Source organism: Drosophila montana, unplaced genomic scaffold (genome assembly GCF_035044405.1).
Source record: "Drosophila montana isolate Dmon_TW-CO22-7 unplaced genomic scaffold, ASM3504440v1 contig_3833_1, whole genome shotgun sequence".
NCBI lineage: Eukaryota > Metazoa > Arthropoda > Insecta > Diptera > Drosophilidae > Drosophila > Drosophila montana.
Window position 1 is genome coordinate 2,420,944 of NW_026998704.1, and position 133,842 is coordinate 2,554,785.

The 133,842-nt window shown below is 39.2% G+C and overlaps 13 protein-coding genes and 5 long non-coding RNA genes across 26 annotated transcripts; 8 read left to right on the forward strand and 10 right to left on the reverse strand.

The window, feature by feature from the left end:
- The first annotated feature begins 3,518 nt into the window (after positions 1-3,518).
- LOC135437781 (uncharacterized) lies at positions 3,519-4,606 on the forward strand. The gene is made up of 2 exons (XM_064695845.1): positions 3,519-3,829; positions 3,897-4,606. The coding sequence occupies exons 1-2, from the start codon at positions 3,793-3,795 to the stop codon at positions 4,427-4,429; spliced, it is 570 nt and encodes a 189-aa protein (XP_064551915.1). The 5' UTR covers positions 3,519-3,792; the 3' UTR covers positions 4,430-4,606.
- Positions 4,607-4,759: 153 nt separating this feature from the next.
- LOC135437779 (uncharacterized) lies at positions 4,760-6,503 on the forward strand. The gene is made up of 3 exons (XM_064695842.1): positions 4,760-5,013; positions 5,081-5,910; positions 5,967-6,503. Exons 1-2 carry the CDS (start codon positions 4,977-4,979, stop codon positions 5,605-5,607), a joined length of 564 nt encoding a protein of 187 aa, XP_064551912.1. The 5' UTR covers positions 4,760-4,976; the 3' UTR covers positions 5,608-5,910; positions 5,967-6,503.
- Positions 6,504-8,823: 2,320 nt separating this feature from the next.
- Lap1 lies at positions 8,824-13,131 on the reverse strand. Of its 2 annotated transcripts, none has more exons than XM_064695790.1 (6): positions 12,763-13,131; positions 12,431-12,625; positions 12,232-12,367; positions 11,876-12,165; positions 9,944-11,818; positions 8,824-9,884 (listed from the first exon to the last, which is right to left on the reverse strand). In XM_064695790.1, the coding sequence occupies exons 2-6, from the start codon at positions 12,584-12,586 to the stop codon at positions 9,708-9,710; spliced, it is 2,634 nt and encodes an 877-aa protein (XP_064551860.1). In that variant the 5' UTR covers positions 12,587-12,625; positions 12,763-13,131; the 3' UTR covers positions 8,824-9,707. The 2 variants fall into 2 exon arrangements, with proteins under 2 accessions (XP_064551860.1, XP_064551859.1); XM_064695789.1 differs by having other exon boundaries at positions 12,431-12,682.
- Positions 13,132-14,598: 1,467 nt separating this feature from the next.
- LOC135437774 (uncharacterized) lies at positions 14,599-15,457 on the reverse strand. Of its 3 annotated transcripts, none has more exons than XR_010437749.1 (3): positions 15,092-15,457; positions 14,815-14,988; positions 14,599-14,763 (listed from the first exon to the last, which is right to left on the reverse strand). It is a non-coding gene; the product is annotated as an uncharacterized LOC135437774 (long non-coding RNA). The 3 variants fall into 3 exon arrangements; XR_010437748.1 differs by having other exon boundaries at positions 14,599-14,775; positions 14,815-15,023; XR_010437747.1 differs by having other exon boundaries at positions 14,815-15,023; positions 15,092-15,454.
- Positions 15,458-15,571: 114 nt separating this feature from the next.
- Positions 15,572-19,929, forward strand: ADPS (alkyldihydroxyacetonephosphate synthase). Its single transcript, XM_064695838.1, has 5 exons — positions 15,572-16,180; positions 16,255-16,341; positions 16,833-18,021; positions 19,172-19,276; positions 19,347-19,929. Exons 1-5 carry the CDS (start codon positions 16,062-16,064, stop codon positions 19,758-19,760), a joined length of 1,914 nt encoding a protein of 637 aa, XP_064551908.1. The 5' UTR covers positions 15,572-16,061; the 3' UTR covers positions 19,761-19,929.
- Positions 19,930-23,012: 3,083 nt separating this feature from the next.
- LOC135437850 (serum response factor homolog A-like) lies at positions 23,013-26,264 on the forward strand. The gene is made up of 2 exons (XM_064695925.1): positions 23,013-23,068; positions 26,021-26,264. Exons 1-2 carry the CDS (start codon positions 23,013-23,015, stop codon positions 26,262-26,264), a joined length of 300 nt encoding a protein of 99 aa, XP_064551995.1.
- Positions 23,898-64,051, forward strand: Kank (kank). Of its 6 annotated transcripts, XM_064696051.1 has the most exons (12): positions 23,898-24,043; positions 26,021-26,459; positions 44,968-45,011; positions 50,724-50,989; positions 51,101-51,608; positions 57,799-58,214; positions 58,285-59,705; positions 60,897-61,364; positions 61,425-61,671; positions 62,474-62,686; positions 62,775-62,975; positions 63,039-64,051. In XM_064696051.1, coding segments are annotated over exons 2-12 (3,948 nt in total). In that variant the 5' UTR covers positions 23,898-24,043; positions 26,021-26,457; the 3' UTR covers positions 63,201-64,051. The 6 variants fall into 6 exon arrangements, with proteins under 6 accessions (XP_064552121.1, XP_064552119.1, XP_064552120.1 ...); XM_064696049.1 differs by lacking the exons at positions 23,898-24,043; positions 26,021-26,459 and adding an exon at positions 42,041-42,458; XM_064696050.1 differs by lacking the exons at positions 23,898-24,043; positions 26,021-26,459; positions 44,968-45,011 and adding an exon at positions 49,278-49,386.
- Positions 34,833-35,324, reverse strand: LOC135437815 (uncharacterized). The gene is made up of 2 exons (XR_010437756.1): positions 35,023-35,324; positions 34,833-34,956 (listed from the first exon to the last, which is right to left on the reverse strand). It is a non-coding gene; the product is annotated as an uncharacterized LOC135437815 (long non-coding RNA).
- On the reverse strand, positions 35,941-36,411 carry LOC135437875 (uncharacterized). Its single transcript, XR_010437766.1, has 3 exons — positions 36,261-36,411; positions 36,155-36,196; positions 35,941-36,086 (listed from the first exon to the last, which is right to left on the reverse strand). It is a non-coding gene; the product is annotated as an uncharacterized LOC135437875 (long non-coding RNA).
- LOC135437952 (probable cytochrome P450 317a1) lies at positions 63,767-66,263 on the reverse strand. The gene has a single exon (XM_064696066.1). It carries the CDS (start codon positions 66,038-66,040, stop codon positions 64,475-64,477), a length of 1,566 nt encoding a protein of 521 aa, XP_064552136.1. The 5' UTR covers positions 66,041-66,263; the 3' UTR covers positions 63,767-64,474.
- A 1,471-nt stretch (positions 66,264-67,734) lies between these two features.
- LOC135437964 (uncharacterized) lies at positions 67,735-68,604 on the forward strand. Its single transcript, XR_010437781.1, has 3 exons — positions 67,735-67,858; positions 68,257-68,338; positions 68,412-68,604. It is a non-coding gene; the product is annotated as an uncharacterized LOC135437964 (long non-coding RNA).
- Positions 68,605-70,607: 2,003 nt separating this feature from the next.
- LOC135437956 (probable cytochrome P450 6a21) lies at positions 70,608-72,360 on the forward strand. The gene is made up of 2 exons (XM_064696071.1): positions 70,608-71,718; positions 71,777-72,360. The coding sequence occupies exons 1-2, from the start codon at positions 70,623-70,625 to the stop codon at positions 72,193-72,195; spliced, it is 1,515 nt and encodes a 504-aa protein (XP_064552141.1). The 5' UTR covers positions 70,608-70,622; the 3' UTR covers positions 72,196-72,360.
- Positions 72,361-73,171: 811 nt separating this feature from the next.
- On the forward strand, positions 73,172-75,462 carry LOC135437955 (probable cytochrome P450 6a21). Its single transcript, XM_064696069.1, has 2 exons — positions 73,172-74,354; positions 74,413-75,462. Exons 1-2 carry the CDS (start codon positions 73,259-73,261, stop codon positions 74,835-74,837), a joined length of 1,521 nt encoding a protein of 506 aa, XP_064552139.1. The 5' UTR covers positions 73,172-73,258; the 3' UTR covers positions 74,838-75,462.
- On the reverse strand, positions 75,459-77,108 carry LOC135437851 (probable cytochrome P450 6a23). Its single transcript, XM_064695926.1, has 2 exons — positions 76,031-77,108; positions 75,459-75,961 (listed from the first exon to the last, which is right to left on the reverse strand). Exons 1-2 carry the CDS (start codon positions 77,106-77,108, stop codon positions 75,543-75,545), a joined length of 1,497 nt encoding a protein of 498 aa, XP_064551996.1. The 3' UTR covers positions 75,459-75,542.
- A 1,423-nt stretch (positions 77,109-78,531) lies between these two features.
- Positions 78,532-80,391, reverse strand: LOC135437957 (probable cytochrome P450 6a23). The gene is made up of 2 exons (XM_064696072.1): positions 79,289-80,391; positions 78,532-79,222 (listed from the first exon to the last, which is right to left on the reverse strand). Exons 1-2 carry the CDS (start codon positions 80,367-80,369, stop codon positions 78,801-78,803), a joined length of 1,503 nt encoding a protein of 500 aa, XP_064552142.1. The 5' UTR covers positions 80,370-80,391; the 3' UTR covers positions 78,532-78,800.
- Positions 80,392-81,022: 631 nt separating this feature from the next.
- LOC135437852 (uncharacterized) lies at positions 81,023-86,281 on the reverse strand. Its single transcript, XM_064695927.1, has 4 exons — positions 84,779-86,281; positions 83,461-83,475; positions 82,265-83,383; positions 81,023-81,494 (listed from the first exon to the last, which is right to left on the reverse strand). Exons 1-4 carry the CDS (start codon positions 86,268-86,270, stop codon positions 81,070-81,072), a joined length of 3,051 nt encoding a protein of 1,016 aa, XP_064551997.1. The 5' UTR covers positions 86,271-86,281; the 3' UTR covers positions 81,023-81,069.
- A 1,609-nt stretch (positions 86,282-87,890) lies between these two features.
- LOC135437954 (probable cytochrome P450 6a14) lies at positions 87,891-90,083 on the reverse strand. The gene is made up of 2 exons (XM_064696068.1): positions 88,923-90,083; positions 87,891-88,861 (listed from the first exon to the last, which is right to left on the reverse strand). Exons 1-2 carry the CDS (start codon positions 90,037-90,039, stop codon positions 88,446-88,448), a joined length of 1,533 nt encoding a protein of 510 aa, XP_064552138.1. The 5' UTR covers positions 90,040-90,083; the 3' UTR covers positions 87,891-88,445.
- Positions 90,084-92,988: 2,905 nt separating this feature from the next.
- On the reverse strand, positions 92,989-93,763 carry LOC135437962 (uncharacterized). Its single transcript, XR_010437777.1, has 2 exons — positions 93,212-93,763; positions 92,989-93,168 (listed from the first exon to the last, which is right to left on the reverse strand). It is a non-coding gene; the product is annotated as an uncharacterized LOC135437962 (long non-coding RNA).
- Between the last annotated feature and the right edge of the window lie 40,079 nt (positions 93,764-133,842).

Below are 133,842 nucleotides of genomic sequence, written 5' to 3' on the forward strand. Positions count from 1 at the left end.
TCGCCGGGGAGATACTTTTGCGATAGAACTTTCTCTAACGTTTATATCTCGGATAACCTGAAAATGAGTTACTTGAGAGACTCTGCTTAACATGCAATATTTATTTCGCAATAAACTGAAGAATATATCGCTTTGGAGATACATTTGCGATAGAACTAACTGTATCTTTTACCTTTACCCATTAAATGAAGCCTTATTGCTTGCTACCTTTTCCACTAATTGCTCGAAGACAAAGTATTCTGTTTACTCTATTTGAACAAATTCGGTGTTATCGCCAAATTCTCACTTAGCAAAGGATTTTTTTTTATTGTTAAATTAACTTTTAAAGTATCGTCTTTAATTTTTCTTTTTTCGAATAAAGTTAAGAAACCGAAAAACAGGGTATTTCGCAGTCGTGCATAATCAGGCAGGGTGTCCTGCTAATGCATTGCAATTGAAACGCTCGCTGCCTTGAGCCCTGCCTCAAATTGAGCGTAAGACAACACTTTTCGGTTGCTCATATCAATTGGCTGCGCGCTCTCTCCCTCTCTCTCTCTCTACGCCCCCGCCGCCCAGCTTTCTACATATAAATGTGACAATTATATTGCCCGCGGTGGGGTTGGCATAAATTTGTTGTCAACTCGAGGCAAGGAACAACATACGCCTGCTGGACTCGCCCCCAACCCCTCCACCAAGCTTCATTCCCTCTTGCTTTTTGGGGGCGTCGCAAATTTGTCGCATTTTGTTTGGCGGTCATGTTTATGGCGTAATATTTTGCGGCCATAAATACACGCCAAAAATGCTAATGACCCGCGCCAAGGGCAGCAGCAGGGAAGGGGTTCGGTAGTGATAGCTAGATAGATGCACGGATATTTAGATGGGTGGATAGATAGATAGATAGATGGATGAATGAATGGATAGTGTGACAGTTTGTGTTAGTTTTGTATTTCGATTCGGCGGAAAAAACAAGTATTGATAAATGTATTTGGCACACAGCGGAGCTGCTGGCACATCATATGTCAAATTTGGGCCTTGGCGATTATTCTTAGCACTGCGTTTGTGTGTGTGTATGTGTGTGTGGGAGGTGGATATATGAAAAACAAGTGAAAATAACAAAAAAGACAGAATTTTCCACACGCGAAGGTCAATGAAAAAGCGCCGCTTCAAGCCGCTTACCGTCGCTGTACGTAGTTTTATTGTAGCCACTGTAGTTGTTGCCAGCAATATCAGCAGCAACAACTACAACAACAAAAGAGTCGATGGAGATAACAAAGCGAAACATGACAAGGACAAGGCCTCCAACTGGCAACTGGCAATCCTCATGGCAACTTAAAGCGTGTGTCTTTCTTGCTTTTCAGTTTAATTATCAAATCAAATAATAATGGAACTTCTTTAATATTCTTTTTGAGCAAAACAATTTAAATTTCTAAGCAAAGTCGTTTACTGCAGCACGCAATTAAATATCTGATATAAATCAAAGGTAAGGAATATTTAATGCGACGCAAGAGGCATGGTTAGGTTTTGGTAAGTGCACTAGCGAAACCTACTTTAACCTTTTAAGGCCATTAAGAAAGAGCGTATCGAAGCGTCTATCCTGCGCCTAGCTTAAAGAGTTAAATGCATTTGGAGGGTAGTGATAGAACAACCAGGTAGTAAAATCCTAGGAAAAGAATTCTGTTTTTATCCTGAGCGGCGTATATTGACATTCTCCCTGTGCACAGAGAAGCTCCCTCGATACATTTTTGCCCTGAGACCCAAATGGGGTACAATGTGAACTGTCAGTTCCTGAAGAAATTAGCACTAGTTCCTTATATACATCGAGTTAGACGATGTCACTCTAGATATTCAACACGCACTAAGAACATGGATTCATATAGACAGAGTATAGATTTAATTTCTAATTATTTATTATTTAATTTCTGTAAATAAATATTAACTTAGCTGGCTCGAGGTTCGGGGTTTAACATATTCAAATAAAAAAGAAGAAAACAATTTTGTTTTAATATATATTTCTTTTCCGATATATTTCTGTAAATATTTACTCCTAGAGCATACAAATTATATTTTAAAAAATAATCACTAATAAGACTTAGAACATTCTTGAATAAATATGCTTCAAGTTGTTTGTGCTTAATTTATGGAAATTTAAGTATTTATTAATATTTTTCAATAAACATTAATTAATTTACTTAATATTCTTTACTTTAATACAAATTTCTGTACACTTTTTCCTTTTAAAAATTGTTGTATTCTGTTTATTCTTAAGGCTTTTAATTTTTCTATGCTTTTGTACTAAATAATAAGGTTGACATTCGATCGATTATTAATAAATAGTATATAGAAGTGTTAATAAATAACAGTCTTAAGCTATTTGAATTCAATTAATGGAAATAAAATTATATATACATTTACATTTATACAATAAGCTAAAAATCCTAGAAGCTACATTTTTTACCACAATCATCAAATTAAATTTTTTATAAAATACTCAGTACATTCCTATGTAAAAGACCTCAAATCTAACTGCGCTTAATTAATTGCAATTTATGTATTTATAAATTAAAGTACTTAACACAGTGCTAAGTCAAATTCCTTAAAGTAATACTTGTTTCATTAATACTAATAAGATCGCCGTTAAAATTTCATGAACTTGATTTGTTTCACATGTTTGGATATCCATAGTTAATTTCGGGTAAAATGTAGACCCCGCGCGTATGTGATTGGCTGAAATGTAATTTTTTTATATATTGGCAAAAAGCTATACCAGACCAGAAGATAACACACACCCCCATAGATTCATTTTACTAGTTTGTTGTCTTTGACAAAAGTTAAAAAACAAATATAAACTCAATATATATTAATGCTTAAATAAATAACTATTATTTTGTAGTTCTAAGTCATTTGCAAGTTCTCAGCACAGCCTTGACTCTGATTATTTATTATTGATCTTATTATATTTCCTGTGCTGAAGCTGCATGCAGCACAGAAACTGATGTATACGCGCATCCTGTTCCGAGAGGTAACCGGAGACTATTCTGTAAATACGCCCCTCGATTCTACTGAATTCCTGACTGTTGTTATGCTTCGATTTTAAGGATACTTCCATTGTATTCTCTGAGATCCAGTTTTCCTTGCCTAGTTTCTGTTTGACCGTCCGCAACAGGGACTGGGAATCATTTGTACGCACCCAAAACATGCACCCGTTGACGGGTTGGTTGCACTGGAAGTAAATATGTCGTGTTTCATTGTTTATCTGAATGCTCTCGGCTCCGAAGGAATCTACAGAGCGCTCCTCACTCCTCGTATCCACGGCATTATCCAAGATAAGTTGCGCCAAACGTTTTTTACAGTCTGCATGCAAGTTAGCTCGATCACGTTTCGGTGCGTTTCTCTTGATGGAGGAATACTCTTGTGGATCGCCTATAGCCAAGACCTCTGATTTTTTTTTTTGATTAGCTTCTGTTACAATTTCCATTGTTTGTTGGTTCTCTCTTTTAATAAACTTCAGGGGCGACAATTAAGTGATAAATACAGCTGATAGTCTGAACTGTCGAACTGACTCATTGAAACTCACGAAAAGTTTCATGATTATATTTGCATTTTAGCCGAAATACAATTTGCACGTAAACAAAAATACAAACATACACAACTTAAAGCTTTCAAGGAGCTTTTTGCCCAACATTTTCGTTATTATAAAAGTGGCGCAATCGAAAGAGCTTTTTGCCAATCACAGAGTTCGTCTTCAAGCTAGAGTCAGCTGTGTTGGATCCGTAGCTTGCGTACTGCAAAATAAGTAAATAAATAAAGAAAAACATGGAAAAAGATAATGCGGAAACTAAAAAGGAGGAAGGTAAATTTAGCGTTTCAATTAAACAAAAGGTTTTTTTTTAATTTTTGCAATACATACGTTTTTCCAGAAGTCGCCACAATCACGTCCAAGACAAAAGTCTTGGCTATTGGAGACGAGGATGAGGAATACCCCAAAAACAAGCAGCTGCCAGCAAAATACAACATGAATTTTTTGCGGGAAGATTTCAGAAAACATTTGTGTCTTTTATTAACTGGAAATCGAACACCAATCGACGTTGTCGAAGATTGGAACGCGGTTGGAAGATTTGGAGCGGCGAGCATTAAGGAGGATAATCAACCCAGGCGCTATCATTTTTCTTGTGGGCGCGGTAACAGTTTTTCGACTGGTGAGATTATTTCTGGGCCCGTTTTGAACGCAGCGGAAGCTCTGAATCTAGTTAAGAATCGACTGAAAACGGAAAATTGGATATCATCGAATGTCATAGAAACACCTCTGAAGACAAAAGTGAGTCGTCCCGATAACCCATTCTACGGCTCCGATCAATATATTCAAGGAATTGTTTCGGATGCTCTTGATGCTGAAAAGGTAAAGCTCATTAAATTCTTGCGATACTTACACAGAGAATCTATTCGCAAGTAACAAGACTATTCGAGCATACCCTGTAAATACGTAACTGAACTTTCAGGCAGTGCAGGCGCTGCCCTTACTCTGCTTTGCAGTATTGTAAATAGTTTCTTTGACATATGAAGTAATTTTAAGTTATTTTTTAAATTCTAATTACTTTAATAAAGTATTTTGTATTTTTTTTTTAACAAAGAGCTTTCTTTGTATGGCAAGACCTCCAAATATCCACTAAGTAAGCTAAGCAATATACTGAACTTATTTTAATAGCTTAAATGTCTGCCAAAATTGTTCCATTGTAAGTCTGTCTAAGACTTATTCAGATCCGGCACTTATGTATATGGATGTGTAAGAGCCGGTACGATTGGGAGAACAGCTGTGCAATACGTAAACAGAAACAGAACTTACTACTTGAGCTTTTGTTGAGCTTTTTTGTGAAATGAATGGGATTTCATCATTTGTCAAGAGCTTTTTGCCAATCGCAAAGTAGGTTTTCGAGCAACAGTCAGTTCGTCAGCTGTGCTGGATTTGTTGACTTCGTAAAAGTAAACAAACAAATATAATAATGGAAGAGTTTAATGCAGAAACTGAAAAAGAGACGGGTAATGTAAAAAAAAAAGGGAAGAACAATATTGAACATTTCTATAATGCGTATGTATTTCCAAAAAGTCGCTACAATCACGTGCAAGGCCAAAGTATTGGCAATCGGAGATGAGGAATGCTTCACAAAGAAGCCGCCTTCATTCAAATACAACGTGAATAATTTTCAGGAAGATTTTAGAAAGCATTTTTGTCTGCTATTAACTGGTAGTCGAAAAACTGTAGACGTTGTCGGAGATTGGGACGCGGTTGAAAAATTTGGAGCGGCGAGCATTAAGGAGGATAATCAACCCAGGCGTTATCACTTTTTTCGTCAGAAAGGTAACAGTTATCCAAGAGGTACGATGATATTTGGCCCCACCTTTAATGCAATGGAAGTTATGGCTCTGGTGAGAAAACGACTGAAAGAGGAAAAGTGGATATCAAATAATGTCATAGAAACGCCTCTGAAAACAAAAATTGGTGGCAAAAAATACTACGGCTCCGATCACTACATTAAAGAGGTTGTTTCCGAGGCCCTTGATGTGGAAACAAGGAGGACCTTCAAATTTGTGCAGTATTTACAATATTTACACAGAGAATCTAATCACAAGTAATTATTAACTTAGCATACCCTGTAAAATACAAAGAACAGCTATTGAAAACGTAAACAAAAATAATTGGTGCAAGAGCGCACCTTTAAGCTTTTAAAAAAAGCTTTTGGCAGAGTTGTGAAATTGTCATAAGTATTTCGCGTAGTGCTGCATATAAAAGTGGCGTCAGCTTGGAAGCTTTGCCAATCCAAAAGTTTACGTCAAGCAAATAGTTCGTCAGCTGTGAAACTGAAGCATTTTAATACAGCAATAAAATGATACAAACGGAAACAACTGCGGAAAATGATAATGTAAAAAGCGATACAAGTAAGATACATCTTTTCATGCCGGTAAACACATGTTTAATATTAACATATTTCCAGCTGTGGCGACGTTGACCTCAGAAGCCAAGGTTTTGTCCATTGGCGATCGGAGGCGCAACCTTAGGTCTAAAAAAAAACCTGTGGTTAAGTTTGACAAGAACGTTTTTCTTGACAACTGCAAGAAACATTTTGGACTTCTTCTAATGGAAACTCGTACGCCCATAGAAGTGGATAAGAAGTGGCAACTTCTTGAAATGAAAAAAATCGGGGAAGATAATCAAATCCAACGCTTTCAATTCTATTGTCATTCCAATCGTAGGGATAATGGCTATATGATGTGTGGCCAGACAGTTAATGCCGAGTCAATATTGCACGATATAAGAAAGCGACTACAACAAGAAAACTGGACATCAAAGTATGTTGTAGAAATGCCTCTAAACGAAAAGGGCTGTAAAGGCTATAGGTCTAAGGTTGATCAAATATTTGTTGAGGCCTTTGACGCTGCAAGGTACAGGATGTTTCAGTTTTTGTATTACTTACACAAAGAACATGTTAAAAAAAAGGTAGGAATATGAGAAAATTGCTTTTTCTTTTTTTTTTTAAGTTAATTGTAACAATTGTAACATGTTCATTAGCTTTTAAATGTGATATTTATATGTATATATTATATATTTAAGAAACAAAACCTTAATGTATGCTAAGGTTGTAGAAATGCCTGTAGTTTATATTATTATAGTTTCTAGTTTTTATTTGATATTATCATTGTACATATCGATATCTGAATGTAACACACTATTAATATGTAACAACAGAAGCATTATAAAACTAAAGGAAGGCTGTAACAATTACATATGTAAAAACATGCATAAAACATGAATAAATAGAAAATAAAGTAGTTATTTGTTTTCCAAAACAACTTGCTAATATTCAAATGACAATCAATGTACGAAAACGTGACTATTTTGAATTATTGAGAATCGGGTAGAAGGGCAACATTTATACCTTATTGCTTCTTTTTTATAAGCATTGTAACGGGAAGGAACTTGTTCTGAACATACACACTTACATATAGACGTACATCTATATGAATAAATACATTTTTATAGATACAAACATTAAACTTAGCTGTATTTTATCCAACAAATCGGTTTTTAGTTTTGGTTCTTAGCAGCAATATTTTTGGTAGTCCAAAATAATTTCAAAAAAATGAATAAAGAAGTTCTTGAATAGCTATAAACTTATCTCTAAGCTTTCGCTGAGCTTGCAGTACATTTGTTGTGAAATTAGAAGTATTTCATTATGTTCAGTGTATAAATGCAACGCAAACAAAAGGCTTTTACCAATCCCAAAGTTTGCGCCAAAGAAATAACTAGTCAATTTATACTATAAGTACAATGAAAGAAACCGAAAGAAATCTGAATAACGATAATGCAGAAATAGATACAAGTAAGATGCAGCAAACGTTTTTCTAAACAAACACAAATATTTAAATAAAATTAAAATATATATTATTTGCAGCAGCGGCAACATTGACATTAAACACAAAAGTTTTGGCCATTGGAGGTTGCAAAGAAACTGGACATAAAGGAAAATCTTCTATAAAATATGACAGAAATACTTTTCTTGCCGACTGCACGGCCCATTTCAGTCTACTTTTAATTGGAACTCGAATGCTCACAGCCGTTGTCGATGATTCTTCTGCAACGGAATGGTGTGGTGTTAAACCCATTATGAAGGGAAATCAAACCGTACGATATCAATTTTACTGTCACCGACCTCCAACAGTGCCAGCTTACAATATAGTGTATTCCAAGACATATAGTGCAAGCGCAACAATGCGCGAAATCAGAAAATCGCTGAAAAAGGAACATTGGATATCAAAGTATGAGATAAAAGCTCCTATTAAAACAGTATTTAATACTAGACACTATCATACAGAGGAACACTTTGTTCAATGTATGCTTTTTGGGGCCTGTAATCCTGAAAGCGAAAGAATATTTTCATACCTGATTAATTTACACAAGAAATATGTACAAAATTATCTATAGTTAAATTAATGTAAGTGTAATAAAAAATATTGCTAAGTAATTTTGATGAAGTACTTGATCCTCCAATCAAAAACATTAATTTTAATTCCACTCTACATTTGTATTTTGAAAAAATATGTCAAACTATTCCAGGGTATATTACAGCAAGCATACGTACGCTTTTTTTCTTCAAAGCCTTACTTCTATTTGCGTGCCTTTGTTGACAATTAATTTGCATTGATAATTCCCTGCCAATAGGAACAACACAAAAACCATCCAAAGACTCAGCTAGGAAATTAATCAAAGGAGTTCAGCTGTTAATTATACAATGGGAAAGGCAAAAGACAAGCTTAAGTGAAAAATTGTTGTGTTTATTTAATTATTGATTTCTTTTTTTGCATTTTGTTTCGGTGATTTGTTGTAGCGCGTATAAACAAAATGAATTTTCATATAAAGTGCGATCTTATGCTAGCTGTATTTGTGTGTGTGTGTTAATGTTTGGATCTAATAGATATAGAAATGTCAAACTTTAGCATAATATTCAAATGTTAATCAGCTAAAAAATAATACTGTTCACAACGCCAATGGTATGAGAATTTAACAATTTTTAATAGAAAAATGATTGATGTAGACAATAAATATATAGAATACATATCTTTATGTTCATATAGAATTTATATTGCTGCACCATAACAACTAACATAAACAGCTAATATCTTTGTTTAACCTTAATCTAAGCACATAATCATTTCAATTTGGAACAAATTTGAACAACGCTGGGCGTAAAATAGGCGCTAGTTGTAAATATTGTATATATATGTATATCTAGGCACATATAAATGTGTATATATGTGCTTGTTTTGTAAATGCTGTCTATATGGTACTCGTAATTGTATGTACGTATAATCAACGCTAATTGCACTATTTATTATATTTTCTGTATGTTTGCTATAAATTACACTGGCGGCCAAAAATAAAGGCCCACTTTGAGATTAATATTAAACTAAAAGCAATCGTTTGTTATTCAATATGTTTCATCATTTCATACTTCTTCAGATAAATATATAATAAGTGTATGTTAGTTGGAGTCTACTATCCAGTTATAAATTATACAAATTTGATACAAATAATTATGCTTAATGTTTTCAAGAGTTATAATAAAGTGTAGAACTTTTAATACAGAATAAATAATATTGCTTAATTTTGAATACCAATCAAATACTGGTCCATGTTTCAACAACTTCAAACTGAAACCTAGTTATTAAAAATATTTTAATACAGTCGTGTGTTCAAGTAACAATCTATCGAATAGTTTCAAAGGCGTTTAGAACAATTGCTCGCTCAGCATTTTTTCCGTAAAATACGTTTGCCTTAGCTTACAGTTCGAATACTTAAAATACTTTTTATTTCGCATATAATGAAGAATGTGTTTTAAACCAAACTAAACAGAATACAATTTTTATGAACTCACAAATGATAGATCGAGTATGTACATACATAGCGCTTTTGCTAAGTATTGTAAATGGCAGTTGAAATAGATTCTAACTAAATGAAATGCATCAACTGGAAGCTGGTTATGCTATTTCGTCTGCAACTGTTATTATTACAAGTTTAAGGCGCCAGTGCAAAGGTTGTTTATGGCTTGAAAATGCAGTTGCATATTAGCATGGTTTGCTGATTTATATTAGCGTATTTCAAGTTACTTTAGAAAAATGCGCAAGTCTTCGGTCTCAGTATATAGAGGCATGGGGGGAGTGGGAGACGAAAGGGGCCATCACTTGCGTGACAGCATTATATTTATGACTGTGCCGCAGTTAAGCAGGACACGTTTGGCATCGCTCAGATTGGCATTGGTCAGGTCATAGCCGTCGATCTCCAGCAGCTTATCGTTGAGGCTCAGCAAGCGCGCGGCATTTGAATTTGGCGTGATAGCACTAACAAAGATGCCCACCTAAATGGGAGAGGAATGGTGTCAGAACATTAAATACCCTGTTAAGACGATATAATCACCTGATTAAGCAGCTCGGCAATGTCGAAGCCAATGCTGTTTTCCCATTTGAGGGTCACCTGCTTAACAGTGGGATTTTTGTGCACACCAAAGATCCAGGTTGACTTTTTAGTCCTAGATGTATTGTTGGTGGCCGTGGAATTTAATGAGTTCTGCGATAAGGTATCATCCACATCCTGCAACTGCTGCTGCTCATCTTCAAGCTCAAGCTGCTGCTGCTCCAGCTGCTGCAGTTCAAGTTGCTCCATGTTGATATTGTTCTGGTAGTCCAGTTCATCTGATTGAGCACCAATTGCCGTTGTCTTGAAGTTGCTATTTAGCGCATCCTGGTAGCTGTTGCTCTGCTCGTAGAGCGGCTGTGTTGTTGGCTGATGTTGCTGCTGCTGCTGTTGTTCTTGTTGTTGTTGGTGCTTTCGCTGTCGCATGGACTCGTAGAGCGTGAGATCTTCGGGCGTTTTCTTGGTATACACGCGCGCTATGTGATAGGGCGGCGGTTCCATGCGTGGTGGAGGCGCTGCTGGCTGCTGTTGTAGCGGTTGCAGCTCATAATTCTCTTCTGTTCCATTTGACAAATGCGTAGTAGGCAGCGGCAAGCTGTTGGCATCCACATAGAGTTGCTGGTAGTGCGCCTCGTAGTTGACAAGCGGCAAACCATAATATTCCTGTGTGGCCTGCTGCTGCGCCGGCTGGTAGACACCGTAAATGTGAGCCGCCTCGGGCGCAACGCCATATATTGCACTCGCCGTGGCATGATCCACAGCGTCCTGATTGCTATCACAGAGTGGCATGGCCACTTGGCCGTTTGGCACCACGACACGCGCCTCTCGCACCTCGCTGGACCCCGATGCCGCCGCATTCGCCGCCTGCGCCTGACGCATATACTTGGCCATTTGGCGCAGCTCCTTCGGATACGGCGTGGGTGAACGCATCAAACGCACCGAGCTGCCAGCAGGCAGCTGCTCAGGAGTGGGCGGAGAAGTCACATAGCTGGCGGAGTAGCTCGGAGCGGGCTGCGGTGCGCTGCTGGTGTTAGTGTTGGTGCTGCCCGCACTTAGAATGGTCGCTTCCTCGGCGAAGCATATGCGACGCGATGGGCTCGACGGTTGCTGTGGCTGCTGCTGATGATTCGCGTAGACAAACTCGTATTGGTCCTGGACCTGCTGTTGCTGCTGGGCCTGCATCTTGAATGTCACCTGTGGCAGCATAAAGCACGTGAGCTGCGTCTTGCTGCTGGCATCTAAATACTGAAGTGGCACCAGTGGCTGCGACTGATTGTCGCTAAGCCACAGAGACGTGAGATTTACCAGGCTCAGCATGGAAACAGGCAGGGCATTGATGTAGTTATTAACAACATTAAGCACCTTCAGCTTGGCTAAATGGCCTATATTTTGGGGCAACGCTGAGAGCTGATTGTTGGCCACGCTTAAGACACTCAGTTGACTGCAGCTGCAGAGCTCGTCGGGCAGCTGGCGCAGCTGATTGTCATCGGCGAAGAGGAAGCGCAGTTTGACCAACGATCCAATTGTGCTGGGAAGGCGCATTAGCTTGTTGTGGCTCAGCACCAGCTCCTCCAGCTGCTCCAGGTAGCTTATGCTGTCGGGCAGCTCGCTCAGCCCATTTGACTCACACTTAAACGTGACTAGGGACTTGAGCATGCCCACGCTAAACGGAAATGCTTCCAGATTATTGGAGCAGATTGACAAGACCTCGACGTTACGCCAATTGCTTAGCTCATTGGGCAGTGTGTCCAGCAAATTGCCATTGGCCTCAAAGTGTTGCAGTTCGCGAAGTTTGCCAATGTTGGGCGCAACGCGACGAATTTGATTAAAATCGATCCACAGCTCGCGCAGTGACTTTAGTTCTCCAACGACTTCTGGCTATAATGAGTGCGGAATAAGGCTTGAATGTATGGAAATGAACTATATTACGCTTACCAGCTCGGTGAACTCATTGCCGCCAATATCAAGACGCTGCAGACTAACCAAACGCACCATCGACTTGGGCAGCGTTATGAGATTGTTGAGGCGCACCTCCAAAATTCGCAGGTTGACCAAACGACCAAAGTTTGCAGGCAGAAACTCTAGGTATGTTTCATTTAGCAGCAGCTCCTGCAGCGATATCAGCGATGTAATCGCATCAGGCAGACGTTGCAGGCTGTTGCAGCTAAGATCCAAGTGGGTCAGATGTTTGCACGCCTTAATCTCCTCCGGCACATTGACAATAACTGGAAAGAACAGAAAATTAGGAGTTTATTTTTTAGTAATTATCGTGGCTGGGTGCGGCGACTTACGATTGCGGTTCAGATCGAGGTGTTGCAATTGACGCAGCGAACCAATGGCCTGCGGTATGCTCTCCAGATTGTTGCTGTTCACCTGAAGGATGCGCAATCCCTGGCAGTAAAACAGCTGCGGCGGCAGTGTTTGTAGCTAAAAAGAGGAGGCATATATTAGACATATATTCAATGGGTTTTATATTTAGGTGATACTCACCCGCGCATTACTCAGATGCAGCTCCTCGAGGGTACGTTCGTGTTGCCACACCTCGGGAAAGGCATCCTGGAGCGGTGTATTGCTGTAGTCCAGCTTGTCGATGACCTCTTCACGTTTAAATTTGAAGCAAGGGAAGCATTTGGACAGCAGCGGCATTTTGCCAACGTTTCGTGTGCTTGTGTGTGTTTTATTGCTCTACGTTCGATATTAAGGCACGGCCGTTGTTATTGTTGTTGGTGTAATTATTGTGGGCTACAAAAATATACATAAGCCATATACACACACACATACATACAGAAACAAATAAGCGGTAAGCCAGGCGCATAACTTACCTATGAATCATCGCTGCTTCTGCTGCAGCAGCAGCACAAAGGCAGCGGCCGCATTGAACGCTGCTCCGTTACAATTCATTCGCATTTTGTTGGGCTTGTTATTGTTCCAACACTCGCCCATGCACACACACACTCACACACACGCAATATACGCACAAACACAAACAATAGGAATGCTACGTCTGCTTGGGGCCGCTTGCTTTAGGCAGCCGGCACCTTGCAAACCTATGCGGTTGCCAAGTTACGCTATTTTCGCGTTGTGCCTGTATTTTATGTTTATTTACGCACTCAATTTGGATTTTCTTTAATGTTTTTCGCGTTGAAGATGACAAGTTGCGAGTTGGCAGCAGTCACAGTGCACAGGAATGCAAAGCCACATAAGTATCGATTACTGTGTTTATGGTAATCGATATACACCTGCAATAAGTGCCCACTATCGTGTATATCTTCTAAATGTTATTTATGTGGGCAGGTAATGATGAACTTACACTAATTACATATTGTAACTTATTTGTGTCATTATATAATAGAAAAATGATATGCTACGTTACTATGTTTAAGCCGGCTATTAACTCGGAGCAGTAGTGTTGCTAAGAATATCGGTTACTGTGCAGCTCGGTTATTTTCCGCTAGATGTCGCTAGCGTGCAACCGTTAATATTTAAATTGACAAAAAGCAATATTTATAAGCTATTGTTCAGTGGCTGTAGCTAATCGAATAGTATTTGCTAGTAAATATTTGTTTTTCACTTCCTGGCTGCGTAACGCTTTGCAAATATAGTAAATCACACGTGTCAACAAAGTGTTCAATAATGAAGGAAGTGCAAATTGAGCGTTCCAAGCTCCATTGCAAACACATCAATGCAAGTTTTCGAGCAAGCCGCCAGTAAAAAAAGCGAAAATAAAAGACAAAAACTCAAAACTTTGACCCTCCCTCCCAAATGGACGGCGCTCTAAGCGCAGTGCGAAAATTAAACAAATAGCGTCCACTTTTCGTTTCGTGTTGTGCCCGCCTCACGAATTTACACTTTAAACAATTATAAAATTGTACAGAGATGTGTAAATATGCGCATAATAAACATTGCTTTAGAGTTGTTGTTGGCTTTTGCAAGAGACGAAAATTTACTAACAACTAAACGAGACAACGAAATCGTAAAATGCAATTGGCTTTTTTGGGCTCAGTTTTGTTTTCAATCTCGCGCATTGCAGTTGGGAATTGAAACGTCGTTTTAAAGTTTTATATTTACTATATCGTGAGTCTAGGGAATTTAAGCTAAAATCGTTTTAAAATATTTACGTGCCAGTGTATTAACTTTCTAATCATATTTACATATAACATTTCCTTATGAAAGGCAACTTTCAACTCAATTTTCGAAACTATTTTTAACAGTTTCCCTCACTAAAACAATAGTTGGTTTACTTGTGTTCTCGTTCACAATAGATAAATATGGGTGTCAATTTAAATTTAAAATTAACGAGCAACTGTTACATTTCCCATAACAATAAATTACTTATGCAGTACTACGTATCGAGAATTTCAAATATTTAAGAGGCCGTCGTTTAACAACAGCTCTATGTATTGGATGGCTACACCCCGCTTTATTCACAATTAAAACCACCTGTCGCAGAGTTTTAATTTCATTGACGTAACCGCTCCGCATAAAACATGACTCACACTTGGGAAGAGCTGCGTGTTATACACACCCTGCCTACCAGCTGCCACCCCCTTTTCGGCAAGCCCGTGTTGTGAAACAACCAACCCCCCGCGTAAACAAAAGCACCGACAACACTAAGAGCGAGCGGGTCTTGGAGAGTGCGCGCTAAGTGAGAGAAACGGTTATGTCTGCTAGGCTTGTTTTATTGTGAGTTCGGTAAAATTAAAGAATTTAGTTTCCAGTGCTGTTAAATACGTAAATTACATTCATTCGGTCTGTTTGGTTCAAGTTCTGCATAGCTTTGATCTTCAAGTGCCTACTAATTCTTGTTTCATAGTTCCAACGGCCTAAATAAAATTCTATTCAAGCTTAAATATTCCATTCAATTATATATTTACCTTGAGTTAGTTAGCAGGTATAAAACGGCTTGACATGCCGGCTGTGAATGTTTAGAGGGGCTGCTCCTTGTTACAATTGTGACCTTTTTCTAGCGTTATATTGACCATCTTTTCAACAAGCTCTTGCTAAAATCAAACATTTATTTTCCAAATACATCGTCAAGCCAGTCGTTTCTGCATTACCAATATGCAAGGGGTATTTGATTTTACTATTGTATTTTATGTGTATAATAACGTAATATAAATAATATACTATATACAAATATGTAATGTATACCTTGTTTTAAAGTCCTCAAATAGTTTTTGTGCACATCATTTATACTGTCAATCCTTTGGTTTGTTTTAAACCTTCTTGCTTTTGGATTTAGACTTGCTGCTCTTGGTTCTGCTCTTCTTGGACTCCTTTTCAGCAGGATTCGGAGGTACGGCTGGTGCACCCTCCGGGCTTGTCGGCTCCGATTCGTTGGAAACCGGTGTAGAGGAGTTAGCCGTTTTTTTGGAAGAGCTTCGCTTTTTGCCAGGCATGATTACACTTTATCCAAAGAACACGAAACGGAAATTTACATAAATTTTAAAACTTTTTGGAAAAAAAATTTGGACAGGCCAAATTGAGAGTAGCTCACAAACTGTTAAAATGAAATGAGTTTTATACGAAAACGTAGACGTGCAGTTGAAATTCATCGATTGCTCAGTTTTAATTTTTTTTTTGGTATTCATCTACCGAACATATTTTAGTTTCGTTCCTCAGACGAAACCGTTTCGCAAACGGCCGTCAACCGATTCGCTCTGCCCCATCCCCCAAAGCACAGTGCGTGCCCTGGGGGCTGCTCTCTCTCTCGCGCCGTGGCTCGCTCTCATCGGACCCGGCAGTCGTGGTAGAGATATTGAAACCAAAGCGCGTGCAGCAGCTGCCGCCGAGTTGTTTTTTTAGTGAAATTTCTATTTTAATTTAGTTTTTAGCGCAAAGTACAAGCAAATAGAAATCAAGTATTATGAGCTAACATCTCAATATTTAACCAAACAAATAGCAAATTGAATGTGACTGCATCCCAGTTGCCGCAGCAGGCCAAGTATTTATTTCATCTGACGACAGCAAATCCCAAAGCGAAAAAAAACAACAAACAAATAACAAAACAAATTATCGATTTTTGCGCTCAAAGGGCTGTGCAATATAATTAAATACCAGCCAAAAGTGTGTTTCCTCCATAAGCAAATCGCACAATTACCAAGCTCCACTGTACAACGAGATGGCAGCCAAGCGAAATGCGGTGACCACACAAGTCCCGGAGCCACCCCCGGAGGGTACATCTCTGGCGCTGGACACGCGGCTCTCGCGGCACGTGGAGAGCGTAATACCCAAGAAGCGGTGAGTGTATTTTTGTACATATGGCATATAGTCACAGTTGTCATTCCAACTGATGTTTCACTGTTTCATTTTAGCCAGGAGGCGCTCAAGTGGTACGGCTGGGGCTACAACGATTCCCAGTTCTATGGACAGCAGGGCATCATTTGCTTTAAGGGCGACAAGTAAGTGCTAGAGTCTGCCTTGTGGGCGACTAATCCATACGCTAAGTATCATTATTAATTTAATTAGTAGCTATAAAATTCGGAAGTCATGGGCTTCGTTTCGTCTAAGTTCATACAAATCGGAGCTCTATCTCTGAGTCTCTGTGTAGAGGCTGTTTACACGTTTGAACAGGCTCGATCCGAATGCATATATATTTTTGTTTCTATTTTTAAAACTAACTCTGCAAGTTAAATCCAAACGCTATATTCCTACCTATACAATTCAATTCTTTCAAATCTAATTTCTGAATTGTGTTGCGTTATCTTGAAAAATGATGATATTTAAGATTAAAGATATCAAAAAATGATATGAAATGGAGTTTTGAGCAATGATAAAGGAGTTCGATTCAATCTATTTGATATAGTGATCCGATCCGGCCAACTAAAAAAACTAATATTGAAATTAGTCTTGGCCAATCGATATTTATTGAATTTTTTTATTTCAATTTCAGATACCCGCTAGCCGGCTGTGAATTACCCAATTTCACGAAGTGGGTGAGAAGTAAATTCGATCTGCGCGTGGATCACACCAATGCGTACCCACAGCTGCCGCCGACGTACCCGGCTCCAGTGGAGAATGCGCCCTTCCTGAACGAGCTGCGCGGCTGCACCAAAGTGGAGCACTCCCAGGAGGGCGTCGACCGGCTGGTACGGTGCCACGGCCAGACGCTGAACGACATCTACAGCCTGTGGCACAACAAGTTCCGGCGCATACCGGATCTGGTGGTGTGGCCGCGCTGCCACGACGAGGTGGTGCAGCTGGTGAGGCTGGCGCACAAGCACAATGTGATGCTGTTGCCCTTTGGGGGCGGGACGAGCGTTTCGGGTGCCATCACCTGTCCGCAGGAGGAGCAGCGCATGATTTGTGTTCTGGACACGTCGCAGATGAATCGCCTGCTGTGGCTTAATCGAGAGAATCTCACCGTCTGCTTCGAGTCGGGCGTGGTGGGTCAGGATCTGGAGCGAGTGCTGCGCGAACAGGGTCTCACCGTGGGCCACGAGCCGGACTCGTATGAGTTCAGCACGCTCGGCGGCTGGGTGGCCACGCGCGCCTCCGGCATGAAGAAGAACGTATACGGTAACATCGAGGATCTGGTGGTGCGTGTGCGCATGGTCACGCCGGCAGGCACGCTGGAGCGAGAGTGCAGCGCGCCGCGAGTCAGCTGTGGCCCGGACTTCAATCACATCATACTCGGCTCCGAGGGCACGCTGGGCGTCATCACTGAAGTCGTTCTCAAGGTGCGTCCGCTGCCGCCAGTGCAGCGTTATGGTTCCTTGGTGTTCCCCGACTTCGAGCAGGGCGTGCTCTTTATGCGCGAGGTGGCCCGACGACGCTGCCAGCCCGCCTCGGTCCGTCTCATGGACAACGAGCAGTTCCTATTCGGTCAGGCCCTCAAGCCCGAGAAGAGCTGGCTGGCCAGCTGCCTGGATGCAGTCAAACAGCGCTATGTGACCGTATGGAAGGGCATCGATCTGGCGCACATATGCGCCGCCACGCTGCTCTTCGAGGGCGAACAGAAGGATGTGCAGCGCCAGGAGGCGGTCATCTATGAAATCGCCGCACGCTACAAGGGATTTCCGGCAGGTGGCCAGAACGGCGAGCGCGGCTATTTATTCACCTTTGTCATCGCATACATCAGGGTGAGTGTAGTTTCAGAGCGAATGCAATTCAATTCAATGGGAGGGCTAGAAAATTGACTACTTACAACAGATGCCCATACAAAGGGTAGATACCATAAGCACATATGTATATCTCGTGTATGTCGAGTTTCTCATTGGGATGATATACTCTTTTTGGTCAATCCATAAGCGAATTGAGATATCATGGAATCCCTGATATTAGTAGCGACCGGAAGATTGATGTTGAATGAATGCCAAATTAACGCTTAGCAAGTAAAAAACGGAACGCAAATGCATTTGTTCTTTTATAAATATTTAACCGAAGTCGCTTTTGTCAGTCTTCCAAAGAGCCGCCTTTCCGGCGGTAAATATTATGAAGTAACTGAAAATGTTTGCCAGGTGGTCATTTATTTATAAAGTATGCGAAATGTGTGATGTGAGTTTTATTTATTACAGCGTTAATAGCTGTTTGAAAATACGTGTCAAATTGTTAGCTGTAAAGTTGTCTGTTAATGGATCTTGGGTCTTGACATCTCCGATTCCATTAGGCACATATATAATTTCGATCGGCATCAACAGCCGAGTCCACAAGACTTTGCCTGGGTCTGCCTTTCTAGGGCAGGCTGTATATAGGGTCCGAGTCGGCCTGATCGGCCCACTATATGATGCAGATGCCATTCAGTTTCAAATTATTTTTTAACTGCTAATGATATATTATATAAAATGTAGTCCAAAAAGAAGGTTTTTGTATATAATCACATCGAGAACATTTGACTTTTAGGGTTTTAAATTGTCGGCGTGTTGATTATTGTTCCTTCTTTATTACAATGTTTGATAATAGGCACATGCGTTAATAAATTTTTTTTAAATGTGTTCTGAATGTGCCCACGAAGCTTAAATGAAGGATGCATATAATATTATCTTTATGTATAATATATTATCGCAATAAATATACTTTATATGTATATTTATGCATATATATGTTAATGAATAAAACTATTGCCTGATCAAAACATCTTCTTTGCTAGCCTCAATAAATTTAGCTCGTGTTGAACGAGATCGTTCCAAATAAACTTTTTAGATATTTCTTTATAGTATTGTACAACTTTTACTAGTTTCTTTATAGTTTATAGTTTCTTTATAATATAAAAAACTCTTGCATTCTTTTCAGGACTTTGCACTGCATCAAGGCATTGTGGCTGAATCGTTTGAGACGTCTGTACCCTGGGATCGCTGCAGCTTGCTGTGTCGCTGTGTGAAGCGGCGCGTCGTTTCGGTATGTAGAAAACCCAATTTTCCGAAAATAATCATTTTTAAGCTTTAACTTTGTATTAATTTGGGTGCAGGAATGCGCCAGGCACAACATTTCGCACTACACCATCTCGGCGCGGGTGACGCAGACCTACGATGCGGGGGCGTGCATATACTTTTACTTTGGTTTCCGCTATTTGAACATACCCAATCCGGTGGAGGTATTCGAGGCCATTGAGCACAGTGCACGCGAGGAGATCTTGGCCTGCGGTGGCTCCCTGTCGCATCACCATGGTGTGGGCAAAATACGCAGCCATTGGTATCGCAATGCGGTCACCGAGACGGGCACCTCGCTCTATACCGCTGCCAAGCAGCATCTGGATCCTCGCAACATCTTTGCGGCGGGGAATCTGCTGCCACCGCAGGAACAGTTGCAGCTGGCAGAGAAGCTGGAGAAACCACCGCAGCTGCCAGCAGCAACAGCAGCTGCACTGAAAGCCAAACTCTAGAGCCACTTACTATATACCTATATAATATATATCTATAGAAATACTAGTCTAAATCTAAAATACCTTTAACTGATTTCTAGCTGCTTGGAACCTTGGCAATTTTAGTGGGGCTCATTTTTGTATGGGTGTTACATTTTTGATAAATAAATGGAATATTTGTAAAACCAAATGACTCCGCATTGACACTCTATCCACACATGTCTGGCGGCAGCCTTGACAGTCTGCAGATTGGTTGGCATTGCTCCTCACTCCCTTTGCTGTTGGTGGTCTCCGACTGGGCCTTTTGTCGCCGCCAGACCACAAAATGCAGCTGACTTCAACTCGACTTCAGCTCGACTTTGAGGCTGGTGTCAGTATCGGCGCATAAGCCTTAAGGAAATGGGCATGAGAGTATCTGTAGGCTGTGTAGGGTGCAGGGTACTTGTAGGCGGAGCTTGAAGCTTGTTGAACAACTGACATGCTCTTATGAATTAGTGAGAACATTCAAATTATTTATTTTGTATAAAATAAAATAGTATGTGAGGCGGATTGCAAAGGCTTTCGGCTATATCTAACATTATTTGTATGGGAACAATTTGTAAATTATTTTAATATTTTATTATCATTATAGTAAATGCAGAGGAATATTATGTATTGAATTATTATTTTATTTTTTTATTGTTATTATTATACTTGTACAGGGATATTATGCATATTATTATTATTTTATTATATTATAAAATATACATAATTTTTTTATGGTTATTACGGAGATAAATTGTGAAAATAGGCCCGATGAGGAAGACTAACATTTTCCCCCACCACCCCCTCCAAACATTATAATGTTAATATATCATAGCGGGAAGAGAGAAGTATCGGGATTTTCAATAATTCTGAATGGTCAGAGACCTTGAAATTATCAAAGTTTTTTGCATCAGAAAACCTTTTATAAATAGTTTTCTTTATTTAGTTTCCTGTCATTAGTTATATTTGAATTCAACGTTGGGTTTTTTATCATTTTAAGTTACCAAATGTTTGACAATCAATTAATCAATAACGAAGACTTTCTCTTTTAACTTTAGATACTTTTTAAGGAAACCATTTTCCTCATTGATTAATCGACTGAAAACCGATGATTAATTTAATTAATTGAGAATCTAAAATCATTTTGCAAAATAATAAATTAATTTTTTTTTTTAAACCAATTTTCTGATTAAAATCTGTGCCTGCTGGTCAAAGTTATAAGTCTAAATGCAAATATGATTAATGATCTCCTTATATACAATTCTTTTTTTTTTTTTATTGCCTAAGCAAATTCAATACCAAGTTGAGTGCACATTTCTTGCAGCGACCTGTTTTACTGTACTTCGTTCACACAAGGATTTACAATGTAGCGCCCTGCTGTGTGTGTGCAATCCAGTCGCATGCTCCAACTCCAATTGCGACTCCAACTTGAATCCAATCTGAATGCGCTGTGTGCGTGGCTAGACCAAAATCAAACCAACTGACCGTCGGATCGTCTGATTTTCTGAGCGTCTCATCTGATCATCGCGCTGTCATTTGCGGTTTGCCTTTGCTTAGGCCTTGTGCCTGTCGGCGTTCCCGTTGTTGTTGTTGTTCGAGTCCAGAGATCAAATGTCATCAAGTTGTCAACTTCGTTAGCTTGCCAATGGCAACAACGACAAGAACAACAACAACAACGACTTGCAAATCTCTTTTGGCCAGCTCCTTGCGCTCGTTAATAGGCGAATGGGGCGAATGGGAATGAGGCGCATGCGCAGCCGGCAGCTGCTTATTGATGATCGTCGTCGGACTGTCTTGTCTTGTTACCGTGCCAATGCCAAATGGTAGTTACTCCCCAAAAGAGTTTGAGCACGCACACACAGATACACACAGATACACACACGCACGCATACAAGGTGCTATAAATAAAGATTAAAATCGGAGAAGTGTGCAAAACTTAAACCTGGCCAGGTCTCTCTAAGCCGTTTAAGTTTTATTTTACTTATTTTTTTTTTGGCTGCCAGCCTTTGAAAATTGTCAGCAATTAACCCTTGGGTCAGTCTCTAGTCTTCGGAGTCAGTTTCTCTCTTCTCACTTTGGCATCGTTTGCGGTCCTGTGATTTATGCCATAAAGTGCCTTAAAGTCAAACACAATCAAGTCGGCAAATTTATGGCACCGTCCACAGTCGCAGTCCCGGTTTCTGTTTCAGTCCTGCGCCGAGAGGCACGTTTTCCAGGCCCAGCCGAGAGATACATATTCATTCATACTCATAATGGCCATTCACATTGTGCACTGTCACATTACTCAGCCTCCGGTTCGTTCTGGTACCTTGTGCTGTTTGTTTTGACGAACATCTCCCCGAAACCTTGAAATATGCGCACGTGCAACGCACGTAGACCCCCGGCTCTGTCTACCTGAGTGCCAGGTCAACTCTCATTAGCATAGGTATGCCAGAGAGCGAGCCTTATAGATCCAATATGGAGCGATTTTATTCCTGAGGCAAATTGTGAATTACTGACTTCTATATCTAAAAAGAATTTTGTTTTGTATTTTTCATTTAAAATATTAAAGTCTATATGGGAATGCACATGTAAAACATTTATATATACATTAATATATAAACATGGAAATCTATGAAAAATTAAGGAATTTTATATTTTCGATTTTATTTTGAGAATTTAATATTTTTTGCAATCCATTAATCCGAATTAGGTAATTCAATTTCCAATTATATAACCATTTGAAGGTCTATTAAAGACACTCTTAATTAAGATTTAATAAAGAAGCTGAAATAGTTTTTTTTTTTATATTTAAAAAAGATATTATTATTTATATATTTTAATTTTATTTTTAGTCTTAGCATGTTTATATGTATACATATTTTATTTTTATGATCTTAATAAAATGTTAATTTTATTTTACAAACTGTTAACAACAAATTATACTTAGTTAGAACTTATATATAGGAATTAATAATATATAACTCAATACTGAAAAGCTTTTAAAAAATCTGTTCATTTATTTTCTAAATAGAATATTCAGTGCATCTTCTATACCCTGCACATTCTCTTCAGGGCTCTGGCTGCGTTCTGCGCATGCACCTTCAGTTGAGATCCAAAAGATATTGTTATGAATGCCCCTTTTAAATCTCAGTTTACATATCGTCGCTGCTTTCCCAGTCGAATCCTCGGGCATGCATATCCAGGTATATCTGCTCATTAAGTCCCAACAGGACAACTTTGCAACAGCTGAAAGATCATTCATGAGTCATGTTTCTGCAGCTGGTGTTCTATTACCTGCTTCGTTATGCAAAGGTGTTGAGCTGGTTAGAATCGACTAAAGAATGCCCTGTATGTTATGTTTGCAAAGAATTTCTACTCTTCTTATCTTTTAGTTAGCTAAAATTGTATGCAGTCCGATAGGACTAATTTGCTCTGCTGAATTAATTTAATTTGTTTTAGGTTATTCTAAAATACATCAATTCATTTCATTCATTCATTCATACAAGCAACTTGCATTTAATTTTTTAACGTGTAGTCTGCCTTACTCGCCGTTTCACACGGCGCATGCACAGCCAAACGGGCAAACGGGCAATAACAAGCAATGACAACAACAACAACAAGCCAGTTAACCCATTGAAGCCTACAACACTGGCGCAATACAGCCACAACTGCGCTCTGCCACGGCGCTGCTTACTATGGCAGCGCGCGCCCAAGCTGCGGCTGCGGCTCAGTTGCTGTCGCACCTGGCGCTCAGTTGTGGGCAGCGCGGCAAGCTAACAACAACGGCAAACAAAACGCAAACGCAATCGCGGCGTGCTCAGAATTTTGTTATTGTTTTTTTCGTTCGCTGACTTAGAACTTTATGCGGAGTTCGCCTGGGCGCCGTCGTTAGCGTCGCAACGCGGAACCCGTGAGAGAGCGCATTTTAAGAGATACGAGAACACAAGGAGTCGCCGTATGAGCGGGAGAGAGCGAGGGAGTGAGTGCGTATGTGTATGTGCGTGTGTGTGAGAGATCAAGATCTACTACAGACAGCAGCTAGCTGCAGCTTCTCGTCGCCTGGCTGCAGCAGTTACGATTCGTGCGCGTCGCTTGCAACATCAAATTGTTTTTTCGGTTTCCGTTTCGGTTTCGAATTGTGTTGTGTTGTTGTGTTTTGTTGTGTTGTGTTTTGCTGCGCGTGTGTGTGGGAAAAAATGCAACAAATATGTGTGTCCATTAGCTGGAAACGTTTTGGCGCTTGTAATTGGCGGCAGCTGCTTTTGTTTTGCCTTTAAGAGCAACCAACAGTGAAACAGGTGCGTCGACGCATGAAAACCAATAAAAAAATAAAATAAATTAAAACTAAAAACTAAAAGAATCAAATGCGCATTACAAATGTAGCTGTAAAACGAGTAGAGTTAAGATCAAAATAAATATTAAAAAAAAAAAAACAATTAAATCATTAAAAATGCATTACAAGCTATAATCAAACGGAAATTCTCAGATCTACCATCTCGCAGTCGTCAAACAGTCAGTCAGAACACCTGCAATGACTGGTCAAAATTTACCAGCCACATCATGCATTTATCTTGAAGATGCGCCGCACTTTTGTGATCTGCCCCTAGAGCGTAGCTTCGACTGGTTCCGTACTGACTCATTAAAGCAATTCGTACTAAAAACAAACCCACGCCATTTTAAAGTGTTTTATATCATGTGCTTTTTAGTTTTTTACGACCAGCCCGTAAAGCCAAAATCACAAACCCATAAACTTTTGCTTGGTATGGTTTTGCATCAGAATTTCGTTCATTCTATCTTATTGCCGTCAGGCACTGGACTTGGCCTAAAAGAATTGCCTGAATTGGCCATTCACAGCTGAGCCACCAACGCAAAATACTTGACTCAATGTTTCGGCTTATGGTTTCATTGTGTGGGCTGAATTTGCCTGGCCAACTTACGGACCCAACTATTAACCGGAGAAACCTTGCTTAAATCTTTGTTAATCAAATGCATGATATAAATAAAAACTTTAATTGTTGTAATTGAAACATTTTTCGCATACTTCCACTGAGTGTGGGTTTGCAGTTTGTGGGGTTCTTTTTGACTTGCAGAAAATATGTAGATAAAATATAATAAAATAATAATATGATAATGATAATGCGCATAACAATATGTTTAAATTACAAAAAATTTGCGTTACTATAAAATCATTTCGTATTGTCGTATTTTAAGAATTTTGAATTTTTATTAAGCAAATAAAACGACATAAAGGGACAAAAACTCCATTGCAAAAAAAATATATATATGCAAATTAAAACTTTATTTTGTCTTTTCCCCAAATTCGGAACATGGACTTATTTAGTAGCAAAATGCAGTATAATATATTATTAGCCTCTAAAATCTGGGATATAAAAGTTATAAATATTCTACAGACTGTTTGTTGAATTATCTGAGCTATTTTTCGAGACTACAAGAAATAAAATTTTGATGTAGATATTAAAAGCTTATGAAACTGAAAGCTTACTGGATATAGGTATACCCAAACGATATCCCATTTAATTTCATAAAAAATCTCTTATTGTGTATTTTGTGCGAATGTCAATCATTCAAAAAAAGTTTTTTTTTATATATTTACATGGGTATACAAATTGTGAAGATAAATAATAAATAAATCTTGAAAATATTTGGAATATGTTGTTATTAAATTTTTAATCTGACAGATACATTTAGAGAATAACATACTTCTTTCATCTAAGGAACGTAGAACTTATAAAGTTAAGAATAAAATAAAATAATTTTATAACATGTTTTGGTCTAAGATTCGAGCTATGATTTCATACTAATTAGTAATTAAAAGATTTTGAGTTAAAAATTTTATAGAAATACTAACGTTGAAAATATATTAAATTATATTAGATTGATCAAAACTTTTGAAATAATTTCAAAGAGAATTTTGTCTTAGAGTCTAAATATAAAATATTGTACGTGCTGCTTATTGCACATATGCTAAATTAATATTAGGTTGCTCGTCTATGTTGTTTAATGAAAATGATTTAAGTTTTTTCATGTCTTGAAAGTTATATAACTCCACTGTCAGATGCATGACTTGATGATATTCATGCTCACGTCTTTGAAGTCATATGCAGTCCGTAACCTAAGTAATTTATCTAATAGATACTTGAACTGCTCATCAAGCTGACATAAAACAAATGTTAGGCATAAAGCTGCCTGCTCAGCATAACGAAACATGAGCAGCAATAGCCACAACAATCACTATAACAACTTTACATTTGCAGTGAACTACGGCGACAGCAGCAGCAACAACAACAACAACAACAACAACAACAACAACAGCAGCAGCAGCTGGAGGCAAATGCAGTCAAGGTGCGCTTAATTAACATGCAACTGGCAAGCTACAACAACAACAAGTTAACGACAACAGCACGTCAAAGAGTGCAATCGAAGATATCAAAAGAAACAAAAATTGCCGGTAGGCAGCAGCAACAACAACAGCAACAGCAACGTCGTCGCGCTGTCTAACAAAAGTTCGCCAATCAGTCAAAAGTAAAAGATGAGTTGCCCAGCTGTGGTAAGGCCTTGCCCTGGAGCTGCTAATTAAAGCGCACAAGAGCAACAATTGCAACATCGATAGCAATAGCAGAGACAAAAACCGCGACAACAGCAACAGCAACACCAACAACTGGCAACAGCAACATCAACTGGCAACTGCAACATGTAAGTGGCAACATGGCATTTGACTTTCTTTCAGGCTGCCATCAACAGCAGCAGCAGCAGCAGCAGCAATTGTTGGTGACTTTCTAAGCCAGTTGCCAATTTGGTGCAATGGCAGGCGGCAGTTTTGGCAACTTGCAACTGGCAACTGGCAACTTGCAACTGGTAACAGCCATTGCCAGCTCCCGACAATTGTTTGCCGGGGCACTTGGGGGACCATTGGCGACTGGGTCGCGTGTTTGACACAAATGCCGCGCATAGTTTTGAAGGCGGTTCGGAGCAACTGCGCCTTATGGTCAAAACCAGCAAACAGTTTTATGAACAGACACACAAACACAAGCACACACACACACACACACACATACATAAGTATATACATATAAGTAAGCATCGGCAGATACCGCTTCCTGCGCTGATTGCATTTTAATAAGCCAGCCCGCGTATCTCAGAGATACTTTAGCGGCCGGGCAAAATGTTGCATGTTTGCTTAAGTAGCCGACGTTGAAAACAACAAAAAATAATAAGCAAAAAGGTGGCACGCAAACAATGTGAAGACAAAATGCGGTTTGTTATGTTGGGGAGCGGGGGGGCACGAATCGCGTGCCAATGCCCATACCATGGGTCACAATGGGTTAAGCTGCCACATAAAATATGTTGAAGCTGCAAAAGGTCCACGGGGCAACAAAATAATTTATTAGCAGATTCTGCCAAGATCCTATCTCCATGCACGAAGCCAAAGGAAGCCCAAAGTATAGTACAATGAATAGATATGTTTACTTTTTTTTATTTATTTATAGGTCAAATACTTCGCATAAATAAAACTCTTATCTTATTAGATCCTAGACTTTTTAACTTTTTTCTATAACATTTCGATAAGCTTCTTAAATTTCTTGAAACTTTATGCTTAATATTCTATATAATATTGATTGGGAATAAATGTCTATGAGGTTTTAGAATATCTTCTATAGATGGTAATCATTTCTCTTTCTCATGCGGAAATGATCTTTCGTTTTCTTTTATGCAACATTATTATGTTACCTAATCAAGTCCCAATGCAAAATGAAATAAAATTACAATATTATTTAAAAAATCCAAAACAATGCAAACAATATCATATAAATGCTTCCGGCCCACTGTAGCTCACATTTCATCCCATTGAATGGCGGCGACGGCGGCGACTACTTTGATGCAAAGATCTCAGGCCTTAGTTTCGAGTTGGAGTATTGGTTTTTGTGCTCAGTTATTTGGCAATTTGTCGATCGCACATTACGAGTAAAAGAGTTTTTTTTTTCTTCTGGCGTGTGAGCTGCTTGGCATAGTTTTCAAAAAGTATCTTTTATAAGCTGTGCGGCTGGCGCTGCACATTGCCTGAGTTGCTTAGCTTTTAATAGGCTTAAAGTGGTTGGGCAATGAATGCAGCGGCTCGTCTGTGCGGCCGTTCGCTTATCCATCAGACCATTCACAGGCCATTTGCCACGCCTCGTACAACTGAATTAACAAACAACAGCGAGAACAACAAAAACGACAACAACAACAACAGCGACTGGTGACCCTCAAGCAGGAGTCTTGCCTGAAATGAACTTGGCTAACAAAAAAAACAAACAAACAACCACAAAATCATAAACAAGCAGCCAATAAATGTTCGACAGTGCAAAAAGGCCATAATAATGAAATTAAATAAAACACAAAAAAAACTTTAAGTTTAATGTGAGCAAATTTGTGCGCTAGTCAAGTCACAACAACAGCAACAACAACAATTGCTGCAGCAATTGGCTGCCACTTTTTATGTTGTTTTTTCGTGGCCACTTAATTTTTTGTTAGTGCCAGTCATTAGCCAAAATATGAACACCAAAGCGGCGGCGACTCAGGCACAGTAGTGACTAGTCTGGAGTAAAAACAGCTTTTGCATATTTGTCAGCTACAAATTTATGCGGGTATTACAAGCACAGCAAGTCTGTTGGATAGTGTAGAAAATAGTTAGACTGGGTTAACGCGGTATTCGAGCCCAGTTTGCCCGCCCAATAAGATCATAATGGGTCTATTTTAATGAAGCAGTGCATTGAGCCTTCCGTTCTTCCCAGTACCCAAAATATTGTGAAAGAAGCATCTCGAGACCATTAAAATAAATATAGAAGTGAGGTACGAAGAGGATGTCAAACCATTTTGTCTACTAAGAGACTGTGACATACTGAATTATGAATCATTTTGACCTAATTGAAATAACATTTTCTACGTTGTGTCCGCATGCTGCTAAAAAGTAACATATTTTAAAAGTAGTTTAGGAACTGTTTTTCTACACTGCAATAATTTAGAAATTTATAATCATAAGCTCTAATTTTCTATTAAAATATATATTTCCCATTCTCTTCTTTATAGCATGCCTTTAAAATAAATTGTTTTTTTTTACCGGCTATGAAATATTTTTTACAACAATATTAATATTAATACAAAGATTTAACCGAAAATTGTAGCAGCTGAAATTAAAACGTTTAACATTTATAAATGTAGTTTATTGCAATTATTTAGTATGCCCTTGAAGAATATATTATTAAATGTGTAACGCATAGAAGGAGACATCTCCGACCCCATAAAATATATCAATTCCAGATCAGCATCAACAGCCGAGTCTATATGGCTTTGTTCGTCTGTCCGGCTATCGGCTTCTATGCGAAGTAGTCTCTCAGTTTTAACGCTATTAAGCATACTTTATTCAAAAGAAGGACAGAGAATCGTTCGGCTAGCAATGTATTTTTATCTGAACAACTTTTTGTTGATAAAAATAAAAACCGACTTAAAATTTGATTGCTCTTACCTTATACTTGTTCTCGATGACTTGAGGAGGATCGGGTGTCGGATTAGAAATTACAATTGTCAGCTGCAGCTAAATAATATATAAATCAACTAAACTGTTTTATGGTTTATGAAAAAACGAAAAGGGAAATTAAATTAGTTTATGGTAATTTTGTTGTTAGAAACAAAACTTTATAGCCTATATCTGCGTATGTATACTCAATATACCAAAACTAAATTTGTAAAAATTAATTCAAGACATTTCGTTTATTCGATACCATTTTATTTCTTTAAAATGCAATAATATCACGTTCAACGCAAGAGCCGTATAAGGCAATGCGTTTATGGTTATTGAGTATCATGTGTCTCAGAGCTTATCTAAATGCACACGTTTTTCTAATCAATTAACTGAAATCTGAGGCAAGTTGAAACGCATTGTGCGGTTTTCTAATATCCCAGCCAAGTTCCACAAAAAAAAAAAAAACAAGGCAACAACAAAAGCCAAAGTTGCGCGAGTCGTGTCAAAAAATTGCTTTGTATTTTATTATATTTTTTCTTCGATTTTTGTTGTTGTTGCTGCATTGTTTGAGCGATTTGTTTGAATTTTGCCGACCGGCGACGATTGGAAACTTGGGGAGATGTCTCGCCAGTGCATGGCTCCGATGGGCTACGGAGTCCGGAGCTTGGGCAACCAGCTCTGGCTCTGTGTGGCTCGGCTTGGCATTTTATCCAGTCACGCTGCAAGTTATTTGCGTCGTGCCCAAGAAGTGCTCTGTTCTCTGTTATTATGCCAGCCGGTTCCATCATCAGTGCCATCGTGAGGAATAACGCTTGCCTTTGCAGTTTTGGCCCTGGTAACCGGAGCTTTCATTGTGATTTATGCAGTTGGCAACAAAAACTGTTGCGGTGGCCCTTACAAACGGGTACTTTGGGCTAGCTAAGTTTTTGTACAACTATTTGGGTGGTATTAATAATAATAATGAAGAAACAATGAATAATAACAATGAAATCTATTTAGAGAATCATTAAACATCTATGTCAGTTACAGGTTCATAGTCTAATGATCTTTTCCTAATATACATGTTGCAATTCTCAAAATAATTGTTTGTTTTGAAATTTAAAATTGGTTTTTAAATTTTCAATATTTATCTGTAACGGCCAACGTAATTTATATTTTTATTATTTGATTGTAGCTAAGGAACTTATATGCTAGTGTCTTTCTTTTAAATTAATTGCCTTACTATTATTTTTTGCTTTAAATGGTTTATAGATACTTTTAGTTAATTTAAATTCAAATTAAAAATATATGTAAAGCGTATTATTTAAAATATGCCTCCCCTTAGTTTCGACATAATAATTAAGATTTAAGAAGATATTTTATTCTTCGTGATTCAAAGACAAAATTGCAATAAGAGAATAACGCACAAAAAAAGCGTCACTGATCGTTTTGCAGCACTGACATAGAGTGTTGCAACATCGACTACTTCTAAATTCCATTTTCACTTAATTTTTTTTTTGCATTTCTGGCTGATTTAGTTTTGTATGCTTATAAGATATGATATCCATAATGGTTTAACTCGATGCTGCACTTGTTGAATTTTGATATGTTGTGGGAAAGTTGTTAAATGGGTTCCCAATTATTCTGGAGCTTGCACATTTTTGTGGCAGCAGCTGCGGCTGCAGAATCGTCAGAACATGCCAAAATTTATGCATACATATTGATTTGCAGCTGACAAACTCATTTCGTATGCAGCAGCTGTTTGAGATTGTTGTTTTTGGAACGCCTCCCCCTCCAACGTTGGCTGCCAGCAATTTGCAAGTAATTCAAGTCGAGTTTTGGATGAATGAAATCAGCGCAGACCGTTGCCGGCTGCCTTGGAGACAACTTCCGTTGTCTGACAGCGAGTGAGTGCCAATTGTGAGAGCCAACTTGTTGACTGTTTGTCTATTGTGTCGGATATGTCGGCATCGTACGCCCGGCATCAGCTTAATGTCCAATTTAATTTGTACACTTCAGCGTTGCCACATTGAAGGTTGTGGCCCATTGTCGTGAAATTTTGCTCAATGTAATGAGCACTCGTAATCATAATGGCATAATTATAATGCCTGGAGGGCAATTGAAATTTGCAGGCGTGATTTTAAGTGTTGAACCAAAAATTACTTCATTTCGCTTGTGGCACTTGTGGCTTTTATGTCTTGCGGTCAAGTGGCTGATGATGATTATGTTCGAAGTGTTTGCATGCACTTTCAAACTATAGAGGCACTAAAATTGAAAGAAGTATCTATTGCGGTGCTATTAAAATATTATAAAGTTAAGAGCCAAAACTTTTGAAAAACGTTGTAGTCTATACCAATACTGAGCTACGAAGTTTCCTTTTTGAATTTATATATTTATATTTTTTTTTTCTTTATATATCGATATGTTAGAACCAAGGTTTATAATCGTACCGGTTTGAACCCGGAATTGTTTTTCTTTTCAAAATAAACCGATCCGTAAACCAAGCCCAAAAACTGAGAGACATGAATATATGTTAGGGGAGACTCTGGCCAAAACATACATAACTCTTGCCCCAAGCCATTCATTGGAATATCTTAATATATTTGTACATAGAACGAGCAATTTTAAATTTAAAAAAAAAGTAGTGTACCTCAAGCCAGGAAACCTGCGTGGACCACAAGCCGAACTATATTTTCTTAGTATTTGCAGCCCTGGCAAAGTAAGCAAATAACAGCTAGTCTGTGATATTATTCAGTAATCCCTTTGTCCTACGCCTCTGCCCCAAACAGGTTTCGGGCTTACCGTGAAATGTCAAGAGCGTTCTACGTGTTCACAACTCATTATTTACACTCCACATAGTTGCTATTTTTGGGCTATCGAATTTCAGTTTTGTGTTTTGTTCTCACTGGCTCGTTTGCATATGACACAAATACGATTTCGAAATTCCACAACAGCAAAACAAAATTATGTTTCCTATGACCAAAGCCGACTGGCGTTTAAAATGTTTACTAGTTGTCACCATTTCGGGCCGATTCGCTTGGCCTCCAAATATTTGCATAGATTTGCGGCCTTTAGAAACGTTCCACCTGCTCAGCAAGCCTGGCTTAGGTGAAGCTGGCAATTGCGCAGCAGCACAAAAAACAAAATCAATTTCAACTCGGAAATCGTTAGAGTATTTTTTGTTTGTGCTTTTGCATTTTCGTTACTGTTTATGCACTCACGACTGGCACATAAAAAATGGCCAGAAATAATGAAAAGGAAACAAAAAGCACTTTTGCATTAGACGTCATCGACTGCGGCCTTTCAAATGAGTTTTGCGACTTACTTTCACCGGCGTGCATTCGAAATTTGGAATTCAATTACGAAACTCAATACGCCCAGGTCTTAAAAGTCGCTTCAACTTATCGCTGGCGGGCAATCAATGCAAAGAGCGTAAATGTTTATTAATTGGCGGCAACGGGCAAAGCAAAATGCAACTTTGCCAAACGGGCAGACTCGACTAAGGGTTACCTAGCACTTAAATAATACCCAAAGTAAAATATTTAGACTTAAAGTTATGTTCCTATAACAGTTGATGTATCTTATGTAAAAAGGTTCAAAAACATTATGAGCTTTATGCTCATTTCCTCCATAATCGCATTATTATGATCTATCGGTAGTGTCGATACTGAACTCTTCCGCAGTCGCTATCACAGTTTTAAATCTGAAGTATCTGTAAATTTATTTATTTATTTTATTTATTTAATTATTTATTTATTTTTGATATACAGAACGTTTTCTATTAAAGACACTTTAAAGTTATTTGGTGTAGGATTTACATATATGTATAATTTAAAGCCTTTTACCAAAGGGCAAAATCTAAGATTATAATGACATTTCTTGACTAAGAGATACCCTGCTTTGTGCTCTTATTTTCTAAATGTTCTTACCACTCAATCAGACACGGAAAAGATTGATACTGCACTCTTCCAAAAGTACAATAACAGTTTTAAACTAAACTATCTAATTTGGCAGCTTGGAATCTAATTATAAATGTAAAATGGAAAATGTTTTTAAATAATATTAAAAAACGATCGATATTTCTGGATGTTTGACTATCGTCTAGGAAAAGTATCGAAATCTATTTGACACTTTGGAGTCATTTGGTATACCATATTAAAAAGGCTGACTCACAGATACCCTGTTAGTAGCTCTTAATTTTCTTCTTACTATCGAGCATATTTATACTTATTTTGGTCGTAGCTTACATCTTTAATTGTTACGCTCAACTTAATAATATGTGCCATATGTTACCAATTTTATGGAATCCAGGCACAATATGCAAAAAGACAAATGGAATGAGTAAGAGGACGGCAGGTGGGGGCAGGTATATTCGATATATTCGCCTAATAAAGCGGCGCGTCATCGCATCACTCGCATTGACATATGTAAATTGCGTATACGCCCCGTGACTTAAAATGCCAGCCAAATGTCGACTCAGTGTAGCAGCACTTACCTAAGCTTTATAGTGGTTGTTGTCGTTGCTTTTGAGTTGTAGTTGTTGCTGTTGCCTGTAATCACCGTCTACTTAGCGGCCGTACAGTGCAAAATTTTTGCACAGTGATGCAATGAGCGGACTTGTCTCTGATTTACAGTCCAGATACGTGCGATCGAAATGGCAGCCGATCGCTCATTGCGATAATTGACAAATAGCGAGCTCAGCTGGCAAATCTGTGCGACTGTGGGTGGCCAGGTCAGGCGATGATCATGGCAAAGATGATAAAGCCCCGAGTTGCTCACCTTTGCTAGCCAGTCACTTGGCCAGCGCCTTGTTTAACTGCCGATTGCAATCAACTTGAAAACTATATTTATGCATCTGCGCTGCCCTCCCCCTGACTTGGTCTCCTGCATCGCTGCGAGTATATCATAATTTACGACCCGAACCGGCAGGCAGCAGGCGGCAGGCGGCGGCGTCAGGCTTCAAGCTTCAGCGCACGCGTGTATTCTGTTTTCGATTATGCGCCTCATGGCATTTGGCAGTCATAAGTTTGCGAGTCGGTCGTCGGCCTTGATGGCAGCCGCCTTTGGCGTTTGTATCTTGTGCTTGCATCTTGTATCTTGAATCGCGCTGGCCGCCGTTTGCTGACCACATGGGGCGGCAGCAGGAAATTTGTTAGCCTGTCATAAACTGCGCCGAAACGTATAAATTATGACTGCAACGGACCGCGACTAGCCGCTTATCGATATGCAAAAAACATTAAAAAGGAAAAAAAAATCTAAGTCTTGGGCGAAAGTGTCGAACGATGTTCTAGGAAACGTTTTCAGCAGCAGCCCAGCGGCCAAAACAATTTCTTTTAATTAATTTACAACAGCCAAGTGAGCTGCTCTGCCGTCTAGACGCAACTCGACGGCCCAAAATACTTCACACGCCAACGCTCGAGCCGTGTGACAGGTGCTGATTGAAATGACCCCAAAAAGCGACACGTCACTTCGAGTGGAAATGAAGATGAAGCTGCCTTTCACACTTAACGGCAAACTAGCATATAAATACACGTGGACTGTTACGAGCCAGAGAACTCAAACAAATTTGATGCCAGCAAAACATAGAGTAAAGAGAAATTCAATTTTTTTTATTTAAATATCATTTGGTTTACAATTCAATGCGTTTAAGACTGACACGTTCACTAACTTATCTTATGAGAATAAGTCTTTAATTGCGTCAATTATGTCTTCCTATAATAAACAAGCATTCACAAAGTTGATTTTGATATACTGCATTTATGTTTAGTTCAAACTTACAAATGTATCTTTTATGCTGTCCCACAAATTAGCCTTGGCCACATCCACATTGACTGCCAAAATGATGGCAATTAAGACTAATATATTGTAATTCATATTGAGTTTGCAATTGCGTATTTCTTGAATCTAGAGATGATGCAGATGCTACTGGAATTAGACGACTGCTGGCTTATCTGGCCTGCGTATAAATAAATAGCTTAACAGCCGCAACGATGCTGATAAGACATAATTTGCCAAAAATAAGAAAGAATTGTTCTTTTCGACATGCCGAAATTTGAATACCCTTGCAACAAATGTGCCAATATATTTAAAGCAAATTTTTTAACAAACTTTAACAGGTTTATTGGGTTGTATATGTACTATAAAAGAATGGATCTTTGCATAGTTTTATGAAGATAAAGCCAGCCTTGTGGTTATATTTACTCAGCTCGTCAAACTCCCTAATAAGCGCTGGTAGGGTATAAAAGTGAGGACAATCAGTCATGAAAGCAACACTTGCTCAAAAATGGTATACCCTGCAACTTCAAGTGCTCAGATTTGCACCTTAAATTCTGTTAGTCTTAATAATTTCTCATAATTATAATGACAAATTTCATTAATCAATTTAAAGAATTATTTATATGTGTTTCGTTTTAGCCAATGCAGGGTATTTAATAGTTTATATATCTTAAATTGACTGCAGCTTTCTTGACTTCTATTTTTATAAGCACAAAGCAAAGTACACAGCAGCAATTGCTCTAAAAATGTTTTTCATACACAACTTTAATCAGCTTAATAAGTTGCTTCCATTCGAAGAAAACAGATTTATGAAATTGGGGATAGCCGACTATAGAAATACTTAATACTAACTTTAAAAAAGTCTTTTGTAGATACATATATGTATTGATGAATTTATTAAAAAAAAAAGTTAATAAAATATTTGTTTTTTCAGTCAAACATGTTTCTAAATTTTATTGAGCATTTAATATCTTTTCATTTGTAGTAATATCTATTTTAGTTTATATTTTCTTATAATAATGAGACAAATTTTATTGCTGGCGTTAAAATTAAATGTTCATATTTTCCTAGAAAGATATTGCAAAAGTTATTCAGTATATATGATTCAATATTAGTATATATATGTTAGACTTACGACAGCTCTACCCATTTCTTCGACTTCTTTGCCAGCTTTTTCCTAAAAGGTTGACATGTATAAGTTCTTTCATCAATTTTTGAATTTCACGGTGTATTTAACTTACCACTTCTGCGCCAATATCATCTATCCAATTAGCACTCGATCGGTCCATAAAATTGGCCAAGACCAAAACTATTACGGTTAACATATGGTAGAAATTCATCGCCGCTTCTGCTGCAAGCAAATAACTGAAATGATTTTGAAATTTGCGACTTTTATATACGATGCAGCGAAAAATAGTTCTCTGTGGGCGCTGATAAGCATATAAGTATTGACCCAGGTATAGATTAGCTTAGAATTTCCCCAGCAGCATTTGCGGAAATGTATAGATAGTGAACTTCCTATTTGTTAAAGTGTTTAGTTGCGCAAATGTGTAGATAGTGAATTTCCTATTTGGCTAAAATCGAATTGCGTATTTATTTTAATATGATTTCATAAAACTAACTCTAGTTAAAGTGTTTGGTCCTAAGCAATAATATTTCGAGCTGTTGCATTGTCAGGCTCACAAGTTTTCTAGCTGTGTGTTTTTTAAAAAAGATCTAGCCGCGGCTGAATTTTTAAAATTAATTATTTATAGATTTGCGTGATTTAAAAAAGCCATAGGTTTTCCCCAAGTTCGCGCGAGTAAGCAAGTAGCTTAACAGATTCATAATCTATGAAAATATCCCTTTGCGAACAGAATATGAAGCTGGGTATGATGCCAGATGCCTGTCATTAACTTATCATATTACTAGCTGTTATTTCAAAGACTTGTTCGGTCCAAGTATTTTGACATAAATTTTCTATAAACAACCTGACTGTGCAAAATTTAAATCTAACCGTATTATCTTGAACTTCATGTCTATATATATTACTAGCGGGTATAACCCGGCCTTGCCCGTGGCACGTATGTTATAAAATCAATGTTCTCAAGCAAATTTGAAATGATTTTGAAACTGATCGGACGGTAAACTAATAACTTTCATACAAACATTTTCCGCCAATTTACCACTGTTGCGAGTGGAATTTCTCAAATCGCTCAAACACGTATTCATTCCATTCTTATGTAGAGCTTTGAAAATGAGTTTGAAGCAAATCGGACACAATTTAAAACTTCGCACAAAAAATCTTAGAGTCGCATTCCACCCGAAAAAGTTTGGATTCTGCGAAAAGTGTGAAACACGTCTCAAATGATTTTTCTTATAGATCTTTGGAAACGAATTTGAGCGCGAAACGTCACCCACCAAATTTTTTACCTCCATTTCCACCAAGGAGGAACGGATTTTTCGAAAAGTGTGAAACACCCCTTAAATGAATTTGAACAAAGATCTTTAAAAATAAGTTTGGGGCCGATCGGATGGTAAACAAAAAACTTTCATACAACCGTTTTCCGCCAATTTACCACTGTTGCGGGTGGAATTTCCCAAATTGCTGAAATACGTATATATTAAGTTCTTATGTAGAGCTTTGAAAATAAGTTTGAAGCAAATCGGACACAACTTAAAACTTCACCCAAAAAATCTTTAAATCGCATTCCCCCCGAAGAAGTTTGAATTCTGCGAAAAGTGTGAAACACGTCTCAAATGATTTTTCTTATAGATCTCTGGAAATGAATTTAAGCGCGAAACGTCACCCATCAAATCTTTGACCTCCATTTCCACCAAGGAGGAACGGATTTTTCGTAAAGTGTGAAACACACCTCAAATGAATTTGAACAAAGATCTTTGAAAATAAGTTTGAGGCCGATCGGATGGTAAACAAAAAAGTTACATACAAACGTTTTTCGCGATTTTTCCACACTTGCGGGTGGAATTTCCCGAAACCCCGTCTTAACGTGCACCTACATCACATAAGGTAGCTACAGTGAAAATTTCAGCTTCCTAGCTCTTACGGTTTGGGCTGTGCGTTGATCACCAATCAGTCAGTCAGTCAGTCAGTCAGTCAGTCAGGACAAACAGTTTTATATATAGAGATAGATAGATATCTGGGAATGAGTTTGAGCTCCATCGAATTTATAATCAACTGTCCTAGCTGTTTGCTTGTGATTAAAGGCATTAATTTCTCAACACTATTAACCGTAATTTCTTGAACTTCACGTCTCCAGTTATTTTTGCATATATATCTGAGTTTAAATTTTTCGAACTAAAAAGCAAAATATGGAATCAACGTATTTCGCCCATTTTTTTGAGGCCTTCAGGTAAGTCCTGAATCTAAAATCTAGATTTCTTTCGCCCGCATTTTTCATCCAAGAGCGGTAAATGTTGCGATAAATCTTGTATCGATCTAACTTTTATTTAGTAGTTAAACGAGAAACTGCAATAAAGCGGACATTAACTTGCCAATCACTTGACAACTTTATTAAAACCTCATCTCACTTACTACCAAAACAGTAGTTCAACACTCTGCGGGGCCTCTTTGAAAAAAACATTTACAACTCAAGAACCTGTAAAATATAAGCAGAAAAAAGATTAAAAAATGACAAATGCTATAAAAACGGATCCACGCCGGCGGTCAAGCAGGCACATAAAAAATAAAAAACAAAAAATAAATGAGTTCCAGCCAAGGCGGTAACAATTTAAACAATACAAAATTACATTATCTACAACACATCAATAAAACATTTGGTTGAATTTCATTGAGTCGAAGTCGAGAGCTGCGGAGCTGGAGAATCGAGAATCGAGAGGCCCCAGGCACCGGCAGCTATCGTAGAAAAAATCGATTGGGTGTGACGCATAAATAATTGCAGCCATTTATTTAAACATTTATTGCGGGGCCCGCAATGAGATTTCCATGTGCAGAACTGTCTAACGCATAATTAAAAGCCGTGAAATCCGCAGGCAAAACTTGTTTATGAAATCATAGATACCAAAAATACGATACGAGAATGCGAATTATAACCGGCTCACTTAACGCTCGGAATCGCGTTTGTATTTATAAGTTGCCAATAAGTCGAGGCTAATTTGTATCTACGCCTCGGCCTCGAGGGCCGTGACAATTAATAAGCGACCGAATTCACTGCCACATTCATGGAGCATGAAATTTTGTTGTTAGCTCATTAACAGTTCGGGCGGGCAACCAACTAAAATTTCAAGCATTTTAATCTATTCAGGCGTGCTTCCATGGCACGCATTTACATAAATTAATAAACAAAGGCATAAATCAATATGCAACTGACCAAAACACATGCCATCTAATAATACAAGACAATTTCATGCCTCTAATACTTCGACTAGTTAAAGTTCAATACACGCAGCGCTGACATGGAAATCCACAAAGTGCTATCGCTTATAAGGCGGCAATTGTGTAAATAGCCAGCCATAATGAGCCATTCATAATTTCTGTTACAGGCAAACATTTCATTTACTTTGCAATTGAAATAAACATTTTTATTAGCTGACGCTATGTCAACTAATACAGACACACTCACACACGCGCACACTCACACATACGCGGTGTGGTCTTTGGTACTATATATCTATAATTCTACGAAAGATGACTTTATCAACAATTTTTTTGTCAGAAACAAGTTGTCTTAGTTTTTTAGATGCTGTATTAAGACTAATGACTAAAAAATATACTTAACAATCTGAATACAATTAATAGTAATCATAATAGTAGTTATTGGTAAGTTCATATAACCAAAACATAGCGCTATTATAATTGTTAGTCATTATTATTGTTATTTAGTAATAACTCTGACTAAAATGTCCTTCTATTGAGACTGTGCATCCATACACTAGCCGAGATCGGAATTGGGATAGAATTGTCGTAATTGGTCTGATCTGCTCACTTAGCTCACTCACTCTGTAAGATACAATGATAAAGTTAGATTTCATTAAATTGGAGGGCAAATAACAGATAATTATTCTTGCTGTTTTACAAAGATTTGGGTTCTTTTCTCATTGACAGCTTATTTAAAAATATAAGAAATTTGAACTTGCAATGTTAAAGATTCATATTAAGAGATTTTTCCAACTTATCATCTTTCATTAAAATTGAATACTGTTTAGGCATCGTGTAAACTTCAATTGTTCTCTCCATTTTGTTATTTCAACGCGGTCTTGTAGTGCGTGCACTGACAGACGGCATGACATGCAGCTTGACGCACTGTAATGATTTGAAGTGTTTAGAAGTTATCGCAGGCAGTCAATGTGCGTTTGTGTGTGTGTGTACGACAAGATATGTGTTTATTTATACATGTTATTATACCCTGGTAAAGGGTATTATAATTTTGTCATGGACTGGGTAACGCATGGTGGGAGATATCTTCGACTATGATCAGTATATATCATATTTATATCTTGTCTTGTCGGCCATGTCGGTTTGTTCGTCTTTTCTCTCACTTTTAAGCCACAGTCTAAAAACTTAAACTTATGTTGCAACCGGTCGGATCGGTCCACTATATCATATAGCTACCATTGGAATGATAGGTTGAGAAGTAGGTTCTTGTGTTGAAAACTCTCGCGTTTTTCAAGATTTCTTGACCTAACGTGGCTTTTGTTAAGTTAACTATGCTTCTTATATATATGCAAAATCTAATCAACATTAAGCTATTATCTGATAATATAACTGCCATAGAAAATATCGAAATTAAGTTCCCGTAAAAAAAATCTTTTTTGTCTTTCAAGATATCTTGAACTACCTTGGCTTTTGTAGGTTTCACTCTGCTCCTTAAATGTATGCAAAATCCTATCAGCAGTATATATTGAGCCAAATCTTATCTAAATTGCCCCACTACTATATTATATAGAGATAGGAAGAGTCGGTCGAAAAATACATTTTGGATGATTAAGTTTACTGCTTTCCGAGATATTACTTACAAGCAAAGCCGTAAGGAAAGTGTCTGCAAGGGTATTAGCTATTCGGTGTGTCGAGATAGACGTAGTTTCTTGATTTTTTTTAGTTTGTTTTTGGGGCAACAACAGTATTTTGCTGTCGAGCTTGGTACGGACGATGTTGGCGTCTATCGTTGTGTTTTTGTTGTTGTTGCATTTGCGTTCTGTTTACAAAGTGGGCGACTGCACTCGATTCTTGAAGCTTTATTTACTCGTGGAACATAAAAAGTCTAGAGGGAATATTTATGTAAAGATGTCTGATGACTCTGCTAATAAAAATTGAAATATCCGTAATTATTTTGTAATATTATTTTCTAATGAATTGTTATTGAAAGTTTAGCCACAGGTCAGAAAAAGTACTCTGGATTGGCTGCAAGATCAAAGCAGACCCCGTTCCACCCCTCTAAAGCAACAGCCAGGCGACACCCTTTGGCTTCATCAATCATTTTTAAAGGCGTTCGAAGCGCAAAGAATCAACCATATTGACGCTTCTGTTTCTAGCATTTCAAATGGGTGCTCCTAATGTACTATACGCAAGTAGATACACGTACGTATGTGTGAAAGATACACGCTCTCATAGATACTCGGCTAGCTGTAAGCGCTTATCGGGCATGACGTTTGTTTGGGTGTTTCAACAGGTTACGAAGCCCGACTCTTTCGAACTGTTCAACTGGTTTGCTGCTGCTTATATTTATTAATTAGCGTATCGATAACTCTTGCATGCTTGAGCCGTGCTTTGAGCTGGCCAAAAAGCAAAAATAAGAGAGAGAAAAAAATCAATTCGTATTGTTCGTCTTGGCTAACAAAGTTCTGTCTTGCCGCTCTTTTGTGGCCGTCAACAAACAAAAAATAAATAAAAAAAAAAGACAAATACATCGTAGCATTCACACACGCTGCCACAACAACACAAACACATACGCTTACAGGGCATAAAGTTCAGCGGCAACTCGTAAAGTTTTTCTCTGTTGGCTTTCAGTTCGATTCGAGCGATTTTCGAGCGCGGAACGTTTACGTGCTGTACTACTAAAATCACTAAATAAACAATAAACTACAAAAGATTCATTTTCGCGTGCTTAGTGAAGTATGGCCCTGAGCTGAGTCAGCCGAAAGTGCAGCAAATGAAATGTGTTTCTCGTGCTCGGGTTCAGTCTGAGAGTTGCGGTGTCGCCATGGCGTGAAGTTTCGCTGCCAATCAAATTTAATTAATTAGAATTTCTACCATTTGGTACCAAAAATAGCGCATTGCCAATTAATTAGGCAGCGCCTAGTGCTAGCCGACATAGTCATCCGCAAAATTACGTATGCAGCATGAGTGTGAGTCTTGACAATATTGGTATCGGAGTCGGTGGTCTACCCGGCGATTTGCATTCCTACGATGAGTCAAAGTTTGCCCAAAAGATAACGCACCTGACGCCCACGGAACAGGAAGCCGTTAAGCGTTTTTGGAGGTAAATGATAACCAGCCCAGCACTGCGCGACGATCTCCACTGCGATAAAGCCCAAACTAAGGCCGGAAAGCTAAATTAATTGGGCGCTGTTTGCCGAGATTAAATATCACTCGCCAGATACATTTAATATATCTGTGTGGGGGTGGGTTAAAGGTGTGAGTGCGAGTTCAAAATCGAGCTGCTAAAGTGCCAAAATGTGGGAAACAAAGCAAACCGTTTATATACAAATCAAATAAAAGAGAATCCTAAGTTAATTGGGCAAAGATGATAATAGAAAACCTGTTAGTCTTAAAGTATTGATGCGAGAAGTTTTTTTAAAATGATTGCTCAAATATATTTCAGAGAAATCTGACAAGCTTTTAAATATGCAATGCTAAAATATGTGAATATTAAAAATATGTAAATGCTAAAAAAAATTATTCCTAGGGTGAATAAGATATGTCACTTATGTGTAAAATATTAAAAAGAAAAATTTTAAAATTTTTAAATAAAAACTTTCTAATAATTTAAAAAATCAACAAATCGTAATATGGATAGAAAAAAAATATAAATTTTTCTAATGCACGAAATAATAAAATAATAAGAAAATTATTTAAATAATTCAGATTCCCTCGGCTTGGTCAAATTTAAAAAAACTGCCTAATTATAAAAATATATTTTATTATCCAAGAAATAATATTTAAAAGCTGTCAATCAACATTTCTGTTCTGTATGCCAAAAGTTACACAGGCCTGAGAAAACGCGTGTAAAACGCTAATGAAACGCGTACAAGCCGGTGCCAAAATATTTGTTTTGCTATTGACAACTGTTCAAATAGAAGCTATCTATAAGATTTATAAATAAATCAATGCAGTGCTGGGCAAGGGACAGACAGCTGCTACATAGAATGCAGCAAAAATGCGCTGTGCAGTTGCGTAGATACTTAGGTGCGCGGATACAGATACAAAGATACTTTCGTATAGTTAGTTCCACACTTGCTTCTGGCAGCGCGGCAGGAAAATTATAATAAAATATATCAAGCTGTCAGCATTTTGAGTTTTGCCTGCGGCCCCTTTTGTTCCCATTGTTGTCATTGTTGTTGTTGTTGTTGTTGCCGCTGTTGTCGTCGGTATTTTGAAACATCTTTGAAACTATGCGTGCCACAAAATCCACAATAATCTGTTTGCCATCCCATAAAGCACAAGGGTCTGCGACTATTTCACTTTCAGGCGCTGCACTCATTAGTGAACTTAGCTCCCCCCTTTCGCTGTGGCCAGGCATTTAGAATATGCATGTATGTGTGTGTTTTCCTGGAAAATGGTACATGCGTGCCGCATTTTTCATTTTCATTTGTTTCGTCGCGTTTGCAACGGAAGCTGCAATTATTTATAATTTGTTTTCGGTTTTCGTTTTCGGACGAGTCCTCCTCAACCTGATGCAATTAGCCCAAAAATGGCGCTGATGGGAAAAACTCTGTCAACGGGCCGTGCATTTTCATATCTTATTAAATTAATTGCTTGTCATGTTTTCCACGCTTACGGCTGCAGCAACAGCAACAGTCCAAAACAGAACAACAATGTTGCCGATTTCAAATAAAATAAACAAATCATGTTGAAAGCCGTCTTGCGATTTGCTGCCATATTTTTCATGTTGCGTTTATTTCGATTTCAAAATTTATGTAAAATGAAAATTTATGCGTCAACTGATTTATGCGGTTTTCCGTATCGCATGCATGACAGAGCCACAGAGCCACAGAGCCCGTCACCTCCCCCACATCTGATCAACGTCCCCCTCCCCCCATTCCCCTCCCTATCACTGTCTGTCAAGTTGCATCCATGTGAAACGAGCGACGGCGTCGCTTATTTTTGGAGCGCAGACCAAATTAATATGTGTGTTTATGATTATGATACACGTATCATTATGCTTATACATAAATTTGTCTATACATCTGAGCAGAGGGAATAACAACATTGACAAGAAATCGGTAAATTGTGCTGTTGGAAATATATACATATATATGGCATATATATGGCACATATATAGACAAAGTCTAAGTATGTGCATTAAATATTTTTGTTAGCTCTGTTTTTTGGGGAGTTGCTCAGTCTAGTTGTGTTAGGCAATATGCATTCTATAACTAGGAAAGCATTTGGAATATACTTTGTTAAACGTCTGAGGTTCAAGCAACCTCTGTAATCCTTTCTTATCCATTTCCTAACGGAATCGTTTTAATTTTGATTTTTATCAATTCTATCAAGTCATCTGAAAGTTGGCAAACTGAAAACTTGAAATGAGCCTTTTGCCTCGTAGCTACACCTTTCGTCTCGTCTTCTCTTGTTCATCTTGTCAAAACAGTAAGTTGTAAGCAGATTGACAGCACGGGGCAGCTAGAGTAACAACTCGTTCATATTGTAGCTCGCTTAACAGGATTTTTTCAATTGAACAGTGTAGCTATTCAAGCATTTATTTAACGATTTAAAATGAGTTTTGCATAATTTTTAACCAAATTTTCTATTTTCTCCACTTGCAGGTCGCTCGTTTTGCGAAGTCAACGCGCCTTCATTGAGGAAAATGGTACGTATAGCCGCTTGGCGTAGGTTTTTTATTTAGCTATAAGATCGTGGCTTAAGCCCACGTGAGTGCCACTCTGCGGAATCGGATGTGGGTCAACTTGACGCCCGCGCAGAGCTTCGAGTGGCGATGACGGCGTCAGTGACACCCACCCACCGGCAATAAGGCAATGTCTTTGGTCTGCGCCAATTTGTCACTGCGGCAGCGGCTCTCAGATTGGCAACAGTTGCAGTTGGAATCAACGCACTTTCCATTGTGCGGACACGCTGTAGTCAGCCCTAGGCAAATGTCTTTTGGTTTTCGCCGCGTCTATTGCCGCCCACGACCCCGGGCAATGATTGCAATTTCAAGTATTTCGGGACTAAAAAAGCACATGTGGTTTTTAATTAAGCCCGACAGCCAAAGAGCCAAAAACCGGCTCAAATATGTGGCTCAGATCGATATAGATAAAGGCATTTGATATGCATTCATGTTTGGTCTTTGGCCAATTTATGACAGCGGATATGAGTTGACAGTTTTGGTTGTGGGCGTGGCTAGTTCGCTGGCGCTAATTGAGTCAATTAAACGTGAGATGTAAATGCCAACTGGGAACCAGCCAAGTCTGTGCCAAATTGGACTCATTAGCCACACGCAGTTCACAATATTTTTTCTTTCCTTTTTTTTTTTAGAATGCGTATACGCATAAAATTTATGACACGCGGCGAATCATAATAAAATAATAATAGCAACAACAACAAAAGGCCGTGCATTAATTGGGTAATCAAATGCATAGGGAAAAACCATAAATTGGCCAACTGCGTCGTTCCGTGGGGAGCACTTTAAAGCAAATCAAAGCAAACCAGAAAGAAAAACTGGGAAAAAGACAACTGCAGCAATTAAGCGAAAATATCTGATACACTAACAAAACTGAAAGTTTTTCAACTTTTCTTTAACAGTTGGTAACTGTGGAAACTCGAGAAGTTTTGTAGTGCTCCCACTATAGGTAAAAGGTATAGGTATTTCTTAAGTTTTAGCTTTTGTATCTTTTAAGTAAAAGCGAATTGTAACAACGAATTTATTAATAGGCTTATGTTACTTTGAGCATGATAATCTTGTACTTAGCTTACAAAATAATTTACCCACAACAACTGTACTCCCAGAAACTCGAGATGTGAGCAGAAGTCAAAGACGTCTCTAGCATTAAATATTGAAATTTTTTCCATTGTGAGGAGGCATACAACAAGTATCAAATTTTGCAACTGTATTCACTTCACGAGAACCTACACACTAATCCCATATAGAAAATATGATAATTTCGTTCTACGTATGGTATGCGAGAGCATATATTTAAAACTTCAACATATCTAACATATTCCGAGATCGACTCGCTCACATAGACCGACATGGCTAGAACGACTCAGCTCTTCGTTCTGATCAAGTATATATATACTTTATGAGAAGAGAGATGCCTTCTTTTGTTAGGGGCTGCAAACACAAGCGAATTTCTAGCAGTTCGGGTTATCTCCCTGTCTTTTAGGTGCGGCTTACACATTAAAACCTCTATATACTCAAAATTCAAAAATTATATTTTTTTAATTTACGATTGTCCGTTTTACTGAAAACAGTGAAAGCTGTCCATATTTTCATGTACAAAATGCGAGCTTCATTTGATCCCTAGCCCAAATTGACATCTATCAAATATGGTGAAATAATAAATGAAATTAATATAAATTAAGTAATAAAATTATGGTTCTATTTGTCTGTTTCCTTGGATAACTTGTTTTGTTTTGCGACTTACAGTAAAATCCAAATAAAGTTCCGGGTTCGTTTCAAAGCTGTTTGCAGCCTTGACAGATATAATAATAAAAAGTACATATAAATTTAACGCACAGTTAATTTACAGAAATATAGCTTAATTTGCTTTTCCGTTGCGAATTTTACCTAATTAATGAACATACTTTCTATGAGAAACATTTAGTCTCAGGTCCTTCTAAATAAATGTGTGTAGTCATCGATCTAAGAAGGTTTTTTTTTAGTTTCTAGTAGTTGGAATGTGAATCGTGGCATGCAATTAGATTGAACAGCGGTTGCACGTGTTTAGCATAATTAAGTTTTTGCACTTTACGGTAATTTGTTGTTGTGGTTTTTTGCTGCTGTTGCACCGTTAGCTTCATTAGCTGCAGCTGCAACAACCGCCTACCCGAAGCTGCCTCAGACACAACGGCAGCCCAGGTTCCTTCATATGAGACTAAGTTGTATTATATATGTATTAGTCGGACAACCAGTTTTAATTTAAGTTTGTTTTTCGCTTCTCCCCATAAAGTCTTTGGGCTGTCGGTCGAATTTCATTCACAAGCCAGCTTCATTTTGTATGCTGGGCAGCATCTGCGCCTTCGACTTCGCCAGAGCCGCCCACACAGAAAATTTAGTCATTACAATCGGGCCACGATGTTGACGATGATGATGATGACGATGATGATGATGTTGTGGATTGCTTGGATTTTGGGTCTGTCTGGAATACGTTTCGCTGTCACCATTATGACTGCAAAATCGATGTCCGAGTTCGAGTCGGAGTCGGAGTCGAAGTCACAGTCAGAGTCTGTCTACGTGCTTGGCCAGAGTCGGGGCATGCTCGTAATTTACCTTTACTTGCAGCTCAGTTTGTTGCCTGTCCGCTGGGCTAATTTCTTAATTTTTATGTGCGCCGAGTGCGCGATTTATGTCATTGTACGAATAAATAGGCGCCTTTTATGGAGCGTGGTCTCGGCACTCGTGTAAATGAAGTTGTCCACGTTCCCAAAAGATGTTTCCATGCGTCATTGAAAGGGCAGCGAGAAAAAAGTGAATTGACGTTGATTTTCAATTGCTTACTGACTGATAACAGACTTATCTTGCAATAATATACCTTGTCTGGGACGGCTCTCTAGAAAATGTGAAGCTAGAATGGAATTATTTATTACTTTTGTATATAACTAAAGTTAAATTATTGTATATAAGCGAAGATTTTAATCTTAAACTATGATCTATCGAAAGCTTAGTTTAGTTTAATATCATATATATCATATAAACCTTTTCTATTATTCTGAAAAGAATCTTATCGAAAAATGTTTTCAATTATCCTAAGAGTCGTTTTTGATTGCTAGACGTATGCTGGTAATAAATTATTTAGCAGCCAGTATTATTTTAGCATATAGTTTAAAGTTATTTATAATAGAATATGCGCATATTGAGATGATGAGCTAAGCAAAGTATTTCTTGCTTTGGCAGAATGAGCTAAGCGAAAGTCACACTTAGCCAAAGTGAAAATCACCGTCAAGTGCAAATCAATTGCATAAGGCGAGCATCTGTAGAGTTAGGCTAGAAATATGCCAGATATTTAAAAAGTGTCACTTTTCATACATTTGCGGACTGGCCTTAATAGCGGACACTGATTTACACGTGCTGGAGTGAAAATCCCTTCGCTGTGCATTTGCAGCAGTCAATCAACTTGAGACCATGTTTTGCAATCTAAAACAGCCAACACGCTGCAACATAGACGCTGCAACACTGCTGACGAAACATAGACAAGCACTCAGCCAGACGAGCCGCTGTTGGCCACCAATTAGGCGACATTAGGCAGACCGCATTCTTGGACGCCCACAATGCAACGGCCAAAAGCAAATACAGCACATGCCAAACTGAACAAACAGCTGTGATTGCATGTGCGTGTGTGTGGGTGTTGGGTGTTTGGTGTCCAATACAGCGGCAATAATTAAGCCGGCAAGCAGCGTCATTAACACACCACGCCCACGCCCCTGGCCCTGACTGCTGCTAATGACGGCAACAGGCATAGCCACAGCTCATCAATATGCGGTTTATTGGCCTGGTTAGCACAGCACGTATACGCCGCGTAGTGCAGCCAAACACTTTCACAGCCAACGCCCACGGCCGGCCCACAGCAAAGAGCTGCACGCTTTTATGAATGAAACGAGCGCTGAAAGTGAAACCAAACATGATTTTAATTTACTGTCAATCACACATAGATGGCGCCACATGACGCTAAACACACACTGAAAGCTTTGGCGCTGCTGCAATCTTGACTAGGCGCTGTTTAGCCGTCTGATAAGCGCTCCAAAAGTTTCCTATCTTATCGCCAATTAGCTGAATGATGAGTTCAACAAGAATTTTATGTCTTTGTCCATCCAGTTGGGCTGCGAACGTGCGTTTCAAATGGTCATATCAGCATATCGGCGCGAGACTTGGGAATTACTTACGCGTCTTTCTCGATTATCGATTTCAGCTTAAGTGGACCAAGGGCAATAACAAATGCTTTGGAATTTATTGTGGCTAGCGCTGCTGTGGTTGCAGTGGTATGTGGCAGGAAAACCACAGCGCATACTGCAGAGAATTAGCGGCGCAAGTGAGTGGCAGTGAGGGCGAAAGGTGTTAGAGAATAGATAATAATTTGTACTAAAAGAGTTGTGGCGGCTAGCAAATCATTTGGTTAACACTAAATTTCACTGAAGAGGAATAGCTATCTACTAAAAAGAGTTATGGGGTCGTAGCACTAAGCTCCACTGAAGAGGGAAAGCCTCTCCGACCACATATTGCATATATTTTCATATCTACCTTCTTAAACAGTGAGGCGAGCTGAGTCGGTCTGTCTTAATTGAAACTGGTATTCCAGTTTTCGGAAGGTACTTTTATTTTGTGGGCAGGTTGTACATAAGCAAAAAGCTGACATAGGCACAGCTCTTGGAATATCTTCACCAGCTCAATTGTATCCACCTACAGCATTTAATTTTTGTTTTATATTTTTAATTTTCAAAATGTTTTGACCATGCTTTATAATGCTTTTAGTATATAAGGCAAAATTGGTTAGGATCAGTCTCCCATATCATAAAGAGAATCTGCCAATAATTGATTTATATAAGGCTTCGCTGTGTAATTAAGGTCAAGGGTTTTCAATATAAGACAAGCAAATACAGATGGTCTTCTTTAATCTCTACTACTTTCTTTTATCAATAAATGTCATAATCTGTAAATTAGATGCCTAACCTAGTAGGGTAACTAGACAAAGAGGATGCCGGTCCAAATTCAAGTCTAGGGTATGAGAAGATAGTTAACGCTATTCGATCGTTATCTGTGGATAATAATAGAAATCATGTTTAATTCGCATTGATTAATTGAAATGATTAAAATATCATACAAATTAAAACTAAATTAGAATCTTATCTTTTTGCTTCGAGCGAGATACGCCCAAAAGGCAACCCAAGGCTGTAAATTTTGGACTTTTGACTCTCGTGCATAGTTCGTTATCTTAATTAAGCAAAATTAGTTATTATATGACGCAATTAAACATAAATATGGCCAGCAAATCACACAAATTTTACCGACGGATACATTCTGAGAACTGCGCTTGGGCGCTGCTGCGACTGCGGCTCAATTTACCAAAAAGCTGAAACGTGTTTTAGGCCAGCGGCAGGTGTGGCTCAGAGACTACCAAATGCCTGCCAAACACAAAAGCTAAGCCAGACGCAACCACAAAAATAAAAAAGATACAAAGATGCTGTCCGTAAGTGTGCGTGTCTGTGTGTGTTGCCAATACCAAGAATCAGCAGCAGACGAACTCAGACAGACGTGACCTTGATAGTGACATTTAGATATGTGTTGTCTGCACATAAGATACAGTATACATATTTTTTCTCTGATGCTCATCCGGTCGTTTATCTCAATCTCTCCCTTCTTTCTCTGCAGCCCGTCAAGTGGCGGGCAATGGCACCCCCAGCTCCACGTTAACCCGCTCTGTGCGCAGCTGCAACTGCTGTCCGTATGGATACCATATCGATCTGGACTTTGTGCGCTACTGCGAGGCGCTGGCCAATGCCAAGCCGAGCGAGGAGGAGCTGCAGCGACGTGATCGTCGACGCTCGCGCAAATCTATGGAGTTCATGCTGGGCTTTGAGAGTCTGTTTGGCAGCGATTGGCAGGCGGAAAGTCGTGTGCAGCCCAAGCTAACAGAGGTGAGTCGAAATCTGTTTGGACTCAAAAATCCGTGGCCTTTGATCTGTGGCAACATCAAAGTGACGCGCACTTCGCACGCGATTAACTTGTCACCTGTTTACTCTACGCAGGCCGCACATGAAAGCGAACCGGATTCGCCACGCCCCGCTGCCGGGCAATCGCCCTGCTATCGGCCGCGCTCCTCGTCTGTGCCACGCTTCAGTTACAGCACCAGCCTCGCACCACGCGCCGAGTCGCCTTATGGCACAGCCTCCTCCACCTGCTCCTCGCTGCGTGGCGGCATCGAGAGCGATGCGGGCACCTACCAACCGCCAAGGTATCAGGGCAACCAAATCTATGGCCATGCAAACCCGGCCGTCAGTCCGCCGGAAACGCGCGCCTTCCTCCACGAGGCGCTCGACGAGGTCTGCAGCGATTTCGAGCGTACGCTGGAGCGCGCCTCGACCAAGCGGCGCAAGGCAGGCGCCTATAGCTATACCAACGGCAGCGCCCACTCCATGGATCGCAACAACAACAGCCTGAGCCTCAGCCTGAGCCTCAACAACGGCTACGGCTCCAAGGAGGCCAAAGAGCGCCGGATGGGCCAGAGCACATGGGATCGTTACTTTGATGTCGCAGGTGAGTGTCAGTTTTTTTAGTGCTCAAAATAGATGAGGAAATACTCTTGACGGCTTGCTTTGCCGCTGAATGATTCATAGTCGGCAGACTACTTCATTTGAATCAGGCAGATACTTTTGCTTTTCATTTCGCTTTGGCTTTTGCTTCTCTCAGCAATTAGCGACGCCGCCGCGCATGTGACACTTTTACGCAGGAAAGTGTGAAAAATTTTGAACAACTGTTGGAAGTTGTTGAGATGCTGTACAATGGAACGAAAATAGTTTTTTTTAAATTGATTTCATACAAATCTTTAGAAAATATAGCATGCAGTAGTTGCGCATCAATTTTGAGTTGAAGTAAACAGATTTATATTTATGAGTATTATAATCTTTTAAATATTACTTTGATTTATAGGCCTTAAAAAGTGCACAGTATTTATAAAATGTACACCTTTAGCACATTTAAGATACTAGTCCAATCACTCCGAACTTGTGTCCCTTATTTTTTATGGCAATTTAATACGCTTCGTTCCATGGTACTCGTATATAAAGCAACATTACTCATGAAGCTGTTACCCAACAAGCAAAATATAAATTTAAATAAATCAAATATTTTTTTAAGATAACATACGAAGAGTCTAAAATTCTATTAATAAATTTAAATTGTATTTGTGGGCCAAAAAAATGTTAAATAATTAAATCGAATTCATCGAACGTTTTCGGATGTAAAAACGTTCATTTTCAGTCACATAAAGTTTTAGTGCTGTGTTTTGCAGAGCTCCATAGATATTTTATATAATTAAAAGTACACGAATCGTTCTTTAATTTATAAATATATACTCAACATAATATATAAAATATAATTACGAATTTATTGAGCAAGAAAAATAATTTAGTTCAATTAGTTAGTGATGCTTGTTGGTAATTTAAGTACAGTGTCTATGTTTTTGCAGTTCCATCCCATGGTACACTTGTATTTGGAAGGCAACATAACGCATGAAGCTGTCAACTCGACACGCAAGCTGTTAGATCAAAGCAATATTTAAATGTAGCTCCAAAAACGAGACGCGAAATGCCGAGGCATAATTCAATTTTGGACCCCCACCCAAAAAAGTGTCTCAGCCCAATCAAGAGACATTAAGCTGCATATAAACCGCCGAGTTAGCTGCAGATACAGATACTTTACGCCGATATAGATACAATCGCTTTGCATCTTTGGCATTTCAAACTCAATTGGAGTTTACAAGCGGCGCGGCAGCCAACTTCAAGGCGATTTCAGGCGTTCGTATCTTAAATCAATTTTGAAATGCGCATTTGGCGCTCAATTTGCATGCAAATGCTGCTAATGTTGTTGTTGTTGCTGTTGTTTTTGCTGCTGGCCCGTTTTTCTTGTATTTGTTTATGCCATAAATTTGGCATAAAGTGTGCAAAAAGCAATGCAAGAAACTCAGCCAAATAAACAAATCAAAAAGTCGCATTTTGCAAGCGAACAGCTCAGCTGGGCCAGGAGCCTAGAGTTGACAATGATTAATGATAACTAAAGTAAACATATATGCACATATATATTGATATGTACATACGTAAACATTTGATATGTGTTTGCTTAGGCACGTTATAAATGGCTTATAAATTGCCTTCAATTTAATGCTTATTGCCAAAATATGTTTGCCAAAACACTTTTGACAATTGACGCCGACCTTAGAGACGAGCCTAGAAAATTAGCTAACAATAGCCAAATGCTTTTAGAAACCATTTTTGTTAACCTTGGGGCCTAAAAGCAAGTCTAGACAGGCGACGTTGTAGGCACATTTAAGACAATTGAAAACAAATGGGCCTAAAGCAAAGATGTATAATACGAGTAGATTGGTTTAAACTTATAGATTTTTACATTTTTAAATGGCATTACTTAATTCTTTTTCGATCCAGACATATTTATCTCTTCTAATGAGGTTGAATATTTGTGCTGAATATTGTTGTAATTGCAAGTATGGCTATGATTCTTATACCCTTGTAGAGGGTTAGGTATATATATTATAGATCAGCATCAACTGCCGATCCTATTAACATGGGACCACTATATCATATAGCTGCCGTAGGACCGATCAATCCAAAAGTAGGTACTTGTATGAAATATCTTACCCAAACACGGCATGCAAATGTTTTTCTATGCCCCCAAATGCATGAAAAATCTTACAAAACATCGACCACTGTATCAAATATCTGCTATAGGAAAGCTCGGTGGAAATATAGGATCGTATATCGCAATATATTCTGTTTTCAAAGATATTTCAGCAAATTCAGCATTTTCGAGCTGGTCTATTCTTACAAATCTGCAAAGGGGAAATGTCTGCAAGGGTATTAAATCTTCGGCAAAGATATCTTTACTTTCTCGTTTAATTTAAATTCTCTTTATGCAGCTTTCAAATGTTACTTCTTACATTTTATTGGATTAAAAACAAACGATAAGATTGAGTATTTGAGATAAAGTGGGCTTATTGATTGCTTGGCTCGCTCTCCTTAATTTATTTTTATTCATATTAATTAAAATTAAAAAAATAAATTAAGACAGTAACATATTTGAAAATATGTAGCTCTCAATTTTAACTGCATTTTCGAGTAGCCAGATATAAAGAACAATTTATTGCGGCTTATATAATTTATATAACAAATAAAATTTCAATTTAATTATATTTCTGTTTTGTAAAAATATTGTTATCTAGGATGATTCCATTTTTGGTTTTATTCAATCTCTTTAGCTTCTCACTTATTCTAAAAGAATACCCAAAGCTTGATAAAGTCTATTTAGATACTGTTAATCTCACATCCTGAAACTTTTTCCTAGGCAGCTCAGGGAGTTCAGAGGCAGTCCTTATCTCAGCGCTAACTAAACTTTCACTTACCTTCAAATATATTTTTTTAAACTATATTTAGTATATGTTGCAAGCTATTTTTAACTTATAATAAATTACCCGAGAATTGATCGATTGGCAGCAGCTCTTAGATATCGTATTTATGTATACTGATCGATCATTTGCTCTTCAAATTATCACTCACAATATGGGGGCGTTTTTTTCGTATAGCTTAGCCTCGATACGCGAGACAAACATTACACACATTTTGAAGTATGGATATAGTTGAACAAAGATTGTTAATATTTGCTTGCAAAATGATCGGACAAACCTAAGAGAGAAGAGAAGACCCACCTTGAGGCGCACTCGCCCAGCTCTGGTCAGGTTCGAGTCAGCTCACGATGAATCTAAATATATTACAAAATGGTTTTGTTCGCGTCATCATAATAATCAACATTATCATTTAATAATGTGCATTTAGCTTATCTACGAATTGTTGTCTAGTTTCTCTATTTGTTATTGTTTTCCTTTTTTTTTTTGTTATTCAGATTGTTTAATTTGTATTTGCTGAGCGAGCAACGACCTTATCGCTGTGCTCTCTTCTCTCTGGCTCCCCATACGACTTACATAAATTGTCGCAGTTTTTCTTTTTTGTTAGTAATACATAACAATTTTTTGTGTTGTTCTGCTTCGGCACAAGAGCTGTTGAATAATAACAAAATAGCTCATGCTAAATGATTTTTTTTTCGTGGCTGGCAGCAGCTCGAAAATCTCAACGCAGTTTGTCGACGACTTTCGAACGAAAAACATAAAAATGTGTCTAGCAGCGAAATAAAAAGCAATCAATAAGCGAAATGATCTAAACGAATGAATTTATAAAACGAGTGTAGTCCGATATTTAATTAAATTAGAATGTACGAAATAATTGCAATAAAAATATATGAATATAAATTAACAAGTAACCAGCGAAAGAAATGCTAGACCCAAAAAAAATTCGAAACACAGTGCGAAACATCGACAAACGGCCGAAAAAAAACGAAACCAATTTGAGTATAGTATAAGCATATATAATATATGTAAAACAAAAAAATAGCCAAATCAAGCGTCTTAAATAACTATTTTAAATACTGCAAAAATAAATTCTAAATTTATGGCAAATACGTTAAGAGGAAGACAAGACACGCGTGTTAAAGAAAAATTCAAAAATAGATCAAAGAAAAAAGCAACATTGGCAAAAATCGAAAATTCGTGGGGGTGAATAATATAAAAAAAAATGAATGAATTTAAATAAAAGAAAAATCAAAGAGAAAACGCGAAATAATTGAAGCTACATGAAAACGCATATAAATTAATAAAATATATATTTCTTTGTAATGCCAATGCTCACAGTTTTGAAGAGAATAAAACATGAATTCATGCAGAGTGAGTTGAGTGTGCGTATAATTTTATACCGCACTGTCTCAGATAATGTGCGACGTTATTCGCATCGATTTTTGATGCGAGTGTGCGAACGTTTGCTTCATATCTGGCGAAGCAAATCAAATTAATATTGTTTATTACTCACATAGCAAATGCTTTAATTAACACAGCAAAAAAAAAAGGCAGCTCGCCTAAAAAAATCATAAAAAACATACAATTTTATTCGCATTAGCTAAGTGCAATGGCTGCCGCCTTGACCGTTGAATGTGCTCTTAATTGTGTAGTTGCATTTTTCAGTTAATTGTGCTATTAACAAACTAAAAACCAATAACAATCGACAACAACAATGTTTGCCACAGCCAGCGACACGTTGTCGCTGCGTCGCAACAAGGAGACGAATCGAAAGATCAAAATGAAGCCGGAGCCCAGGCAAAGTCCATTGAGGAGCTGGTGGAATGACTGTAGGTTCATTAGCCAAATGCCAAATGTCAAATGGCAGCAGGTTGGGAATATCTTTTTTCTCTGATATTTGCTGGGGCGACGCGTGTTTTCAATTTTCATATTTGCTAATTTTCTGGCTCATAAAAACTGATTAATTATGCCCCGGTCAATGCTACCAAACACGCGACTTGCGTCTCTTCGGCCAGCCCGACGTTGCCTTGACCATCTTACTCGACAGCTCAGCCAACTTGGCACCGACAGCACACAAAAAATAGAAATCGTTTCGCTTATTTTTGCTATTTTCTTCTTGTTTCATTTTATTTTGCCTAAAGTTCAGTGCACAGGAGGCTGTCGTATGCTATATACATACAGAAATTAACTAATAGTAGCAAATGGAGCAGCGGCAGTAAAAAAAGTGAGAAAACAAAAATACTTGGCAGCCGGCAAGGCGATGAGTAACAACTGTCGAAACACAGGGCGTGTAAAAACTATGCGTACACACATTGTAAATTCTAGTTCATTACGAGAGAGAATTACCACGTCGTATTCCCAATTACGCGATCGAAAAGTTTGTCAAGTTTTATTTACGCGAATTCGAAATCGCCAAATTTGGTCGATTTTAAAGCTCTGAGTGCGGCAAAGGACTTTTTTGCTGCTGAACGATGAACGGTCATGGAATATCGATAAAATATCGATTATATATCGATAATACACGAGAACATATCGATAACCTGTCAATACATAGAGAGCATTTAAATAACATATCTCGCTAACACCGTGAAAACGTGCCGAAAGCCTGTGAACAGTTTATCGATAACATATCGATCCAAAATGAAAAGTCCAATTTGCACACGAATATTGGAAATGGAAGAACGGAAGATAGAAACTTTTCCAGCGCTCTTGGAGAGAACGCAGGTGTTTCACCTACCCGTATTCGTGGCTAGATAGAAGATATATTTGGGTTTTCTTTTATCGATTAGTATTGGATACAATCAGTTGGAATTGCAATTGAGTGCAAAAACCAGCTCGGGCAATGGCCGGGTCGGGCAAAAACGTTGTCTCTTTATACTATAAACAAATGAGTGCAATAAATTGTCAGTATGTAGGTAAAATCAATATTGAATAATAACAACGACAGTCGGCGCCCCGACTTATCAGCAGTCGGACACAAACACATTTAAGGGACAGAGACCCGGGTCTCTTGTGGCATTAGTCTTTTGTCTTGTATACTTGTTTTTTGGTATTTTTGTTTTGGCAAATTATGCGGACTGTGACACGGTTTGCATAGTTTGTATATCATCTATTATATTTTATCACTAATATTATATTATGGCATTTGGTTGGGCCAAAATGTTGTCAGTAGTAAACTGCATGCGTCTATGGCAAGTCTGCAAATTAAAATTGTTTTGAGCAAAGTTATTGACAGAGCAAGTAACCACAGATAGAGAGAGTAGTTAAAAGTCTGCCATTATCTAAAGCTGACTTTATCTTTTCTATTTGTAGACTCCTGCATGGCGGGCAATCGCTCACCACGGTCGAGCACGCCGCGCCTCTTTCAGCGCTCGAACACGCTGCCCTTGCAGCAGCGACCTAGTCCCAGTCCCGCCGAGGTGCACTACGAGAGCTATGTGCAAGCCACGGTGGCGGCCAATGCCAAGTCGCCGGTGGAGCAGCTGGAGCAGGCCAAGGCGACGCCGCCACCGCCGCCGCCGCGGCGCCATCATTTGACAGCCACGCCCAAGGCGGAGCAGGCGAATGGCCATGACACGGGTAGTCCTCTGCAGTCGCCGGCCAGTTCGGAAGCCGGACAGACCACAGCGGATGCACAGGCGCTGTGCCAGATACGTGAGCAAATGGCGCTTAGCCTAACACGTCTCAAGGATCTAGAGGAGCAGGTCAAGGTCATACCAGATATGGAGGTAAGTAAATGGACTGCGTTGCAATACTTGAGACACATTAAATGTACATGTTTCTGTCCTCTTCTCTTAGCTGGAACTCAACTCTTTGCGCGCTGAGAAGCAGCGCCTGCAGCGCCGTAACGAAGAGCTGCTGCGTGGCCAACGACAGACGCCCTCGCCGCCAAGTCCGGGCATCAAGACCGCCTCGCCCGTCCAGTTTACGCCGCAGCGCATCAGTCCCGTTTCGCTGGAGAGCCTGGGAGCGCGCATGCGCAGCAGCTCCATATCGCCCAGCATAATACGACGCGATGTGGCCACACAGGCGGCCAGCAAAGTGACTGCCACACGCGATGTGGCCGTGGGCTCCCAGCTGAGCGTCCGGCATGTGGGCACGCAGCAGGCCGAGGCGCTCTACTCGCAGCCGGAGCTGAAGCAGAAGATTGAACAGGCGCTCAACGATTGCAAGAGGCAGCGGCTCAGGCAACTGATCTCGGTGGGCACCCAGATGTATGTGCCGAAGCGGGAGCAGCGCGAGATGGGCAATCAAACGGTGCCGGAGCGACCGGTGCTCAAGCACAATGTGAGCATCAGTGCCAAGCCCACCACCAGGGAGAACTTCACCAACTGCCAGCCGGATGTGCGCAGCGTGGGCAGCTCCGAGCATCGCATCACGGATGTCCTCTGCGAAAAGTGTGCCATCGTCCGGCGCAGCGTCAGCGTCAGCTGTGGCACAGAGGAGCCGCTGGAGAAGCCAAAGCCCGTGCCACAGCTACCCGGACGCAGCAACACCTTCAGCCTGGGTGAGCACGAGCAGCTAGCGATCAAGCGCAAGACCATTGCCTGCCAGACCCCAATGAAAATGCTGCACAGTGCGTCGAGCCAAACAACAACGACCACTGTGCGCTCCACGGGGGCTCAGGTGAGTCCGGAGCAGCAACAGGTGGCCACACAGTGCGGGAACGTGGAAACGACAAGCCGCCAAACGGATACCAAGGGACTGCAGCGTCTTACACGCAGCGCAACCAAGGCGGAGCAGCTGATGGCGCCACAGACACGCCCATCTACATGCCACACAGGCAGCAACACCGAGCCGGCGCCGTTGCCTAAGCCAGAGCGGAGCACTACCCACTCAGCTTGCAACACGGATCAGGTGCACAAACGGGACGTTGGCTGCGGCGACATTGTCAAGCCGCACATCTCCATAGCCTGTGCGGCCAATTACTGTGATTCCTGCAAAGAGGCTATTCGCGTGCTGGCCAAGGACTTTTCAAAGCCGGACACCAGCGAGCTGACGCCCGCTCCAATAGCTGCTCCAGCGGCTGCTTCCACGCCTGCTCCCACGGTTAGGCGCTCTGCCTCGGCAGATTCGCGCATTCCGCGCCCCAAACATCTCACTAGTCCCAGTCCAGTGCGCAGGCAGTTCCAGAGACAAAATACCTATACGCTACCAACTGCCAAAGGAACGCCATCGTCCACAAAGAGCCCGAAGGCGGAAGGAAAAATGAACTTGAGGTGAGTTGAACGCTAATATTGTTTTTCTGTTAAATATGTGAAGGAAGGAGCGAACAGTGTCTGTAAAATAATTATTATTCAATTTTATGCTATTGTTGTGTTAATTCAATTTTTTATTGCACCTACTCTTAATCAGGCCCAGACAATGCACGTGTCATTTTGTGTATGTGTGTGCAGAGAATCTCCCAATCGGGCACTCCCGATTAGGGAACTCAAATTAAAGCAGCGCATGATTACAGGGGTCATTTTAGTCCATTAAAAACTAAGATGAAAATCCTTAGCCTAGTTTTTAATGTTCTCTAGATTCCCTTTTTGAACTATCGTATGTTATCACCAGAAAATTGAAAGCTTCAACATACAAACTTACACACAGATTCCATAATTCCCTCCACACAACAGTATCATAAATTAAACAAAAAAATTTATAATATTTAAATTTAATATAACATTTATAATAATAGCTGAATAATTTTCTTGCATTTTAAACTTCTCTCGTTCCACTGTTGAAATTATTTAAAGCACAACACATACTTTATCAGCTTTCAACTCAAAAAGTTTTCTTAAGTTCTGCATTGAACTTGACTCAATATGCATTAAAAAGTAACATTTAAGATGAAAGTTAAAAGGTTTCTGACTCTCAAGAATTAGTACTTACTTACGGCCCACTGTGATTATAGTAGATTTTTTATTAATAAATCTCAATAAATAATAATAAAAATATAAATATATGTTTATGTATTATAAACATTCGATTTTGTAATACACGCAATTCCCACCATGGCCCACTGTAGTCAGAAAACAAAAAGCTTTCGGTGCATGCTTTTAGCCGAGACACAAACCCAAAGCATGACGTGTGTCATGCGCATTGGAGGTGCTCAGCACGCGACTCCGATTCGGAGTCCGATTGCCTACGAATGCGAGCCTGGTCGCATTGACCTTCAGACTCAGTTTTCATTTTGGCTTTGGCGCGTTTGCAGCTTCGCTTCGTTAATCGACTTTTTTGTTTATTGTTTGGCTTTTCGTTTTTCCATGGTGTTCTCGATGTTTTCCGGCCTGAGCAGCTTCACCTGCTACCCACTGGTGGTCAGCGGCTGCTCAGCGCTGTTGCTAACGTGCGTCCCTCAGAATATAGTTTATGTTACATTGGTAAATCTTCGACTAAACTGAGTCCGTTTAAATATTATTCCACAGCTCGCTGCAGGAAAAGCCGCCAAATGCGGCGCACGACCTCTCGCCAGAGTCGCAGAGCTTTATCAAACAGCCGTCCAGCAAATCAACTGCAACGTCTCAGGATCTGGATCTAACCCAGCTTGGCGACGATGAGTTGATTGTGCGCGAGGAGAAACGGGTTAGCATTAGCTGGTCCCGCGATGCCTCGCCAGCGCCACTGATGACCTCTTCGGCAACGACGACCAGCACCAAGTCCGCCTCCCCGGAGCAAGCGCTGACCGCTTCCAGTGATTCCAACATGGAGCGCGAAATATCGCAAGGTGCACGCAAAAAGTCGAGCACGCCGCTCAAGTCTAGTCAAAGCGAAGGCTCCCAGGTGACCGTCATCGAGCGGCAGGCAGACGTGGAAGCAAGTCCGAAAGAGGAGCGTCCGCCCACCAAGGCACAGCTGCATCAGCTGGCTCAGGCACCGTCAGAGCCCAGAAAAAAGTAAGTTTTTGAATCCCAAATCTACAAATGATATCAATATTATCTACTGCCCACCCACAGAACGGAAATGCCCAAGGAGCTGAAGGATGCACTTAAAGTCGTCAACGATTCGCTGCTCAAGAAATTGGGCTCCAGGCCCTTTACATCGTTCAGCCTAAAGACGCCCAAGGCAACCATTGGGGAGCACTGGTTCCGCATATCCAGCACAGCTACATCCAATCCGCACGAGGTTGAGGATTACTTGGACTATTTTGAATCGCTGTCGGTGCCAGTTTTGGAGTATTGTGTCAACCTCTTCGACAGTAATGTGAGTTGATAAGGTTGCCAAAGCTTGATGATAAATCTTTTGCAATCCGAAAGCTAATAGAGACACAGAGTTAAGGGTAATTGGGAAAAGTTGAGATAAAATTAAAATCAAAATAATATTAAAATTCAAATAAAAAGCTGTAAAGCTTTTGAGCTTTTAGGAATTAGTTAAGACAAATTGCAGGCATTCAGAGCAATTGATCTTGTGCAAAGCTTAGATAGTTCATTTTGAAATTGTATTTAAAGTATTTTAATTCGAATGAAGGAATAAGTTGACACAAACTGCAGTCATACAAAACAATTAAGTTTCTACAAAGGTTTCAAAGTTTATTTGAAATAATACTGAAATTATTTTAATTCAAATGGAAAGCTTTTAGGCTGTAAGAAATAATACTGGATAAATTATATTCAAAATGCATCTTTAAGAAAGCATTGAAAGTACATTTTGGATAGTATGAAGAGTATGTAGGTAAATTTCGATAACTTGCGGAAAAGCTCCAAAATCTCTTAGGTTGTAATGGGTAGTATGTGAAAGAATTAGATCTAACTTTACATTTACAATATGCACTTCTCTCTTAAGTTAGTAACTAACTTCCAAAAATTCTTTGTGAATACAGCTTTAAGATAACCAAAAAAAAAAAAGGATTTAAAGTAGTTTGTGAATAGGGCTTAAAGCTCTTCGTATGTGACAGTAGTAAAAAATCCTCTTTGATTTTGGAATTAGATGAGATTAATTCCATGTGTGTTCTATATAATACTGGAGTCAATGCTCAGTAATTGACCTCTATTTTTCATATTTACAGGGCAACACGGCCATGCATTATGCTGTCTCGCATGGTAACTTTGACGTCGTATCCATACTGCTGGATTCCAAGGTTTGCAACGTAAACCTAATGAATAACGCTGGATACACATGCGTCATGCTCGTCTCTTTGGCCAAGCTGAAGCAAGCGGCGCATCGGACGGTCGTGGAGCGACTGTTTCAGATGGCCGATGTCAACATACGAGCAAAGAAGGTAGGTAAAGGCACGTCACAAAGTGTCAATCAGGGAGCTGCTCTTTCTCAATTACTAACCAAACTGATCCTCTGCCCAACTCTTGCAGCATTGCCAGACCGCATTGATGCTCGCTGTGTCGCATGGCAATAGTGACATGGTTGCCATGCTGCTCGATGCCGGCGCAGATATCAATATTCAGGATGAGGATGGTAGCACGGCGCTGATGTGCGCTGCGGAGCATGGACGTGTGGACATTGTTAAGCACTTGTTGTCGCAACAGGATTGCGATTCACTGGTCCAGGATGTGGTTAGTATTAAACTTGGGTCTTAGCCTGCAGTAGTATGTAATAGTCTTTCTCCTCCTTTCCAGGATGGCAGCACGGCCTTCAAAATCGCCTGGCAGGCCGGACATCGCGACGTGGGACTGCTGCTCTACGTGCACGAGCAGATGCTGCGCAGCAAGCTGCCCAATCGTGGGGAGCCTATACGAAAGTCCCTGCCCCTGCCCGCACGCCCCAAGCCACCAAAGTGAAGCGGAAGCGGAAGTTCGGGGAGAAGTTGCAGCTGCCGGGCAGCCATTTTGTATTAGCGGCCAAAATGTCGAACAAACATTAGTGGTAAGATTTGAATTAGCATTTCGTAGCGCTGTCTAGGGAAAACAGCTTAAGCATTCCATATCAGTCCAGCTAAACTATAAAAAAACAATTGTTAATAATTTAGCTAATAGTTAACACAGAAAACAGAAGGCACAAGCAGTTTTTAAATATTATTTTCAAATTGTATTTAATTGAATCTCTATTTAATTTTAAAGTCTAAAGAAATCACAACTTAACAATTAACCTGTGCAAAAATTATGAGTAATGCTTAGTTTTGTAATTATGCTACTAAAATCCAATGGAAAACTGACAAAACTTACATTTAATTAATAATAACATACATATTTCTTTAAGCCCGTAAGAAATTATTAACAGTACATAATAAACAAATACTGCACTAGCCTGTGCTACCCGAGTAGCAGCCATATAGCAACCATATCAGCAAACGACAATGCAAAAAACGACAAAATATTAAAAGTAAACAAAAATAATAATACAAATGTAAAGCGATTAATTAATGTGTAATTAAATTATTTTTGCAGAGCTACTTACAATTAAAGAAAATGGTTGATAAACAAAATATTTCAATAAGCACTTTTATTACATTGAAAACAATTTGCGGGACTTCCGGCTACTCAAGCGTAGTACGAATCAAAGTAGACGTATATGTATATCCAAACTTAAGGCGGCATATTGTATTTAATATTATATATGTATTCATTTTACTATAAACTATTTTAGAGCATTTTAAATAAATAAAATTTATGTTCAAGTTGTTTACGCTTAATTATTTTAGTTTGTCTCTAAGTTTGTCATAAAGTATTAACAAAATTATTATTTGATTTTATTTGTCAGGTTTTTATCACTATTTATTTGAATTTTGTTACTTAGTTTTCATTGTGTTTATGATTTTTTAAAAATTACTTTTAGTATATATTTTTTTGTTTATTAATTTGAGTTTTTACTCTTAAGTACTTACAAGTTTTAATATTATTTCTTTTTTCCTCTTGTTCTGTTTTATTTTTTTTTATGTGTAAATATTATTTTAACTTTTTATTGCTTTCAAGGAATTCCTGAGCTTCCACATTTGCAAGTTATTATTTTTGCTCAAATTAAAGCTTAATTTTTAAAGGTATTTAAATTCATCTAAAAACTTAAACACATTATAAATTCCATATTCGTGCACTGTGATTAGGAGGTTTCGCCGCAGTTAGACGGCACGCTCCTCTAGGCCCGGCTCGACTACGCCCAGAGGAGTCAGCTGCAGCGCGATGCCATCATCCAGACTGACCAGCGGTCGCTTGGAGTTCAATGTGAACTCGAACTCCAGCAGAAGCAGCGCCAGTGCGAGGCGCAGTTGGAGCTGGGCAAATTGCATGCCAATGCAATTGCGGACGCCGGAGCCAAAGCCAAACCATGTGCTTTGCTCCTTGAATGAGTCCCTGGGACTGCCCCAGCGTTCGGGCTTAAAGCGCTCCGGCTCGGGATAATACTCGGGATCATTGTGTATGGCATGAGTTGGTATAATCACAAACAGCTCCTTGACCAGCGTGTACTTCAGGTGCTCCGGCACCGTGTAGTCATTGAGGACGCGGCGCATTATGTAGGGTGTGATGGGATGCATGCGCAGGGTTTCCAGGATGACATGGCCCATGAGTGTGAGCGATTGCACACATTCGTAGCTCAGGTTATTCTGATGTTTTGCCATGGTCTGCTTCAGCTCCTGGCGCACCTGGCACTGCACCTCAGTGTTCAGGGCCAGCTCATATAGCACAAAGGACAAGGTGTTGGCGGTCTGCTCGTAGCCCGCCTTGAGGAAGACAAACGCGTGAGCTGCCAATTCGTGTTGCAAATGCGCCTTTAGCTCCTTGTCAGCCTCGTACTCGTGCGTGGTCAGCTCGAGGGCTTTGATGTCCAGCAGCAGCTGCAGATAGTCCTGAGTACGTACATCCGATGCCTCTCGCTGCCCTACAATGTCTTCGAGTAGGGTCAGGAAGTAGACTTCGGCCTGCTTGGGTGTCAGGCGCATGCGCAGCCTGCGGCAGAAGTTGGGAAAGCGTATCATCAGCAGATTCATCAGATAGCCATGCTTACGGGTGCTCAGCGCCAGCTCCGTCATCTGCTCAAACTCATCCAATGGGTATTTTTGGCGCTGCTCGGCGTTCAGGCCAAACACACAGCTGGCCAGGGCGGACAGCACATAGCGTCGCATTAGCTTCTGTATGTGGAGCGTGGAGTGGGGCTGCTTCATCAGCGTGGTGCTCACAATCAGCAGCAGTTGCTCGGCCTCCTCGTACAGGCTGCCATAAAGCCATTCTATGCGTTCTCCCTCGAACGTCGGATCCAGTTTTTGTCGCATCTCCTTCCATCTATTGCCACGCAGTCCATACAGATCGCCCGACAGCGGATCCGATTTCTGATTGCAGTAAATTCCGCGATCGTTGAAATTCGCGAAATCTTTGATCATTATCTGGCGTATCAGTTCACGGTCGAGCACCAGAGCGCGTGGCTGCAGCAGCGCATAGAAGCCGCAGTAGGGTCCGCTGCCCTTGAACTTGTTGTAGAGGGTCGTGTAGTGGGCGGCCTTCATGGCCTCGGTGCTGAGAGACTGGGTGATGAGCTGCTTAACGATGGGCCATAGCTTCTTGGGCCTCTCGTGCGGTATGTCCAAATAGCGCCAATAATCGCGCTGATAACGCGCGGCCATGAACAGCAGCACCAGCAGGCAGAGCACGATTAGGCCCAATATCATAAATATTATCCACATGCCTTTCATGTTGATTTGTTTTAAATTGTACTATAATTGAAAATACAAACTCACACACAGATAGAGACAGACACACGCGAAATCACAGTGTCACACACAGTTTTGGCCAGTGACTCTTTGTGGCCGGAAACCGAATCCGTCAGTGATCTAATGCGAAACGCGGACGCGTTCTCAGCGACAAGTTGAATCTGTTACTTTCATGACCAAACCGCGCTGTTCGACTGAGTGCAATTGAGTAAAACATATTTACGATACGCTCCGCGCCATTGGGAGCTTTTCATTTAGGTGGCGGGAGGGGGGTACCTGGAGTACGCTACACTACAGTTATTGCTGCTTATGGCTTTAACACGCTCCGAGTGGGCGTCCGAGTGAGGCCAACAAAGCAGACTCGCAGCTCAATGTGACTAAGTCTCTGCGTGGGACGAATCAATGATCTGTGAGCACAAAGAATCTAGTCGGAGCGATCAATTGAAGTTGTTTACACTCTCTTACAAGAGAATTTCTCTTGTTCTAGGACTACATCTTAGTCATAAGCATCTGCTACTCAGCGTATATTGTAACTTGTATTATATAAGAACTCAATATGCTGCTCAAAATAATACAAATAATTTAAAAAAAAAACTCGTTGTAGCGCATTTGTTAGTTCCGCATGACTGACCACTGTAAATTATCTACGTAGCAATACACTTTTAAGTTCATTTTCGTTTGTTATCAGTTTTTTTTCATTTTTGGTTCTTATAGATAAAAGAGCAGTTGTTCGCTTTGAAATTCCTATGGTATTCCCGTTGAGGTGGGGTTAGCACTTTTAAAACTGGCCCATAAACTAATTGCACTGAGCCAAAAAGTTGTGTGTTCAATGAGCAAAAGCAAATAAATGTTAAATACTCCCTTATCGTATTGGCCAGTCAGTCATTAGCTGGCCAGGGCTGTGACTAGTATGTATAACCCCTCTTACTAGCAGATATAAAAATTGAGGAACCAGCCAATTTTAAGCATTCATATTTTTAAAATTACATTCAATTTGAAGTCATGTGAGCGGCTTTATTCGAGCACAGTTCAAAAATACTCGCAGCTTTTGCTCTCAATGTACTTGTTTAGTTGACCTGTTGAATTTAACGTCCAATTAGCGCGTAAATGCTACAACAACAAGAGTCAGTAAGAGTACACTAGACGTGAGTGACCGACTAGGGGATACCCTGTAAGCAGTGGATGTAGCCTCACTCTATAAAAAATCCACCTGCGGCGTTTGTAGTCCTATCTTAATGATATGCATGCCTTAAATGGTACTAAAATCCCAGGGTCATACTTTAAACGAATATTTGCAATTTTTGGGTGGAGCGGGGAAAGGTATTTAATCTGTTATCGGTGTATACTATTAGAGAACCAAACATAGTCCTTGGCTCCTGTTAACTTCTGTTTAAAATTACCTCTTTTAAAAACCGACGTCTATCGATAATTTGGAAATAGGCAGAGATATCGAAAACTAACTCGATCTACTTGTGACATACCAGAATATAAGTTTAGATATTTGAATCTCTAGCTTATATAGAGGTCAACGCACTCATTTATATCAACTCAACTCGCAGTCTTGATTTTTTATTATACCTGTTGCGTACCCCTGCAGATAACTTAAATGTCCCTTTTTTCCATTTGGTTTGCGTACAGGGTATTTAAACAAATATATAACAACAAAAAACAAAGAAAGCTGTTCAATTGCTGTTTGCTTATATTGTAGTTATTGTTTCTACCAATACCCGCACTTGAAATCTAATTAAAAGTTAAACTAAAATGCGACAGAAAGCAAACAGTAGCGTTGCCGGACCACCGGTAAGTAAATATGACGATTTTCAACACACCTCAATTGAAACATATCTTTGTGAGTGAAAAAGCTTCGGCTTAAATAACAACATTATCGCAGACGTTGTCAGTGTCTTCGCGGGACAGAATAGCTTAGCTCCAGACAGAATAAATAGAAGATGTCTAGTCGAGTGTGCTCAAAGTCAAGATACCCTGTTACCCACATTCAATTATTAATTTGGTTTAAAGTACTGCGTTTTGAATTCTTCAAATCATTTAATATGGCCCAGTCTGAGGACATAAATAGCGTTCTACAATGCGTATATACCACATCACAATGCTCTAGTTTTGTTTTGTGAAATATTTTCACTTAGGGGAAGTAGGGCAGATATCCTACAAGTGTAATGTTCGTTATCTTCATTTTATAGGAAAGCCTACATACCATTTTTTTATGGTGTATATAGCTCTTATATTTATGGAGGTATTCCTCAATAGCCAAGTCTTAAAATCGTAAGTATGACAAAATAATAAACTGTTACAAAATCAATATATAATCTTTTTTATTCATTTTCAATGGGTCCAGGGTATAACAAGCGCTAACTAGAATAGTTTGCATTTTGAGTCCATTGGCGACTGTGACTGGAATTATTTTCGGCAATATGCTTTATTTAATCTGTTTATTTCTGTAGATCATTTTTCGGATGGAGTCTTCTCAGTTTTATTGCATTTAGAGCTTTCCAAAGCTTTGAAAAATAATATACAGATATACTAACATACTCACATTTAAAAAGTTTTGCTTGTCTGTGAATGGTTAAAATTTACCTTCCTTACGGAATCGTCACCCAATGAGCCAAATTATTTCAAAGCCTTTTAGATGTGATCGTTAATTTTGCCAAGCGACTGCGGAAATGAACGCAAGGAACTGAGATACATATATATTAATTGTAATATTTTTCACAATGACACAGGGGTTGGTCCTATCTCTGATACTATTAGTTTATTATTATCAGCAACCATGGAGTATATGAAATATTGTTCTATATAATATCAAGAATAAAGGATACACAAATATTTTAATAGTATTGCCGGGTATTCTTAAGGTCATCATTCTGTAGTCTTCGTCACCTTTACTCGAATGTAACAATTTGCGTTTCAGAGTTGGCTAAGTACTAAGTTTTAGCAAGTAAGAGGTTCTAGTCGGGAGCTCCCGACTACCCTGAACCCTCTTCTTCCAACAGGCGATAGGTAAAAATGAAAGATACTTGATATATATAAACTATTCTAGAAGCTACATGTCAAGTTTGGTAACTCTAGCTCATATTATTAGCCGAAATTGCACAAAAAACAGGATTTCGATATCGATTTGAATCGATTACTTGGAAACGGGGCAAGTTATCGAATATCGGAAACAAACTCGATCAGCGCGGGGACTAGGAGGGCCTACAGCTAAAATTTCAGTCTCTAGCTCTTATAGGTTCTGAGATCCTTGCGTTCATACATACGGACGGACGAACTGACGGACAGACGGACGGACGGACGGACAGACAGACGGATATGGCTAGATCGACTCGGCTATTGATGCTGATCAAGAATATATATACTTTATGGGGTCGGAGATGCTTCCTTCTGCCTGTTACATACATTTGCACAAATACATAATACCCATTTTTACCCATTTTCAATGGGTTCAGGGTTATACCCTCTTCTAAAATGTATGATTGATACAGCCCCATCGATTGTCGATATTCCGGAATTGTTAAAAGTACTGTCCTTAAGACAATGCTAATTCAACGGAATTGGAGGCCTTCTGATAATTATTCATTATTTAGTATGAATAAATTATTATTATTATTTATTTTATATTATGTAACATAAATAAATCATACTTATAATTATTATCAATAATAATATATAGTGATAATTTATTAATATTAATAGTATTAATTATAATTAAATCAAAACTGTTCGATGAAAACTTAGTTTAATTGATTTCATACTTTAAACCATAATTTTATGCTACCCACTTTTCTGCTTAAGCTAGTTTGATTAATCCCATTGGTGGAAATTCCTATTCCCACTAATATCAACCTCATATGTTATAATAAGTTTATCCCGACTGACTGATTGATTGGTGATCTACGCATAGACCAAACTGTGAGACTTGGGAAGCTTAAAGTAGTATTGTAGTTACCTAAAGTGTTAAGGTGCACGCAAAGACAGGATTTCGACAAATTTCACCGCCAAGTGTGGAAAAAGCGCGAAAATCTCTTGTTTGACACTTTTTTTGCTTACCATCCGATCGCTGTCAAACTCTTTTTCAAGCTCTTTGCTCAAATTAGTTTGGAAGGGGATTCAAAATGTTTACAAAATCCACCCCTCTTTGGCTTAAAGGGGGGTCATAGACTTGCTGATATTAGTTTCGGGCTAAAAACTATTTTGAAGGATCTTTATGAATATTTATTGAGGACGTGATGAGTAAACCTTCCTCCCGGCAAGTGCTATATGAACTCTAGATTGCGTTGCAGACTTCAAAATATATTTAAGTGGCTAGCGACAAAAGTCTGCAAAAGCTCAAAAAATTCAATCGATAAGGGGCATGAGCATATTTTAACAATACCAAGAGTGGAAAATAGCCAACAAATTAACCAGAGAGTGGGTCCGTTAAAGCTCAACTGTCATTTCGGCTTTATAAGGCACGCACCGCCGAAGTGGCTCTTAGTGTTCCGCTGAAGTTTGTTTAAATCGCAAGACTTGTTACTTTCACTTGCTTTAGCATAAGTTATTTCTGATTACCATGGGCATCGGCAGTTTATTATTAACGGCGGTGATAGCCCTGCTAGGCTATCTTTTCTTGCGAATGCGTCGAAATTTGCAGCATTGGCAAAACTTGGGCATTCTATGCGATGAGCCCAATATTCTGATGGGCAACCTTACGGGCGTCCGCACTAAGCGAGCATTTCCAGATATTTGGGTTGATTATTATAACAAGTTCAGAGGAACGGGACCATTTGCCGGATTCTACTGGTTCCAACGTCCAGCCGCATTCATCTTGGAGCCTTTCTTGGTAAAGCATATCCTGATCAAGGATTTCAACAAGTTCACGGATAGAGGTTTCTTTCACAACCCCGAGGATGATCCGCTGTCTGGTCAGCTCTTCTTGCTCGATGGCCACAAGTGGAGATCTATGAGAAATAAGCTATCTTCAACCTTCACGTCCGGCAAAATGAAGTTCATGTTTCCTACGATTGTAAAAATTGGTCGCGAGTTCGTAGACGTCTTCGGAGATATGACAGCCAAGTCTTCCATTATTGAGGTTAAGGAACTTATGGCTCGATTCACCACAGATGTTATCGGCACTTGCGCATTTGGCATTGAGTGCAGCAGTCTCAAGGATCCGGATGCGGAATTCCGTGTCATGGGTCGTAAGGCTTTAACCGATCAACGCCATGGGGCCTTAGGAATGGCTTTTCTCAACAGTTTTCCCAACTTTTCAAGACGCATTCATTTGAAGATGACTCCAGAGCACATTGAAAAGTTCTTTATGCGCATTGTAAGAGAAACTATTGCCTACAGAGAGGAAAACAATGTTCGACGAAACGATTTCATGGATCAATTGATTGACTTGAAAAACAATCAATTGATGAAGTCCGAGACGGGCGAGAGCATGAGTCTTACGATTGAAGAAATCGCTGCCCAGGCTTTCGTCTTCTTCGCCGCTGGATTTGAAACCTCTTCCACCACCTTGGGATTTGCTCTATTTGAATTGGCTCAAAACGAGGACATACAAAAGCGGTTGCGGGAGGATTGCAATGAGGTACTAGCTAGGTACAATGGAGAGCTAACTTATGAATGTATCAAGGAAATGGAGTATTTGAACCAGGTCATATCGGGTAAGCGATCCAATAAACCATTTAATACTCTTAACATTGACTAGTTATTTATTCCCAGAAACCCTGCGGCTATACACGGTTCTTCCAGTCCTTAACCGCGAATGCCTAGAGGACTTTGCCGTGCCTGGATATCCGAACTATGTGATCAAGAAGGGAATGCCAGTGCTGATACCTTGCGGCGCTATGCACCGTGATGAAAGGTTCTATCCTGAACCAAATCGATTTAATCCAGATAATTTTAAGGCCGAACGAGTTAAGAACCGGGACTCGGTGGAATGGCTCCCCTTCGGTGATGGGCCGCGTAATTGCATTGGAATGAGATTTGGCGAAATGCAGGCACGCATTGGTCTTGCCATGCTTATCAAAAACTTTAAATTTTCGGTGTGCGATAAGACAATTATACCCATTAAAAATCACAAGGAGAGCTTCTTGATAGCCAGTGAGTCAGGAATATACCTAAAGGTAGAGCGAGTTTAAGAACTCACATGATAACATATCATAGTTCTTATCAAATGTACATTTGATTGATGCAAAGGACCCGATATGAGATTAGAATTATTCGTGTGCTGTCCTGGAATTTTAATAGAACTAGGTATTTGGTCAAGTTCATAGCTCAAAATAAAATACACTGCTTGATTTTAACTGGAAACTACGTGGCTTATTTACATAAATCTTATTTATTTTTTTTTACTTTTATTTTTTTATCCAGGTTCTATTGCTTTAATATTATTGTTATTAATATTTAATATGACAATTGTTGCTGGATCCCGAACTGGCGATCTCTCGCTAATTTGTCCGAAGTTTTGACACTTAAGCCACTCAGGCTCACGCTGCCACGTTTACAAAGCACAGTTATATGGCTATATTGTTTTTCACCTTGAGAGTGAGAGAAAGAGAAACAAAAAGAGAGAGAGTGCAAGAGAGACTTAATACAGGCAGCCATACAGTGGACATACATACATATAAATCTAAACTGGGTACAGGATAACTCCTAGTGAGGAGGACAGTTGAGTTGTTCGCTTACAAACTTATTTATAATTATAATTTAATCAACCTAGTTATTATTTATACCAGGTATATTAAAAATTAAGAAAAATGCGATAGTCAATGGGTGAAACTCGAACCATGATCGAAATGCAATTTTTTGTTTAGCCGGCGTCTTAACTATTTAATATATTTATATATTAAAGAGAAAAATGTCATCAGAATAATTTGGTTAAATAATTTAATTCGCATATAGAATTTAATACCACAAAATATATATTTCATAATACTGAAGAACTTGTTTTGATAGAGTACAACTGTCACAGCTAACTACCCACTTCCAAAAAGCTCTTATCTGGCACTCACGAAGGAAATTGTTTATTTTTTTCGCGGCACAGCGCTTCAGAGAACATCTATAGTCATACTGACTGCGAAAGCTTCGACTGGGCATTAAATAGCCAGACCCGATCAAAGTGGCGCTCAGTACTCTGCCAAAGTTCACTTACATCGCGGCCGTGTATCTCTATCTGAATCATAGAAATAGTTGCTGGTCGCCATGGGAGTCGGCACCTTATTGCTCACTGCGGTGCTAGCCCTGATAGGCTATCTCTTTTTGAGATTGCGTCGTAATATGCAGCATTGGCAAAACTTGGGCATTCCATGCGAGGAGCCCAATATTCTTATGGGCAACCTTACGGGCGTCCGCACTAAGCGAGCATTTCCAGAAATTTGGATTCATTATTATAACAAGTTCAGAGGAACGGGACCATTTGCCGGTTTCTACTGGTTCCAACGTCCAGCCGCATTCATCTTGGAGCCTTTCTTGGTAAAGCATATCCTGATCAAGGATTTCAACAAGTTCACGGATAGAGGTTTCTTTCACAACCCCGAGGATGATCCGCTGTCTGGTCAGCTCTTCTTGCTCGATGGCCACAAGTGGAGATCTATGAGAAATAAGCTATCTTCAACCTTCACGTCCGGCAAAATGAAGTTCATGTTTCCTACGATTGTAAAAATTGGTCGCGAGTTCGTAGACGTCTTCGGAGATATGACAGCCAAGTCTTCCATTATTGAGGTTAAGGAACTTATGGCTCGATTCACCACAGATGTTATCGGCACTTGCGCATTTGGCATTGAGTGCAGTAGTCTCAAGGATCCGGATGCGGAATTCCGTGTCATGGGTCGTAAGGCTTTAACCGATCATCGTCATGGGCCCTTGGGAATTGCTTTTCTCAACAGTTTTCCCAACTTTTCAAGACGCATTCATTTGAAGATGACACCAGAGAAAATTGAAAAGTTCTTTATGCGCATTGTAAGAGAAACTATTGCCTACAGAGAGGAAAACAATGTTCGACGAAACGATTTCATGGATCAATTGATTGACTTGAAAAACAATCAATTGATGAAGTCCGAGACGGGCGAGAGCATGAGTCTTACGATTGAAGAAATCGCTGCCCAGGCTTTCGTCTTCTTCGCCGCTGGATTTGAAACATCTTCTACCACCTTGGGATTTGCTCTATTTGAATTGGCTCAAAACGAGGACATACAAAAGCGGTTGCGGGAGGATTGCAATGAGGTACTAGCTAGGTACAATGGAGAGCTAACTTATGAATGTATCAAGGAAATGGAGTATTTGAACCAGGTCATATCGGGTAAGCGATCCAATAAACCATTTAATACTCTTAACATTGACTAGTTATTTATTCCCAGAAACCCTGCGGCTATACACGGTTCTTCCAGTCCTTAACCGCGAATGCCTAGAGGACTTTGCCGTGCCTGGATATCCGAACTATGTGATCAAGAAGGGAATGCCAGTGCTGATACCTTGTGGCGCTATGCACCGTGATGAAAGGTTCTATCCAGAACCAAATCGATTTAATCCAGATAATTTTAAGGCCGAACGAGTTAAGAACCGGGACTCGGTGGAATGGCTTCCCTTTGGAGATGGACCGCGTAATTGCATTGGAATGAGATTTGGCGAAATGCAGGTTCGCGTTGGTCTTGCCATGCTTATCAAAAACTTTAAGTTTTCGGTGTGCGATAAGACAATTATACCCATTAAAAATCACAAGGAGAGCTTCTTGATAGCTAGCGAGTCTGGAATTTACCTGAAGGTAGAGCGTGTTAAAGCCTAGTTTAAAGAAACACACTTTAAACACAATATTAATATTTATTCTTTTGCTTTGTGTAAATACGTAATTATATTGTGCGTACGGGAAAAGACACACATCATTTGTGAGATTATTTGGAAATGGTTGAATTTTAAACAGATCAAATTGTAATTCTAATTTAAATTGTATTTGTAAAATTTTTCAAGTTTATGTAATTTTTTTATAAGCATAATTTTTATTGTATAATCACAAATTATTTGTTATTACAGAGCCAGTGGGCTTTGCGTATCTAAAGTTCACTCATGCACTGAATGTGAATGGAGGCATGGGTAAATATTTAATTGTTAAGCTTTCAAAGCTGTTCTCTCTCTCTCCCCCGCCCTCTCTCTCTCTCTCTCTCTCTCTCGCTCTCCCTATCTCTCTCCCTATCTCTCTGGTTGGAATAACAAATAATTAACTTAAACTCGAGAACATTGCGTCACTTTAGCTTGTATATGTGAATTTACTATACATAAACATAAATTGCAAACCAGTTTTGTGCTTGTGTCTCTGCCTTCGTTTTTGGGGCTTGGTTTGTTCTTATCATTGTAAAATATACAATAATACAAATATAAACGAACATTTATTATGAATGAGTAAGAATTGAAAACCGTGCCAATTGTATTAATAGTCACAAAATTAATCTGATAACAAGCTAAATTTAGTCTGCGATATCTATGTATTTAGCTTCTAGCCGAGCGGCTCCACGTGCAGCTGGAAACCTTTTGTGTGTAGTAGAAACGAATGCTTCTCGAATTGCATGGTCTGTGGGGTGGTGGGCGCAAAGGCAAATCGAAAATTACGTATTAATGCAATTAGACCCACGGCCAGCTTGATACGGCCAAAGCGCATGCCAATGCAGATGCGGGGACCCAGACCGAAGGGTAGAAAGGCGCAGCTGGGCCGCTTCTGTATGGCCTCCTCCGTGAAACGTTCGGGCAGAAACTTCTCCGGCTCCGGATAATATTCCGGATCATGATGTATAGAATAGACAGGTATAATCAGATGCGATCCAGCTGGTATGTAATGTTTCGGATGATCTGGCACCTCAAAATGCGCATTGGCACGACGCATGTGCTCTGTGGCGACGGGATACATTCGCAGAGTTTCTGAGAGATAGTTGAATAGGAGAAACAAATATACTTTCTTTTAATCTGGGATCTGTTAGTTCTGTTTACCCGATATGACCTGCTCCAAATACTTCATTTTCTGCATGGCCTCGTAGTTTAGCTCTCCGTTCTCCCCATAGTTCGCGATGACCTCCTCGATCTCCTCTCGGAGCAGGCATTGGATATGTTCGTGACGTGCCAGCTCGTACAAGGCTAGGGTTAGAGCTGTGGATGTTGTCTCAAAGCCCGCCACCAGAAATACGTACATCTGGGCGGCGATCTCATTGACCGTCAGACCCTCGGCTGTGTTGCCCGAATCGTATTTCTGTTTCATTTCCAGCATGATATCAACGAAGTCGTTGCGCCTAATCTTGTGCTGCTCCCTGTAGCTGATGGTGTCTTTGACCAGGCCCAAGTAGAAGGCCTCCACGTCGGCGGGCGTGCGCTTGATGTGCAATCTGAGGCTCAGCTCAGGGAAAAGCAGGCAGAATATGTAATCGATGCGCTTCTTGAGCATCGCGTTCAGGCCCATCTGCACAAAGGGCGCCTTTGGATTGCGCAGACTATTGCACTCCAGCCCGAAAATGGCAGAGCCAATGGTGTCCGCTGTGTAGCAGGCCAGCAGCTTGGTGACCTCCAAGGGAGCAGCCTTTCCCGCGCAACGCTCGTGCAGCACGTGCGACAGCTCCCGAGCTGTTCGTAACACTGATGGAAACATAAGCTTCATCTTGGCACTGCTGAATATGGGCGTCATGCGCGGCCTCAGGCTGTGCCACTTGGGACCATCGATGGCGAAGAGATGCGCGGACAAGGGATCGTCCCGCTCATTGTAAAACAGCCCTCGACTGTCAAAGTTAGCAAAATCTTTGATGAAGACCCGCTTTAGCAGCTCCATATCCGAAATAATATAGGCGGGCGTCATAAGAAAGTAAAATCCAACGAGTGGGCCCAAGTGCTTGTACCTCACATAGAGATTCTGTACTATTTCCGAGGTGTGTCTGGTTACCCGCCAGCCCCACAGATTTCCCACCAGCGGCAGGGGTGCTTCATGCGCAATGCCACGACGTTCAAAGTAGGATAGGCGCTGCCTTATCCATAGATATAATCCGATCAGGACACACGCGAGTAGCGAAGTTGAGGCGAACATGTCAGTTGGCCAAAATATTTTAAACTGGGTGGCAGATAATCAAGCTCTGTGGCATTTATATGCCCTGCTCTGGCCCGTGGTGCAGGTCAGGACCTCTACTTAAAATTTACTTTATTGCAAACATGTTGAAGCGACTCTATTAAAATTTATTAGCAAATGGCACACGAGGCGGCACAGGGTTCATCTAGAGTTCTCTGGTACATAATGTTGTATTACCTGGGACTCGAGTAGCGAGTCTTTACATAAGTATAACTAGTAATGGTAGTAAATGCGTAAGCTTCCAGGCGGAGGTCCACAAAATTGAGTTGAACGACAAAGCTTTGAACCTTCGCTTGGCAATTGTTCTACAACTCAAGCTCGGCATAAGACGGTTTGTGTGTCACGAAAATACATTCATACACAAACACATTTCTTATCTGATTTTTCCTGTAAAGCTGTATTGTATCATGCTACCATATAGTAAAAAGATCTTAATAAGTATTATCACAATTAAACTAATCAATGCTGGGTTTGGTCAAGAATCCTAAAAAAAAATAATAATAATAATAATAACAGAACCAACCGTTATTCAAGCAACTAAATGATATATTTGTCTGTTTTCTTTTTATTATTTTTATTTATTATGAATTATTTAATTTGTTAAATGGCCTTAAATGGACATTAAAAGGTCGCCGTTGCCTTCTGCGCCATTTGTGTGTGTCTTTATTTTATATATTTGTCAGATGTTGATGACATTACGTTTATATGTAAGAAGCATAGGGAAACAAATAATAGCCGGACTTGGTCAAGATGTATTGATAAACAAAAATTTTGATCATCAAATAAATTAATTTTTAATAATTTATATGGCAGCCATGTGATAAATTGGTCCGATATGGCCAGGACAGAAAGACGCGCTACCCTGCATAGAATCAGATAGACGGACATTGCTATATCGGCTCGGCTGTGGATTGATCAATAAAATATATTTCATTTCATTTCATTTCGTTATAAAATTATCATATTCTTTACAATGGTATAAAAATGACTATCAACCAAGAAGTTGAAGACTACAGATGATAAAAATTGATGTGGACATGTAATGACCATAAAAAAACAAATAATAAGTATTATTTTTCAAAATATCAAATAAAACAATAACTTTATTTTTATACTGAAGTTTTGTCCGGAAATTCTTTCTGCTTTTAAATGTTACACAGATCCGATATGGCTGGATCTGTATAAAAACGAAGGATCTAAACTAAGCTTTTATGAAAATAAAATTCTTCTTTTTATACCGCGATTCGATATAATATTATATATATCCCTCAATTCGTTATAAGTCTTGTGGCTAAAATACAATATGGACGTTTTATGTATCGAACATATTATAATTCATATTTATTTTTTTAGTAATAAAGGCAAACATCAAACAAAATCAAAATTAATATATGAACAAATAACTGTTTTTAGTATAATATAAAAACATTAACATACTTTGTATTGAACTATTATAATAAAAATTCATTCAATTTCGGGTGCCGGAATATGTGTTCAACAGATTAGTTTAGATAGGTGTAAAAGCGATTGATTAGCTGCTTAACTTATCAAAGTTAGATTAGATAAGTGTAGTTCAAGTGTTCTTGGGTATACTTCTTATCTGGCTAACTGTTATACATCTGTTTAATTCATGATAGCATAACAATTTTGTGATTACTTGGAAACCCTCTCAACATTTAAATAAATGCCGTTCTCAGAAGTCAAAAGAATGTTCTTGGTGACCAGCTTCATGGGTATCTGGGTCTCGGGCGCCACACTGAACTTGAAGTCCTTGATCAGATGGGCGAGGCCCACACAGGTCTGCATGAGGCCGAAGCGGGAGCCAATGCAATTGCGGGGACCGTCGCCAAAGGGCAGCCAACTGCAGGCTGGTCGAGCCGAAATCTCTGCCTCCGTGAAGCGCTCTGGCTTGAACTTTTCTGGCTCGGGATAGATGTCGGGATCGTAGTGTATGCCGAGGGCGGGTATCACAACGACGCTGCCTTTCTCAATATAGTGTTTCGGATCTCCTGGCGAATAGTCCGAGATGGTCTTGCGTGTCAGATGGGCCAACACGGGATATTTGCGAAGAGTTTCTATATTGAAATGTTGAGTTTAGAATTAGGGAAATGCAGATACAAACAGGCTGTAGAATATGTTACCCATGACAGCCTGCTCCAGATATTCCATTTGCTTAACATTGTCGTAGGAGTATTTATTGTTGTGATTGCCAAGCACCTCGTTTATTTCCGCTCTCAGCTTGTCCTGGATGTCCTGATGCTGGGCCAGTTCGTACAGGGCAAAGCCCATGGTTGTGGAGCTGGTCTCAAAGCCGGCCACAAAGAATATAAACGCCTGGGCAGCCAACTCCTGGAAGGTCAGACCCTCCTCGGTGTTGCCCTCCTGCTGCTTCTTATACATTTCGATGAGCATGTCCATGAAATCGCCGCGGTTCTCATTGCTCTTGAGGCGGTAGTCGATGGTATCGCGAACGATGCGCAGGTAGAATTCCTCAACCTCTTCAGTTGTCATCTTCAGACGCAGGCGACGCGACAGCTTGGGAAAGCCGAAAAGGAAGAAATCAAGAAGGCCACGATAGCGTCGCTCCGTAACCGCTCGCTTGCCCATGCTGACAAATTCCGCATCCGGATTGCGCTGACTATTGCAGTCGAGCCCAAAGGCGACGGTGCCAATCACGTCGGCCGTATAGCGACCCACCAAATCGGTAATCTCCAACACCTGTGGCGCAGACACCTTCTCCTTAAACACCTTGGCCATTTCCTCAGCCACTTGCAAAACGATGGGCAGCATGTTCTTCATCTTGCCCGATGTGAAGGTGGGCGTCAGCTTGTGCCGTAGCTGCCGCCACTTCTGACCCTCAATGCTGAACAGGGTGGCCGACAGGGGATCATCAATTTCATTGTAGAATATGCCACGACTCTCAAAGTTATTGAAATCCTTTATCAGGACGCGTTTCACCAGCTCCATGTCGGTGACCACAACGGTCTTGGTGAAAAAGAAATAGAAGCCCGCGAAGGGGCTATTTGCATTCTTGTACTTCAGATAGTAATCCCTGAAGATAACGCCTATTTGCCGCTTGGACGGCCAGTCGCCCATGTTGCCCTTCGGGAACATGGGCACATCGTGTGGAATCCCACGCCGATTCCAATAGTTGTGCCTATGCCGTACGGCATAAAACAGCAGCGATATTATAATACCGACCAGCGCTAGAATAATCGACATTTTACACGCCGTTTCAAACTGAGCTAACGATACGCCCAACACACGCTATATATAGTCCAAAGCTCGCTCTCGCAGAGCTTTCCGCTAAATGTGGGGTTTTAGCAGAATGACAGAGAGAGGCCTCTCTTCATAAACCTAGATATGTTTATTATGATAGTAGATATATAACGAATAAAGATCAATTTTCTTATGTTTTCATTATTCGCATTAATTGGTGAGCTTATCGGTCATAGTTATTTAAATTGTTTCAATTTTGGCTTCATACTATCTAATCTAAATCTCATTCCAAAGTATCATATGCCGCAATGTTGCACCGAACAACGAAATGGTTGTTCCCAGGTGGTTATCGTACTAGTTATATATGGAATGCCACTTCTATTGCTTAGTCATTGAGCTACCCAAAATAGTAATCGGAATTCCGCAAACCCACTTATATTAACAAAGGCAAACACATGAAGCTTAAAAAACTTATTATATGTTTTTAATTAATTAATTTTAGTTTTATTAATTTTATGTCGAACAAAATGTTATGAACCCTAGTTACAAAAATGGGCTTAAATCGGGCAGTAGTCCATATAATTGTAGATATGTAAGTACGATAACTTATTTATAAATATATGCCTCTTATTATTATCAACTAAATTATTTATATAAGCACATAAGATTGGATAATGTCAATTTGATAAATGTGATTGTATTATTATTTCTTTAGCTCTTCAACCTTCAAATAGATGCCATTGGCTGGACATAGCAATATGTTGGAATTGACAAAATCAATTTTGGACACGGTCCGCGGACAGACACTGAACTGAAAGCGCTTTAGCAGATAAAAGAGGGCAACGCTCGTCTGCATCTTGCCGAAGCGCATGCCGATGCAGTTGCGGGGTCCGTCGCCAAAGGGCAGCCAGGAGGCGGTGTGTCGCTGTGCCATCTGGTCGGCTAGAAAACGCTCCGGAATAAACTTGTGAGGCTCCGGATATAGCTCTGGGTCGTGATGTATGCCATAGACTGGTACGAAAACCATCTGGCCAGGCTCGATGTAGAAGTGTTTATTGCCCTTGGCCGCATAAAAGTTGCGAGAGACACGCGACAGATGAGGTAATACGGGATACTTGCGAAGCGTCTCTAAAAATTTTAGTTAAGGCTCAATTAATGTCTGATTAAGATAAGAATTATAAAAATGTTGGCCATATATCATATATGCCTAATTATAATTATGTATAGTGGAAAATATTATAAATATATATCTCATACAAAGTGCAGACAAAGTTTATATATAGCCCTTCTATGCGATTCTCAGGAATTCAAGTAACAATTCCAGATTTTAATGCTTTGACTATGAGTATTATATTAACAAGTAGTGTTTGTAATCTAACAAAGTGAATCTCTGTTCATGCTCTTACTATCTCTCTATCTTTCTGTTGTCTTTCTGCTTATATATGTTTATATACAAGTCTGCCTCCGTACTACTTAAAGATGGTAAATCGAATATTCGGTAGTTCAAAAAATTAAGAATATCTCCTTATATATGTTTCCTACTAAAAATAAAAAAAAAATTAAGCATATTAGCTGTTACTTGGAAGTGAATAACCGGTATTGACTAGCCACGTATTAAAAGAATATATAAGTTATAAAAGTTATAACATAATAAAATATAATTATGATCATTATCAGGCATATATATATGTATATAAATATATATATGTATATTCACTGATGACTCTATAGGCTAGATTTAAAACTAATGTTTCGTGTTTTAAATTAAACTTTAGCACTTTATAATCTTTTGTTAGGAACTTAATAGTGAACATTGTGAAAAGTTCATCTATAAAAAGTTCTTAGTTGGCGGTGCGCGAAATATATGAATACCTCCTACTTATTGTTAGTACACTGACCTGCTATCACCAGCTCCATGTAGCGCAGCTCCTGCATGCACTCGTACGTAAATTGTCCTCCATGCGCCTGTAGCGCCTGCTCAATGTCCTGTCTAAGCTTAAGCTGGAGCTGTGGCTGCTTGGCCAGTTCGTAGAGAGCGAATCCCAAGGTCGAGGCTGAGGTATCGAAGCCGGCGACAAAGAATATGAACGACTGTGCGGCCATTTCGGGCAGCGTTAGCTCCCCGCGCTGCTTCATCTCGATGAGCAGATTAATGAAATCGTTACGCACAATACCCTTAGACTCGCGCTCCTTGACCGTATCCCTCACGATGCGCATGTAAAAGTCCGTAATGTCCTGGTGTATCTGGCATAGGCGCAGACGGCGTGCCAGACTCGGAAAGCTCTCAATGAAGCCATCGATAAGTTTGTTGTGGCGTCGCTCTATGAAGGCGCGTCGCCCCATTACGGCGAACTCGGCCTCCGGATTACGCAGTCCATTGCAGTCCAAGCCAAAAACACAGCTCCCAATCACATCCGAGGTGTATCTGGCCATCAGATCGTTTATCTCCAGAATGCCACAAATGGAATTCTGCGCCTGTTCAGCGCAGACCTGAGCTAGCTCCTCGCCCACGGCGCACACCGTGGGGAACATGAACTTCATCTTGCCGGAGCTAAAGGTGGACGTCATCTTCTGGCGCAGCGGTCGCCACTTGGGTCCATCTATTCGAAACAGGTGGCCTGTGAGTGGATCATCGCGTTCATTGTGGTACAAGCCGCGATCCTCAAAGTTGGCAAAGTCCCTGATGAGCACTTCCTTGGCCAGGTCCAGGTCCAGCACCAACACCACCGGTCGCAGCATAAAGTAGAAGCCCGCAAAGGGCGCCCCGGTGGGCTTGAAGCTCTCGTAAAGTGGCGTCAGAATGTCCTTGAAGTGCTTGTCCTTCCGAAAACCCTGCAGGTTGCCCATGGGAAAAGTGGGTCGCGCATGGCTGATGCTCCGTCGCGCCCAGTAGCTGAGTCTCGTGCGCACAAACCAGAACCCGACGGCCAGTGTAATTAAGAGCAGCGCAATTACATCCAGCATTTCGCGCGTTTCACTTTCAACTGATCTGCGCCGACTGAGTCTGTGGAGCGGTTCTTAATCAGCTGCGGTTCAAAGTGCATTTCAATGTAAACAACTCGTCAAGATAGCTTCGTTTAATTGGTGAACTGACGGACTATGTGATCAACTATGTGATGGCAATTCGCATGTTCTCAGTGTTTCCAGTGGCGCGTGCTTTCTGTATGTCTCACATTATGTGAGTGCGCGAGAGAAACAGCGAGAGAGAGAGAGAGAGACACAAGCCCTGAACTTGAATAATGACTTTGTGATAACGGCATTGCACAAAAGGCAGGTGGCGATAAGGCTAATGCCATGCATTATAGTTACCGTTGTATTTTGCATTTTTAAAGCTTACTTTCTAATGCTTGGCTATTTTTCTTTAAATTCATTCGTTTTTTTTAGGAGCATGTGTGTACATACTATGTATAAATAATTAGAAATGCTCTGGTAAAGGGTGTTAAGCTAGATACCCTATAACCACATTCAGTTTTCCTTCTTATATGGCATTTTACTAATATATAGGATTTTTATGTTTTTTTATTAGTTAGAGGTTGATTCTCAAAATTTGATGTATTTGATAAATATTTTAATACAACCAATATCGGGGGAAAAAACGTAATACCTTACTCAACTTTTAAATAATATGTGTTATCACTGATAACTTATCATATACTTAAATTATAGAAAATTTATTTATCGGATTAATGGGGTAAGCAAAACAACAAAACATGATTTTAAAATATAGTCAATTAAGAATACTTTTGTTTTAATTTATTTGCGATTTAAGTAAATTGTCATTGTGTAGATTTTCCAATGTGTGACAATATTTTTGAGGGTGCTTAAACATTATCATTCATATAGGATCGACAAGTTGTACCAAACGAAATTGAATATTATTAATATATAGTATATAAAAATATCTCAATAATTTTACAACAACAAAAGCACATTCGCCAAATATCGCAGCGAAATATAAAATAAGAGAATTATATACTATAATATAATGAACAGGGTATGCCACCATCGAATACATTCCTTTAACACACGTAGACAACTGTTAAAATTCATAAAAGCACATTCGCCAAATATATTTCAATTAAAAGGGTAAGGTACAGGGTATCCTAACGTCGAATACATTTCTTTAATACATGTAAACAACTGTTGTTTACATTTGATTTGTTCTCAGCAAATAGTAGAGAGCGCGGCCTGAACAATAATGAAGAGAGGGAATAGGAATTTGAGCTTCCAGCCGTCTAGCTTTTAAAAAGCTTTCGCTTATCGAATTTATTTAAAGTGCGTAGTATATTTTTGGTTTCGCATGAAATATTTCATTGTGACAATTGATTTGTTTATCTTGCGAGTGATGACAATCTGTGGACCTGACCTAAAGCAACATTTAAAAGGTTAACATTTAAACGGAAACATACTTTATGGTGAGTCGACATCAAGTCGCTCCATTTGGAGGTGAATTCCAGACTCCGTAGCGATAAGAAAATTTTTTTTGCTAAATTTCAGAGGAATCTGAGTTCTCTGAGTGCTCCGAAACTGATAATGGCGCAAGAGTGTTACAATGCCAATCTTCACCTGCATCAGGCCAAATCTCTCACCTATGCAGGCCCGGGGTCCATTCCCGAACGGCAGATAGGCGAATTGATGACGCGAGAGGATCGCTTCGGGCTCGAAGCGTGAGGGATCAAAGCTTTCGGGATCGGGATAAATATCTGGATCGTGGTGAATACTATGCACGGGTATCATAACCCGCGTGCCTGGCTCCAGCACGAGGCTGCTCTCCGGCACGTTGTATGCATTGGTTGTGCGGCGCACCAGATGCGGCAGCACGGGATATTTACGCAGAGTTTCTGCCACCACCTGGTTGAGGTAGGTCATCTCCTGCAGGCACTCGTAGCTTAGCTGTTGCTTGTGACGCTTCAAGGTGCCTTGTATTTCCTGGCGCAGCTGCTGTTGCACAGCAGGATTGAGCGCTAGCTCGTACAGGCAAAAAGACATAGTCGTGGAGGAGGTGTCAAAGCCGGCCAGAAAGAAGACCAAGGCTTGTGCGGCAATCTGCTCGAAGCTCAGCGCTGCCTCCGTTTCGTCCGTGCGCTCGCCCAGCTCTATGAGCAGCTGGATGAGATCGTTGCGCTTGACGTGCTCGCGTTTTCTGTACTCCATAGTCTGACGCACAGTGTCCATGAAGAACTGACTCACCTCCGGCCGAAAGAGACGCAAGCGCAGTTTCCTTGCCAGCTGCGGCTGAGCAAACATAAAGGCCTGTACCATGCCCTGATGCAGCGGGCGTTCCGTTATCGAGCGACCCATTTCGCGGAATTCCGATCCCGGATTGGCGAGACTGTTGCACTCCAGACCAAAGGCGCAGCTGCCAATGACATCCGTGGTGAAGCGAGCGCACAGATCCTTCGCTTCGAATTCGCCCAGTTGTTGCTCGGCGCTCAGCGCCAGCTGCTCGCCCACTTGGACCATTGTGGGAAACATAAACTTCATCTTACCGGAGCTAAAAACAGGCGTCAGGTGTTGGCGTAGCCAGCGCCACTGCTCGCCATCTAGAAACAGCAAATTTCCAGTGAGTGGATCATCGCGCACATTGTGGAAGAGTCCCCGATCCGCAAAGCTGTTGAAATCGCTGATCATGATCCGCTTAATCAGTTCCAAGTCGAGCACAAAAAACGCCTTGCTAAGGAACGTGTAAAAGCCGCAGAATCGTTCCCGTCCCCTAAACTTGTCATAGATGCGCCAGTTAATGTCCATCCAGTGAACACTTCGCGCAAAGCCGCGCATGTTACCCAACAGGAAAACGGGTCGTTCCCCCGGCACGCCGCGTCGGCGCCAGTACGTGTAGTGCTGATTCAACCAGACATAGATGACGCCACCGGCGCTGACCAGTAATAAAAGAAACGTCAACATGATTCCATCAACGCGTTGCAACTGAGAAGCCAGCCGAACATTTGCAGTGCATAGTGAAAGCTTTTTGCGTACTCTCTCGTCCGCGCTCTCGCTCTCTTTCTTATCGCCAGACAGCTGACAGCTTATATGCATATATATAAACATATGTGTGTGTAATATTTACAGAACAAGGTATGTAATTGTTTTTAAATGATTCTTATTAATATTTTAATTATGATTATGTTATTATTATTATTATTGCTGTTGGTTTAATTATTTATGATGTTGCCAGAAGTTGTATTTCTGGTTTATTAAATTATTAAATTATGTTATTAAAATAATCCAACACAAGAGTGCCTTAGTGGGAATATAGCCCTGCAAAGTGTGTATATACTAAGTGCCATTGAGGAATTAGACCAATAAGATCTCTCTGTACTTATAACATAATGACTCAAGGCCATGGCTAACCATTGTCTGTCTGTCCGTCTGTATTAATCTGGAAAACCTTTCTACTTAATATCTCTGAGATTGTTAATATGTATGTGTATCCTTAATGGGGCCGAAATTCCCCTTCTGCCTGATACATATATATGCACAAAAAAAATATAAATTTTTCCTTATTTACTAGGTTTACTAGGTTAAAACAACAAAAATGTCTGAATTAAGAAGAAGGCTATGTTCGGCACGTCAATATTTAATACCCTTGAATAAATGCGCAGATATGTGAGGAGAATAATGAAGCTCTTAATGGTTTAGCTTGGTGAAAAAATCGTATATATAAATATTTCATCTGAAAATTATATCACACAAAAATTGATTTTTCGATCGATTTAATCTATAAAGTATATAGGTGATAGAATCTTGATAAGATTTGGCTCATAGATAAGGAGCTGATTAAAACTAATAAGCGTCGGGTTTGTTAAACATTTTCTTGAAAAACAAACAACATTTCATACAAGAACTTTAATTAAGATAGTTCCAATGGCAGCCATATGATATAGTGCCTGATCCGTCCTGTTCCCAAATACATACATATGTATGTGCCACCAGTAGCAGAAAGTCGGAGCTATGCTATGTTACGATATGATGACAAATGGGCATGGGTATATCGACTCGGACTATGGTACTGATCCAGACAATATATATATTTTATGATGATGAAAATGTCTCCTTCTATGAGTTACACATTTTATAAAAAAATTATAATACCCTCTTCAAAAGTAAGAGCTTTACTTTGTTTGCATGGATTTTTTTTTATAATCGCAAATAAGTACTATAGTCAATTATGAATATACATATGTCGATTTGCATGGAGAGTATGTACATAGCATCTAAAATGCGCAATATTCGTTTGATTTGAATATTCAAATAAAAGCGTAAAAATAAACATGTCCAGAATGTTTTCTATTAATAGTCTGATGTTTATAGTCTCATCTCCGTTGGGCTGTTTGTTTTTTAAAGCTCACCATAATAAAATTTAATTAGGTTTTTCGAATTGTGAAATAAGGTGAGCTTATTTGTGTTGTATTTGGACGATTTTTGTTAAATAACAGGTGGGTTTTGTGGAGCTTTGGATGAAATGAGAGTGAGAGTGTTATTTTTTAATAAAACATAATTTATATACGGACTAGATAATGAGTATTTTACAAATTTTTATTTTCTTCAGATTAAGGAATGGTCTTTAGTTCAAATAGTGTTGAGTTGGAAACAGCTGGGAAGATTAATAACAATTATAATGAAGGAACGTAAGAGCTGCTCGACCTCTCTTATGAAGGGGAGTAGCGCTCTTGAGCTGGGAACGCAAACTCCTTGCCCAGGTGAGTAACATTTATTGAATTGCAGACTGTTGGGTTGGACTTTAAATTAGAATTTACGAAGTACTAGCCAATATGGCTTTTCACTAAGACATATTCACTCCAGACCCTTACCTGGTATCTCGACATTCAGTTGCCTTTACAACCTACTTGAGTTAATTATCTAGTGTGTTAAATCTAAGGCCCTCCAAAGGAACTTTGTAGTTTATTATTTCTAATCATTAAGATACAATAATACTTTTTTGCATTATCATCAACAAAATTAGTAATATCTCGGCTAATTTGTATGCTAGAATTACACAAATATAGTAAGTCTTTCCATCGTCAAAGAAGTTATTCCAATTTAGTTTTACTGTACAATATATAAATCATGTTTGATATCTTAAACACGTTCAACCTTAAGATGAATGCCATATTTTGTGGCTAATGGAAAGTTCCGGTTATTAAAAATCAGCGGCACCTCCGTGCGCTTAGATACACCAAATTTAAAGCGACGTAGAAGGGAGATGAGGCCGATCTTGGCCTGCATTTTGCCAAAGCGCTCGCCGATGCAGTTGCGGGGTCCATCTCCAAATGGCAGATATGCGAATTGGTGTCGCGCCTTAATAGCATCGGGCTCGAAGCGCGATGGATCGAAACGCTCGGGGTTTGGATAAATTTCTGGGTCGTGGTGTATGCTATGTACAGGAATTATAACGGATGTGTCCTGCTCAATGACCAGGTCTGTGCCAGGCACTTTGTAATCCTGGTTCGCTTGTCGCATTAAATGTGGCAGAATCGGATGCTTACGCAGAGTCTCTGTTTGGAGAGTTCAGAGGTTATAAAAGAAGGAGATGTATTGAGAATTTGCATTTCCTACCTGCCAGCACCTGTTCCAAATAGCTCATCTGCCCAATGGCATCGTAGGTGAGCTGTCCATCTGCCGTCTCCTTGATCACCGTTTCGATCTCCTCCCTCAGGCGCTGCTGCACATCCGGCTGCAGGGCCAGTTCGTATAGACAGAAAGCCATTGTGCTGGAGGAGGTCTCAAAGCCGGCTATGAAGAAAACGAAAGCCTGGGCGGCCATTTGCTCAATGGTCAGACCTTGAGAGAGATCGATGCCATTGCCACGACGTGCCGCCTCCTCGTTCTCAGCGCGTAGCTCAATCAGCTGATCGAGGAAATCATTGCGCTTTATGCCGTGCTTGAGTCGATGATCGACTGTCGTCCGCACAGCCTCCATGAAGAAATTCGATAGATCATCGGGAAACACCTTCATGTGCAGTTTTTTTGATAGCTTCGAGTTGGTGAATATGAAGGCCTGCACCAGCTGGTGGTGACGCGGCTTTTCGAACAGCATGCGACCCTTGGCACGGAACTCGGCATGCGGATCGGCCAGGCTGTTGCATTCGAGGCCAAAGGCGCAAGTGCCAATGACATCTGTGGTGAAGCGAGCACAGAGCTCTTTGATCTCCACATCGCCACCGTCGGCGCGAGCAGCAGTTACGGCTTTGTCCATGGTGTCGGCCAGATGATGACCCACATCGACGACTACGCCGAACATGTGCTTCATTTTGCCGGAGGTGAAGACGGGCGTCAATTTGTGTCTCATGGAGCGCCATTCATCGCCCTCGAGCGTAAATAGGTGTCCCGTAAGCGGCTCATCGCGCACATTGCTGAAAACGCCGCGATCCTGAAAGGTGTTGAAGTCCTTGATCAGCACCTGCTTGATCAGATCCAGGTCGACAATTACAGCGACTCTCTTGAAGAACATGAACATGCCAATGATCGGCGTCTTGCCCTTGAAGCGATCGTAGAGTCTCTGATTGACATCGCGGAAATGCAACCTCGTGCCGATGCCCCTCATGTTGCCCAATATCGGCAGGGGCCTCTCGAAGGGTACGCCCCGACGATCCCAGTAGTTGTACACATTAAGGTAGAAGTTATAAAATATCGCCAGTGCCACGCCCAGCAGGGCGATCGTAAGCAGCACCATGACGAAAATCGTATAGAGTTACCGCGGCAAGCGTCGATGGGGAACTGAGTATCTGGCGAGCTTTACCGGCTTTTTATTTATATTCTGCTTCCAGCACAGACAGAAAAGCATTCGGAGATAGCAAAGCGATCTATGACTCTCGCAAATGTGGCAAATTTTGAGCTAGAATAACAACTTTTCTGCTTAGAGATTGAATATCCAGAGAAGTTATTCCCAAGATCAGTATAACTTTGATAGACCCCTTTGCTTAAATGCGTTTAAATAATATTATTCAATATTTTATTTAACTTGATCTCTTTTTGGTAAAATACATTCCACCCAACTAATGTGGGATCTTATAGATCGACAGTCACGTTAGCATCTGTTTGGCTGTTGCCAATCAAAAATATGTAGTGTTTATTCTCATAGTTATATACTCAGAAAAAAGAAAGCAACTTATTATCGATTTTGACTCATTCTCGAAATGACAAACACAAAATATTATCTATCAATAATATACGGATGTTTTACTGAAAGCAACTATTTCAAGTATTCAGTGCGTAATTGCGGCAGCAACGCAACCATGAATCTGGTGTAAGATAAGATAGTACGTGGGAAAAAAAAACAAGTATGAAAGGTAAGTCTGCCAGGTAGAAGATTAAATACTCTTGTGGAATTTTGGCTGTCTTTTTTGGTGAATGTCTCATAATAAACAGAAATTCACTTTACGACCGATTCTTACTATAGAGTTTTATAAATAAAGTTTTCAATAAAAGAACTGAGCTTGCGACCGATTGTTCCCATGTCAACTAAATAATATCGTTCCTATGCCAGCTGAAATAGTTGTCCGTTGTGGATAAGAGGTTGCTTATATCTAATAAGGCATAGTGAAACTCAAAAATGCTCAGTTTGTTCATGATATCTACATAAACAAAAATTTTGTGCATACAAGAGGCTTATTTTTGACGGATCGTTCCTGTGGCAGCTATATGATATAAGTAGTGCCCGCAACCGGAAAACCATTGGACATTTTCATGACGATACCTTAAAAACCAAGAGACTCGCATGGAAACAGACAGTCATCGGCATATTGACGCAGCTTTTGATACTGATAAAAAATAAAAAAATTGTTCTTGGGCTGTCTTTATTTATACGTTACAAATTTCATGTCAAAATTAGAATACCTTCTCCAAGTATATAAAAACAATGTCATGATCTTTTGGATGCTGCATTTAGTTAAGTATCTCCGCAGACTTCTTGGTGTTCTGATAAGTTATCTAATCCTGCCATTTGATCATTTTGTTCACCCAATTTGTTTGTAATGCGATCAGCATTAGCTTAGTATCGGTATAAGATGTTATTAGAATGTCTTGCTATTTAAATTGTATACCTCTTCTTTAAGAAATTAGTTTCACTGGATTATTTTGACAAAATTTGATTAGAACAATTGAGTAATTGATATGCGAGTGGATTCGATGGGTGTGCACTGACTGAATATTTTGCTAGTCCTTTGCCTTGAATAGAAGCTAATGAATTGTGCAATCTAATCCAGTTACACATATATTTCTCACCATTTTGACCTTTTGTTGTCTTCTTGTGTACTGTAGAAATGGAGCTGGGTACTGATGACAATTTTTCAATTAAAGTCTGCTTTATTTGCTTTTCTAATTGGAATGTCAGCAGCTCTCGTTCGCATGCAAAAGGTTGGATATCCATTGGATTTTGCTGCTGCTGCTTTGATTGTGTTGGCTTTTGGCATTTGGTTTAATTAAATTTGGCCAGTGGTAACTCAAATCATGCGTAAAGCCCATGAAACTAACATCAAATTTAGAGCCAATATACCCCCCAGGCACCACAGCGGGTGGGGCCAACAGACAGGAGGCAGCATGCAGACTGGGTTTCCAGCTTTATTGCAAAATCGCGCGCAAATTTATGCGAAAGCGATTAGACGGACATTAAACGTTGATTTTGATGGCCAGCACCGCCGGAAACTCGAGGAGGTCCTGCTGGTATTTTCGTTGCTTGTTCGCGTCCTGATTCTGGTCCCTGCACGTGCACGTTAATAAAACAGCGTCGCGCCCAAAAGAGTGTGTTGACGTTGTGGCATGTGCCACATTGTGTGTGTGTGTGTGTGGGTGTGTGTTCGTATGTGTGAGTGTGTGTGTGTGTGTGGGTGTCTATTGGTACTTAAAGGATTTGGGCTAATGCCTACTGCCTGTTTTATGCCTCTAATGCGCCAGAGCCATTTTCGAATAAACATAAAAATCGTAACGCTGCGTTTCAGCCGAACTGCAATGAAGTGTGGCACATTAAATTCACAGCGGGACGGACGGATCGAATGCAAAGCACCAATGCTTAACTTGGCTTTCAGCCAAGGGTAATGGTAAGGGTTGAGGTTATAGTTGTTGTTACCAAAAGCATGTTACTTAAAGCAATTGGTTTGAGGGTTTACTTAGCATTTTCTACTTCTCTCTTTTTAAGCGGATTGCTAAGCTTTAAGTGTGCGACTTTAAGATTTTGATTTATGGTTGTTTTCTCATTAAGCAGCAGAGGCGAGAAATTAATTTGATGTTCCGGATTTGTTTGTAAACAGCTTATACCTGGTTGGGCTGCAACTTATTTGACTTTTGTTCAACTTTGTACATGTTATCAATTTATTTTAAGTTTTGCAGTGGAAGTCTTCTGATGTGCTAACAAATTTTTGAATAAGATTTAATCCTAACCTCGTTATTTTGGCTCAATTGTGTTATAATTTTGTGTGTAGGCTAAATGTTAAAATCTCTTTAATGCTTGACTCCCAAGTTTACAAATATTAAATTTCAGCTAATTGATATGCTAACTCAACTTTGTGTAGTTTGTCAAACGGAATTCATCTCATTTAAGAAGCGCAAACGATGCTGAAAATATTTAATTTGATTTAAGATTTGGCCAACGTCTTGCAAATTCCGTCTTAAGTACTTCAGAGGTAAATTACATTTTCGCACTAATTAAGCATTTAATCGAGTGCCTGCAAGCATTTCGTATAAATTGTTTATGTGTAGGCAATATTTGAGATTTTATTGTTGCTCGAAGCGTCTCAGCTTTTTTTTTGTTCAGCAAAAGACTTTGGCACCAGCCGACAGTCCAATTTGTGGGCTCACTCAACGCCAGCTGAGGGAATTAGATTTGTATTTAGATTATTTTAGTTAGTTACAAGAACTTTGGTTTCCCATATTATTTATTTTCATTTCTCTTTCTTTTGGCAATTGGGGAAAACTTGCGGAGGAAATGTGTTATAATTTATTGTGCGTTTGGCAATTGCAAAGATTTTTGTAGACCGCGCGTCGAATTGTGTAACAAATAAATATATGAAGCAGATTGAATTGGAGAAAATTACAAAGCGAGCCAATGGGACGCCAAAAGCCAATGGCTGAAGGTCCCGCAGTGTGGTTTGCTTTGTTGTATTTTGGTGCAATTTAATTGGCGGTTTGGTTGGATGTCCAATTGCAGCGAAGTGAAAGTCAAGCTGAGCCCTGCGGGAAAATATTGATGTGCTTTGAGTGTCTACGAATGAATGATTGAACCTGGAAACATTTTTGCGAGTGATGCCTGCAAAATTCTGGGAAATTGATGTTTTCTGTTCAAATACTGAAATGCCAACGAAGGATCTGATCAATGAAATATGATGGTGAAATATGATACGATATTGGTTTCTGCTGAATATAAAAAAATTTGATTTTTGCTATACGGGAAGTTACAATTTCAATTCAAGGTCAGATTTCGTTTATACAAATTTATTTGTTGTGATAGTTTTCGAGAGAAAAAAGATTGTTGCAGATATTTCAAATACAGTACTACATTTATGGAATCGATTGATTGGTAAATGCTTTTGTTATTTAGTAGTTGGTAGGAATCGGGCTAACTACATGATCTTGGGTTATATGAACACTGAAAGGGAATAGATTATTTTCATTCCGTTGACTATACTTATATTAGCTTATAGCTTGATTCAAAGAAGTGAATGATCTAGGTGACATTCTTGATCATAAACATAAATACGACTCTCATATTGCGAGCGTGGTCAATAGGGCCAAAATTGTTTTTGGCGGTTCATTAAGTTTGACTATCAGGACACGATGAAGACCCTTTTTATATCTCTGGTACGACCTACTCTTGAGTATGCCTCATGTGACTGGTCGCTACAATATTCCATTCACTAAGGCTGAATTGAATCTGTGCAGAAACCATTCTTGTTGTTTGTCATTCGTGGTTTACACTGGAATCCTTGCATGCGGTTACCGTCATACTCCACTAGACTTCAGATGATTAAACTTTTTTCATTAATTAATCGTAGAATCGTGCTTGGTGGTTCTCACCCACCAAAGCTCGGTCAAAACTCATCCGATTTCCATAAGGTTTAGCACTTTGTTCATTGTTTGGTCTCTTGATCAATTTGGCATCTATATCTGGCAACATTATTCTTGTTTGAATATTAATTTAATAAACATTTTATATTGCCACCTTTTAAAGTAAATTTCGTAAATAATTATGCTTTGCTTAAGTATAAAAACTATTTATCTATGATCTCTTAATAAAGTAATTCGGAAGTGCTCTTGAAACTTTCACAGCCAGCAGCGTTCGAGTATGTTGCATATCCAGGAACTGGGGAGCTATTCAAGTGTGGGCTTAGGATAATATAGCAGCCGAAACTTTTCTGCACCACAATTGGAGAGTGCGGTCACGAATGGGAAGAACCTCAGCTTTCACCCTTTAGGGCAGCATGGTATAGAAAGGGAGCCAAACTTTGTAAGGCAACAAATGCACTAATTAGCAGCGTGAAAAACCAAATAAATAAGTTTCGAGTAGCAAAAAGAACAGCCAGCTAAGCGGAACAGCTTCCATTGGGGTTTCCAGCAAAGGTGAAGTGAAGAAAAACGTGTGATTTAAATTTCGTGTCTTAGTTTAATTTGCAGACAGCAAAATAATTGTAACATGGCAGAGGGCCATCAGTCAAAAGGCACAAAAAATAAATTCCAACCACTCGTGCTGACGGTCGTGTGGGGGTTGATGACTCGGACAGTGCCAAAAACGGGGCTCCGGCTTACGTGGCCCATTGATTTTAGGTCAATTGGCGCCGTTGTCTTGTCCGAAAGGAACAGCTGCCATGATGTGGCGTTAAATTATGTTGGACGAGCGCGTGTCCAGCCACAGTTTGCCATATTTCACTTGCAACAGTTCCTATTTTCGATTACTTCGGCGGCGTTGATGGCATCATCATCACCATCAACATCAGCATCAGCATCATTATCAATCCTGACCGTAAGAGCAACAGCATGGCCCACACTGCCAAGGGAACCGACAGTTGTGCACGTTATGTTATTTACATTTATTATTGATTCCCAACAAATTGCTGAACATTGACTAACGAGCGCATATTGTGGCCGAAAGGTCAAAGTGTCGATTGTGGTCAGCAAAAGCTTGTAAAATGCACGTAATTATGAGGAAGATGTTTGTGGTAATTCTGTGGCAGGTGTTTCAATTTGGCCGTTATATATGTGATTGCTAAAGAAAAGGTCTGTTGCACGTAAATTTATTCTTGTATCTTTAGTTCGTTTCGCATATCACTTAATTGGAGTTCTCTTTATGCAGGGTACAACATAGTCGCTGCTCTTCACTTACTCTGCGGGAGATTTATATACTGCGTACAGATAAATCATGCTTAGGTAACAATTCATTATGCTTAGCTGAGAGTCACTTGGTGTCTGCATACCAATTTGCCAGAGCATACTTTTCCGGCCAGAAGCCAGAGTGGCCAGCGAAAAGGTGATAACTTTTACGACCCAAGGATGGCCATTTTGTTAACAAATGGCTGGAACCAAAGCTGCATAAATTGCTAATTACTTGAGCGGAAAAGGTGTCCAATACTAGAGCTATGCGAGCTCCGCTCAGACAAAACACACCAAGTCCGAGCTGACAAAGCGCTTTGTAAACTTATCATGCGCTTAATTTATGCTTTTTATTGGGCTGCGCCAAAGAATTCATCTAGAAAGGAATAGAAAGCATGGAAAATGAAATGCAAAATCAAAGCACAGCGAAATTCATTTCTTCGTTGCCGTGGAAAGCAGTCGACTGAAACAAAGTGGTTTACGAAAAACAATAAAAAAACATATATAAAAAAAAAATGATGCAACCAGTTCGACGCAGATTAAATACCCTCATTGTAACACTTGGAAAATTTTGTAATAAATGTGTGGAAAATTGAACTAAAAATTCGACCAGTTGAGATTTTGGTAGCTACATGAGTGCAACAAGTGCTCCTATCCGGAAGGCAAAATAAGAATATATGTAAAAGTTAATTAAGATACCTTGCGAAGTGGTATAAACGCACTTAATTAATCATCTCAATTAAAGACATATTTAGAAACAATTTTACTATCAGTATTGGATACACATAGTTAAAAATGATCTATTTTAGTATCTAAATAGCACTTGGGTATTTGGTCTTGGTTGAGGTCACACTACTTCCAAACTGGGTTGCAAATCCGGATCCTCGATTTTATGAAATTGACTCAAAAGTGTTCTTTTCGTTTCTTCGCGTAACGTATTTCGCTTTAAATACTTAATACCCTTCGCAAGGGTATAAAAATGAGAAAAGACTTGTTCGCCCACTGTGGCAGCTCTTAATTTATTACTTGGATACATTTAAAAATTGTCATTTATTATTATTTACAGTAAATTAAGTGCAAACGTTGTAAACTGTTTCGTTTAAAATATCATTTGAACGCTTCTAAGTAATTGAATTATTGTCTTGTGAAATATATAAATCCATAAATCGATTCCTATTTGAATTCTGCCCCCATAGATAAACACTATGTTCAACATTTAATATTGACATATTTTATGGCCGGCATCTAAAATAAATAAATATAAATGTGTTTTATGTTTACGCTAGTTTTTAAATATATTTATTCACATGGATACCCTGTAGCAGCAACTGTAGTTAAAAGGGGTATAGTTGTGTGTAATGTATTTTACATATAAACTTTTCCCATTTGATAAAGCGTACATTATAGCTTAAATTGCTAACTGAGTCTTGGCAAAGCAATACAAATCAAAATAAATTAGAAAACAAATATAATCCTGTATTTCTAACCAATTATGAAGTTGTAAAATCGAGTTTTTTAATTTTTTTTTTTTTTTTTTATTTTTCTCTCTTTATTAGCTAATTTATTGATACTATACATGAGCATCTTAACCTAGCTTGACTATAATGGGATAAACATACTTAATATTACCTCGAGTTTTTTAATAAGATACAGCCTTTATATAAACATTGTTCGGGCAAGAAATAATATTCATTATTAATTTTATCTAACAATTATTCTAGTTTCTATCTGCTATTAAATAACTTAAATATTCTTACAATCCACACATTAAAATTCAAATATTTCAATAATGTAAAGGCTTATCGATAATATAGATAAATTATCTATCGTAGTTATAAAGCACATCATTCATATGAATACTAGCTGGTATTTCCCGGCCTTACTTTTAAGCATTCCCCATTGGATAATAAAAAACGCTTGACCCCAGGTCAGGTTATATTTTATATATATATACAAATGAGCTTAAAGTCCGTCGAATTATAAGCAAAATGTTAGAATCAATGTTTTTCCCCAAGAATATGGTTCTTGGGAATTGTGTAAAGCACGTCCCACATAAATTTGAACAAAAATCATTAAAAGTGAGCTTGAGATTTATCGGATAGTACACAATATTGTTTCATACAACAACAATTCGCGCCTTTTGCGGAAGGAACTTCCCAAAGGTAAATACAGTAACTCTTACGGCTTTGGGCTAACAGTTTTATATATGTATAGAGATTATTATTTGAAACCTATATAAAGGGTATCTTCTAGAATATATTGAGCTGTTTTCTATGGCAAACACAGTGCAGCTGGTAAATTGTTGATTGCGTAGGCAATTCGCTTGACGTGGCCGGATGGGCGCACAATTGCTGGGCTCTGGATTAGTGGCAGCCGGAAACTGAATGTGTGGACACAATCAATTTTCCAAATCGTTTGTTGTCCACGCATTAGGTTGTCAAATGCTCTCACGCAGGGCGTGTAGGCCAAAACAAATCAATGCCTGATTCGGAAAGGAACGCGTTGCAAATGTCAACACAAAAATCGAACAAGGAAAAAATGCTGAAAGGTGGGGCAGGTCGCGACGCTTAGTCGCCTTGTCAGGCAGCAAGTCCTTTGGCAAATCCTTTGCTGTTAGCAGCCAATGCTTAGGGCTGTGACATTTGCCGTTTTCAGCTGTCGTCGTCGCTCGTTGATTAATGAGTTGATGGGACAGCACTTACCTTGGCTTGGCATGCATGGCGTATGCGCGATTCACTGATTTGTATGCATTGGCATTGGCTGCATGCCACGGCTAGCACGTGAGCCAACTGAAGTGCAGCTGGTGACAATGACAGCGGCAACTCTGAAAGAGTTGTCATCGTCATTGCGGCACGTGTTACTGCCACGCACAGATGGCTTGGCAGATGCTTTGGCAAATGCTGTCGTTGATGCACTTCAATTTGCCAACGGAGTTGTCAGAGAGGCATCAGGCGGAAGCTATTAGTGGCTCAACACCTTGACGGCGTCATCCGGTCTGGTCTAGTGTCGCTTTGTTGATTTTCCGCTTGTCGCAGTTGACTTCTGCCTCGTTGCGCTCAATTAAATGGCAAAAGTGTCTGTGGCAGGAACAATTGCAGCCCAACTTGAGCGGTGTCTCCATTGGCTGCCTTTTGTGTCGCTGCTCATTATGTCAGTTTGCGATTGCCAAAACCCACTCAGCCGCACTCCGATTGCAGTTGCTTTCCAATTCCTAGACGCCACCAACTAATACGGAATGCTTCCCCCTTTCAAATCAGCTCACGTCGCTGCCTCAGCTGCTCAATATTTTCCAGAGCTTCTGTTTTCGTTCCAGCCAGCCATGTGAGCAATCCCATTTTATTTTTTGGGTCCAAATTAAATTACATTCTTGCAATCGTGCGGCAAACTTGCTGCAATAATACATTTTTAACTTGTCTTCATATTTTATAAGATTTGCATATCAAATAATTCATGCACACCGGGCGACTGCGGCAGTGCATGTATGTGTGTGTGTGTGTGTGTGTGTGTGTGTAATTCAAATCTCATGTGATACAATTCTTTCTTTCCCCTTACAATATTGCAGGTTTTTATAGTTGTTGTGGTTTGTGATTTTATTCAGCTCAAACTTGGATGAGTTTTATAAGAATGTTTTGAAATTTGATTAAAAGTTTTTTTTAAACTATTTTTATGGTTAGTATAAAATGTTACTTTACTAAAAGATATTTTCCTTTCGTCAACATTTTGTTACTTTATTTATATTTTCGACTGTCTTGGGCTGGATCAAAAGATGTCAAGGGTTGAATCTCGAACCAAAACGGTTGCACAAACTTAACAAAGAAATATTTTTTTTTATCATAAATGGTTAAGTTCGAAATAGAGATATGTTTGAGGAATATTTAGTCCTGACGCATTAACTTGGATTTCAACTATTAGTTTTATCTACCAAATATATGGAAAATTCTATTTTTGAACCAAAATCTGGTCTCATTGATATGGAGAATCAAGTTTACGAACTGAACCAAAAGGCAGATCGTTCGAACTGTAAATTGAACTACCGAAACTTTGTTTTTGTTTTGTCAGCAGAGAATTAGAATATTATTGTTTCAGTTAAAAATCTCTGCTTAAATTTTTATTTATATTTAATATGTATTTTAAATTATGCTTAAAGGGTTATTATTATTTTTTTTTCTTAAGCACTTGAGAGCTGACATTTTGTGCTAAGCATTTGTTGCCAGAGTTGTCGGCCTTTGACATTTAAATCATGTTTGTGCCTCCACACACTTTTTGCCTTAGGACTGTGTTTTGCAACTAAATCGGACGATGTCGACCGTTTGGCAGACAGCCCAAAGCTGACTTTAATTTGAGCTGGTGCTGATGCTGCCTTTTGGTCATGTTGTTTGTCCTGTTTGTCCTGTTTGCTTATGCAGTTGATAAGCCAAATTAAATTGCCATTTCATTGCAATTATCATATAACTCTGGTGCCGTCTACACTCGCATGAGCACATCTCAATATGCCCAGAGGCTTGAGAGTTATCTGGGCGTCGTTGACATTGGAATTGAGATGGACTCTGGGCTCTGGTCGTATGGATGGATAACACGTTCATTGACACTGCAGATACTTTTTCTGCAGCGCGTTATAACTGAATTATCTCGAGTTATGTCGCCGTCTGCCTTGACACGCCGCAGAGTCGTTGACATTGCCCGACTGTAATGGCATAATTTAAGCGGCTTAAGACAATGCGTATGCCCGGCCCGGATTCGCAGTGCAGGCCGCCAGCTGCTGTCACCTTATTGTACGTCTCTTTTTGTTGCTTTTTTTTTTTTTTTTTGTTTCTGTAGTAATTTATGTGTTTTGCTTTTTCTGTCAAAGTCGTTTGCCATAATGACAAGCGCAGCCAGCAACAATTGTAAAGTACACGACATGGGTCGTATACATTATATTTTGCGAGCCAACTTTTAACGCACAAATTGTAGCTATATAGTGGCGCGGTGTGGAAGAGGGGTGTACAGATACACACACCCACAACGCACACACACACAGCACGCGCATATTCTAGGAAAGCAGCCAATTTCCTTGAGGGTGTCTTGGCATACGGTACGGGTGGCTGAGTTATATGTGCAACTTAATTTGCAGCTGCCACACCTGTGGCTTCTGAGGCTGGCAGCGGCAACCTTGGCCCTTTTTGACATAAATTTATGAGATAATATATGTGGGTGTTTGTATTTAGTTATATATGTGCCTGGTGCGCTGTGCAGGTATGTGACGTAAAACTGTTGCAACATTTATTAAAATATATTCCGTTAAATAAATAAATGAGCAAACATATTTAGTTGACAGCGCAGCTTTCAGGCGACCTTAAGAGCAACGCAGTCAGTCAAAATTTAAGAGCACGCTATGTAATGTAAGTCACTGGGTTACAGCTGTTAAGCTTAACAGAGCTGTCGCTCAATGCTAACGGCTGTTAAGCTTAGCAGCACTGGACATGCGTCTGTTACGGACACGTGTTGCATTGCTTTCACTTTTAGGCGCACAGCAGCCGCTCTGCTAAAATTTCCCTCTTTCAATTGTCCTGCGGCTCTTGCCAAAAAACCGCTCAGTATACAACGTAGCCGCGTGATCGTATGACGTGTGTGTGTGAGGGTCTCATCTGCTTAAGTCTTTCGGCTGGAGACGCTGTCAAAAGGACGTAGCCAAAAACTGGCGAAAGCACAAGCGAGCCTTTGGAATTATTCATGAAGGAAAATGGTGCGCGTTGTTTCTCAATTGTCGAGCGTTTTGTTTGTGCTTTCGCATTCTTTGTGCGCCGCGCTGTATGCAAAGACATTTTTTGCTTGTTGTCCTCGGGCTACCTTAAAGTTTTAAGTGTTTAAGGAAGCGCAGTTAAAGATTGGGATTTTGAGGCGAGCGGGTTGCGCAAGGAATATAGTGAGATATTTCAACTTAAAATAAAGATAAATAATTAATATTGCTTAAGAAAAGGACGTACTAATTTCATTTATACGAAATAAATTGAATAGGGTTCAATTTAAAAAGTAATTAAATTGCAATTCTTCGGCAGACATTTTGGACTAAGGTGAGGAATGGCTTATTATTGACAACATTTTAAATTCAATATTTATTATTTTAATTTATTTTTAAGTATAAGATTATAATTTTACATAACATTAAGTTTAATAGAAGTTAGTGCATGCTCAAATCTAACAATCGCTTTTCTTTGATAATGTGATTTTCCTAAGGAGCTTATTTGTCATATGTAAAACGCTTCCCACCTCTGCCGCGATGCCTTGAATCTCGGTCCATTGTGGCTGAGCGGATATAAAACTATTGTTGTGAGCGCCTTTTGTGTCTTTGTAGTGTGTGCCCTGTGAAGTATCTATAAGTCAACACTCGTCGGCCGCATGTCCTATAATTATATGCAGGCTTATTCGCTTCTCCACGGTACAACAGGCTTGACTGGTGCTAGCAGTCAGCCTTAAATTGTACTCAACTGCCACATTTTCAAAGGCTTATTATAATCCTCACTTGCCATTTTGTGGTCCCTGTATCTGTTGGGTGTAAAGGGGATATTCGTGTTGTTAAAATGTGTGTTATAAGTTGACAAATGGAAAGAAGTTTTATGTGTTGATCAATTCTCATTCTCCAAATTTTTCATTCTTCCAAAACTTTTAAGCATGTATATCTATCTTCACTTTGTTGAGCATAAATCAATAGCTTAATAGCAATTATTTTTTTGTTATTTTGGTAAATAAACACACACCTACACACAGGTAGGTGCAGGGTATATAAAAGTCAAGCTTACTCTTGCTCATATCGACTTATACGCTATAGTACTGTACTTGATACTCTGTTTCATATTATGTGCTTAAGATGCATAAGAACAATGTTTCACTGTTTCTCTCTCTATATATATATAAGATTGCTTAGCTTGGCTGAGAGACTAAATGCCACCATTGGTAGCAAAGGCAAAGCACAAATTGTAAGAACAAGGAAGATTTCTCAACAGTTAGGTTCTTGGGTGCCGCCCTAAAGTGATTTATCTCTGTATGTCAATGGGGTATCGAGGTCATAGTGCAAAATTTTAATTTCCTACAAGCGGAAAATAAGCGACAACGTCTGCTAGTACCATATATCACACTCCAAGTACAGCGAGAAGAGTGAAGTGTCTGAATTTTTTCTGATTCCTTTCTGTTCCGCAGTTTTTACAAAATAATAATAAAAATATTTCATCACATAATATATATTTTCAAATTATTCCTTTAAGTCTCTTAAGTTTTTTGTGACTGACTGTTGTTTTAAATACTGCAAAATAATCAAGCATGTAAGCCTCTAACAATTTGTATTCAAAGGATGTTGCAATTTTCCATGAACAAATTTCTAAAATTGTTTATGAAAATGTTTTTTATGGTCTGCGTTAACAGCTTCAGCGTACATGAAAACAATTTTCTCGCCCGAATTTTGGCTTAGAGCCAACACTTTTTCGGCAACATTTTATTCGCCGCAATTAGTTGGGTGCCACATAGAACAATTTGCACTGTGCAAAAAGATAGGCAGCATTACGAGGGAAGATGAATTTATGGCCAACACGTGTGTGTGTGTGTGTGTGTGTGTGTGTGTGATTGGCCCTATTGATAGCCTCGACGTATTGCACAGACATATAAAATATATATCTGTATATAAAAATATATATTTTGTTGCATGCCATAGGGCTCGAATTTATGTGCGCCAGCCAAATTTATTGTTATTGATTTAGCACGTAGAGATCCTTGTCTGCTCAGAAATGTTCTGGCACTCGAGATTATTATGCGGCCCTTAATAAATAAGTCAACTTTCGCCGGCATATTGGAAGTTTTGTGGCTGTCGAATTGAATTTCAAATGATGCGACAAAATCACAGTTTATATTGCATCGAAATGTTTAAATAATAAATTTATGCTCTATAAGTGGGCAGGGTAAAGCAAAATAAGGTATTTATTTATTATTAACTTTAACTGAAATTATTAATGCAATTATTATTTCAACAGGTAACAGCAGCTTTGATTATTAACTATTCAATCAGTCATGAAAAAAAGATGGATTGTTTTTTTTTGCAAACATTTTTTAACAAACAAGTTTTTCAATGCAGTTTAATGCATTTTAATTATATTACAGGATGATTCAAATTAATGTACACCCATTAAAAGCTTATATATTAGCTTCGCTTGTGCAGTAACATTTCAAAATCTGTGTTTCTGTGCATTTAACGTTTGAATAATTCTGCAGTTTCTGCCATTTCATGGTCCATCACAACAATGCCATGCATTTGCAGTGCCATTGTTGAGCGGATGGACTTGGGCCAAATTATTCTGCCCGCTTATTTGCGGCATTATCTGCGTGGCTTTAGCCATCAATAGTCCTGCCTGAAGGTCCATCCATTAGGTAGGTGCATGTGGACTGCTGTTCCTGACGCTAATTAACTACCGGCAGAAGCGAACAATGGAATGAAAATTTAATTAGTAGACAGATACATTTGCATTTAAAAGTTTTCGCAGCACAACTTTTGCTTTGGCTGCTGGATTTGGCTTAGAGCTTACATTTGCCGAAGGCGCAGGAAAAAAAACTTGAAAAAATCTGAATAAATGCAGAAATATTGTTATTTAATTGAAAAATGATGAGTATTGATTTTTAAGGATTATCTATATAGTTATAATGAAAAATTATATATTAGTATGATAATTAACATGCATTTTTCAATTCTACGAAAAATGTTATCGTTTTTTTTTTTAAAACCCTAATAACATAATACTTTACAGAGTATTGCACATATGGCATCAAGCAAACCAAATTCCTTGCATTATTTCTGTCAGGCTCTTTGGTTTAAGGTACTTGAAATCTTTCGGAAGATATTGCTCTTGAATTTCTAACTCGTTTTTATTCTAAGTATTTCGCATGCTTCTTCTGTATTGCCAGAAAATTGCTCGTAGAAAGCTTCGCTCATATTTCAGCTTCAGTCAAGTATACTTAAAATTTTTCATGGCCTTTGGCTTAGTGGACCACACACACACACACACACACACACACACACACAAGAACACACACATCCACACCAACACAAACACCTCTGAGCATTATAAAAGCAATTTTGTGGTTAAAAGTGCCAACATACAAAAGCGTGAAACACTTTTTTTTAACACCCAAGCCAGGCAGTATATTGGAATATCATAAGTGAGACATAAAATATGCATATATGCGGGTGCAGACATATCCTTTGCCGCTGGCATCCATTACATCGCAGTACAATCAAACAGTTTGTTGGTTAACTGCTGCACTTCCTCATCGGCAGCTGCTTCCGGTTTCGCCTGCCCCAACATATTCTGTGGTTGCCAAACAGCGCAACTAACTTGCAGCTGCTCTTCATAAAAATTACAAATTGAACAGCAGCCCACACAAGATAGAAAACGGGAGGGGAAAAAACTTAACTATTTGTCTGGCCGGTGTTTTTCCATTTTCTTTGACAAACTTTTTTGGCATTTGCAGTCAACACTTTCTTAAAATAAACAGAAGCCAGCAGCAGAAAGAATCCAAATGGACAGCGTTTGTGAACAAAACTCAAACAATGCGAAGACGGGAATGAGATTTTCTCAGGAGCTATGTCAGTGGAAATATCCTTTGAGATAAACGATTTTTCATGTCGTTTTTGTATGCGCTTTGGTGCAAAAGTTTCTTTCAATTTTTTATAAAGCATAGGTTACACCTAACATACTAGAGCTCCGCAACATAAGAGCTGTTATCAATGTGTATTATTTATTCTTGAACAACTTTTGTGTTTCTAGAAATTATAAATGTATATAACCGCTATTGAGTGTAGAGTACAGGATATCTTCTAGTCGCGACTTTTAAATAAGGTTTCATACTTGTTTTTAATAAATTTTATATTATGTGCGCAACGTGTTCGTCTCTCTTTGTTTTTTTTGCTTTTTTTGCTGTTATACCCACTGAAAGAGGTTAACAAGGGTATGATTAAGTTCTGCGAATGTACGTGCCAGGTAGAAGGCAGCTTTTCTGAACACATAAAGCATATTTATTCTCGAGCAGGGTGACATAGAGAATCTATCTAGAAATGTTCGTTATTTGAGAGACTCTAGGATATAGAGATAATTAATTTGGAATAAAGGTCTCGTAAGTATGTGTGCATAGCAAGTTAATTGTATTTTGTCAATAACCATTTGTAAAAAGCAGTGAATATCGATTTAAAATATATAAAATATTTTAAGACCTAAAAAAGTAACATTTTTAACTTAGATATGACTTAGACATATGCTTAGACGCATACAAATTAATTCAGAATTCGTCCACTTTCCCCCAAATCTAGGAATACGATTTTTTGAGGTATTTATTTGGTGTTGAGCTGCCAATGTTTTTTGGCTTTTCACAACAACACGTTATAGTAATTCGTTTATTAACCGTATTGTTACGTATTGTTAACAAATAATGAATAAGTTCGCGATGCGACTCCAGAATCCAACACTTGGAAACTAACAGACACTAATATATGTACGATTAGATTCTTCAAAGTGGCGAATGGATGAATTCAATTTCTAAGCGGGCTGCTGGGTGTCTTCCAGCCGTACAAGCTCGAATGGCGCCGACTTGTTTATTTTCGTGTGCCTGATAATTTGGTGTCTCGCTTGGCTCAGCTGAGCATAGCGCGAGCTTATTGGTTGCAGAGGTAAAAATGCTAGTATAGTATATCTCTATACAGCTTGAAAGTGCTGCTAAGAATTTCATAAGCATTAAATGTGCAGGCGGCGCCAACGGCAACGCGCACACGTCGCCAATTATGTCCTGAATGTGGCCATGGGCATTGGAGAGGGTGTGGACGTGGGCATGGGCGTGGCCGTGGTCGTTGGCATGGGCGTGGGAGCTGGCTGGTAGATTGGTAGCTCGAGTGGTTTGGTTTAAACAGCGGCAAGAACTTTGTGTTTTATTCTTTCAGTCGCAGCGCTTTCCGGCTTGTCTTGCATTTCTGTAAACATATCACTTGGCAGGGGGTTGGGGGGTAATTGTAAGCGGCGCGTGCTTGTCGCAGTCTCCATCTCTCAGTCTCAGTCTCAACATCTGTCTCAGCCTCTGTCGCGGTCAGAGGCGCATTCACAGTCTTTTGAGTTTGTTTCTCTGAATGAGCCGCGGCTTCATTTAAAATTCAATGGCGTATGCGAACTGCGTGATTTCCGGGCGCGTTGTCATGCCACCGCTGCGGAGCATTCACATACAATTCCAATCGCTGAATCGCATTACGTTGGGGGCATTAAGTAAAGAAGCGGTGCCGCCCTCCGCACAAACACACAGCAAATATTTGCATTTCTGCCATGTAGCGCACTTGCGTCAGCGCTGAAATCTAAAGGATCTCCACTAAATTCCGTGGCGCCACCAGGCGACAGGTTTACAATTAGCGCTTCTTGCAGCAGTTCGTTGTTTGGCCCGATGCCAAAAAATGTCATTTTGTGTGGCAGCCGACGAAGATGTGACAAAAGCCGACAACTTCTGGCAGAGACAACGCTGACACCTGATGAAATTGGCTGGTAAACTAAAGGTGCAGGTGAAGCGAATTTTCCGTTTACCATAGCATGCCTTGAGCATAGGGAAAGGTGCACTTACAAATACCCTGCCAATTGGCTGCCAATTAAAGAAAAATTAGAAGACGTGTCTTTAAAATGCCCTGCAAAAAATTGCTTTAATTTGATATTATTGAAAGATGACATGACTCTTAAGTGCCCTGTAACACATTGCTTCAGTTTGCCATTATAGAAAGAAAGTAGAAATCATGTAAAACGCTAGAAGACGAGATTCTGAAATGTTCTTTAATTAATTTCTTGTATTCGATATTATAGAAAAACTAAAGATATTCCATTTCTTTATTTTGAATTAGATGAAAAACGTTCAAATACAATTTTGATTTTTAAAACTTTAAAAAATGTAAAATGTTTACTAAAAAAAACTCCAATCCCAAGACTGTGAAATTCCAAATATAAATGTACTAAACGGGGCTATTTGCATCCTGAAACTTCCAGCTAAATTTAGCGACTCTGCCTTCAACTTTTCAGCGTTTGTGGGTGGCTAGCCTATATACTCGATAGAATATGAATAGGGTATTCTTTCAGAGACTGTAATCATTTGCTTAACAAAGGTGGTGAAAAGCCGCAGACGGCTTTACCATTGAGTGCCCAGGGAAACAAAGAAAGAACACTTTACTTTGAGCGCCATTAGTTTTTGTATGCATCTTACCCATTCACTACCCTTTGGTAAAGTTTTACCTATTTACAGACTGCCTAGGCAGAGAGCGCATCTTTTGGCCAATAGAACTGGGTCATCAAGTGCCTTGCTTGTTCTGAAATCGGTTCGACACTAACGCAATTTTAACGCCTCGATTCACTTGCACTCGAGTGTCAAGTGCAGCAGGCTTTGAGTGTCTAGTCGCAGCTGCAGTCGGTTGGCCGCCTGTTTGCCTGCTTGCTTGGGCAGACGCTTGAGAGTTGGCAAAGTTCTGGATGGGGCCAAGTTCTGGCTGGGGCCAAGTTCTGGCTGGGGTACAAGTTGCTGTGCTCGAACGTCAAACGTCGGCTATTGTTGTCCTCGGTGCTTACTGTTGCATTATGGCCGATGCTTTGGCATTTGAGTAGCTTCGCCACTTGGCCTGTTGTCTGTGCTCAGGAGACTCGAAGTGTCAGGCAGGCAAGCGAGCAGCTCCTTTGCATGGGTGTGTATGTGAGTGGGAGCTATTAGCTGACCAGTGCCTGATGTATTTATGGTAACTCATTAAATATAATGTTGTAAGTATGCTCCGATTTCAGAGGCAGGAAATTTTTGTAAATGCCAATGCGTTTAATTTAGTTTACCTTCCGATTCGCAACCAAAGTCTTTGTCACATCCTTACGTGTTGGCTGTATTTATTTTTCTGATCCTCTTCGGTGCGTTTCCGTCAATTTGTCGCCATTGAATTTGCGCGTAATTAACTTGATTAAAATTTAATTGAACACGCCCACTGCGTGTTCAGCCATGGTAATTTTCAAAAAAAAAAATCAATTAAACTGTTGCCGACCACAGCGTTTGGCGTTGCAAAATCCATTAAGCTACAGCACGAAACGTGGGTCGCTCGTTCGATGTAACATTTGTAAATAATTAATGCAAACTCAAATTTAAATACGAACGGCGAACAACAGAACTGATAGAGATAGTAGAAAAATCACACATACGCACTGTTAAACGTTTTGTGGATGGAGCGCGTAAATTTTACGCGTTGCTTTATACAGCTTTAATCTGCACAAAGGCCAATCAAAAGGGTATAAAAATGGCAAACCACACAGCCACACACACGCGCGCTCTCACACACACACACACACGAGCTCGCACAAAAGTATGCAGTAAATTTGGCACATTTTACGACTGCGCATCGATTTGCAGCGAGCGTCGCAGCTAACCGCAGGTACAATCGCAGATTGAGGGGCGGCAGATATAGAGGGGCGCCAGCGAAAGGCTTACACAAAGCAGTTTGATTTTATTGCATCACAGCTGGCTTTAGGAATAAAATAGCCAAGCGACGATATATGTACGCGTATGCGTATACGTAACGTAATGCAAAGTTAAGTTAAGTTGGCGGCAAGGAATATAGATATATACGCGCAGAGATAGACGCCCGATCGCAATGCATTCCTCTACTCCGACGGCTGATGGCATATTAAATGATAGTATCTGAATGAAACGTTCAGCTGTTTGGGCGTTAAATGTAGCACATAATACGATTTGGCTTTGGCATTGCCAGCCAGCATCGACATAACCAGAAACAGGCTACTCGAAACTCGAAGTCGAACTCGAGCAGCAGCAAATCGAGCCAAAAACCCATCTGACGTCTCCCATCTAGCATATCACAGCTCCGACATGGTCACGGTTCGGATATTACTTGAGTTTCGTTTGCTTTGCCTTTTAGCGCAATGCAATAAAACAGCATAAAAATGTTGGGCATGTGGCACTTATTTATAGTGTAAGTATGCCCACATCCACACTGGGAAACACGAAAGCTGTTTTGTCTCCATGTTCGCTGCCACTCTGCACAGGGCGATAGCCTTACGGGGGTTTTAATCAATCAAAACTGAGCGAATTAGGCTGTTATTTTATCTGTTACATAAACGAAATCCAGTTTTTGCAGGTTCACAGTAAATTTGACATACAATTTAGCTTACATTCGCAATTAGTTTCGTTTTTCATGAACATCTTAATATAAATCTAGCTAAATCTGCTTGACAACATTCTGCAAATAAATTAGATATATAATTTCATAGACGATTTTTGTAGGACTCTTGTCATTGCCTTTATTTATAGAGAGGTTAAAATGGGCTTCGTTTCAATGCACAATTTGATCGGATTAAATTACACTATTACACAATAAGTCTGGCAGTTTTCCCTTTCAAAATTAGCCTTGCCGCAAAAAAAATTCCTTTGTTGCGTTGTGTTTTTCGGCGAAATTTTATCCTGGCTTTCTGAAGCTTAAGAATCATTTGATATGAATTCCATTTCTGTAAGAAAAGGAAAATTTTGTGCCAGATAATTGCTAATTAAAGGTATCAAATGATCTGTAAGCAAGGAAAATAAATTCTTTCAGTCTACCGCTTTAATCCTAGCTCGTGTGTAAAATACCCTCTTTACTTTTATGCTTACATCGAAAGCTACGCCTCTGCGCATCCATTTATTCACTTTTATATATATTTTATATGGCTCGTTTTTTATATTGGCTCACATACGCAACATTTAAGTGGCGCCAAGGCCTAAGCAGCAACACCAACAATAGACAGAACGAGCACTATGCCACAGATGAGTATATATATGTGTGCGTGTGTGTGAGTGTGCGGATGTATGTTTGTGGGTGTATTAGACATTAAGGGCATGGACATTCTCATTGCGTTAGTATGGTTTTGTTTTCCATTACCCCAACGATAACAGCAATGAAATAATAGAAAAAACTCGGCTTTTATTGTTGAATTGAATTTTTCACAGTCTGCTGCGGTTTTTTGCTTTAAAGGCAAAAGTGAAGTCAGAGCTGACAATGTCAGCCGCATGCGAATAGTTGGTTGTTCTGGGTGCTGCCACAAACTCGCTAAATTAATTAACAGATCTTTGGGGTTCCCTCTCTAGCACCCCTCCGACACTCTCTCTCTCTCTCTTTCTCTGTGTAGCTTTTGTTCATTTTCTTGGCCTGACCTAAATCAGCTTTTTGCCGCTTGCTTTTGCTGTTCGCTTGATTTGCCTTTAGTCAATTAATCAGCTGTCGAGTGTGGAGCAGGCACAACTTCAACTTCTACATCAACGTTGTCGCCCTCATCTTGGTGGTCGTAGTCGTTGTCGTCGTTGCGGGATAACAGACATCAGCTCGACATCATTTTCCAATTACGAATATTCCGCCTGTTTTCTTCCTTTGTGTAATCAGCTGTGAAATTATTTTGCAGCTAACTGTTCTCGGCGCACTAATTGTAACGCTAAGACAAACTACTTGAAATGATTGGGTGCCAGGGCCCGTCACGCTCCGCGCCTTTAGCGAAGCGTAAAAAATGACTTCAAATTAGCTGCTGATATTTCACTTAATTTACAACGAAAAAATGAAATTGACAACAAGTCAAGCTTTACAAGATATTTATGTAACAGTGCGACAGGAATTTAATTGATGCACAAGTTAGCCAACTCGAAGTAATGCGCTTTAAATAGATCTTGCAAATATACTCCCAAAGTTAATTACTTAATTGTCATTAAATGAAGGTTAAAGTTCTTTCAGTATTTTCAGCTCTGATAATAAATAAAGCTTTTCGAAAATCAACCGAAATTTATTAATGGGTTTTTGTTAAAAATGCATTCAGGCTAAAGTACTATATTGTTTGGAATGAGATTGGGGCAGGAAATCCGTGAGGAAAGTAAAAACTCGATGGAAAATTTACAAATGTTCGACTGTTATTTCGTATTGTACTTATTTGCAAACAGAAAACATATTTTGGATATGTAAGCGCATTAAATTTTAATTTACTGAAATGAAACATTAGATAAATATAATTTATTTTGTTGCAATTTAGCTGTTTATACCCTAAACTTATTGAAATGACTATAAATGGGATAGAGATTTTGTGCAAATTTTTATAACAGGCGGAAGGAAGCATCTCCGATAAGATATTCTTGATTTAGCCATGTCCTTCTTCCTGTCCGTCTTTCCGTATAGCCCACGGAACATGTTTCGTTGTTTTTGGTTGCGACCCTTCGGGGAGTTTCAATATAGATCGATATGGAAATTATGTTCTTTGGTTTTAAGAGCAAGAGTCTTAAAATTTTGATATGTGCCTTCTAGAACAGCATATAAAGATCAGGCATTTTTAATTTTATACCAATTTTGTCGATTGAAGGTATTTGCTAGTTCCAAACTGGCAAAGGGAACTTACTTTTTGAAATGTACTCTTATTATTCTTAGTTTTGACAGCGCACCCTTACTGGAGAGCACCATTAAAATGTTTTTTTTTTCCATTTTTAAAGGCCCATAATTAGAGTTTATCTACAACACAATGTATTTAAATGTAATATCAGATATATATTTATGTATTTTGAAAAAATTTGTATATTTGTTAAACAAGTGTATTCATAGTGCACCATGTCGAACACAAAACATCGAATTAAATTTATTAAAAGGAATTAAATATAAAATTACTGGACTTCATGTTTGACTTGTAGTCGATTTATATGTATTTAGTCCACCCACATTTAATTTTGGCTGCAGTTGACGTATTGCCCCAGCTGCATAAAATGTGTTAGCTTTATATGTGTATACGTATATGCCTTCGTGGTGTAGAGGTGTATATCACGTATACGCAGCGTTGCACGTTTCATTTCCATAAAATGACAGACATGAGATTTATGAACAGGCTGCATTACCTGCAGCAGCAGCGTCACTGAACACTGAGCACCCAGCACTGAGCACTGAGTAGCCCACGGACCCGCCCCTTTTCTTAGCATTCGCCGCCAACGGGAAGATAACCGAGGAACTGAGCCGGGAAAAACTGTAAATTCTATAAACAAACAAGCCACTTGGGAAAAAAGTGATGCCAGTTGCTGCTGCTCAAATAACAGAGGGAAGAAAAAGTTGTATTTTTACGGTAAATAAGGCTGTCAAAAGCAAAAGCAAAAGCAAGGACAACGACCACGTTGAATGACAGACGGCGGGTCGTTGAAAGCCCCCAAGTGAAGGGTTGCCTGCCACAAGGGGTTTCTGTCTTGGGATGGGAGCAATCGCCGCATAAAGTCGCGTAAATTTATGTAAATTGCACGATGAGAAGTCGACGTTTATAATTGTTAATTTGGTGCGCTCAAAATTTGCATAAAATTCGTGCCAATTTATGCGCGTTTAAAGCGTGGCCAACAAGTTTTCGGGCCTGTTTTAAGCTGGCCAACCGCCAACCAACAAGTTCTCAAAACTTGTTTATTGCCCCTAAATGCAATTTAGGAACATATACAAAATTATACAAATTGAATATTTGTAAACACATAATAAACATGCGTAAGTAAGCTGATTACACGCATATTTGCACCCATATACTTTTATGCATATATATAGGAGAGGCAGCCATAATTTCCCTTTACGCCATCAATCTAAATGTATTCAACATTTTTATCATATTTTATCTTTACCTTTTTCTTTAATGCTTGGCAATGATTGCTTTTTTTCTGGTTTTTGGTCGGGCAAGAAATTGTATATTTGATTTGAACTTTGCTCTGATGTTGCCTCTCGCCTTTTGCCTGTTGCCTGAGCCGCATGCCGCATGCCGCTTGCCGCTTGTAGCAAGTGAGGTCATGCTGATATTTTCACCGCAGGTGTAATATTTCATCCTTGTGTGATTTAAATTTGTTCTGGCAGTTGGCACTTGTTGTCGGTACCTCGGTTGTCTGCCACGCATAGTAGGCTTTAATAAGATTTCATTGTTGTTTGACAGATTCAAAATTTGCATATTGCAGGCCCTTTGTGGCTGTCCTTAATATGAACCTGATTCAGTTTAATAAGTATATTTAGAAAAGCACACATTTGGCTTGAAGGCTATTTCGTATTTGCCTCTACAAATATAACGAAACTCATTAAACTGTCCAACTGTGGAAAGGCCCATTATTTTTAGGATATACATACTGTCTCTTTCTCTCGGACATCTTTATATAATATTTTGAAATTCCTCGTTTAGTTTGACACTCAATTATGCTTTGAAGTGTTGCATAAAATTTAATTGCATTTGGGTTTACCCGACGCTTCGAACAAAATAAGTCAAAGGGCTCTACACAAAGTAGACAGAGATGAGGGGCGTTAGCCTAACTACGAATTGATTATGTTTTAAATAATTCCGTGAAATTCTCAATTGGTTTAATCAAAATATATTTGTATAATACTGGTTACTTGCATTGAACAAATATTTTCATCATCCTTTGAGATGTCTGCTAAGAAATACATTTTAATATTCAATGCAAATGAAATATATTCTTCAAGAAATTCCGATTAGTTTATTAAATTTGCCTCTACAATGGTTAATTTTTAGTCAAACTTGTGACTAATTTCAAAAATGTTACTTCAGTGTAGGATAAAACACTAATAGCGGCATTTCCCAAATTGGAACAATCCCTAAATTCCAGATTTCAACTTTTCTGGTGTTTAAAATATTTGGATAATTTAAAGCTCTTTAGAGACAAGCGTTTTAGCCAAAACAGAATGCCGGCGGCTGGCTGGCTAACTGGGCCTGATTTGAATAACAGCATAATTTATTTGTATTCATCGGATTTGACAAGAGTCTTAGACCCGAAAAGTACAACGACTTGAGCTTATTAACATTTATTTAGCCCGCATACCGCTCGTGGCTGCGGGATGGATTTCTAGCCACCATTTGTCTGGTTTATTTATTTGGTTTTTTTTTGCTTGGGTGCCCGCAGCCACAGCATATAACGAAATTGTGAAACAAATTCGATTTTGAAAGCACGAATGCAAAAGAACTTTTCCGAGGCACTGCCTAGTAGACAATACTATCAGAAAAGTTAAGCGACAAGAGACAAAGGCAAGACACAGTCCCGCCCGTGTGTGTGTGCACGTGTGTGTGTGTGTGAGAGAGTGTAAAAGAAAAAACTTTAACTATAGTCGAAAGCTGTAAAGCAGACAAAGAAGACGTTTTGAATGCTGGGGTTGGGCTGGGCTTAGGAATGCCAAGTATCTGTCAGGCAAGTGCTGTCAAGCATGTAAATTTCCCGCAAGTTGAGTTTTATTAAATTGTTTGTGTCGCCCTGCACCAAATTTTATTTCCATCATGATTTGCATGATCTGTGTTCGAGTTTCGGTTTATGGGATACTCAGCCTCCTGCTAAATGCCGCCACGCACCACGCGCCCAGCATTTGGGCGAGAGTTTATCATCGTTTTGTACCATTTTTTATAGTCGTACGTGTTGAGTTGCAGCCGCAGAGTGAGCAACCAAAACTGATTTTTTCTCCTTTTTTTATATATTTATATATATTTTTGCTGCTTGTCAGTTTTTAATTGCTTGCCATGAGACGGCTTCATAGTTTTGGCACTCTCAATTTAAGCTGAAAAGTATGCCACATAAACATGTCATTTGCGCCAGTTGCACGTTGCGTCGCGTGCGTGACTCGTCTATATACAGATTGTCGCACACTCACACACACACACATTCAGTGAGTGGAACTGCCACGTGGCAGGCAAAAGGCTTGCTGCAAGCTGTGGCTTCCATGTTTACACAGACACTCTCACGCTTATTCGACACTAACCGTACCATAAATCTCTGCCGTGGCTGAGTGTTTGGGTGCGTGTGTACAGGGGGGTCGTTGGCGCTATGACGCTTGTCCACTGAGAACCTTTCCCACATGTCATGTGTGAGTGTATGGTTACCCCTGGGTCCAAGTCGACTTAAAGTTAACTCTGTTAGATGACCAAAATATTATGTTTTGACACGTATATATATATACTGTAATGGTAAAAGATATGAAGATAAAGGAGTTTGCAGGCTGACTGGCTGACAACTGATAAATTAACTTACTGACTAACTAACCGACTGATTGACTGACTGACTGATTGACTGACTGATAAGCAGCAGCTCGGAAGCTAATATTTTTAGAACATTCTGAGATTTATCTTTATATCTATATCTAAAACTGTTTGTTTTGACTTATTGGCTGTTTGACTGACTAATTGACTGAGTGACTGATGAACTGACTGATTGACCGATTCTCTGACTGGCAGACTAGTTATCAACGCACAGCCAAAACCGCAGGAGCTAGGAAGCTGTTATTTTTACTGAAAAAATGAAAAATGAAGGTGCACGCTACAGATTTTGGGTAAATCCACCAGCAAGTGCGGAAAAATGAAATCAAACTATTAACAAAACTTTTCGATCAACAACCGAAAGACCTCAAACCAATTTGTAAATATCTTGGTGGAAATTCATGCACCTTCTTGGTTAAAAATGTGGAATGAGATTTAGTTGGTGAAATTTCAGGTTCAAGCTCATTTTTTTATAAAAATATATTATTTAAAAATACGTCTTTCAGACTTCTCAATTCACCCTGGGTGAAAAGGGCACATAAAGTTTGAATGTGCGAAGTATTTTGTTTCTTCCGCTGGGCTTCACACCTTTTTCTTAAGCTCTAGATTAGAATTTAATGAATACGTGTTGCAGTTATTTTCGACATGAAAAACCAATTTTGGAAAAGTGGCAGTTAATTTGTTGGCTCAACTTGTTTGATAGGTCTCAAACTCATTTTCAAACATCTTTGTGGAAATGAATTTAAAACGTGTTTGTCACTTTTTGCAAAATTTGCCTCTCTTGAATGAAAAATGCGGGTCAAAGATTGTATGAACCAAAGTTTATTTTTCAGCTTCAGATTCCAACTTTTGGGTCTTAAATTGATCCACTTCAAATAAATATATTTGTAAATCATAACTTTAGACGTGGGCTTCAAGATAGTATGGGTAGATTTAAATTTTCATGGTTGGCTAATGGGTTGACGACGAAAATTAAAAGCAAAAAACTTTGACTACGCAAGACCAGCGAGTATATATGTATTGATATATATTTTATAATTACACACACACAACGAATTTTCGATAACAAAACTCAATTCACAAAGGACTCTTTTTTTACATACTCTACATATTTAATTAGTCCGATTTATGTTTAAATATAAACGACTTTTCGTGAGACATTTAGAAAAGAGGTCTTATCTATGGTGTACTTGAATATATTTTTATACAGCTGACAACAATTATTCTGCATTAAGCTTTATGCAATATAATTACTTAAGTCTTAAGCGAAGTCGACTAAGTACACATATTAAGTTTATCTTTGCGTTCATCTAAATCCAATCAGATCCAAGTCCATCAGCTTTCACTACATTAAAGGTTTCATTTGTCTGTCTTAAAGTCTGTATACTTAATATTCGTTTATGTACACAGCTTAAAGCTCACTTTTTTATAATTTTTTACCTTCGAGCACGCAAACCAAGTCCGAATGTCGGGTTTTTCACTCGTCCTTCTAATGAGTTTCAAACGATTAAAGGTGTCACCTGGTTGCAGCATCTAATGGTCAACTTATTTAAAGGCCACACCGCCATAATTAAGAGCGACACAAACAGACAAACAGAGGCGACCGCACTAACAATTAGCCATGTGATTATTTGCCGAAAATGGACAAAACTGCCTGCAAAATGAACAAATATGGCAAACACGGCACACATGTCCACCCAAAGTGCGTACGTAAATCAAGAGGATATTTTGGGAAACTTAATTTATGTTTGCCTACCAGCCAGGACCTGTGCCTGGTTCTGCCACGAGCCGGTTCTGTCAGCGGTTAAGGCCTACGGGCTGGCCGTCTGTCCGTCGCCTTCGACTGCGCGACCAGCAACTGTGCCATACGCTCGGTTGTTTAGCGTTATATTGGCCTTTCCGGAAGGAAGCATGCATATCAGGTGCATAAATTTGCCAGGGCTGACATATTAAGCGCCCAGGCAGCAGCTCCGTGCCTGCCAGGATCTTAAATATGCTGCGCAAACTGGGATCTGATGAGGAAAAATCTAATTTGTGGCTAACAACTTAAGGAGGAGCATAAACGGAGGCAGAGTATGGGTCCACTTTGGTAAAACCGTGTTCAGATTAGCACAACAATTTGCTGTAGCGCCTAAAAGGTAACGATTAAAAAAAGAAAAAGAAACATTGCCATTCCATTGAAGTCAAATCTCAGTATACGATTTGAATATTCACTGTGACTCAAACTTAACTAGCTGCAAGCATCAGAAAATGAAATTCTGGCTCGAATCCCATAGAAGTTCCCAGACGCTGGCAGAAACCTAAGTAATATGCTAATAGGCATTCAGCCTTCGTATACAGAAGACATTCGTAACTTTAGTCCCAGTTTGCCACACATAGAGGTCTATGCCAGCTCCTGGTACGGCTAATTAAATTTTCGACTGGTTATGTTGCGCATACGCCGTAGCCACAGCCTGGCAAAGTCAACAAATATCTTGATCTGGTTGTGATGCAACTGCAAGTGTTGTCGGACCAAGCAGCTTTGCATGAGTAGCTTATTTTGGCTTATGTCTGAACAAAGAGAAAGTGATTAGGTTAAAGCCAAGGATTTGTATATTTGAAGACTTATCTCTAGTTGTATGAATTAATAATCACAGATTTACACAATAAATTAAATTAGAGTCAAGGGAAATACTTATTACAAAATCTCATTAAGTGCACCAGCAAGTGGTGCACTGCGGTAATTGATATATAAAATATATATCCCTGATAATCTTGGGCAAGGACATTGCTCGCGCCTTCTGACTTATTTAACACTATGAAAGCAATGTTTGTTCATTGTTGGCGCGACAATTGTCGGTGCTCTCTTGTCAGCTGTCTGCGCGTTAAGCGTTTTACAAGGCGCATTATTCAATATGCAATGCCAGCGAGTGACAGCAGCCAGACAATAGACCAACAACCAACCAACTCACCCAAAGCGAAGGTCCCATAAACTATATACATATATATATAAGACTTGGAGTGGAATATTTCACTGCGTTCTTAAATTGTTTGACACTTTCAAGTGTTGGAATAGTGCAATTCAAAGTGTTCTTCTGTCTGGTGGCTTTTATTGTTATTCATTCATTCTATCAACACTAAGCCCAGGCATAAAGTTTGGTTTGTTTTACACTTAAAGGTTTACCAACACTGCTGCATGATATGGTTGTCAAAATTTATCATGTCTAGTGATAGTTCTTTTGACGTACTATCGATAATATCGAAAGTGTGTACAGACAGTAAATCGAATTTGGCATTTATGTATATAGTTTTTTATACCCAAGAAAAAAAAGAAAAAAAAAATAGAATTTTATCATCAGCATTGCAACTGTAATTGTATTTTATAATATTGTATTCCAAAATCTGACTTGTTTGTCACTTGTGAATTTTTAACCGACCATCGACCGACTATCCAAGTTTAATGCCACCTTCGACATTTCATTGGAATTTTTATTTCCCTATATATTAAAATACAAATTTATCCTAATGCCAACAGCGCTTAAAAAATACTTAAAAATGAAGCCAGAGACATTAAAATTGTAGATAATTACAGTCCTGCAGTATTTCAGAAATAAACTTTTAGTCATGTCTTTACTCTGCTTTTTAATTCAGTCACCCATATTCGTTTTACTGTCCTTTTTTCAGCAGCAGCAATTTATGTACCTGCCATTACCACCTAATCCTCTGGCTGTGTCCTTCCGTCGGACTGCCGCGTTTAATTATCTTTTATTTAATGTGTTCTGTTTTTGGTTTTTCCATTTTCTGCCGCACAATTAAATTACAATTTGTCGGGAAGTCGTGGCTACTCTCCGCTCTTTATACCCTTCCGGAGGGTGTTCATAATTAACCATTTAATTTGCCGAATATATAAATATACTTTATATTTTGTAGGTGAGAGAGTGCAATGCGCCTTTCTTTATATTTCCACCGGATCTGAATGCAATATTGTGCTTTTACATATAAAAAGATTACGCTATTTTTTTTGTATATACGGAAATATATTTGAATTTTATTATAAAAGGTTTTGTTAGGGTATCTGTGATTCTCTGCGACCTATCCTTGGTCGTTATATCATCTTCTGAATAGGCCATGCTTGGCGCGACCTCTTCAAGGCAATGACTTTTTAATAGACCTGTCTATTTTTGTCTTTTGACTCTTGTTCCTGGCTGCTCGGGCACCATGACAATGAGGTTCTTAGATTTATTTCATGCGGACCTTAATTAGCTTTTCAGCGCTAACAGGCCGTTTATCAGACAGTCATTAAATGCGTGGCAACTGCAATCATAGTTCGTTGTCAGCTTGATTGCCATTGGCTGGAGAGCTGCCACATCACTCATGTGTAGTTCAAGTAGATATTTGAGTGCACACGCTGCGTATGAGCAATATGTGTGCTTCAGGCTTCTTATGCACATTTACGCACATACAGATACTGCTTGCGAGTGCGTGTGTGCGTGTAAATATTATGTTTGAATGAAAATTCATTTGATGGGCAGCATATTTTGTTTATGCTCTCAATTAATCAAGGCTTTCATACCTGCGGAGAACAAGCACAGCAAAGTTATCCTCTTTTTTTGGTTTAGGCAACACAAAACTAACTTCTGGCAATATGTTGACACTTTTTTCGCAAAAGTTGCTTTCCCGTGGCTTTCAGCTTTTGCTGCAGGCTCTGCAGAATATGTTGAACAAATGACAACAATGTGAACTCGTGCTGCTAGCTCACATGCAATGCACTTGCTTTGTTGTCGCCGTTTTCTGTTAGTGCCGGCATATGTACAAGTGTGTGAGTGAGAGTGTGTGTGCGTGTGTGGGTTAAAAGTCGTTCGTTTCGGTTTATTTGCCGTTGCCAGAATCACATGCCATATTTGCTCTGCACTTTGACGTACGCAAATGTTTTTCCTTTTGCATTTTTGCTTGCCACATATTAGAAACTTTACCGCTGCGTTGTTACTGTCGACGCAGCCCCTGGGGGCACACAGTTGCTTTTATTTTATAAGTTGCCGAGGCGTATGCTGCCTCTGGTCATGCATCGCTAGCATTGAACGACACACAGGCTGGCATTCATAACTGGAAACCTCACTGTCTGCACTGAAAGTTCACTTTATTTGTGAGCAGCCTTCCCCTGCAAACACTACGCTCAAAAAACTTAAAAGAACTGAAAAACTTTAACCTCAAGGGTTTGCTGCAGCGAAAATAATCAACGGCAGTTGCACTGCAGCTCATACTCTACAACTGCCAACATGCCAAAAATTTAACAATTAGTTAAACTTGCTGCATTGAAACTTTCCAAATGCTTTAAAAATAACAGCCTGCGAAACGCATGCAACATTTTGCAAATTCAGATATATGCTCAATTTGACATGACCTGCAGAAAATTAGAGAACAATTCCAGATCGCATGCTTGTTCCGAGGAGGACATATGTGCACTTAAAAAATTATTACATACTTCATGAAAGATTTTATTATGGCTATAAATATCTTTATTAGGCAACAATATTTTGCTTGCGCTTAGGGCATCATGATATTTATATGGTTATTCTGATTATGTCATCTTTTAGACGGATTGGATTTACTCTTGATTTTATTGGTTGAGTTTGAGTGTGTTCTCAGTCGTTGCATGAGGCCGCAAGTCGCCCGATTAAGTTCCCTTTTGGTACAATAATTTCTTTAATTCATAGTTATTACTGTCTATCAAGTACTTGAACTTAAAATATATGTAGCAACATTTGCAATATTTTATTTTATAAGCTTAATGGGCAATAGAATAAGCTGCCTTGTCAGCTTAGGTAGCCTGCTTCACACTTAAATATAAGCTAAGATAAAATTGTAGATTATTGTCTTGTTTTTATAGCCTGAACCCATTAAAAATGGGTAAAAAGGGTATAATGTGTTTGTGCAAATGTATATAACAGGCAGAAGGAAGCATCTCCGACCCCATAAAGTATATACATATATTCTTGATCAGGATCAATAGCCGAGTCGATCTAGCCATGTCCGTCTGTCTGTCTGTCCGTCTGTCCGTATGTATGAACGCAGGGAAATTTTAGCTGTAGGTCCTTCTAGTGCCCGCGCGGATCGAGTTTGCTTCCGATATTCGATAACTTGAACCGTTTCCAAGTAATCGATATAAATCGATATCAAAATACTGTTTTTTGAGCAATTTTAGTAAATAATAAGAGCTAGAGTCACCAAACATGACATGTAACTTCTAGAATAGTATATATATATCAAGTATCTTTAATTTTATAGCTATCACTACCTCCCCGCCATTACCTCATAGCTATAAATCAATTAAATAAACCAATTTATGCTGCCCGCCAATATAAGCCACAATTTAAATGCAATTGTCATTTTAAGAAAACACGAATATTTGATGGTACAATAAGATGTACTATCGAAAATTTCATTAGATCGGTTAAGAAACGCAAAAGTTATGTGCGCACGTGTTAGCAATAGCTAGCGCAAATTCCAAGAATTTCTGTATACATGTACCCACATATTCATGAGCGTCTGCTTTGAATTCTGTCAACAGCTTTGCAATTGCGATTGTATTGTTTTTTGTGCTGCTATTTTAACTCGTTTTTTTATCATCAAGACTAAACTATTGGTATGGTTGGTGAGTAGAGGCATCAGCGAGTATTGCGTTCTGTTGTAAGTTCGAAACCTACCAAGGGAACTTTTTTTTTTTTTTGGCTGGTGTGGCTGTTGATTAGAGGCGGCGGCAAGTAGTGCGGTTAGTTGCGAGTTCCAACTCTGCCAAGGGAACAATTTTTTTTTTAATCTTAATTTTCCTTTATGGAAGAAGAGGCTTCAGTGTATCCCCTAGTCGGGATCTCCAGACTAGAACCTCTTACTTGTTTAATAACAAAGTCGCATCAATGCAATTGGCTGCATTCAGTTTTTGTTATATATTTCTGGGATATGTCACCTAAATAAAGGGATCATTGCTTTGCTTTATTTTTCTTTAAGAGCATAACTCAGACGCTATTAAAGTCAAATCATGAATTTATGATAGCTCAGACTTGCTATTGGCATCAAATGCTTTTCTTTCAGACAGATTGTCCCAACATTTGCAATCTTTTGATTGAACCGAGTGCATACACACTCTTTACACACACATCATGGTAAATACAAACACAATTTTGTGCAGCTCATTAAATTTGTATTGTGGCTTTAGACATTCAACAGGACGACCGCAATAAAAAATAAAAATAAAAATAAAAAAACTAGCAACAAAGAACTCATGTATTAAGTTGTTTTGTGGCACACAGCAACTATCAGAGAAATGTGTGCTAAGCTTCTCAAGTGACAAGATTGCTTGCTTTGAATTGTTTATTTGTCGGATCAGGCTAAATAAGTAATAGGCAACTTAAAGTTGAATCCGACCCGAGCTAATAGTTGCACTTTAATTGATACATTGCTTCAAAGAACATTGATTGATATTTGATGCGTTTTTCATTGCCATTCGACTAGGTGCGCTTCTCCCAATTGTTGCCTCGAAACTTTCTAGCTGCTCGCATCGTTAATCAATCTCAGAAGCCAAAGTCATACTTTCGCATTGGTCATTGGTCTCTTTTTATATGCTGCAATGCAAATCAATCAATAGCAGGCGACCGAAAGCCAATTCGATAAGTTTAAATTGATTTGGGTGTTTCGCTTGCCGGCCATGACAACTCCGATTTGCAAAGCTACCATTCGGCGGCACTTTAAATCAAATCATGATAAATGTGCCCGGGCTACTCCCAGGCGCAGCTTAACTATTTCAATTTGACCAATGACCCATTCATTGCCAGCTACTAAGCCCGCACATATGTGTGTACATGTAACCCGCGGGAGAGTCTGTGTGTGGGGGGTGCGGATGCGTGTCAGCACCAAGCCGAGCAATTCTACGCGAGCATAAATAAATTTATTGGAAAAACATGTTTTCAATAAGCTACATACATATATGAATGCAATGATTTTCCACTGGCTGGATACGGTGCTCTCAAATCCGATATTTTGCCGTCAAATCTGGCTTTTAATACTCTCTTTAGAAAATAATAATGCGTATTTTGCTTGTATGCTACGTCCAATTATCTAGCTAAAGCAATTGAAGATGCAGACTGCGTCTCGTGTATACCCTAACTCGCACGAATTGAAATTTCCATATTTTAGCAGGTACAGTCCTTAATTTTATTAAGATTCTTGAGTCGCTTTGGAGTGTCATACAGTAAAATTACGCAAATAATTAACTCTTTGAACTTATTATTTAAACTCATGGTGCTTTCTTGCTTTTCTATATTTTCTAAAAAGGATTTTAACGCCGAACTTTCGATATTAATCGAGTCAGAAAAGTAAAAAGATATTATTATAAGCGCGATAGGCCTAGCGTATTTCAAAATTAATTTTTGGAAATTGAAATGGAAATTGTCAAAAATAAAGTATAATTAATAAAAAAATATAATTAAACCTTTTATTTTTTTTATACTTCGAAGAATAAATATATATGTGTTGAAAATATAATAATTGGGTCGGTGATGTCTCTTTGTATGCGTTACACAATTCACAACAAAATTAGAATACATGTATGTATATATATAAAAGAGTATAAAAACTCGCATCGCTGGCCGGATGAAATTCGATGTATTTCAGACGACATTCGCAAGCAAAAATTGACGATGCGCGCTTTATAGCAAGTATTTTAAGGATTGTGTTAAGAGCTTTGTGGAAAGTTTCGTCATTAGTATTTGATAGTTGAACAGCAACAAAATATGATATATTTTGAGCAATAAATGAAAAATGAAACTTTGGCGCTGTTGTTGGGCGCCTGCCAAATGCAGCGTAATTTCTATTGAGCAATTTCCGATAAATGTCGCCATTGAAATTTAATTCCATTTAGAGCTGTTATCACTTGTAAAATAAAAAATGGAATTCATAGTTTCTGGATGTCTTTGTTAAGGACAGTTGAACAAATTGGACTGACTGAACAAGGAATTAACGCAGGCAACGGTTGAGAATTGTTACTTAACTTCATTACACTTCAACTTAAATCGTTGATGGATAGCATTTCAGGACTTCTTTAATTTGGTTTCAATTTGCGGAGCTTATAAACTTTTGGTATTATACAAAAACAATAATTTATTATATCTCTTTCTCTTTTTGTCTTCTCCAACAGTTATTGGGCTTAAACCCAATCTCATTCAACACACTCTCCAAAGTGTTTACTCAGCTCAAACTGGCAAACACGAGTTGTTGTTGAGCATTTCAAAAGTTGTGTTGTCAGCTTGTAAATCTTTAAGTTTACAACTGCAACACAATTGCTTCCCCGCAGTTGCAATAAACTGCAGCACAAAGTCACAACTTAGAGATTGACCCATACACTCACTCTCACACACATACACACACAAACTTGCTACGTGTCGCACAGGAAATAAAGGAGGAAAAATCAAGAAACAACAACAATGCACGGTGCGCAAGCCCAAGGGGACCCATTAAATTCCATGCAGCACTTTTGACAGAAAGTTACCAACTCAAATGGAATGTCTTACATTGTTTGGGCAGATATAAACTAGGAGGTCGAACCTTTAACTTGCAATTTTTGTGGAGCGCAGGTGTATTCAATTTTTAATTTATAACAGTTTCGTAAAGGTTACAACATTTTCTTGTCCTTCAGTTTAACCCTGACACGTTTACATTTACGACATTAATATTGAATAATTTTGTGCAAGACAAACGAAGTTTATGTTTCATTTTACTATGAACCTAGCCTCGAACCGGACTAGGAGTCCGAAAACAGCAGAAAAATATAGTTGCAACATCAAATATTGTAATATTGCCAGTCTCGGTAAATAAAATGATGTAAGTAAAATATGTTGGACATTTTGTTCATTTTAAAGTTGCAAAAATATAATGCTTGGGTGGAAAATCACGTTCACAAACCATACCTAGTAAGAGGCGGGCGAAGCGAGAAAAGCGGGAAATTGTGTTTTGGTTTGTGTTCATGATCTTAAGTTAGTTACGGCAACATGATTCGTTTTGACTCATATTCCCCATTTACGATCAACCCTTGCCAACTGTACTAAGGGAAGTACTACATGGTTGGCCAGCAGAATACTGAATGTCTGCCAGCCATAATGCCTGACAGGGCGATAAACAACAGCGTCTTTGGCTGCGCTTTTACAGCTGCTCCTGGGAACAGCTCGGCAATTTGTCAGTGTAACGTGTCGCCAATTGACGCTTTTTTATGTGTGATTTTTCTTGTTTTTTTTTTTGGCATTTTATGTTGCTAGAGTTGCCAGAGTGCCAAGTCTGCAAAATGGAATCAGACAATGCCAGCTTGTTGTGTGTACGTGTACGTGTGTGTATGTGGATTGTTTGTGTGTTAAAATGAACGAACATTATCATAGTAATTGGCGGTTCTGCATGGCTGCGTTGTCAACTCAAAACGCAGTCAATCAAATCTAAGCAGGCAGGCAATGGGCAGGCATAACAAAGCGGAAGCTTATCTAACAAACAGCGTTGCCGTACTTAAATTCTATGTGAGCCTGCATACGTACAAATATTGAAAATCATACACCATTTGCATGTCTTAGCCAAGGCGTATTTGGTATAGAAAGTCAGGCGACCATGAAAATAATTTCTACATCATATCAATGTGAGCTCATAAAAGTCAAACACGTCACTGATATATAAATGTGCGGGCTTCGTTATGGCAGCGGCTGCTGCTGTTGGGCCTCGACTAGACTATGAAATTCTGCATACAAAAGTTTTACACATGAGCGCCACCCGTGCCCGTCTATGTGTGTGTCTGTGTCTGTGTATGTGTGGGTGTGGGGTGTGCAGTCGACAGTTTGACTTTGTTGGGGATTTCAACACCCGCTCGTTATTCATGCCACTTTGTGCTTAGTTGTTGCCTGACAACGAATGCAACGAGTGCTTGTGCAGAAAAGTGCTGCACACATTGATGCGCCTCTAAGCGTCATCCACCATTTCGTAATCCATATGCTTGATTGTATTGGTTTTAAAAAAAGAATAAGTTTACTCTTCCGTTCTAATTTGAGTAAGCATGCTGAGTGCGAGACTGCTTGACTGGGAGATACTCTGTAGTAAGTTCCACCCTAACACACATTCATATGCATATTCATACGCATATTCCCGCATATTCCCGATAGTTCGCCTTCAACGAACGGAACCTAAGACAAAGGCATTGTTAATCAACGGTTTGCAAGTCGAGACACAAAATGCATGGGCAAACAGGATACCAAAGAGGCTTCTGACCCCGCCATGCAATAAGCCGCATTATGCATAAGGCAAGCGACAGCATGGTCAAGGGTAATGCATACCACGAATTACAGACGCATTCATGATTGCACCCATAGAGATAATTCTATCTGATTGGAGAATACTGGAGGAAGTAGGCGGACAGATGTTCGGGCCACACAAATTATATCATTAGCACGTTCTAAGTGAGCTGAGAGTATTTGGGACATAGGAGGCTGTGGGCTGATGGAGTGAATGACTGATTGGAGATCAGCGAACCAGCTTAACAGCTAGGAAACTATGTTTCTTGCAGTAATTACTCTTTGTGACGTATGTGCATGCCAAAATGGTAATCGGGGAAATTCCTCTAGTATCTTAATGGAACACGGTTGTAGCTCTTTGTTTAGTCCGCTTCAAACTAAATGTCAAAGATCTTTATGAAAATTTATTTTGACTTTTCAAATTTTAATTGAGTCTCCAGCACTCTTGCAGTTTATTTCACTTACTTTCTCTCTCTCTCTCTCTCTCTCTCTCTCTCTCTGTCTAATCTCTAATTATATGTCTCTTTCTTTTTCCTGCTCTCATACTAATCTGTTCACTAATTCTTTTCTTATTTTAGTGATGTGTATCTATAAAAGTACGTATCCGCCCAATTGGATATAAAATAATCAAGTGTGCATTATAAACATATTGGTAAATATATATTTACATATTTAACTACTTTTTTTACACCAAATATTTGGGTAGGCAAAATGTGATTTGGCTCCTTCCATATTGCCAAAACATTATAAGCCTGCAATGTGATTTATAATTTTGTCACGCAACATGTAAAAAAGGTAATTCCGAGTGCGTTATGCCTTCATGTTTTTAATCAATGTGATTTGTTATGCCGTGAACATTTTTCTCCACCTGCCTGCCTGTTGTCTCGCTGTTGGGTGCACAGTACAATATTTTCAGTTTTGCAATTTGAATTAAAATCTGATCATCAAATCACATCATCCAATGGATCTAGATGTGACTAATTAAAATTTAATTTAATTTAATAAAAAAGCATTTGACACAAAGTATTTAATCCGCAGCAACTTGAAATAAACTTTACTCATGTATTTTTTAAGCTTTTACGGGCCATAAATTATAAATATGAAAATTTGCACTTATGAAAAATCTCGAGGCTTAAACAAAGATTCCCATTGAGATGTTTTGCATCTCATTTCGGATGAATCGGGCTTAAATGTAGGTTCGCAAGGCTGGGTTTCTAATTCAATTCAATTTGAGGGCACATCTGGTTGAGTTTTTATGACAACTCAGGCGTATGCTGTTGAATTATAAATGACACATTAGACATCATCAAAATGATGATTTGGTGAGTGTTATTAACTCACAGCACAACGGGATTATGGCAGAGAGCAGTAAAACATACAGCATATTTGAACGCGCCAGGAGTGATTGATATTGGTATTAAATTTAATGAAATTTTAATCAAAGCGAAATCATTTTTTTGAATGATGCATAATAATTTGTTATGGCTCTGCTTGGACAGTCGTAAGCCGATTAAGTCCTATGCCGCGTGGGTCCAGCGAAGCAACAAAACAAAAAAAATGTGAATAATTTTCGCAGAATTTCGTCCGCATAAGCAATTATTTTGGAGCTCTTTCGACAACGTTCCAACAAAATTGGGCTGCCAAAAATGCAATTTCATTTACTCATTTTGCCATAATTTTTGAATGTTTTTCTTTGCTTGCCATTCCCTGAACAGGGTGTTTATTTTTATTGTACGAAATTGGCTCGTTGACATCTCAGACAAAGCAGCTCTGAAAGTTAATTAAACTTGGACAGCCGCAAACAAATCCCAGAACTAATAAAAATCAAACTGTTTGTCTTGGCCAAGTGCTGAATGTTAAGTGCCTCAATCTGTTGTTGCTGTTGTTCTAGCTTTACCAATTTATTTGGCATTACAGAGTTGAGCAATCGAAGTTTGCCCTGTATACCAAAATATTTTTATATTATAATGCCAATGCAATCAAAAGCAATTAAAACCAGATCAAATTGCGCATCTATTCATTTTAAGTGTTTTAAAATAAATTCACCACAAGCAAGTAACAGTGCTCGGACGAGGTTGCCTGACTACCTGATACACTGTATCCAAAAAAAAATTGCTTAAAGTGAACAAACTAAACGTGCTTTCAATGTACACACAAAGGTAATTATTCACAATGTTACTTGCCAAACATGTTTTATAAGTTTGCATTCGTTTATTTTACCCTTCTCTGGCATTGTGAATGGAAACAGGATATAATATCTAAAAACTTGTTTTATGCAACTGCAAACAGAGAAAATAAATTTTATTTGCTTAAAATTTCAATTTATGCTGCCCACATTTGGGCAAAAGTGCGCATTGCCAAATTTTAGAGTGAAATATAAAATATATACACATCGTACGTATGTTTTTATAGCACAGTCAATATTGAGCCGACAGCCAGCACAAAAATGATAAATGATAAATATTTTATGCCGGCATCATCAGAAATAACAACAAGAGCTGCACGAAGTTTGCAAAAAATATTGTTTGTGTTTTAGTATACTGCATGCGGCAAAAAAAGGCAAGCTTCCTTTTTTCATATTCCTTGACACGTTTTACATGCGGCCTAATCTTTCCTGCGCTTGCTGCTGGCTTTTTGCCAGCCATCAATTCGTTTTAACGTTGAAGAATCCCTCGCCCGTCGATTTGTGGCTAGCCGGGGCCATACAAATTTGGCGTTCGATTTGGTGTATGGATTTGTTATACAGGTGCCTGGTGTTTGTTTTACAAACGGCGTCATAAATCAGACTTTCTCTTTTAAGTTCATCGATTTATATTTATACCCTGCACCCTTTGAAAATGGGTTAGATGTAGAATATACGTTACAAGAAGAGGGTGCCTGCTTCAACCGCATAACATATATTTTTGGTCGGCATCGTTGATCTAGTCATGGTCGTCTATGAGTATGTCTGTGTGTTTGAAGGAACACGTGGTCATTGAAGAAGTGAAGGCGTCGAATTAGGAACTTAGGTTCTCCTGCGAACATTAAATTTATTTTGAACAATCGATAGCTCATCCGTCTGCTCGAAATCGATAATATTGATTTAAATTTATAGTTTCTTGACCACATATCCAAAAGAATTTGTAAACGTTCTTTGTCATTTTTTATTATATCAAAATTATATATGTACGAAACTTGTAGAGAAAGTAGAGATGAGAGTGAAAGAGGCCAGGGATAACATTAAGTTTACATTATTTTTGTTTTCACAAACGTTCTCGTATTGCATACACAGACTCAGAGCACATAATATACATTTTGGATAAGTCATTTTGAGCCCAGCAAATTTCATAAACATCTTGAGTGCATATTTTTGTATGTGTATAAAGATAGAAATTTTGTTGAATGGTGCATACAGGGTACTTCCTAGCCGAGAGCTCCCAAGCAGCACAGTTTTACTTATTTTCTTTTTTATATATTTTGTTTAAGGCAAACAACAGCTTCGGTGTGATCTGCATCAATTAAAAAACATTTATGCGCATGTCATTCTAGTAGTTTATTTGGCATACCGTGTAGTAAAACTAGATTTGTTTTGTGTTTTTGTTTTATTCGCTAATCAAATATTCTCTCAACAAATTTTGAATTCATGCAGCCTTTCGCCTAAAGAAAAAATCAATTCAAATTAGGTTTAAAAATAAAAATGCATGTATTAAAGCAGCAGTAATTGAATTTTTTTTTTTTCAAACATATAAAATGTAATTTCTGTGAAAGCGACTAATGGTAAACTCTTAATATTAAGAAGAATGTAATGCAGACAAAAAAAATTAATGAGTAAATTACTGAAATTATTTATCAAATTACATAGATTAGGCGAAAAAAGCGTGTTTTTCCTTCATATTCAAAGCAATTTACTGAAGCATATAAATTTAATAGATCTACGAAACTAACATATCGCAGGCCCCTACTGGGCTTAAATAGCTTAGAATGATGCAGTTCTATATACATTTATATTTACAAGGGAAACACAATTAGTTTTAGTTATCATTAGCAATCAAAGACGAAACAATTAAGTCCAAAAATATATTTGAAATGATCAGTTTTGAGTTAATTTAATTATATATCTAAATCAAAAATATATAACACAAAAGGTTATTTGATTATTTGAGTTTTATCAGCAAAAACATTTTCTTCGCTTTGTTTTATTCATCAATCGAAAACAGTGTTAATGCAGCCCCTGACCTAATTATCGATTGTGAGTGTAGGGAATTAACATTAAGCAAAGAGAGTGCAAGCTGGCAACGCCCGCAGCTAATTCTCAATCGGTTTAAGGACAGCTGTCGAATGTGGTAAAATGCGCAGCACTTGCAGTGCAATGGCATAGGTCAAAAGTTAAGTGTCGTTCGTTTGGCATTTGCCGCAAACACAGCCAAAGAGCGTGTGACATAATGCAACAGACATGATAAAACGACATGCTGTGCCACTCATACTCACACAAACGCATACACATACACCCCCGACTTGCAGTTGTGTGCAATGGTGTCACGGCCGAGCGCACTGGGAGCGTGTAATCCAAAACATGGCTGCTTGCTTTGACTCCATTTTGCTGGCCTGCTAAGTGGCGGCCGCTTAAAACAAAACGGGTGACAGCTCAGAAATGCCGTTGCCTGATTAATATCTGTAGCTGTCACTGGGTTGCCAACAGATGCTCTTGGGTTGACCACTCTGAGGCCAGTTGGCTTCAGCTTGGCCAACAGTTCGACTGTAGTGGCCACAATTGTTGCACGCACAACATTGTAAAAGTAACTGTGGATAAATTGAATTTATGCGGGCACAGTGTTCAATATGATTGCAAAAGCCAATCTAATGGAAAATTCCATTTTCTGCCGTCCCAAATATGCTTACACCCACCCACCCACCCACCCACACACACATGCACGCGTATTTAGTGTCATATGTGGCCACTGGCGTTTTTATTTCACACATTTTGTGGAAGAAGTTCAGCTCCATGCATGATAAACCGTCGATATTACGTATACGAAGCGTTTGCCCTAGAAGAGCGAAGTGCATTATGCATATGGCGTAACTTTAAGCACCAGCATGTGCGCCCTGAGGTTTGAACCGGGTCAACTGGGATTACGACTTACGTATGTGTGTGTGTGTGTGTGTGTGTGCACAAGGTTGAGCAAATCCGAGCCATTTCCCCAATCGCCTTGTTGCCAATAAATTTGATTAAAACTCTGCATATGTTTAGCTAAAACATTCTTATAGTATAAGTCTTAATGCCTTTGTTTGTGCAAATTAAAGATCCCCTTAGTCTGCTTCCACTCTTTTCCATATATTTGATTTTCGTTTAAGTTAACCCTTGATATTCTGCGTGCGAGGCAGATACATGACCAAGACAGGCAGTGCTCCGGTTGCCCCGCTGCCTGCCCAAGTCTGCCTCGCCTACGTGCAGATTTCGCATATTAAGTAGCCGCCAAAGGAGCGCATACCCGTTGTATAAAGTCAATAAAATCTGGCGCACATGGGGCCACGGTTCGCCCGCTGGCTTGTTGAATTTGTCTTCATTTGGTGTCCTGCCGCCCACAGATCCGCCTGCGCCTCTCGCTGGCAGTGTGGCCATGTCAAATGTATGCAAACAAACAGCGTTCCATGCCAAATGAGCGCCTGAAGACAAATGCAATGCGAGTGCAGCTGATGCGGAGACAATGAATTTCCGTTAGGGTGTGAACGCTGACAACAAGTTGCTCGTTCAACTGGGTGACACGTACCGGCACTCAGCATTCTTCAGCTGCTCATTAGAACGGTTTCTCTGTGAAACGCAATGCAAACATATATATATATCCACGTTTATACATATATGCATAAACTGTCGCGTCTAGCGCGAAACTGTTCCTCACTTTGAATTGCAAATCCCCTGTCCTGCGCGCTGAAATCTATGCATTCGTTTTTTCTGAAGCGAAAAGCAAATAATGTTTAAATAATATTCAATTGGGAAAAAAACATTGCAGAAATAGCTTTTATAGAAAGCTAACAAAATGATATAATTTGAGCTGTGACTGCAACCAAAACTATGCTAGGAGCTTAGTATGTCTTTAAGAAGTTGTAAAGTTTTACCTTGTCATCTCCTAGCGGAAATTATGAACTTGCAAGCGTCAACTTTCTTCTGACTAGTTAAAGTTGCTCCTACATAAAAGCCCTCTGCAGGCAGTATCACGGCTAGGGAAGGTTTATCTCAAGGCAATAGCTCAAAGTGTTTCCACGGCAATGGCAAAAGTTGTTCCACTCGCAGGCGCCTCAAAAGAGTTGCTTAAAAACGTAATAGGCAAAAAAGTGGACCCAACCATGTGACTTGATTAATTGGCAAGCGCTGATGTGCACTTTGAAAATTAACACAATTCAAAAACTTTCGTCATAATATTTACAATCATTATAACAACAAGTTTACTTTAAAAGGGACTTTATGCATATTTTGAGAGTACTTGTAGCGTAAAACTAATTGTTATTAATTATATGGGGATAAGTAAAATAATTTATATGTTTTCATGTTTAATAAATTATGCAAATGACTTCCACTATTTGATCCCAATGTCAAGAGTATTGGCCATTAGCCAAATATAAAGCTCTTACTAATTTCTCATTACCACCTAATTTTTAAATGCCAAAACATATGTGAGACTCTTCTTTAAATAAATTAAAACATCCTACTATAAATTTATGAAGAGTTGAACCCACATTAGGAATAATTCTAATAATCGATTGGAATTAGAGTCATAAAGATTTTTAATACAGCCTTTTGTTGGTCCTTTTTGTTAACAAACAAACTACACAATATGTTTGCATTGT

Coding starts and splice junctions, on each gene's coding strand:
- LOC135437952 (XM_064696066.1), bottom strand. CDS start 66,040: ATGAAAGGCATGTGGATAATATTTATGATATTGGGCCTAATCGTGCTC.
- ADPS (XM_064695838.1), top strand. CDS start 16,062: ATGGCAGCCAAGCGAAATGCGGTGACCACACAAGTCCCGGAGCCACCC. Junction 18,022..19,171: donor TTGTCATCGCATACATCAGG/GTGAGTGTAGTT, acceptor CATTCTTTTCAG/GACTTTGCACTGCATCAAGG. Junction 19,277..19,346: donor TGAAGCGGCGCGTCGTTTCG/GTATGTAGAAAA, acceptor ATTTGGGTGCAG/GAATGCGCCAGGCACAACAT.
- Lap1 (XM_064695790.1), bottom strand. CDS start 12,586: ATGCCGCTGCTGTCCAAATGCTTCCCTTGCTTCAAATTTAAACGTGAA. Junction 12,368..12,430: donor TGCATCTGAGTAATGCGCGG/GTGAGTATCACC, acceptor TCCTCTTTTTAG/CTACAAACACTGCCGCCGCA. Junction 9,885..9,943: donor TTGCCGAGCTGCTTAATCAG/GTGATTATATCG, acceptor TCTCCCATTTAG/GTGGGCATCTTTGTTAGTGC.
- LOC135437956 (XM_064696071.1), top strand. CDS start 70,623: ATGGGCATCGGCAGTTTATTATTAACGGCGGTGATAGCCCTGCTAGGC. Junction 71,719..71,776: donor TTTGAACCAGGTCATATCGG/GTAAGCGATCCA, acceptor ATTTATTCCCAG/AAACCCTGCGGCTATACACG.
- Kank (XM_064696049.1), top strand. CDS start 42,319: ATGAGTGTGAGTCTTGACAATATTGGTATCGGAGTCGGTGGTCTACCC. Junction 42,459..44,967: donor GCCGTTAAGCGTTTTTGGAG/GTAAATGATAAC, acceptor CTCCACTTGCAG/GTCGCTCGTTTTGCGAAGTC. Junction 62,687..62,774: donor TCAACATACGAGCAAAGAAG/GTAGGTAAAGGC, acceptor CAACTCTTGCAG/CATTGCCAGACCGCATTGAT.
- LOC135437779 (XM_064695842.1), top strand. CDS start 4,977: ATGGAAGAGTTTAATGCAGAAACTGAAAAAGAGACGG. Junction 5,014..5,080: donor AGAAACTGAAAAAGAGACGG/GTAATGTAAAAA, acceptor ATTTCCAAAAAG/TCGCTACAATCACGTGCAAG.
- LOC135437851 (XM_064695926.1), bottom strand. CDS start 77,108: ATGTTCGCCTCAACTTCGCTACTCGCGTGTGTCCTGATCGGATTATAT. Junction 75,962..76,030: donor TTTGGAGCAGGTCATATCGG/GTAAACAGAACT, acceptor ACTATCTCTCAG/AAACTCTGCGAATGTATCCC.
- LOC135437850 (XM_064695925.1), top strand. CDS start 23,013: ATGTTTCTGCAGCTGGTGTTCTATTACCTGCTTCGTTATGCAAAGGTG. Junction 23,069..26,020: donor TATGCAAAGGTGTTGAGCTG/GTTAGAATCGAC, acceptor TTACATTTGCAG/TGAACTACGGCGACAGCAGC.
- LOC135437957 (XM_064696072.1), bottom strand. CDS start 80,369: ATGTCGATTATTCTAGCGCTGGTCGGTATTATAATATCGCTGCTGTTT. Junction 79,223..79,288: donor TCTGGAGCAGGCTGTCATGG/GTAACATATTCT, acceptor ATTTCAATATAG/AAACTCTTCGCAAATATCCC.
- LOC135437852 (XM_064695927.1), bottom strand. CDS start 86,270: ATGTTGACGTTTCTTTTATTACTGGTCAGCGCCGGTGGCGTCATCTAT. Junction 81,495..82,264: donor CATGGAGCTGGTGATAGCAG/GTCAGTGTACTA, acceptor TAAAATTTTTAG/AGACGCTTCGCAAGTATCCC.
- LOC135437955 (XM_064696069.1), top strand. CDS start 73,259: ATGGGAGTCGGCACCTTATTGCTCACTGCGGTGCTAGCCCTGATAGGC. Junction 74,355..74,412: donor TTTGAACCAGGTCATATCGG/GTAAGCGATCCA, acceptor ATTTATTCCCAG/AAACCCTGCGGCTATACACG.
- LOC135437781 (XM_064695845.1), top strand. CDS start 3,793: ATGGAAAAAGATAATGCGGAAACTAAAAAGGAGGAAG. Junction 3,830..3,896: donor GGAAACTAAAAAGGAGGAAG/GTAAATTTAGCG, acceptor ACGTTTTTCCAG/AAGTCGCCACAATCACGTCC.
- LOC135437954 (XM_064696068.1), bottom strand. CDS start 90,039: ATGGTGCTGCTTACGATCGCCCTGCTGGGCGTGGCACTGGCGATATTT. Junction 88,862..88,922: donor TTTGGAACAGGTGCTGGCAG/GTAGGAAATGCA, acceptor CTCTCCAAACAG/AGACTCTGCGTAAGCATCCG.